General features: G+C 34.9%; 10 protein-coding genes across 16 annotated transcripts in view; 6 read left to right on the forward strand and 4 right to left on the reverse strand.

Moving 5' to 3' along the window:
* LOC145624139 (uncharacterized) overlaps positions 1-2271 on the forward strand; it is a 6370-nt gene extending 4099 nt beyond the window's left edge. Inside the window, exons 2-4 of the mRNA XM_081677099.1 lie at positions 397-696; positions 876-992; positions 1606-2271. Of these exons, the coding sequence (XP_081533225.1) occupies positions 499-696; positions 876-992; positions 1606-1815 (525 nt within the window). The 5' untranslated portion in view covers positions 397-498 and the 3' untranslated portion in view covers positions 1816-2271. The remainder of the gene's footprint in view (positions 1-396; positions 697-875; positions 993-1605) is intronic.
* Positions 2272-5958: 3687 nt separating this feature from the next.
* On the forward strand, positions 5959-12220 carry LOC145616190 (uncharacterized). Of its 2 annotated transcripts, XM_081670894.1 has the most exons (6): positions 5959-6812; positions 7120-7369; positions 9703-9918; positions 10288-10398; positions 11390-11483; positions 11711-12220. In XM_081670894.1, exons 1-3 carry the CDS (start codon positions 6028-6030, stop codon positions 9892-9894), a joined length of 1227 nt encoding a protein of 408 aa, XP_081527020.1. In that variant the 5' UTR covers positions 5959-6027; the 3' UTR covers positions 9895-9918; positions 10288-10398; positions 11390-11483; positions 11711-12220. The 2 variants fall into 2 exon arrangements, with proteins under 2 accessions (XP_081527020.1, XP_081527014.1); XM_081670888.1 differs by lacking the exon at positions 11390-11483.
* Positions 12221-21049: 8829 nt separating this feature from the next.
* On the reverse strand, positions 21050-34118 carry LOC145616203 (putative inactive histone-lysine N-methyltransferase SUVR2). Of its 2 annotated transcripts, none has more exons than XM_081670906.1 (11): positions 33973-34118; positions 33719-33772; positions 32695-32896; positions 32564-32605; positions 32004-32463; positions 28220-29415; positions 27546-27805; positions 25788-25854; positions 25265-25315; positions 23071-23167; positions 21050-21489 (listed from the first exon to the last, which is right to left on the reverse strand). In XM_081670906.1, the coding sequence occupies exons 3-11, from the start codon at positions 32872-32874 to the stop codon at positions 21461-21463; spliced, it is 2382 nt and encodes a 793-aa protein (XP_081527032.1). In that variant the 5' UTR covers positions 32875-32896; positions 33719-33772; positions 33973-34118; the 3' UTR covers positions 21050-21460. The 2 variants fall into 2 exon arrangements, with proteins under 2 accessions (XP_081527032.1, XP_081527025.1); XM_081670899.1 differs by having other exon boundaries at positions 32695-32899.
* An 8936-nt stretch (positions 34119-43054) lies between these two features.
* Positions 43055-47721, forward strand: LOC145624141 (plasmodesmata-located protein 2-like). The gene is made up of 2 exons (XM_081677104.1): positions 43055-43909; positions 47433-47721. The coding sequence occupies exons 1-2, from the start codon at positions 43141-43143 to the stop codon at positions 47570-47572; spliced, it is 909 nt and encodes a 302-aa protein (XP_081533230.1). The 5' UTR covers positions 43055-43140; the 3' UTR covers positions 47573-47721.
* Positions 47722-48126: 405 nt separating this feature from the next.
* LOC145624140 (pre-mRNA-processing factor 39-1-like) lies at positions 48127-64532 on the reverse strand. Of its 3 annotated transcripts, none has more exons than XM_081677103.1 (14): positions 64302-64532; positions 62954-63327; positions 62596-62699; positions 61660-61889; positions 60912-61079; positions 59038-59407; positions 58384-58527; positions 56752-56904; positions 56542-56658; positions 55648-55728; positions 50849-50998; positions 48948-49241; positions 48760-48867; positions 48127-48610 (listed from the first exon to the last, which is right to left on the reverse strand). In XM_081677103.1, the coding sequence occupies exons 2-14, from the start codon at positions 63294-63296 to the stop codon at positions 48503-48505; spliced, it is 2370 nt and encodes a 789-aa protein (XP_081533229.1). In that variant the 5' UTR covers positions 63297-63327; positions 64302-64532; the 3' UTR covers positions 48127-48502. The 3 variants fall into 3 exon arrangements, with proteins under 3 accessions (XP_081533229.1, XP_081533226.1, XP_081533227.1); XM_081677100.1 differs by having other exon boundaries at positions 62954-63371; XM_081677101.1 differs by having other exon boundaries at positions 48127-48607; positions 62954-63371; positions 64302-64531.
* Positions 64533-78197: 13665 nt separating this feature from the next.
* LOC145624142 (nuclear transport factor 2-like) lies at positions 78198-85983 on the forward strand. 3 transcript variants are annotated; one of them, XM_081677105.1, is made up of 9 exons: positions 78198-78490; positions 78625-78759; positions 80198-80504; positions 80877-81157; positions 81459-81645; positions 82966-83090; positions 83174-83239; positions 84265-84346; positions 85475-85983. In XM_081677105.1, the coding sequence occupies exons 1-9, from the start codon at positions 78461-78463 to the stop codon at positions 85606-85608; spliced, it is 1347 nt and encodes a 448-aa protein (XP_081533231.1). In that variant the 5' UTR covers positions 78198-78460; the 3' UTR covers positions 85609-85983. The 3 variants fall into 3 exon arrangements, with proteins under 3 accessions (XP_081533231.1, XP_081533233.1, XP_081533232.1); XM_081677107.1 differs by having other exon boundaries at positions 85481-85983; XM_081677106.1 differs by having other exon boundaries at positions 80880-81157.
* Positions 85984-86109: 126 nt separating this feature from the next.
* On the reverse strand, positions 86110-87648 carry LOC145624143 (uncharacterized). The gene is made up of 3 exons (XM_081677108.1): positions 86767-87648; positions 86520-86689; positions 86110-86440 (listed from the first exon to the last, which is right to left on the reverse strand). Exons 1-3 carry the CDS (start codon positions 87547-87549, stop codon positions 86332-86334), a joined length of 1062 nt encoding a protein of 353 aa, XP_081533234.1. The 5' UTR covers positions 87550-87648; the 3' UTR covers positions 86110-86331.
* A 6885-nt stretch (positions 87649-94533) lies between these two features.
* On the reverse strand, positions 94534-96963 carry LOC145624144 (inactive LRR receptor-like serine/threonine-protein kinase BIR2). Its single transcript, XM_081677109.1, has one exon. The coding sequence runs from the start codon at positions 96756-96758 to the stop codon at positions 94947-94949; it is 1812 nt and encodes a 603-aa protein (XP_081533235.1). The 5' UTR covers positions 96759-96963; the 3' UTR covers positions 94534-94946.
* A 3242-nt stretch (positions 96964-100205) lies between these two features.
* Positions 100206-104703, forward strand: LOC145624145 (hypothetical protein At1g04090-like). Its single transcript, XM_081677110.1, has 2 exons — positions 100206-101605; positions 102811-104703. Exons 1-2 carry the CDS (start codon positions 101485-101487, stop codon positions 104382-104384), a joined length of 1695 nt encoding a protein of 564 aa, XP_081533236.1. The 5' UTR covers positions 100206-101484; the 3' UTR covers positions 104385-104703.
* A 1236-nt stretch (positions 104704-105939) lies between these two features.
* Positions 105940-110910, forward strand: LOC145616217 (uncharacterized). Its single transcript, XM_081670912.1, has 4 exons — positions 105940-106165; positions 106479-106613; positions 109717-109904; positions 110407-110910. The coding sequence occupies exons 1-4, from the start codon at positions 106107-106109 to the stop codon at positions 110592-110594; spliced, it is 570 nt and encodes a 189-aa protein (XP_081527038.1). The 5' UTR covers positions 105940-106106; the 3' UTR covers positions 110595-110910.
* Positions 110911-133499: the final 22589 nt, after the last annotated feature.

Raw genomic sequence — 133499 nt, forward strand, 5'->3', positions numbered from 1 at the left:
ATGCAGGTGAAGAGCTTTACCAGCAAATTTAACCGACACATGACCAGAATCTCCAACTGCCTGAAAATAACAAAGATGATACAAAATCAACAACAATCTAAGAAGAAAATGTGACATTGAAGGAATTCGTAATATTATGTCAAAAGTAAAGGAATTGATCACTTGAAAGGGAAAGAAATTTAACTGGAACAGATCCGGAGACAGATGCTCCTCCGGAGACGTTTTAATTGTCAATGGTAGTGTAATTGCCGGACATCATGTCTAGATAAAACAGTCTGAAGTTAGAGACAACAATCTGAAGTTGGGCTGCTTTATGTTAAATAAATCAGAAATAAAATTATTAATGTATAATATGCTATTTTGAGTTAAAATAATTTACTTGTTAATTATGTGCAGCGTACATATACTTGGAGACCTGAGTTCGATGCTAAGGCTAGGAGAGAATTTGACAAAAAAGCTGGGGACCGACTTAGGGGTACATTGAACCAAGTTTTCAAAATGGCTCTCCATAAGCAAGTTAGTTTCATGACAGACACTGTTCGAGCTGAATTCATAAATAAGCGTAAGCATCCTGATTTTGTGAAACGTTCTAACCAAGCAAGAGATAATCGGTTATCTGGCCAAACATTAGAGGAGAAGTTTGACCCTGGCCATCGCCAAGGTAGCGTATCTACTCCTCAAGTGGTTAAAAAAATGGTAAGTGTATGATTTTAGCAGCAAACTTATGATTTTTAATATAAGATTGAAGCAAGTAGAAACTTTTTAGCCACTAATATAGATGACTATAACTGGTCTTTATTACAATTGCTATGTAGTCTATGTCCCCCTATTTTTTGTTGTTTTATTTAAGTGCTAACAACTTCTTCTAATACAAGGCAAAGAAAAAGGATGAAATTTTACCAATTACTGCTGAAGTCTATGAGAGCACTCGTTCTGTTTGTGTGGGCAATGATGAAGTTGAATTGATGGGTGACAAGTCTCAAAAAGTCATGGTATGAGTATACTTCTATATTTTTCTAAGATTACAAAAAGATATATGGTAGTAAATGTTTGGAGATATAATGGATTGTTTATTTGTTTGTGTGATTGAGTTGGAGGATGAGAATGATTTGCCGGCATTAATCATATGATTAATGTGGTATGGCATAATGTAAATTGAAACAGGTTTATTTTGAAGCCATACCCTATAGGAAGGAATTCTTCAATTTACAAAGGAGACTCTGTCGAAATTTTTACTAATAACTACTTACATAAATTATTTTACTAATAACTGCTTGGACCCGGCCTCACTGCCATCAATACCATTTGCTTAGACCATCACCTAACTTTTCACTTTGTAACCAAACTCAGATGGTATCTAAATAAATCAGATGGTATCTAAAGGCAAGTTTTTACTGCTATGTACTGATCTGATGTCCAAAATGAAAGACTATAAGATAACAATTAAATTAAATTGTGTTTTAGAAGTCCAAACAAGTTTTTATCCCGGACGATGTCCCGAGTCATTGCTTGTATTTTTATTATAGTTGTTTTTTTAAAAATATATTTAGTTTATTTAAGTTTTAACATTTGAGATCATAGTTACTAATACATATCTTAATGCAGGGAGAATATATGGAAAAACTTGAGGAATATAAGAACAAAGGAATTGAGATAAACCCCGACAAAGTCTACTTGGAGGTTGTAGGTGGGAAAAAGAAAGGAAAAGTCTACGGTTTAGGGAGTGCTTCACATATGTATTACAAGAGTGATCCTACTTCTCAATCTACTGCATCATCTTCCACTCCTTCCATGATTTCTCAATTGAGTTCTTAAGTTGAAGAACTAAAGAAGGTGGCGGAAGAAAACCATAACAAGGTAGAAGAAAGCCAAAAAATAGCGGCAGAGAGCTTAAAATGTGCTAAGGAATTCGTCGAAAATCATGAGATCGAAAAAGCTACATGGAAGAAGGAAAAATTAACTATGCAAAAAACATTGCAGGAAATGGCATCACTTGTAAAACAAGTTTACCGTCCTTATAAGCCTCCTACGCCTGCAGTCACCCGCACTCATGATACAACTAAGTGATTTTTATTTTCTTGGTGGTAATTTTATGAACAACTGGTCTTTTACATTCTCATTAATTCTTGTTTGAAGTAGCTTTTTTTTTATATGGGAGGTGACTTTTGGAACAATTAGTCATATGAGTTAAATATTGTTTTTTAATACATTGATACAAAATTGATTGATATTTTGGATATTTGAATAAAATTAACATTTTGGTTATTTGAATTTATGCGTGGGTACCTTTTTTGTTTTGTGATTAACATTGGTCGTCGCTTAATTATGGTCTCAAATATTGATAGTTAGTCGCAAATATTTAGCGACTGCAAATTTGGTTTAGAGACTAATTGGTTAGTTGCAAAATCATTAGTCTCAGTAGTCGCTAATCTGTCACAAATAATTAGTTTTGTAGTCGCAAAAATTTGGTCTCGTATGTAGTTGCTAATCCGTCGCAAAAAACATTAGTCTCAATAGTCGCAAATCCGTCACAATAAAACTAGTCTTCGTAGTCGCAAAAGTTTAGTCACGTAGTCGCAAAAATTTGGTCTTGCAGTCGCTAATTCGTCGCAAAAGTAGTCTTAAAACTTTGATCTCTGTAGTTGCTAATCCGTCACAAATATATTACGACGGACAATAATTTAGTTGCTAAAATTTGAAAGTTAGTCGCTAAATGGTAGTTGCAAAGACGTTGCAAATCTGTCGCTAAATTTGCGACTGTTCAAAAATTAGTCGCAAAAATGGATTTGCGACGAGGTCTTTGGCAACGAACCAAAGTAGTTGCAAATCCGTCGCAAATCCATTTTTGCAACGGATTTGCGACTACTTTGGCCGTCACTAATTACCCTTTTTCTTGTAGTGTCTTCAACCATCATGTACTCAGTTTTAAGGCCTTCATGTAAATGATGCCTTAACAATACTAAGGCTTTTGCCTTATCTTGTTCAGTGATAGGATTTACAACCGTCATTGCAGAAGAGGTAGCATCAGTTGTTTGACCAGAGGGACTTTTATTTTCTTTAACAGTGTGTTCCAAGCCTTGAGCTTTCAAATTCATCATTGCATCCACTTTCCATTCCAGAAATTTCTTTCCAGATAAATCTAAGATGATGAACTGTCTTTTCATAAGGTCTCCCAATTTAGCTACAACAAATTACGTGATAATTAGTTTATAATGACAAATTATATGTACAACTCACATGTTTAGTTCTTCCATATTTATAATTAGGTCAATAAAACACGTGATTATTAAATTTAATAATAATAAACCATAAATAATGTAGTTTTTTCTCCCCCTTGGTTTATTATTGTGATTAATTATATGATTAGGCAAAAATTAATCATGTTAGTTGCAAAAAAACAGCAAAACGACAACAATAACAGTAGTAACAATAATTATAATGATAACGGTAATATTATACAATGGTGATTAATAACAACACACAAACATAATAAAACAAAAACAAGCTTTTAATATACTAAAACGACAAAATAAGTGAGTTTTACTTATACATAATGACAAAAATTAATATTGCAACTAATAAAATTACAAGTGCCGTAATTAGAAGGAAATATTGTTTTATCTTCATTAAATCTTCCTCAAAAGTGAAGTTGTGGGTGTTTTGGTTGCCGTCGTTGGGGAACATATCGGAGAAGAAGGGGGTGGTAAAATTTTTAGGTGATTTTTGGATAAAAAGTGGGAAAGGATAAGGGATTTGTGGTGAAATCGGGGAAAAATCCGCCTTTTATATAAAGGTAGGTTTATCCGTTACTGTTCTATACAACTGTAAAAATATCATATAATAGTCTAATGTACTGGCATAAAATTATGGTATATATATATATATATATATATATATATATATATATATAATTGTAAAAAGTTATCACACTGGGAATGCAAGCCATAGTGGTCCGAGAGCCCTAATATCTATAAAAGATTATGGGTTCGAAAACGGAAAGAAACACAAAAAGTATGTAAAAGTAAGAAAAATAATAAGTATAAAAGGCTGCATCTTTTTGTTAATCTAGTTAATAATATGCATGCAAAGTTTCTACTAGGCAATTACAATAACTAAAAATTTTTACGTAAAATGAGTATGTAATATCAACATGAATCAAATAAAAAAAACATCAACATGAATAAAACAAAAGATGATAGTAATGAATTTACAAGTAAGAGAACTTTCACCGTTGTTTTTGAGGTATATATATAATACAGTAAATGTTTGAGTTTCTGGTATAGAGGATTCCAAATATGGGCAACTATAGAGCACACTCCTCGAAACATATAGAAGTAGATAATATTATTTGTTATAAATTTTTATAAGTAGGTATAAATATACCTGACTAGAAACTGGTGTTGATAACGTGTTAAATGTTTACCGATAGAAAGTCTTTAATCAGTGAAAGGAGAAAGTGAAGGAGAAGGAGTAAAGAGGATGAGTGAAATTGTAGTATGTTATTATTATTGCCTCGTATGACATCCTATATATATATAGCTAATACTTCTATACTAAGAGTACAATTCAATCATGCTCATATATTGCCATATAAGTTCACAAGGGTTGGACTTATATGTGCATTGCAACATCAAATCAATGATTGGCATTCACATTGTCTTCTAACACATTAAACTTTTTTTTTTTTTTTTTTTTTTTTTTTTTTTTTTGAAAGAATGTGCATTGAACTTGAGGAATGAGGAGTAAAGGGATTGTTAGTCCCTCCATCCTCCCCATGTGTGATAGGGGTTCCATTCCTCATCTTCCCCATTCTCTCATTTATTTTTCGTTTGCGATCATCTTTGTCAATAATGTATACTTCCTTCGTCCTTATATGTTCTTTTCATTTTGACTGTGCATGTTTGTCAATGCAAAACTTTGACCATAAATATTGTTAGTTGTTCATTAATGAAAAATATAACAATTGAACATCAATAAACTACTTCCTCCGTTTTCTTTTAGATGCAACACACATTTTTTCACGGTATTTAAGAAATGTGGGGTTCACATGATATAATTCATTTTAAAATGGAATGAGTGGTTGTTAGGAGTGTAATTTAGTAGGTCATGTGCTTTAAATAAGGAAAATAGTATAGTTTTTCCCTAAATTAATTTTCCTTTTATAGTGTGTTGCAAGTATTGTGACATTTCCTTTTTAGGGAAGTGTTGCAAGTAAAAGAAAACGGAGGAAGTATTTATTAAGATGAACAAAATAATACCAAATGGGAATAACGTATAGAGACTAAGGGAGTACTAAATACTAATATACTTAGTACTTGTTTTCAAGATCGGTCATGAGTCTTACTCTCTCTAAGTTTCGCATATCCACTGAATACAATATAGTTTTTTAATCATAAAATAGAAACAATACAAAAATCAAACTAAATTCTACTACAAAGTTATTTAAAAGTAACACCATATCAACAATGTTACTCAATTAAGAAGGAGAAAGAAGGAGAACGTTGGTTGGGAGGCTGCTATGGCTTAAGTGGGGGCTGCGAGATATGGTCTGATACTTGCTCAAAGGTTGGGTTTTTCAGAGGATTATGTTGGAGAGTGATGCTTTGACTTTGGTACTGGCAATCCAACGCAAACAAAAGGGAGCAGCTCCTATTTTCCTTATTTATGAGGACATTCTAAAGTCTGGTACCTTTTTTTAATCATTTTACTTGTAAGCATGTTAAACGTACGGGTAACATTGTAGCTCACTTGGTTGCTAGATGGGACACAAACTCCTTTCGGAGCGTATATATATGAGCTCTTTTCTTCAAAGCTTACAAACTTTGGCGGAACTTGATTTATCTTAATATAATCCCATACTTTTCCTAAAAAAAAAGAGATAAATTATACTTTCGGTTATGAATGCATTTTTATAATCCCATCTAAATATGCTAATCAAGTAATCATCGAATGATTCCAATCTACTACTTACAAGTTAGAACAAAAGATAACAAACCCAATTGAACACCAAAAAAAAATCTCAAAACAATGTCCACTACTTTCCTCCAATCTCCACCATTTCTCACCACCAAAATCACCACCACTAAACCCACCAATCCCCAACATCTCCGCCGCAACTTCCGCCCTATTAACTCCGTCAACCGCCCAACAACACCACCAACTTCAACCACCCCAAACAATGTCCAAACTCTCCTCACCAACCTTACAAAACTCCTATGGTCCAAAACCCTTCCACCCCAACTCCTCATCTCCACCGTCCGATCAATCTGGACCACCACGTGGCTTCTTATGATGTCCCAGCTCGCCCCTTCTGACCCCACTGGTAGTTACTCAAGACCCACCTCCCAATTTCGCGCCAAAATCAACAACCTTTCCCGCCATAACCTAACCACCCTCCATCTCTACGTGGGTCTTCCTTGTCCTTGGGCTCATAGGACACTCATTGTTAGGGCTCTAAAGGGTCTTGAGGAGGTGGTTCCGGTGTCGGTAGCGTCGCCGGGTGTGGATGGGTTGTGGGTTTTTGATGGGGTGATGGGAACCGATGATAATGCTAATGGGTGTAAGACTTTGAAGGAGGTTTATAAGCTTAGGAAAGATGGGTATGATGGGAGGTCTACTGTGCCTATGTTGTGGGATGTGGAGAAGAAGGAGGTTGTGTGTAATGAGAGTTATGATATTGTTCAATTGCTTAATTCTGGGTTTAATGAATTGGCCAAGAATCCGGGTTTGGACCTCGAACCTCCCTCGTTGAGGGGGAGGATTGAGGAGTGGAATCGCGTTATTTATCCTTATGTGAACAATGGGGTTTATAGGTAATCATCTATCTTTGCCTTGAAGTTATATATGCTATAGGAGTTGTTTTGTTAATTGTTTGATATTTGTCTTAATGTTCAGTGATGGGGTCTATAGGTGATTGTCTATACTTGTATTTGTAATAGTTGGTAGTTAATTTGGTTTGCTACTTTGCTTCTTGTGTAGTTGTGTTATTGATAGACTATTGCTAAATTGAGTAATGATCAATGGATTTAGACCATTTAGTTGGCAGTGTTTTGTGATTAGTATGTACTGTGAGGGGATAGAATGCATATTGATATCAGGATGATGTATTATATGGATTAGGTGTGGGTTTGCTCAAACTCAAGAGGCTTATGATGCAGCTGTGAGTGACTTGTTTGGCACACTAGACACGCTAGAAGATCATTTGGAGCATTCCCGATACCTTTGTGGAGATTCATTGACAATTGCTGATGTCTGCTTGTTCACTACCTTAATCAGATTTGATCTTGTTTATAATGTTATGTTCAAGTGCACAAAGAAAAAGATAGTTGAGTATACCAATCTTCATGCATATATGCGAGACATTTATCAGGTAGCATTACTCTTCTCTTTTCCATTATTCGTTGATTCTTGACTTGTTGTGATGCTTATTTTTCTGGTATAGTATAGATCAACCTTTTTTCCAGATACATTTTTATGCATTGATTGAGCCCATGCAGTGAGATATACAAGCAATGTGTGTTCTTTTCACTTCGTTGTATTTGAATTTGAATGGCGGCATAATTCCTTAAGTTCTTACTTCCTAATTTCATAAAAGAAGAATAAGTGTCCAGACTGTCAACTTTTAGCAATTGATGGGTTTGTGAGTTTGTGTAGATCAGAGTGCTTAATGTTTGAACCACTTAAGCGAAAAGGTTATACATGATCAGTGTTCAAATACGCAACTTATCAAATAGAGATTTTTGCTGCTTTAAGTCAAATGAATGGTTAATGATTTTGGTTGCGTACATCATAGTAAACAAAGAAAATACTAGATTTGATTGAGAAATTAATTAGGTAACCAAGCGTAGCAAGTCCAGGGATTTTGGTTTGACCACCTCCAATGCAGCTTGAAATGGACAATCTATCAGGGTGATGATTTAATACTCTTATTCATTTTGTGGAAACATGTATGTGGGAAAACTTGGAGCCTGGACTCCTCTAGATCTCTGACTAATTTTTCTGTTCACATGTACTTCAAAATCTATATTCATCTCCTCAAATGTGTTTTCCTGCCATGTTCACAACAGCCAGAATCTAATATTTTGTTCCTCTTCCTGCTTTATTAGGTTCTTAACTTCTTAGAGTAGAAATTACCCATACATCCAATTAATTCTCTAGCGAGAATGTACTTTTGGAGGGAAAACAGCTAGGATGGCCATTGCACATCTATGATTGAATAGTGATGCAAGAGCTCTTACCCTGAAGGTTTACTTAAGACCACTGTTACGCTTGTTGCTTAATACCCCCTTCTTCCCAAATAGATTGCCCCATCTACCAAAAATTGATGTCCCTAAACCCCATACCCCCTATCTGGTAAGTTTTCCTACTGGCACCCTACTTGCTCTCTCTATCTCCTCGTCTATAATTGTCCCCACCTAGCTAAATTTTTTCTTGGTTCTTAATAATTGGGTTTGGGGCAATTTTTTTAGGGAATGAGAGAACTCTAGTTTCACCTGTGAATCATGGCCATGCTGAGTCATGCCATGCATTTTTCTTACACCCCATGCCAGTACGTCACAATATTCATTATGCTAAACTAACATTTGAATATTCTGTTAAATGTTTAAGGCAGTGCTAATGTTTTAGTGTCGGTTAGCTTAATGGGATCTCTCTAATAATATGCAATAAGGTGATACTTCATTAGCTTGCCAATGAGTGTTGAATGAAGTTATTTTCTTGTCTCTGTTTTTAGTTGGGAATTTCCAAGTTGACCTTCATGAGACTTCTTACATGTCTTGGAATGAGTACCTGTTCGGAAGAAAGAATTCATAGGTTTCAAGCATTTGAGTGGCTTGGCAACTCCCTAGAACTAAGTACTTTTCACTGTATTTCCCATGCTCTCCGCCTCTCTAATCTTCAGTATTTATAGAACAAAGCCAACAAACTAACCCCTTGCTTCCTCTCCAAGCTAATCCTAACAGATTTATTATGCACTACTAATAGTACCCCTTCATTTACGTCGGTTCGTTGCATCAACAAGGATAAAATTAGATTAGTGCACCTAGAAGACACAATAGATAATACTTTCTTAAGAATCACCTGTATGCTATGCTTTACATGTTTCTTTCAAACCACTAACGTAAGGCAATTTTGCTCGTTTTTTTTAATCAGTAAAATTCTTATGGTCGTGCCTTAGCTGTACCCTAAGGCATGCAACAAAAATAAGGGAGTAATTGTGTAAACTCCTACTCCGTGCATGTAACTAGACATTTTTCATTCTTTAATATATAGAACCATATTGGATGTCGGTGATTTTTTGTTAGTACATCACATCAAGACTAATAAAAGTTTTAATGATTATACTGAAGAAGCAAATGATCACGTAGGTCAGTTTTTATTTATTTATTTTTTATTTTTTTTTTTGAAATATATGGATGCTATGTAACAACTGGATTGTGAAAATACTGCTATGTACTTTCTGAGTTCTATAACTACTATATTGGCTGATTCTTGAACACATGGTCTAGTATTCTATGTTCAGAAGTGCACATATTGATATTCATATCAGCTTAATCATTACTTGCATGATCAGTTTGGAATTATGTTTGCTGTTGTTCTTGCTTACCTTTCATTCAATTTTCTTGTTTTTCTATGTCTGGGGAGGGGGAGGCCAGAGGGGTGTTCTGTGCATATACTAATGCTTATATGATACATTGCGTGCAGATTCCAAAAGTCGCAGAAACTTGCAATTTAAAAGCTATGATGGATGGCTACTACAATTTCCTATTTCCACTGAATCCAGGAAATATTCGGCCTATCACGCCATCTGGTTGTGAGCATGAAGCTCTCTTAAGGCCGCACAATAGGGAATTACTATCATCGGCTGATGAAAGCTTGCAGACTATTATATCTTGATTATTCAGACTCAGAGTGTAAAATGTGAGTATATCATATGACTAAACATAGAAAATCGATCTTGTTAATTCTTTTCTATTGATTGTAGTGTTATATGCATTAAATGGGAGTTTTTTTTTTTCCCTTTTCTAGGGGAGTGGAGGTGGGGATGTAATGGTTGAAAGAGCGAAATTGTCAGTTGTGTATAGTTGTGTTTTTTGTACTCTGCCCTCCTTGAGCCATTGTGTAAGGACCTATAATGTAGACTTTGAGAGGAATTATACTAATGAGCAAATTCTTAGTTAATTTTGGGATCAAGCAGATGTGTTAGTTATTTATTATATTTTCTTATTTTTTAGCCAGTTTTTTAATTCAGGTTGGAAATTTCTTATTCATCTGGAGACATTTTTGCAGGAGACATTTTTGCAAACTTGAAGTCTTGAACTACTCCTTTGTACCAAGGCTTTTTTTAATTGTATGATTATTGGGGATAAAGCTGCTGCAATCACCTATCCACATATTCAGGTATTTCCTTGAAGATGCCATGAGTTTTATTTTCATGTTGCATTAATACGATTTGAGTGCTTGCTTATGCTGGTAATTGGTAAGGACTTGAATTATAAGTGTCTAATAATGGTTAGTAGAGGATATAGCCAACACATGAATTTAAGGATGCCTAACAACCCTCTCGCAACAAAGAAAAGGACTTTTTTCACACTACATATGTATAATGATGCAAGGGTTAGAACTTAGAAGGCTGTATGTTGGTGGATTTGCAATTACTAATGCCTTGAGGGTGAAGCATTGTGGGGCTCAGTGGAACATAATTTGATTGAAATTCAGAGAATAATTGATGCTGGACTAATGGAATTGTTTCACAGGAGGAAATAGTATTTCATATAAACAAGAAAAGATAACGGAGTGATAGAAAATCTTACTGGGAGAAATCTGAACAATATTCTCATTATATGTTTTATCTTGCTTGCTTGTTTATGTTGGTACTCTTTGCAGAGCTACGCAGTGTTTTTAGTAATCAATTTAACCCTCTAAAAACATTATAAACCTTCACATTTACCTCCTATCACTGCCAGTATCTTTCATGGTAATTTTAGAGGTGTGACTCATTTTCTTTATCTTTTCATCTGACACCTTTTGTGTAATTTGGTTTTGTACCATCCTAATTCCAATAATTACAAAATCATCTTCTTTTAGCTATTTCCTTTGCCTCAAAAGTATTTTCTTTCTGGTGACCATGTCTGTTTCGTATTTTCGTCATTGTGATAGTTTTTGCCTTGATTATTTTGTGCTGCAATTTCATGACTTACTATTGCAGTTATAAGGCTGTCAAATCTTCTTTAATTTATTTGCTAGCTTCCTCCATCTTTAGATCTTTGACCGTGATCAAATTTGTGTTCAAAAGTTACTTTTAACCTGCAATTTGTTCATTTGGGGTGGATTTGATATTCTTGTAGAACATAATATGTTGTTTTGTTGATATATTGCCATCATACCACAGGCATAAGCGATACAACTTACAGCTTATCCTAATGATTAAAAACCAACCTCTATCAGCTTGGACACCTTCATACAACTATACCTAAGATACTACTGTAAGTCTGTAATATCTATTCTTCACTGTGCTCTGGACACCTTTATACCTAAGATAATAATAGTAGGATTTACAACGCCATATAGCTTCATCTCTGACATTCGAGAATGTGTATACTGTAGCAGCCACAGTTGCTATTGCATTGATTATCTATTCCTACTAACAATATTATTATTTCTAGGGTTGCAGTTTGTGCTTTGTCATTGATTATCTATTGTTCACAAACAGGTTAAGAATGCTGCTGCACCGATCGATCTGAGCATGAAGCTAGCACATTAAAAACTGAAGAAAATCAACTTTTCTTCTTCCAGCAAAGAGGGATCAAGTAAAAAAAGGGAAATGGCTGCCAGCCTGCCATGATATCTGAATTTTATAAGGATGTCTTCAAAGAGCCTCCAGACGAGTTTGGTACTGTACAGAATCAACTTATGAGCATGAAACTTGATAGATCAGTTTGATAGATATTTTTTTTTCAAGTAATCTATATATATGTGGTGGCGACGACAGTCTCTACGAGAGTACAAGAGAGTGAATGATTTTACGTTAAGAAAGAGAGGCTTGAAGGACATACTTTCTCCGTTCTTTTTTACTTGACCCGCTTTGACTTTTACACTATTCACCATCCCTCCTTTGACCATATTTTGTGAATAATATGTAAGGAAAAACATATGTATGTTGGATCATTTTGAATTCGTCTCAATAAGTACTATTATAATATATAATTTTTATATTTTTTAATTATGGAAAATTAAAGTTATTGACCGTTTAAAGTTTTACATTGGCAACCGTGATAAAAGAAATAGGTCAAGTAAAAAAGAACAGAGGAAGTATATAAAAAGAAGTGTCCTCTTTGATTAACCATGTTTATGTACTTATACTGGAATGTATATACTGGGCATTAGATTTGTTGGAAATAGGTAATGCAAACGGATGCTCGCGCCCGATCGGGCGGAGGTGGTCAAGGAAAATAGGAGAAATCTCGGGCCCGATCGGGCGGCATTTGCCCGACCGGGCGGCCTTTGCCCGACCGGGCGGCGGACTCGAGTTTTTGACGATAACTCTCGCGCCCGATCGGGCGGCCTTTGCCCGACCGGGCGGCGGACTCGAGTTTTTGACGAGCCCGATCGGGCGGCTTCGCCCGATGGCTCGCCCGACCGGGCGGTGTTCGCCCGACCGGGCGCGACACTAGGTCTGGAGAAACTCGATCTCGCGCCCGATCGGGCGGCAGCTTGCCCGATCGGGCCCGCCTTTTTTCCTTGGTCGGTGTGTTTTGCGTGTTTCCTTTTCCGGGACTCATATAAATACGAGTCTTGCCTTTTCATGAGATTCATTCACTTTCTAGCCAAAAACACAAACCTACCTTTTGAGATCTGAACAATTCTTGAGCAATTCCACTCTTCGAGTTCGGGTGCACGGATTACGGAGAGAGTTGCGTTAAACTTGGGGGGCGTGCGTCACTAGGAAACTTGTACCGGTGGTGGCGTATTTCGCTTCTAAGGCAGTGGATTTTGTTCCACGGCGTGACTGTGAGTTTGGGATCTTCAATCCAGGAAAGTTCAAATCTTTTGTTTGTTATTGATTTCAACAGTTATTTTACCAACAATTTAGAAGCGAAATAATTTGATTTATTCTGTTGATATTATGACTAGCAATTCTCAAACTCGTCTATACCTATATCTGTCTAAGGTTAAGTCTCTTGATGGAATCAATTATAAGAGATGGTCACAAAGGATGTTGATTGCTTTTGAACAAGTAGAAATTGATTATGTTTTGTTTAGGGATGCTCCAAAACCTATTGAGCAAACCAATACCATGATTGAAATGTTGGGGTTTGGTGAGTCCGACTCACCGCGGAAACAACCCCGACCCAAGGAACCACTCGTAATTAATAAAACCATAAAGCATAAATAAATAAACACAAGAAAAGGAAGAACGAATCATACCCTTGAAGCGAGCTTCGCCCTCTCGAAACGGGCTCTTACTTGAAAGCCTTGAGCACCGCAAATGTCGTGCCTCCAACGGTATCCATCCACAAAGGACGAACACGATTTTTTAGGTCCGCTACCTTGGAGTTAGCAAGGTCTGACCAAAACCCAAGTGTTAATGGAGTTTAAGAGTTTTTCCAAAATATGGAATGCTCTTTCTAACTCCCACTCAAGCACTTTACTCCAAATCCCAAGGTTGGTATTTATAGAGGAAAGTATGAGTGGGAATTTCTATCCCATCAATGTGGGATCATGAAATTCCACAAATTAATTTAAAGCTAAATTAAATTAAAATTGCAAACTAATAATAAATCTACAAGTGGCATTACCATGTGAAATGGGTTGGTGAGGACCACATGGAGAGTAGGGGACCATACTTGCTCCCCACTCAATACTCTCCTTGTGCCACATGTCCTTACCCACTTGCTCCCATATTCCTCAAGCTTCCCCATAGTGACGGCCCTATGGCCCAACCACGAGCCCAGCCCGAGCCCAGCCCCGCACCAAGATGCGGGCTGCTGCTGTGCGCGCAAGCCACGCACTTGGTGCGGGCTTGCTGCTGTGCGTGGCTGCTAGTGCGTGCGCTGCTAGCACGCCTAGCTTGCGGCAGCTAGCTGCTGCACGCACCACGTGCACGCGGCTGCTAGCTGCTGCTGTGCGTGGCTGCTAGCACGGTGCGCTAGCACGCACCTAGCCAGCCATGCTAGGCTCGGCTTGGTGCGCTTGTTAGCCACCTATGCTTGGACATTTTTGCCCCTAGCATTCGGATGCTCGGGGCATACCGTTGCTAGGGGTATTTTGGGAATATGGTCGATTTATTATTATTTTGCGCGTCTCGTCTTTTTATTATTTTTGACTCGACTTCCGACGATCAGTTTCGACGCTCCAAGCTCGAATTACCGACGTCTAAATATTTAACACTCGGGCGACGAATTAATTTCTTCCGAATTAATTCGTCGAGTCGTTTCGTATATTTTGCTTGGGTGTGACCCGAAGGGTTCAGTCAAGATTAAGCTGTAATATTAATTATATTAATATTACTGATCGGAAGCGGCCTCCACCCAGGCATTCCGATCACTTGACCTTAGTGAATATATTAGCTTTATAATAATTCTGAACCCGCTATCAGAATAATACATTTGTTCGAAGGACACCATTCCTTTCATGAAATTCCTAGTACTCCTGTTCTTGGGAATAAAGAATCTAGCTCTAGTCAAAGGACCACTACTGTTACTGCTAATGAATCTGAAATCAAGAAATTTGATCGTGATAATAAATTTGTTAGAGGTCATCTTTTGAACAGCATGAAAAACAACATATTTTATTTGTATGTTAATATGAAATCTGCTAAGGAGATGTGGGAGTCTTTAGAGAAGAAATATGGTGCTGATGATGCTGGGAAAAAGAAGTATGTGACTAGAAATTGGTTGAATTTCAAATTGGTGGATACAAAGCCTATTATGGACCAAGTCCATGTGTATGAAAATTATGTTGCTGAAATTCTTGCTCAAGGTATGAAGATGTGTGAAATCCTTCAGCAGGCTAATGTTTTGATTGAAAAATTACCTGATTCCTAGTCTGATTATAGAAATCACCTTAAGCATAAAAAGAGGGATTTAACCCTAGAAGAACTTGTGAGCCACATGAAGATTGAGGAAGAAAACAGGCTTAAGGATGTTTCCTCTAAGCCAAAGAATGTGTTAGCCATCAAGGCTAACCTTGTTGAATCTGGTGCTGCTGACTCTGACAAGAAAGCAGGTGATAATCATGCCAAGAAGGGGAGCTCTGAGAAGAAGGGAAATCTCCAAGCTAAGGGCAAGATTGGGAACAAGTCACCGTCAAGTGTTGGTCATGTGGTGAAGTGGGGCACTTTGCTTCACAATGCAAAAACAAGAAGAATAAAAATCTGAAATCGAGTGGAGGAATCAAGGGTCAGGCTCATCTGGTTGAGAATGAGGATGAAGATGTCATCGCTGCAGTTGTTTCCGAAGTCAACCTGGTTGAGAACAACAGTGAATGGATCGTGGACACTGGTGCATCTAAATACTTCTGTGCTAACAAGGACACGTTTGTCAGTATGGAAGATGCAAAGGAAGGTGAACAAGTCTACATGGGAAATTCAAGCACCTCTGAGGTACTTGGAAAGGGCAAAGTGGTTCTGAAGCTGACTTCAGGGAAGACCTTAGCTCTTCACAATGTACTGTATGTTCCTTCTCTTCGTAGAAATTTAATTTCTGGTGCTTTGTTGAACAAAGTAGGAGTTAAGTTAGTTTTTTATGCTAATAAACTTGTGTTAACCCGTAATGGGGAATATGTTGGAAAGGGTTACCTTAGTGGGGGCCTATTTGTTCTTGAGATTGTAACTGTTCCTTCAATGAATAAGATTTCTACTTATGCTTATATTGTTGAGTCCTTTGAATTATGGCATAGTAGATTGGGTCATGTTGGTGCAACAAAATTGAAACAAATGAAAAGTTTAAATTTGCTCCCAAATATGTTATTAGATGGATTTGAAAAATGTTAAGTGTGTGCGGAGTCTAAATTCGTGAAGAAACCCTACAAATCTGTCACGAAGAGAGAGACCACACCACTTGAGCTAATTCATTCAGATTTAGCATACTTTAAGAACTTGGAAAGTAGAGGCGGGAAACGCTACTATATCACCTTCGTTGATGATTGTTCGAGATATAGCAAGGTGTATCTTTTAAGGACGAAGGATGAAGATGAGTCCAAGTTTCTTGTGTATAAGGCAGAAGTAGAAAATCAGTTGGAGCGGAAGATAAAGAGAGTTCGCTCAGATAGGGGTGGAGAGTATGGCTCCGATTTCCTCAAGGACTTATGTGAAAGTGAGGGAATCATTCACGAAGTATCGGCCCCGTATACTCCGCGACAAAATAGTGTGGCAGAAAGGAAAAATAGGACCTTGAAGGAAATGATGAATGCAATGCTCCTAAGTTCCGGGTTGCCAGACAATTTGTGGGATGAAGCGGTTCTATCAGCTAATTATGTACAGAACAGAGTAACTCACAAGAAGTTAGACAAGACTCCATATGAAATATGGAAGGGTTATGCCCCAAACTTGAATCACATGAAAGTGTGGGGGTGTCTAGCTAAGGTGGGCTATCCATCGTTCAAGCGCTCAACTATAGGTTCTAGGACCTATGATACAGTATTCATTGGTTATGCTGAGAATAGTGTCGCATACAGGTTTATGAGTTTGGAAGATCACTCTATATCTGAATCTCGTGATGCAGAGTTCTTTGAACAGGTATTTCCTTTGAAGAAAAACTTAGTTACTAACGATGTTTCTTCAGTTTCTTCATCTGCAGAGCCAGAAGATGCTTCCCCTAGGATTGAAAGTGAGATTCAACCTAGGAGAAGTAAAAGGCAAAGAGTGGAGACAAGCTTTGGACCTGATTTCCTAACAGCCTTTATAGCAGAGTGCGGAAATCTAGGTGAATTCGAAGATGATCTAGATAAGATCATGTTGTGTCTACAGGTTGTGGATGAAGATCCGAAATCGTTTGAAGAAGCTATGAGTTCAGTAGATGCAACCTTCTGGAAGGAAGCTGTAAATAGTGAGTTTGACTCAATCATGTCAAATGGAACCTGGGAGCTTGTGGACCTGCCAAAAGGGAGCAGAGCTATTGGGTGCAAGTGGATTTTCAAGAGAAAAATGAGAACCGACGGCACCGTGGAAAGGTTCAAAGCTAGATTGGTGATAAGAGGATTCACTCAAAAAGTTGGCCTTGATTATTTTTATACTTATTCTCCTGTGACTAAAATTGCCACTATTCGTGTTTTGTTTGCCTTAGCTTTATCTTACAACTTGATTGTACATCAGATGGATGTTAAGACAGCTTTTTTGAATGGCGATTTGGAGGAGGAGATCTACATGGAACAACCTCCGGGTTTTGTAGTTCCTGGGATGGAGAATAAGGTGTGCAGACTAAAGAAATCCTTGTATGGCTTGAAACAAGCTCCGAAGCAATGGTATGAAAAATTTCATAAAACTATTCTTAGTTTTGGTTTTGTTGTCAATGGTAGTGATCGATGCATGTGTGTACTCTAATATGTTTGGTGCGCAATGTGTGATATTATGCCTATACGTTGACGACATGCTCCTGTTTGGCACAAACATGTATGTCATAAATGAAACTAAGAAGTATTTAAATTCGAAGTTCGAGATGAAGGATTTGGGAGAGGTAGATGTGATCCTTGGTGTTAAAGTTACTAAAACCAAAAAAGGGTATTTTCTGTCTCAGTCTAATTATGTGGAGAAAATTCTGAAGAACTTTAATTGTTTTGATTTGCCTCCATTGAGAACTCCCTTTGATCCTTCTGGAACTTTGGTGAAAAATGTGGGGGACGGTGTGTCTCAAACTGAATATGCTAAGGTGCTTGGTAGTCTGATGTTTTTGATGAACTGCACTCGCCCTGATATTGCTTTTGCTGTTAGTAGACTTAGTCGCTATACTCATTGTCCTAGTGAGCAACATTGGGTTGCTTTGAGGCGTGTGCTCAAATATCTATGTGGAACCGTGTCTTGGGGATTGAATTTTGTTGGTCATCCTTTGGTTCTTGAAGGGTATGGTGATGCAAATTGGGTAACGGATAGTGATGAAACAAGCTCTACAAGTGGCTATGTGTTTACCCTTAGTGGGGGTGCAGTTTCATGGAAGTCTGGTAAGCAGACGTGTATAGCTAGATCAACAATGGAAGCTGAGTTCATCGCATTGGATCTTGCTACACAAGAGGCATATTGGTTGAGAAATTTGCTTATTGATATTCCTTTGTGGGGGAAGCCGTCACCACCTGTGTCTATGCATTGTGATTCACAAGCTGCTATATGTGTTGCTAAAAACAGCGTTTACAATGGTAAGAAAAGGCACATTAGAGTCAGACACGAGTCTGTGAGGCAGTTTATTGTGAATGGGGTTATTTCGTTGGACTATGTTCGAACAGAGAAAAACCTGGCAGACCCTTTTACTAAGGGATTAAGTCGTAGACTAGTGGTGGAGTCATCAACTGGTATGGGTTTAGGACCTATGTTGTAATGACTTGAAATGGTAGCTATACTAGCTATGTGACATGATACATTGGTTTTAATAAATTTGGAACCTGTTTTGGTTTATTTGTTTCATTGGCGTGAGTCATGTGGATTTATTATATATGTATCATGTGTTTCAATCTATTACTCTAAAAGAGTGGTAAGTTTTACCAGTTAGATTCTGCTAGGATGAGTTTGTCTCTTAATGTCATTAGTCTAGTTGTTTTCTGAGCAGGGATAGATGGAGGTTCTTAAGAGAGTTAAGACCTTTGTCCCAGTAGTTCTTAAAACGGGATAGATAATGACACCGAAAGTTGAAGGGTTGAACTTATGTTCTTAATGTTCTAGTTTCATTGCATGTAATTCTCTGGTTTGCAAGGTGCTTAAACATGTTTAAGCCTGCAGGGAAAGACCTTTGAATTTGCTGGGAACGTGTGTGAATAACACATAGGATGAACACCTACGTGAGTACGAGAGGTGGCCTCTCTCAAGGGAAGACTGGAGTATTGTTTTCCTGAAGTACTCATGAGAGCCCAAGTGTTGGCCAAGATTGGCGGAGTTGCTTAAGCTCTAAAGTCAAGGTATGTGTATTCAAGGTCCCTTCCTCACTCCTAGGAGTTCAAATCTTAGGATACTCACTAGGGAAGTGTTGAAAACCTTGTGCACTAATGTGTTAGTTCAAACCTTTGGATACTAGCATTTAAATACTAAGACTTTCATTTACTGTTCAGATTTCATGTTGAAGATCCGCTAGCATTAGTGGGGGATTGTTGGAAATAGGTAATGCAAACGGATGCTCGCGCCCGATCGGGCGGCCCTCGCCCGATCGGGCGGAGGTGGTCAAGGAAAATAGGAGAACTCTCGCGCCCGATCGGGCGGCCTTCGCCCGATCGGGCGGCGGACTCGAGTTTTTGACGAGAACTCTCGCGCCCGATCGGGCAGCCTTCGCCCGACCGGGCGGCGGACTCGAGTTTTTGACGAGCCCGATCGGGCGGCTTCGCCCGATGGCTCGCCCGGGATGGGGTTTCTAGATCGCCCGACCGGGCGGTGTTCGCCCGACCGGGCGCGACACTAGGTCTAGTGAAACTCGATCTCGCGTCCGATCGGGCGGCAGCTTGCCCGATTGGGCCCGCCTTTTTTCCAAGGTCGGTTTGTTTTGCGTGTTTCCTTTTCCGGGACTCATATAAATACGAGTCTTTCCTTTTCATGAGATTCATTCACTTTCTAGCCAAAAACACAAACCTACCTTTTGAGATCTGAACAGTTCTTGAGCAATTCCACTCTTCGAGTTCGGGTGCACGGATTACGGAGAGAGTTGCGTTAAACTTTGGGGGCGTGCGTCACTAGGAAACTTGTACCGGTGGTATTTCGCTTCTAAGGCAGTGGATTTTGTTCCACGGCGCGACTGTGAGTTTGGGATCTTCAATCCAGGAAAGTTCTAATCTTTTGTTTGTTATTGATTTCAACAGTTATTTTACCAACAAGATTATAAGAAACTCTAATGATTGAAGTGTTTGCCATCGATTAATTTGAGGAAGCTGCCATTATTCAGCCTGATATACAATTTAAGGGGGCAAAAATGGGCATAATATGGGATAATCAGGGTAAAACCCCTAACACCGGTAGCAATTTTACCCCTAATACCGCTAACATAATTGTTTACCTGGCTAATTAACTTTAATACATCGTATACAAGTATGTAATCAAGAAAAGCAACAGTCTTAATTGTGTCCGTGAAAATGTTAGTTTGCTCTTGATTTCTAAGCAAGTTTTGCTTACACATCACATATGCACAATCATATATGTCCCCGTGGTATTAGTTTAGCCAAGGAATCTGATAAGCAAGTGTTTTTTTTTAAGGTTAGTTCTACTATTGCACTAGAATGCTAGAATGAAGAGTTTTTAAATTGGCTAGCCATGCATAAAAATTTGGTTAAGCTAGTTTCTTCCATATTTTGTCCTACTACGGAAGCTCATCCTTGTTATAGCAACTTCCAAATAATTCACCCGCGGTAAATAATGAAACAGTAACTTTAAAGTTTCCCGCTGTAAATAAACAAGGATATTTTTCGGTATCAAAATTCTCAGATTGCAACCAGGAAAATTTCCTCTCCATCTGTTCTGTTTGACAAAAATATCCATATGCTCCAGCACCTATGTCTCTCAAATCAATTGGTTAACAGTCTATTGTATTTAGCTCAATGTGCTAAAAAAAATATTGGTTGGCTGTATTCAGATATGATTTAGTTGTTTGGTGCTTTAGTCATGGTTTTATTTTCTTCCAGAAATCATGTAATTAAATTCTTTCTTTCAACAACAGTATAACTTTTTAAGAAGTTGCAAAAATACTTGCAGCAATGCTTTATTTGCAGGTTTGTTAACATAGCTCCCTCTTTTTATCTATCTCTGGAATCTCCCTCCTCTCCTTAATACCTGTTCATCCCCTCACATTGTAATTAATCGAGAACGAGTACTTCGTACATGACTTTATATTAAATGGAGCATAGAATAAATGCATCAAAAACCAACCACTGAAAGTAGAATCTGAACAGGATTAATTTAACACTGAAAAAACAACAATCCCAACATCCTAATGACCAATTTTCATGGACTAATATACAGTTTCTACCAGAAGCTATTAGCTTAGGCCAAAATAAAAGATAGCTGCACATTTTTTCTAGAGCAAACCTAACAGATTATTCTGCGACTACTTAGCAATGCATTTACTAGTCAATCCAAAATGCTATGGGCATGCATGCCCATTGATCACTGTACATAAAGACAACGCTGCTTTGCATTGCATATTCACTTGTCCTAAATATTACAGTCTAACCACTAGGTCAGTCAGTTGCAAAACAGCAAAATTAGAGTCAATTGATCATATATCAGCAACAGATGATGTCAAAAGCTAACAAGCTCAATCCTCAGCTTTTCAACAAGCTTTTATTGTAAAGTTAAGGTAGACCTAGATCCTGCACAACAAGAAAAACAAGAACCTAAATGAAAAAAGAGCATAACAAGACCATTAATTATGTATTTCAAGATAAACATCATTAGAATCACAACAAATGCAATAACAAAGTAAGTTATTATAGGAAGTTACAATACATGGGAAATTTTATTGCCTAGGAAATACTAAAATTGTGTTTGGTTGACATATAGGAAATCACATTTCCCATGAATTAGTTTCCTATGTGCGTGATCGAATTGATCGGGCCATGTAGGAACAAAGTTCATTTTGTTGGTTAACTTATGTAATACCCATGTATTATTTTAACTTGAACTACTTTCCCAAAATTTTGAGGACAATAATGTAATTTCACCCAGAATACATGTGGGAAATTTGAGTGACCAAGGTAGGGTGTGGGAAATTAATTCCCATGTTTTGTAGGAATTCCAAATTACTAAGGAATTTCCACTTCCTACATTTTTGCTAACCAAACAACTACTCAAACTTATTTCCCATGAATTTGTATTTCCCCCACTATTGAAGTGCAACCAAACAAGGCCTAAGTATCTGACCACATCCACTAAAGCAGTCACTAAACACAAACAGAAAGGCAATATGAAAGACTCAAAATTTGCCTGCTGTTCTCATGAATAAGTCCTGTGATGCAAATGTGCATAGCAACGAATTGTTGTACTGATGACTACAATTAAATCTAGTGTCAATAGTATGCCATATTTATGTTTGTCCTAAATGCATCAATAACACTGCTCATGTTAATTGCAGAAGAAAACACAAAGGATAAGATTAACCCAGGATATTCCATCTTCAACAAGTTCATTATATAAGACTCGTATTTAAAACCAAAGACATGGCTCATGACCACTGTTTGAGAAGCTTTCAGGATTAGTTATTCAAGTCCAACAAATTGTTATTTTTGGTCCTTCAAGAGGTGGAAAACAGGTTATTTGGTTCAACTTCAGGAACAGATAGTATACGGGTAATAAGGACACTTTTGGATCGGGAACGTGCCATTCAGGTGAGAATATTTTAGGTTCGGGAAAGGGAAGTGTCAGGTTAATTTCAGGTCTTTTAAAAATTGGACTGTGGGACACAAAGCAATGTTCACTATATATGATTTCAGTCAGGTCAATTTTGGACCAGGTCAGTTTCAGGTCATCCAATTAGAGGCACGATTTAGTTTCGAGTCATCCAGCTTTGGGTACCAGATCAGTTTTGGCAGATACAATTTTAAGTACCTTCCAAATAATTTAAAAAAAAAAAAAAAAAAAAAAAAAACATAAGTATATCTTTTCTTTAACAAAATTGTTAACATGAAGGTTTAGGATCAAATATTCTCTAGACGATTATATAATAAAGATTTTTCATAAGTTGTAGCAGTCCATCCATTCAACAACAGCTGACTGATTCCTCCAAAAAAAAAATAAGTATAAGTGGTTCAAAAGACTAATATAAAGTCCAGTTGAATAGATTGCTTCTTATAATAAGGCACTAAACAAATTGCATATTCAAGTACTGTACTTATTAAAGAAGATTCTCAAAGACAGAGAAATCAAATTGCATCATGAAAAAGATATGCACTTACTGCTGGATCGTTTCATGTTGCGACAAAAATTGCTGCCACAAAGACACCGGAATGCTTTGATATGATGTTCACCATCATCAAAATCAACACCATAATCCTGTGGACACATCACCAATGGGTGCTTATTAGACAAAGCCAAAAAGGTATCAATAATTATTACAAAACTTATTGATACTTGGAGAACAAAGGGAAACTAAGACCTAAAAATACTAAAATTTTCAACTTGATTGCGGATCCTTGAATCTTGGATAGCTGAAGCATACAGAAAAGAATGCATACATACAAAGCCTCTACAGGTTTCTGAATCACCAGAACTCGTGACAATCAGGCCTAATGAGAACATGACTGTCATGCTCATAACACTAGACAACACACCGATACAGAGCAATGTATTTCACATATTATTCATTAAACTGGGATACGCTTAATATTTTATAAATAGCACAAGTATGCAGCAACAATTAGAGGATGGGACATTTCACCCCTTCAGGTCTACAGACTACTATCTACAATCTGAACAGAGAGATGAATTACATAGGAGATGATGACGCATACTATAGGCATTCAAGCGCCACGTAATTCACTAGAAATAGAGACAGCATATAGCTTGTCGAACAGGTGACACTCTTTGAAATGATGAGTATAACTAAACGTATTGAGAATTTCAGAAATATATAAGAATTAGAAAGCAATCAACAAAAAGCATAACATGGTGACCAGCTAAGATTTATCTAGTCTAAAGTACCAATACCATGAACCACAAGTATACAATCACCTGATGATTTAACTTTGGTTCCCCTTAAAGAGATTCCTATGTTTAGAGGGAAAGTCATCAATGTTTCCACATTCTCACTAACCCACCCATTGGTTAAGGGTATAAGAAGGGAATAAGGCCTGCTTTCTCCTTTACCAACTAACAGTATAAGTATAAATAAGCTTTACTGGCATTCTGTATCTGGCATTACTAAGAATAAATATGACAGATTCACAGTAATTCATCCAATAAAAAGGTCAATCCAAAATTAAACCTTAAAATGGCTAATTGACACGTCAAAAAGAAACGGTTATTTTCATGCACCTGAAGATGTTAGTTATGATTTTTACAATCACTAAGAGCATGATTATACAAGTGAGCTTAACCTAGTCTCCAAGACCATCATTTCTATAAATCAATACAGACTCAAAATATCAAATATTTAGCTGATTTTGAAGACAAAACTTTCATTAATTTTTACATCACATCAATAGTCGTTGAATAACTAAAGGTGGAAAATTTTCTCAGGTCAAAAGGTATATATGAAGACATCTTATAATAAAAAAATACAAAAAAAAAAAGGTACATAAAAATTTCAGTCTTCTACGTAGTAGTTTGCAGATTAATGTGGTTCATTGTTTTATAAAGGTAAGCAACTTATATTAATTCCTTCGGTCCATCAATATTGCAACAAGAGAGGGGGGGGGGGGGGGGGGAGCAAAAGATGTTAGTGCTTTAAGGTAAAAAAAAAAAAAGGAAAAGAGAGACAAAATTACAAACTTGTTCATTTGATTGCAAGCATTAACTAAAGTAACAAGTATTGAGAAACAAGGGTATTGGGTATTTGCGTGGGTATGTTGCAATATTTGTGAAACTTCATAATGAGGTAAACATTGCAATATAAAGTAACGGAGGATGTCTCATTTAAAAAAGTTGAACAAATCATGTAAACACAGAAATAATAATACTTGAAACCACAGTATTCATCATGAAAACTGCCTTAACTTGCAAAAGTAACATAATGCATAAGAACATGGACTGTTGAGTTAGCGAGCACCAAGCAAAAACCACGGCCCCAGTAAGCTATTAAATCTTTGGTATGCATAATTTTTCCTTTTCAGAGTCAAAACACTACCTCTATCAGTATTAGTGTTTAACAGTATACAGTCTATACACCAAATAAGCTTGTAAGTTTAAGCTGAAATATCTATTGAGACAAGCAAAAAAAAAAATCTTTTGGGACAACAAGTATACAACTAATCCAAATGTTTGTGAATCATGTCATGTTCTCTAAGTCTAGGCAGGTTTCTTGAAACCATTTTATAATGACCCCTACTATCTTACTAGTTATTATAGTCCACTGAGAAGTTTTCATAAGATAGATTGATCTTCCTAAAAAAGACTACTGTCCAAATGAAGCCCAAACTATAATGTACATACCCATGTCAATTCTTCGAAAGCATTAACTGCTCTTGTTGTAAACAATGCAACCTGCACAAGAAAAAGAATGTTCCTTAAGTTGTTAGATAAACAAGCAGTTTCAGAAACTTTAGTACTCTTTGCTCCCTGTCGCAAAACAATTTTCTTGTAGCATAGATTGGACTTTACACTTTCCATACCTTCATGTTATTGGATCAAGTCATATTCTCTATGTCTAGACAAGAATATCGAAATCATTTTTTAGTATCTCCCTTTCCCATTTGCACTCCGTACTCTACTTTCTCTTACTACCTATTCTCTTTCTATCTCATTGATCCTTTTCTCACAGTTCCAACACTATATATTAATGCCATTACTCTCCCTCTTTACTCTAAATTACTATTCACATATAACCATTTTTCTTAATCTCCATGCCAAAATCTAAGAGAACAATTATTTTGGGACAGACAGAATATTTATTAATCTTAGTTTCCATAACAGCAATACAAGGACCAGAATCTAAATGAATCTTCAAGTTTCATACATGATAGTAGTGGTGATTGGGAGTCTCCACTTCAACAGGGATTTCAATCAAGTTTGCATCCGAACACCTATAACAACATGGACATAACTCAGTCATTATTCCAGAATCATGAAAACTAAAGGAAAGACATGGAAATCAGAATATGAAAGGCTAAGAAGTGCAGAAAAGAGGACAAGGTTATAATTAAATGAAAAGGGGTAGAAAAAGAGAGAAGAAAGTTACATTGAAGAAAACAGAGGCTCGTGTATGAGCTCCCATGCTATTGCTTCTTTTTTCTTTTTTTTTATAATTACACTGTTCAGAGTGATTATTAAGTCACTAATTAATGCGCTCACAACATACACACGTCGTATTCCCATCTACTCCATATGACTAATATGAGTACTAACAGAATTATCTACAACCAACTACATGATCAATCTTCAAATGCTAGATTACACAAACAAATATAACAAAACTAGAGCAAATCAAATTCCTTTATGCCCCCGCTACCAGCTCAGACTCATAAAGTTTGCTTGATTTACATTATAATTCGTATTGATCAACCACCTTTCTCACAAGATGCCATCCACTTTAAATTAAAGTCATTTTTTCATTGATAAACAAAAGGAAAAATTGACATTTACTACCGGCGAAAGTACCTTGTGTTACATTTGCTACCCGTTTAATTTTTTATTTTATTTTGCTACCACCTAAAATCAAATAGTTAAAATTTCACTACCACTTAACGGAATCCATTGAGGTTCCGTTAAGTTTATTCCAAAAAAAATAAAAAAATTAACCCAGCCACCCCCCTCCCCTCAGCTGCCACCCCTTCCCCCTCCCCCCAGCCGGCGGCCGGCGCCCAGATCTTCGGTCGGCGCCGGCGCGAATCCACCCCCTCCCTTCCCCCACCCTACGCAGCCCCCTTTCCCTCCACCCCTACGCAGCCCCGACCCCACCCCGAACCAAAACCACCCCCCTTTCCCCTTCCCCCCACCGAAATCCGCCCCCCAGCCTCGTTCCCCCACTGAAATCGACCCCCCCTCCCCTTCCCCCTAACCTTTTCGGACTTCCCTAACACTAAACCACCACCCAAAACGAATTTAGGGTTTCGCTTATGGTGGTTTTGGGGTGGTGGTTTAGGGTTAGGGAAAGCCGAAAAGGGTAGGGGGAAGGGGAGGGGGGTCGATTTCAGTGGGGGAACGGGGCTGGGGGACGGATTCCGGTGGGGGAGGAGGTGGTTTTGGTTCGTGGCTGCGTAGGGGGTGGGGGCTGCGTAGGGTGTGGGGGCTGCGTAGGGTGGAAAGGAAGGGGGGTGGGTTCGCGTCGGCAGGGGGAGGGGGTAGAAGTTGAGGGGAAGGGTGGCAGTGAGGTGGAGGGGTGGCTGCAAGGTGGTTGAAACGGTGGCTAAACCCAACTAACGGAAATAGTAACGGTGTAAGCAGTTGGTAATGAAATAAATATTTTAGGGATTTGGGTGGTAGCAAAAAAAAAAAAAAATTAAACGGGTAGCAAATGTAACACAAGGTACTTTCGCCGGTAGCAAATGTCAATTTTTCCTAAACAAAAAGAAACTTTAGATAACTGCCTAGCCAATCATGCAAAAGAATAGATCATAATGCTCAATCAATGAGTTCTATTACCACATCTTCTTGTCCTATGTTAATGTTAACAAAATCAGAAATGGAAAAGAAAAGTGATACAGGAAATAGAGATACGTGAAAGGTGGGGGGCACATTAATTCAACAAATCAAGAGACAGCTTTCAAAAAATTACCTATGGTTAATAAACCTTGCCACATTTCCATACACCGAGGCATCCAAACAGAGAATTTCTGATTCTTTTAAAGCTCTTGTACCCCATTCTGTATCAAGTAGCACTGCATATGAATGCTTGTCATTGCTTCTTCTCATATTCCTCTTATGGAGCTCTGTACTAGTTAAAATTTCTCCAACGTATTCACAAACAAAAGTCCCTTTTGGCAGATCTTCCAGTGTCCTCAAACCCCAACCTTTCCCTTCTGCAGTCCAGAACACCTAGACACAAGCTCTCAAAATTGATGAAGCAATTTAGAAAATATAACACCAAAACATCTTGCGAAATGAGAAACAACACTTTTAAATAATCCTCATCCCATAAAGCTGGCAAGACTTTCCGTTGATAGCTTTCCCAAAAAATATGGATAAAAGTTAAATAGGTGAAATAAATTCTGCATATGTAAGAAGCTAAATGTTATGCAAAGCAATAATTACATTTTTTTCCTGGTGTTTTCAAAGTGTCACTAACTTTACAGGACTAGTGAAAAATAAATGATCACAGAGGCATAAATTAGTTAAGCACACTGCATGCAGGCCAGAGCCAAGACAATATCACTGTAAACTACCTATTATACTGCAAAACTCATATTTAAAGAGATTGTGCACGATATCAAGTAAATAGTTCAACTTCACCTGCAAGTTATGGCTTATGCCATGTTGTATAACTTTATTTCCACAGTGCTTGTTGCAGCCACACTTAGCCCAGCATTCTTTAATGAACGTCCGTCTCAAGTGGCCTTTGCATGGATCAAGCATATCCTCATTCTTCAATCGTTCAAGGGGACACTCTTTACAATAAACAAGGTAGTCTTTTTGAGGGTTCTTAACCATTGAAATACACTTGTCCAAAAACTCTTCCCTCACAAAACCGTCTGAATTGTAAGAGGACTCCCCGCCATTACGTCGAGCACAGTTGCATGATGAGGACAATGCCAAGCAGTCACCAACACACGAATGGCAACAATCTTGATCACCAATTTGAGCAAGAGAGAAAATCAGATCAGCATTGTGTGAGATGACATTTTGGGGAATATAGTGAAACAATGGTAAAGAATCACAATTTGACTTTTCTACTGAAACTTTAATTGCTTCTACGCCTCTTGAGATGTCACTTGTGACATCAAGAATTTCAAGAGAGGAGGGGATGAGCTGCTGCTGCTGAACAACCACCAAGCTATTAGAATCCTTTTCAGCACAATGATCATCAGTAGCTTCACAATTGGTAGCTGATGTTGGATTTGAAGCTTCAGGTTCTGCCATGTCAGTTGTGGCAGCCACATTATCAGACGATTCTGCATTTATGGCAGCCACAGTTCCATTGCTGTCAATGACCCCAGCACCCTGTTGACTAGACCCTTCTTGATTCACAGCATTAGCTTTTGTGCCCAGCTTCCCAGCACATTCACAAAACTCCTCCATAACTTTTATAACAGAAAATTCAGGATCCATGATTTTGTACTTTGTAAGACAATTATCATTAACTTTTTTCAAGACAACTTGTAAATCCGGAAAATAGAAATCATTCCCTTCTGGACCAGGGTTGCAGCTCAGAGATAACCTCACCTCTCCAAGAGATGAGGCTGCAATGTCTATGTTAGCTGAAGTTTTCTGAGAATCTTCAGCTTCCTGAATATGGTTCTCAGCATTTGGTGAAGCCAATGTTCCCAAACTTTTATCAATAATGCCCACAGATTTAGAGGCCCAGGATTCTTGACCATCTTGGCTGCAGACTGATTTACCAGAATTAGAAGGAACTTCTGGACGCGTAGATTCTGCCTGGCTCCCAGATGGATTAGTAGACTTTGAAGGAACCTCCTTGTGCGTGCTGTCTTTACAATAAAAGCATAAATGAATCATAATAAATCAGAATTCAAATAGAAGACCAAAAAAACAAAAACAAAAAAAAATAAATCTTTAATACAGGAAAAACAAAAAAACAAAACACTTGCTATCAGCACTATTGCATGGAAATCAAAATAAAGACCTAACTTAAGGTGCATTTTTATGTGTTACTGAACCAGATATGGCCATTCACGTGCATGCAATTTTCTTTACTTCCTCCGTTTATTTTTAGTTGCTACACTTTTATTTCACGGTCTCCTAGACATCTTTTTAAGAGGAGAGAGATAGAGAGAAAAATAAGAGGGACCCATGTGAGTAGGAGAGAGATAGAGAGAAAGAAATGTGAAAAATGGAAAGTGTTGCAACTAATTCACACTTTCCAAAATAGGAAAGTGTAGCAACTAAAAAGAAACGGAGGAAGTATTTTAATTTTTATTTTATATTTTTGGAAGGGAGAAGAGGTTTCCATTAGCAGGTTCAGTTTGTTTCGGGCTAACCAATAGCCTTGATGATCGTTAAAAAAAAATATGTAATTAACTGCCTGGCCATGAGCATCTAAGTAATCTGTCATACAACCAATAATTTAATTTGATGATCTGATCATAAAGGAAAAATTGAGAAACCAAATAAACAAAAAGTATATGTCTTTTAATGTTAAGAGTGTTAGTAGAAGTCCATTATGATTATATAAGTTCGGCATTAAGCACAAAAGCAAAAAACCACTAAACTCCTTTAAAACATGTCTCCAAATAATTAGTAAGCATTATAATATCAGACATTGATAAATAATCAAGGACTGACCACAACATCTGCCTTCCCTATGATCTTGTAATACTTGAATAGTTGTATTAGCACTTTATATAGATAGATCCTATCCAAGAACATTTATTAAGACATAGAATACTAAAGCTTTGTATAACCCAAATCTATATCATTTTCAAAGTACCTCCTTCATTAGGTCATACCCTCTCTTCCAGATTACCTCCACCCATTATGTTGCCTAGCCCAGGCACTAGTTACATGAATTTTGCAATAGATCTAGGATCTCCAGAGAGAATTACACTATGGTTAAAAAAAATAAAAAAAATAAAATAAAAAAAAACTTTATATTCCACTCTCCGTCGTCAAGGACAAATCTTGACGATTATTCTCTATCATCATATGTGAGGAAAGAGGAGGGGCACATTTAACTATTTTTCAAGAGATGACTTAAATAATACTAAGTAGTATATTCATATTGTAAAATCTTTCAACAAGATTATGGATCGTGTAATAGACAAGCTACAACTCTCCAAGGAAGTATCTTTAGGAGACAAGTCTCAAATTCAAATAGTCTAATCTCATAACCTTCACCACTACTCTCTTCTTAATTTATATACAAGGAGGTACACAGCTAGCTGTTACTACTACTATTGTCCATAATTATACTCTACCAATGCTGCTTTCCATGGTTCTACTACTTGCTGCTGTACTGCTTCCCTTCAGAGTTTTATTGTTTTTGTCTTCATCTGACAAGCCTTGATATCCTGTTTTCATCTTTTCTCTTGCAAAACTTGGTGACTGGCGGCTTTAAGCCTTGGGGCTGGTCCATTAAAGATCGCTATTAACATGTAATAGACTAATATTAGGAAGGACAATTTGGGAAGTCTAGTACTTTTAGGTTAGTAGTCCTTACTCCTTAGCCTTAGTATAAATAGGGGATAGTATATGCAGTAGGCATCATATGAATTGAGAGGGAAAATGTTGAGAGTAGTAACCTCAAGTTACTAGGAGAGTGATAACCTAAAGTTATCAAGAGAGTAGTAGCCTTAAGCTATTAATCTATCACTTTTGTACTCAAATTTCTGCCATTATTAATCAAGTATCAAGCTTTTATCTCTTAATTAGTCTTTAAATCAGAAAATATTAAGTCAGAAATTCAATCTATTACATAACATACTTCATCTAAAGTACCAAGAACTGAAGAGATCTTTTTTAAACAACAAGAGCCATATTGGTGCTGAAGGCAATATACAACTTAAGAAGATAACATTTTGTGTTCAACCTAAAAAGAAGAGACTGTAAATTCCAAATAACAACATAACTTGTGTGAGGTCCACTACTGTTGTACACATTGGGAGTTAAGGACGACTGCACAAGTAATTCCTGTATAGCTTCAAGGCATCAGAATAATAAGAGGCTACAGCTCACCCAATATTCACACTGGCAACTATGACATTCATATTGAAGTTTCTGTGCAAAGACCAGGACACAGGACAGGTGGGTGGGGAGGATGGTACAGCATAGCAACATTATGATATATGACATAGCAACATTATACATCCACCAAAAAAATGTACTTTTTATTAGAACATGCATAAATTCTTAAAGGTAGCAAGAGTAATTTAAACACTATAAATTTCTAAATTCCCACTGCAAAATTAACCTAAGCCTTGAATGGTAGCAAACTTTCAGTGTACTGATAGGCCGAGATACATGAAAAGGAAGTAGCTATAGAGTATATATAATTGCAAAATACATGTAATCATTTACAAAAAAAAAAGTAAGCATAATAAATCAAGAGAATGCTATATACCTGGAGGCAATACAGCAAGCGGTGCAGGTGTTATCATGTCCTCAGTAAATGGCTCATCTTTGGGTTTTAACAAAATTGTACTAGGCTGTTTTTGCCTGGGATTAACGACTGGTTCAGCCCTTGGCTCTTTGATCTGGAGTGCTTGAGATGCCCGTTCAGGTGCAGTTCTTTTATCTCTCTGACTAACTTGAGGCGAAACAGGTTGTTTCCCCTTGTTTCGCGTAAACACAACAGGTTGAGGAGATCCTGTCAAAGGTTGGGTCCGCTGACCGTGAGAAATTTCTGACTCGCCAGGCTCCAGTTTAGGCGTCTTCAATGCACAAGCAGACGGGGGGCTATGTTGGCCATTAGAAGGTGCAGCTTGGCCTTGGTGTTTTAAGCGCAGCCTTTTCAATGGCCTCTCGGGCTCATCCTGCACCTCATCCTGCACTGGAGCTGCTTCCTCAAAAGCCTCCCCTTGCTAATCAAATATAGCAAAAGAATACACTTTCAAGAAATTTTCATACAAATAAGCCCCAAAAATAATACGTAAATGACAGCATAAGTAGCCTATTACATACATCAACATTTCCTGGTATCTTCTTTTTTTCTTTCTCTGCAGCCTGATACACCAACAAGATAAAAACACATTAAGCCATGCAAATTACTTAAATAAAGCTAGAGCAGTTAAAGGAAATAACAAGATAGACACCTCTGAATCCTCATATTCGAAGATAGTATCTGCAAGGACTCTATAATTTTCTTCTTCAATCAGATCCCAATTCTTATCAAACAATTTTAGCAGCTTCTTCAGGGCAGGTTTTGTTTTTTCTTCTGGGATTCCAATATCTTTCATCGCTTTAAAAGCCGCCTTAACTTTTCCCGGCGCCATCTTCGATCACAGGCTCCTCAAACTACTGAATAGTAATTACATAAAGTCAAAAACCAAAGTAATCCTAACCAAATACGAACAAAATCGCAAAATTACATACTTTGCAACTTCTTAGCTTACAAGAAAAATAAAATATGGAAGTATTCATGCTTCATCAACAAAAATCGCCATAACAGCTGGATTGTTAAACGATGCAACATTTGAACAAGATTACATTCAATTTTATCTAAATTCTAAACCCAGATGAAACATGTCATTAATCAACCAATTTCATCTTCCCTAACATTTATAATAGCTTTCAAATTCCCAGGAAAAAACAATCAAGAAGCAAGCAACAATCATGCAACCAACGTACTTCAATATTTCAAGCTTACAAGACAGTCATTCACTCCTTCGATCATATACTCCCTCCATCTGCCCAATAAACTTCCTGTATTCCTTTCTTAAATGTCCATTGTCGAATAAACAATAGTAAAGGTCAGATTTTGACCTTTACTATTTCTTGGAACATATTAACAAAATCGATAATTCAAAAGTTTACAATTAAAAATTTACAATTATGAATAAATTCTCAAATATATGCATAACAAATTTCAATTCCGTTTAATGGTATACAAGATCATACCCTTCATAAATTATAAGTCAAAGTGACAAATAATTTGGGTAAAAAAGAACAATTAGGGTATAATTTAACCCCAAATGATGAACAAAAAAAATCCCCACACCAAAATGTACTACATCTGTAAACATAAACCCACATCCCAGAAATTGCTGAAATTTAAAGGGTATTTTTCTAAACTCAAGAAACTGGAAAATATGAGATTAAAAAAACGAAAAAAGCTACCTTTTTTTTCCCTCGTAAATTTTCAATTTGGGAATTTCAGAACTCAGAGAAAGCCTGCAAAAATTTGTCAATATAATTAAACAGAAAATTCAAACAATTACCGTAAATTAGAACAGAAAATGACGAAACTTTCTCAAAAATTAAATTTTTTTTTTTAGAGCATGCAAGCAATTGAAACCATAAAACCCCAGAAATTAAACTCAAATGTCGGAGATTCGGCGCAACAAAAATGGAAGAAAATGGGTAAAACTTACGAGCATTTGGGGAGCAGTTGAAAAGATTTTGGAGGAAGACTAGAAGTAGTACAGTGAGAGTGTCAGTGAATAGAGAGAGGAAGGGTTTTTGGGTTTTGGGAAGAGAGAGAGTGAAGAAAGAGAGGGAAATTGAAAGAGTTAATGGGAAGTTGGGTCAATTGCCAAAAAAAAATTGGCAATTTGATTATTTTTGCAGTGTCAAAGCCAATTTGGAGTAGATGGAAATCATGAGATTACAAGTGTTTTACCTAACTCGGGTTGTTCATAAAAAATTGTAGTAAGAGATCGGTGGGTAAATATTAATTACTAACTATGAGTGTAATGTATAACCGAAAACATATTTAAAGAAATAAATTTTGGGGACTTTAATTCAAAATGAGATTTGGGAAAAAAAATGGTGGGGTGACTAAAATTAAAGAGAGAGAAAGGAAAAAAGGTTGAAATGGAGAGGGGAGATACAGATAAAAGTGTTTAATGAAAGAGCTAAGAAAAATAGTGTAATAAAAAATTAAAAATATTAAGAAGAAAAATGGCACATTGGGTCTTTCGGTGCGGTCAGGATCCGATCCTGGCTTAATCGTCCGTTTTTTGTTCTTGAAATTATAATTTCCGGTCCGGGTTGGTTTGGTTTGGTCCAGTTGAACAGCCCTAGATATAGATAGATATGAGAGATTTAGTAATCATAGTAATTAAAAATTTTCAAAGCTTTTTTTTTTTTTTAAAGAATACAGAGGAAGTACTTCACTAACAGATTTCAAACCGATTTAATGCTAACTCATAAATTTTAAAACTTCTAATGAAAGTTCTATTAAGGTGATTGTTGATCGAATCTGCAGTGAAATTAGTTCTAAGGTGTTATGTAATTCTATTGGGATTTTAAAGGACTACCTTTCTGTTTTTTTTGTAAAAAAAAAAAAATAAATAAATAAAAATAAAAAAAAAAAAAATATATCAAAGCTTTTTTTCCTTTTCTTTTTTTAGTTCTTCTTATATGAATTTTACATCATAGTTTTATCCAATAATTAAGATATCTTCTATAGTTAGATCAGTTACATCCTTGATTTCTTGCCTTGCTATTCACTTTTATTTTTATCTCAGGACTTGGCTAATTGGCTTGATAGGAGGCTGGGTTGCCCTTGTATTGATTTTCCCTTAAATACACTAATCTTATCTAACTCACTAGTCACTACTTATGTATGTGATCTTAATTTCACTTGTTTTCCTTTTATCTTAATTTTTGTAAAGATTATACAATCCATCTATATATATACTAAAAATAACAATTGTTGATGTCATCATTGCCTACATGTCACTTATTTATTTAATTTTTTCCCTCCAAAATGCAAGGATGATTTCATATTTTTTTTCCTTTTTAAGCTACCTTGTTTAACATAGCTTTGAAAATATATTTCATTTGAATTTTTAAATGTTAAATTTTGTTTTTTCTACACACATTATGCTATTTAGTTATTTACAAGTTGTTAACAATAGTTAATAATATAATCTAATTGAAATTTCTTAATTAAATATGAAAATTATGCACTTTCTTAATTGAGAGGATTTTTCCACCTTTTTTTGTCTAGTTCAAGGGCAATCCTCTCAAGTAGGCATAGAGTTTCGACTATCTCATATTGCAATTTTCCAAGACTATCAAAGTGGGGCTTAAAAGCATAATGATCGACATTTGTCTAGTTCAAGGGCAATCATTATTACGATTGATTAACTTAGAAAATATCATACCGGCCAAGGTATAAAAATTTTTCAAGTTAATCAAACCTTTTTTAATTGAACTAGACAAGATGTCGAATTCAAAGAAGTTATAAATTCATTTTCGAGAGGTATAATCCCTCTTGAGAAGAGAAATCACCCCTCTCGAGGGGCTTATGTTTCGGGGTATTTTTACCCCCTTTTTATAGACAAATGAGAGGCCAACAAGTGGACCGATTATAAGCCGACACGTGGCATTCTGCTCAGCTAAATAAAGGCCAATAAGAGCATGACACGTGGCCTAAAGAGAGATATCAGAAAATGAAGGGCTCAAAGCCCATTAAGGAAACATGCCTAGCATGAAGGAAACCCTAATACACGTGTCAACCACGTATAGGGCAGCCAATCTTCCTAGGTTATGAAACCCTAGGAGCATGATCTCCCACTTCCCTATAAATACCCCATCATTTCATGATGGAAGGGAAAAACACACAATTCCCAAAGGCACAATGCCCAAAATATGCTCTCACTTCTCTCTACTTTCTCTCTCTAAAATTCCGTTTTCCGGTCACTAACTTGATCGTCGGAGGCGGATCTCCGACACACCGGAGATCCGTTGTTTTGCAAGTGTTCAGGCCGTACGAGTGTTGCATCCCGGATCTGTCTCCCGCGGGAATCCATACCCCCCTTTCGGGTTATCCAAAAAATGCCCGAAACACATCGCACAAGGTTAATCTAGTAATTTACTTTAAATACATCCATTAGTATAGTCTTATCAATCAATCAATAACTTAATACTAAAACGGAAATGACACATGTCACATTAGGGATTTATTTAATCGAGTATGGTAACTATAAAATAAAAGTTGTGTTTGACAATTATATCAATTGTCTAATTCTAGGGAAAGGTATAATATCAATCAATGTTTTTGTAAATTACGTAATTAAACATATCAATATCTCAGCAAAAAAAAAAAAAAAAAAAAAAAAAAAAAAAAAAAAAAAAACACTATATGTTGCCGAGACATTTGATTGAGATGATAAATTTATACATCCTGACATTCATAAATAATATGCGTACTAACTACTAAAAGACACGCCGTACATATTAACAGTTGACATCTCCTTATGTATATATATTATTTTATATTAGTATCTATTATACAAATAAAATTTAAAGACAATAATAAAATAAATAAATAAAATAAAAAGAATCAACTACAATTATTGAATAGCTTCAAACACATTTTTTTATAATAACAAAGAACGACAATATCATGTATGTAGAGCATCAATCCATAAACAGAAAATGTAATAATAGCCCAATTATCGATTGTTCTTGCCTTTAATGATCAGAGTAGTATTTATATAATTTCCATTGAAATGATTTTAATTTCTTAAATATACAAGGTGATATGGTATTTGTAATTAATATATCTATATGTATGTTGTGCACCTTTGCTATATTAGTTTTAGCGGAGATTTTAGTCTATTGTTTGATTAATTTTTTTGGTGTTTAGAGAGCCATAAAGGCGAGTGATGAGAATCGATCTCAAAATCACATGAAATCGGGAGGGGGGCTCTAACCACTTGAGATATCCCTCACTCTCTGTTTGATTAAATTTTGATGTTTATTAAAAGACATTTACAAATAAGTATTTACTAACATGGCCACTAAACCTAATCAAACCAAGCCTCGCCTAAAAAAATTCTCGAGTATGGACAGTCCTAAAAATCTATTTTTATTTATTAAAACTCCTAGACAAGGAGTGGCATATCGCCTTCTGTAACTTTTTTTGTTTCATTTCGCCACATCACTTTTCTACTTATAAACTTGTCACATAAGCTATTATATGTTAGTAATATCTCCCAATTCAAATTTTGTAACCGGTATTTATGACGGACTTAATTATTGGTCTTGATTAAGAATTGAACAATTATATTATTACATTATTATTATTGAATTCCTTGAATTGAATTGGAGCAGTTTGTAAAGTAACCGATAATCAATTGTCTTTTTTTTTTTTTTTTTTTTTTTTTGACAAGGATAATCAATTGTCAATCAATTGGAATTCTACAAATGAATAATGAATGGGTGAGTAATTAATGAGTAATTGGTCAACAAATTCATCCCTATAAATAATAAAACCCAAAGTATAGTTGTTGGAAACAAGTCACTGACCCTCTTGGAACAGGATTTTAGGGTTTTTTTTTTTTTTTTTTTTTTTTCCTTATTTGTCTACAACCTTTTAAATAAATCTCGGATTTCCTGTAATACCCGTATATTTATTAAATAATTATTTTGATAATTTTTTTTTTAGTATAATTTTGTAAATGATAAAACATTGATAACCCTATTTTATTTTAAGTAGAACTCTAATATTTAGAGGTAAACATAAACCCTAAAATATGCTATTTTTTTATCAAATTCTTTACGGAGTATCGAGTGCAACCGTGAGCCAGATATATACCTTTTATTCTTCTTATTGATTGTTTGGGTTTATGCGTGAATCAAGCAAGCTGCACTTGATCTTTCCTCTCATGACTATGGTAGTATGTATATCTGTTCGTATTTTATATTGTTTCGTCCATCAATACACCATGTTTTGGCTTTTCGAAAGGTAATTACACGAAACTTTGGACATGTTTGATATTTCTTATTATTATGTGTGATATGATTTATTTTTTGCACTCTATATTATTATTATGTGTAAATTTTATAATTGTAATTCGTGTGATCAAGTTCGTATATATATGATTGATTATTGGTATTATATGATTTGATTGGATATGAGTATCATATTACTTTTATTAAATATGATTGATTATGTTTTATTATAGGGTTCTAATGTTGTTTCTATAGGGAGTATTTTATCGAGGTTTTAGGGTTATTAAGGTAGAGTATTATTTTTGGGTTGAGATTTGATTATATTTGGGTTATTAGTATTTTTTTTAAGAGTTGAGATATTGTGATCGAATTGTCATGTTATTTGGGAACTTGTGCCATTGTGGAGTTATTATTAAATTATGAATGGTTATTTGATCGAGTTTGAGATCAAAAGGTTGAGAATTATTATTTTATTCTTGGTTTGAGGCTAGGCGTTATATAACTTAGTCCTTGGCTTGTTGGTAAGAGGGTAATAATCATGAGTTAAGAATGAGGTACAATCTTTATTATTTATTTTTCTATGGTCCCCTACAGTGGGAATTGGCCCGTATGTGGTCTGGTTCAAGGTGTTTTTTTTTGTTATTGAGAGTATTCAAGTTTTTATACTTGTTGGTTCTATTCAAATTACCCATGTCCAAGGCTAGGTATAGAACAACGAGCATGGCACACTTATGGGATATATTGAGTAAAGGTTCGTATTATTATTTGAGGTTGAGTTGTTAAAGGTTATTTTCAGAGTACAATGTGTAATGTAGTTTTGAACTACGTTGTTTAATTGAGCTAGTATGGTCTATTATTCAATTATACTCTGTATTCTGATGTGTGGTGATTACTCAGCTTTTTGCTGACGTGTGTGTGTTGTTTTATTGTGCTATTTGTATTTGCGGCCATGTCTTTTTCTTATGGTGGCCCTGCGACAATCTATTTTGGAATTTGTCCTTAATGGTGAGCAGTCAAGATTTTCTAAGCAGGTTGATCAAGTGGTCGTAGCTAAAGGAGCTCAAGTGTTTCGATTAGTGTGATGTCATAAGTTTATAAAGTTGTATAAACAGCTCACCTAGTTTATTGGGTTGTAATTATTGGGATTTTGTAAGCCTTAACACTTGACAGGTTGTTGAGTGTGGCGGTAATACCTACGATTTAGAAGTATGCTTCCGCAATTTTATTTAAAGGTTGTTTATTTTTCCTTTAATTATTGTTTATTTTCAGTTAGTAAATCGGGGGTGTTACATTTCCATTGATTAGCTCAATAGCTAATTGGGTGTAAAATATTCAATTCATATAAAGCTCTCAAGGTTAGGGTATAAACTTCACTATATATTATACCATGTAGCTAAATGCTTATTATTATTGGTCTTATTTTGTGGAACTATTACTACATCAAATAAATTGATTGGAGGATAGAGAAATATTAAAGAGTCAAATAACAAATGTAGGTTTGAAAAATATAATATTAGAGTACATCACTATGACTCAAACTTGTAAGCCATTCAATAAATAATTGTCCAATCATGTATTTCTCTTTAGGTGCTCATTTGTGAACAAAGTTAATTTTTATTATCACTTATAAGAAATGGAAAATCTAGGTCACCACCACCATTTTGTGTATAGCATTACATTATATATCTTGATGAAATCAACAACTTTAAAATTATTATATACTACATATAATGAAATGGGGCATCGCCCAAGCCATACACTAGTTTCAAATCAAAAGCCAAGCTCCCACACTTTCATGCTTGCATGTATTGCTATTAGAGTGCATATAGGCGCATAGCACTTATTTATTTAGCATGTATATAGGAGGGCGTTTTGGGATTTTCAAATTATTTTTTCGTTTGATTTTTTTCTATAGTGGTACATTCATGTGTACTATTATATATGCATGTATAATGTACCATTAAGTATTACTTGTCTTAATAGTACTTTTTGTGTACTATTATGCACGTAGTAATGATACTTTTTACCATTATATTTTCCACCAAAATTCGTTCCACTTGGCCTACTTTCATGTGAAAATTCAACTTAATTTCAAGAATGTCATCCTATATGTTTGCTAACATATAGGTTTATGCGCCTATAGTTATCCTTGCTATTGCTATCGAATGCACAGTTTCTCACATTGCTATTGCTATTGTTATTGCTCTATTGAAAACCCTTGAAATAATTTCCAAACACTCTGTAATATTGAGTTTTTATTTGTATGTGAAATTGTGAAGTATTGATGGTTGATTTTCCCCCTTTTCCTTAGATTCAATTCAAACACTTCCCTAATTGATCCTATTTTTTCTTTTTTCTTTTTAGGGCATGTTCACTTCAGCTTATTTTCAGTTCAGTTCAGTTCCAACCAGTTCAGTTATTATAATTAATCCTATTTTTAGGGCATGTTCACATTTACTGAATTGAACTGAACTGATTGGAGCTGAACTGAACTGAACTGATTGGAGCTTAAATGAATATTTTATGAGAGAAGGAAATTAGGAGCTGAACTAAACTGAACTATACTAATTGGAGCTGAACTGAACTGAGTTAAAATGAATATTTTATGAGAGAAGAAAATTAGGAGCAACTGAACTGAACTGATTGGAGCCGAATTGAACTGAAAATAAGGTAAAATGAACAGACCCTAAGACTAATGTAACTCATTACATGCCAATTTTACATGGCATCCTCTATCACTAGTTCTACCATTGATTATTATCATACTATTATGAATTCTTATAATTCTTAATATTCCATATGTATCTACTTGAGAAGACAATCTATTAACTATTACTAAAACAAAAATCTGCTGACATCATCCTCTCTCTCAAATGTATATGTGTCACTTTCTCAAGAAATTTTTTCCCGCCAAATGCACTTATGATGTCATATATATTTTGTTTTTCTTTTGTTTTTGAGGAATTGTTTTTTTTTTTTTTTTTTTTTTTAATCATTTCATTTCAATCTTTCGATTGTGTCAATAAATAAATAAATTTTATTTTTGGTTGGAATAAATATTTGATATCTAGAAATTGGCTTTCATTTTTATATTTTGTTACTCATGTAATTTATGATGATAGCTGCATATCTTCTATGATTTAACTTATAAGTATATATGAGAAAATAAATAATAGAAATAAGATATTTCTTTCAATGATTTTTAAAATTCGTGCATTGCACGAATCTATATAGTGTAAACACTATTACATAAAAACATGTTGTGTAACTTCTATAGTTTTATCATAATCAAAATTATATGGAGATTTGGAAAGTAGGGAATTATCATAACTTAGCGAAGAAGTATAAGAGTCAGAGCCCACATTTGTGACTTATGACATGCACAAATTGGAAACTTGATTATTTGCTTTTATGATATCAAACCAAATCATTCATTCATTCATTCAACAGTACAATACTCAACATCAAGCTCCTTTCAAGAACAAAAGGTAAAGAGAGTTTTCAAAAAGATAAAGCTCTCTTGTAACAAAAAAGTTAGATAACACAATTATAAGTGTCTGAAAACTTACATAACCTGAAAATTCACTACTTATTATTTAATGAAACAAAGTTTCTAATAATTACTTGGTATTAAGAAAGGAACACAAAGCTAAGTAAGCAATTACAAATTGATAACCTTAGTAAGAGGTTTTTTATTTATTTATTATTTTTTGTAGTTTACAATTATTGTTTTTATATTTATTAATTTATGTTTTTATGGACCTTTACCGAGTGAATCAAAAGTTTCATTTAATGTCACCACCACTTATCTAAATCAAACCATCAATTTACCAACGAAGTACGTGGTCTCTATGAACAAAACTAAAGTATAATCGGTTTTTATTTTGCAAAAAAAAAAATTATTGCACCAATTAACAAGTAAATTTGTAATAAATTTCCGACTTAATATTAAATCATTTTGAGAAATATATTGAATACTTAGTCATAAGACTCATGACACCCAAAACTCACAAATATAACATGTGTTGGTTGGTGATACAACAATAATAGTGATAAAATTGTGCATATATCTGTTAAAAAATTCTCATTTTTAATCACTAGTAAATTAGTATTACAAGAATGAAATTTTATATAAAAAAAATACATATTTTGAGAACACTGAGGGTCGGTTCTCTTCAGCTTAATTTCAGTTTAGTTCAGTTCAGCTTAGCTCCAATCAGTTCAGTTCAATTCAATTTCTAATTTTCTTCTCTCATAAATAATTCATTTCATTTCAGTTCTGTTCAACTTTAATCTAATCAGTTCAGTTCAGTTCAGTTCAGTTCCTAATTTCATTCTCTTATAAATAATTCATTTCATTTCAATTCTGCTCAACTCTAATCTAATCAGTCCAGTTCAATAAATCAAAACATACCCTAATTTAATTTTAATATCTCATGCTAAATTACATACAAATTCATCTCCATACTAGGTACTGTGATACCGTCTACCGAAGGTGGCCGAAAGAATAGCAAAACCCTTAAACTAATACCTTCATTTACTATGCTTGATGATTGCAAACTGTACTTAAATGCGTAAAGCAGTGATTAATAGACAAATCAAAATCAAAACCAAAAACCTCATTGAGTATTCATACCATAAATCCTGTAATAAAGCAAGAACACAAAACCCCAAAAAGAACATACCACTCACCCAAAAAATCAAATATACCATCCCAAATTATAAAGAACACCCCAGAAAAATAAATAAATAAAAACTTTTACTCTTTATTAGTCCCACTTTAAACCCCACCAAAAAAAACCCAACCATAAATTGAAACATACCCAACAAATTTTTTCAAAAATCCCAAGAAAATGACTAAAATGGGTACCAAAATTTCAATCTTACAACCCCAAATTCTCTCATCTCTTCTCTTTTTCTCTCTCTTCCCCTGTTTTTCCTCTGCTTCAAATGACTACACAAAATTGGTATACAAAGGATGTGCAGACCAAAAATTTCCAGACCCATCTCAATCATACACTCAATCTCTAAAAACCCTTTTCAATTCACTCATTCCTCAATCAGAAAAATCAAATTTCAGCAAAACAACAGCAGGAGATGACACAGAATCCGCCATTTTTGGGCTATACCAATGCAGGGGAGACCTAAATTCAGTTGATTGTTACAATTGTGTAAGCCAATTCCCAAAATTAGCAAGTAAATACTGCGGTAGCAGGTCAATTGCAGCAAGAATTCAGCTAATTGGGTGTTACATGAGGTATGAAATTGTTGGGTTTAAGCAAGTATCAAGCACTGAATTGCTGTATAAATACTGCAAGAAAGGCGATATCGGAAGCGGTGTCGGGTTCGAAGGGAGTAGAGATAGCGCGTTTGAGGAGGTGGAGAGTGGGGTGGTCAATGGTGGTGGGTTTAAGGCGGCGAGTTTTGAGTCAGTGTATGTGTTAGGTCAATGTGAAGGTGATTTGGTTGGGAGTGAATGTGGAGAATGTGTAAAAACAGGGTTAGAAAGAGTGAAAGCAGAGTGTGGTGATGCTGTTTCTGGTCAAGTGTATTTGAATCAGTGTTATATCAGTTATACCTACTATCCTAATGGGGTGGATGGTGAGAAGGCTTCTTCACCAGGTAACTTATTGCTCTCTTTATATAGAATGACCGACACACTCAAACTTTGCACACACATGAATGCACTAGATTGACCTTATTTTTTAAAAATGTTATATTATGAACATTAATATTTATCTAACTCAATGATAAAATATATTAGGGTTGGGTTTTCTACATTGTACCCTTCTAAATTCTAAGTTCTACAAGGTGCCCTTGAGTTTTTGGGTTTTTCTACATGGTACCCTTGAGTTGTAAATTAAATGACTCTAACTTAATTTGACTCAAACCGATACCATCTAAATGATCTATTTACCACTTCTATATTTATATTAGATGGAGGAATCACCAATCTTCATTATTCGCTATTTAGTGGAACTTTTATATGATCATTTGAGATGGAAGGTAAGAACTTTATTTTGCTCATACTTTAACTAAAAGAGCTTGTTTTAGAGGGACTCAAGTTGTTAATTTTTTTTTTTTTTTGCAATAAACATGTTAGTTGTGTATTTGATGGTGCTAAATAAGTCGTTTAGGTGGTGTGGGTTTGAGTCAAATTAATTTAGAGCCATTTATATTACTACTCAAGGGTACCATATAGAACAATCTAAAAACTCAAGAGTATAATGTAAAATAAACTAATAACTCAAGGTCACCTTGTAGAAATCTGAATTTAGAAGGGTACAAGGTAGAAAACTCAAAAATTCAAGGGTACCATGTAGAAAAACCCAATATATTATTATCATGTTAATAAAAAAACTATAGTAAAAGTCAATATATGAATTTTCTATTAAAAAAAAAAAAAAAAAAAAAAAAAGTGAATAATATGAAAAGTGAAAAAAAAGAGTTCAATGTATCACTTGGACGGAGGGAGTAATTTTACTACTCGAAATGTGCAGTTTCTAACAAGCTCCAGTTCCAATTTTAAGTACCCTGGTTTTTTTTGTTACCCCTGCTAATAGGGATGTCAGTGGGGCGGGTCAAGTAGGAGACCCGCCCCATCCCCGCCCCAGTGGGGCGGGGATGGGTCTCGGTTTGGCGGGTGGTGGGGCAGGGATGGGGATAAAAACCATACCCGCCATGGGTGATGGGGCGGGGGTGGATTTTAAGTTGTACCCGCCCCATCCCCGCCCCGCCCCACTTCATACCCGCCCCATCCCCACCTCATACCCACATCTATATATCTTTTAAAGCAAAATTGCATACTTTTATACTATTTATAAAATAATTACGTGAAATACAATATTAATTATAATACTTTGTATGACACTTATATTATAACACAAAAATGTGTGTAGAATATTTTATTTTATAATTCGTATTAATTATGTAAGATTATTTATTTGAGATACGGAGATTAGGTGGATTTTGGGTGGGGATTAGGCGGGTCTTTGGTGGGGATAAGGTGGGGATGGATATCCAAGTGGGGGTAGGGCGGGGATGGTTTTGGAGTTGTACCCGGTGGGGCGGGGATGGGGATGAAAATTGGACCCGCCGCGGGGATGGGGATGGGGATGGGGATGAATATATTAGGTGGGGATGGGGATGGGAAGGCCAACATCCGCCCCGCCCCGCCCCATTGACATCCCTACCTGCTAACAGCCTAACAATAGACTGTTACAGAGTATTCCATTAGAATATACCTTTCCTGTAACTCTCACTTTCAGTACGAGTTATTTTGCCCCACTTGATTTTTCACGATTATTATTATTATTATTATTATTATTATTTGACAAACACGATTTGGAAAATACGTAGTTGATTATATTATCTCTTAATTTCTTATAAATCGATGGGAATTTATGATCAAAGTTTTTAGAACTTGATTTAATTATATATGTGCAAATAAATAAGGATGTGAGGGTCATGTTACTCGTGTAGTTGTATCACCTATATAGTTGTATTGTATGTCAATTGTTTTAGGGTACGGTGCTTGGAAAGTTGGCACGTACTAGTATTAATTTAGAACATCTTTAAAAAAAAAAAGAAAAAAAATATATAAAAGTAGAAATGCATATTTGAATAAGGATATTGCTAACGAACGCCCCCGGGCGTTGGATAAGCATTTGAAATATTGTCTAAAATAGTATTAATTTGAGAAATCGCGACAAAATCACGCGTTGATAGGTGTAATTAATGTTCATTTAATTTAATCTTTCTACTTTTAGCTAGCTTATCCAACGCCCCCGGAACGTTCGTTAGCTTTTGCCTTCGAATTAATACACCACTAATGGACTAAAAGAGAAAGTGATTGGTAGGTTTGTATACAAAAATTAAGATAAAGATTTTAGATATGTGTCATGGGATTGGACTTAAATGTGCACGAGTGATGATGTACTCCATAATAATTTTTTATGTATAAAGTTGTGAACTTGTGATAATACGAAGAATATTGATTGGAGTTTAAGGATTTAGAGGTGTATCATAAGATAACAAGTTAATCTCAAATATATTTGTTTCTCAATTAATAACTTGACTTATTAATATGGACTTCTGATATTAAGTCATTAATTCATTATAGAAGTGTTTTCGGAGATTTATAACATCACTTTTTTTTCATTTTCAACTATCAATATTTGGTCTTTGGACAATCTAAAATTTGAAAACATTATTTTGGAACTAAATTTATGCTTAATATTCATTCAATTTCATTTCTATAATGAGATGGTTCGATAATTAGAGAGAATAATCACACATGTATTCATCATCTTCATTATCATTTTTCATTTCCAATTACTACTGTATTTATGTAGTTAAATTTTAAAAACTTTGACCAACGTTTTACAATATGTACATTAGTACATAAGAAAAAACATTATCATACGTGAGCCTTCATAAGCAAGAAGATCTTAAAGAATGGATAGAATTGATGATTCAATTTTTTTTAAAAATAATGCATGTTTGAGTTGGGTGGGGGAGCGGGAGGAACATACTTTAAGATGCAAAAAAGTGAAGAGCATAATCGTAGGTTCCAATTGTATATTTGTATACAAGTACTTGTCTTTGATATGGAGAAAGGAGGATCCATTATACATCTAACTTAATTAGGATAATCTATCCATTGCAATAAAATAATTATAGCCGTTGAGTATATCTTGGTGTCATAGTCCTAATTTTGAGTGCCTTTTCCAACTTTTAATTTCAGATATTTTTGTTGGGAAATTGGTTTTGTGTGGTTGATTAGGATTTAAGCAATCCCAAGATCTTGAAAACTTTTTAATGAAAATATAAACTTTTAAGTAAAAAAAAAATGTCTATCTATGCCTGCAAAATAATAGAGTAATCGTTATAACAACGACGAATGGAGTAATTCTTATAACACAGCGGAAAAACTCTATAATAAGTAGTCAGACGGAGTGACTAGCCATATATAAAAATTATGTTAGCCTATAAGGTTATAATTGTTGAGCAATTAATATTTGATATTCAATTAAACTAAGACTTAAGCCAATTTGAGTATGTTGACCTAAAAAAATCCGACCTCTCACTTTTTTGTAGATGTATTTTTCTTTGATCACCAATTAATGTGCGTAAATATTTTCAGGGACAAGGCACGGCACAGCAAAAACAGTGGCCATAGTGCTGGGAGGTACAGCAGCAGCAGGTTTTGTGGTTGTTATTCTGCTGTTTACCAAATCTGTGTTGAAGAAAAAATCTACCAAATATCATCATTATGGTGGATGATCGTATTAATATAATTTTTTATGTATATAGACCATTAATTTTGCCTAGTGTGCCGTAGTTCTGCAAATTTCAGATGAAGATATAAAGATAAACATTAACTTTTTGGAAAAATTTCCCAAAATTATCTGATATTATCAATCAATTATCCCGAAGTTTTCTAGTCTAACATGTGCAAACTGGATTAAAAGTAACAGCTAATTAAAGAGATTTGATTGTACATGATGCATACAATTAAAGGTATATAATAGTTCTGCAAAGTTGTCTTAGTACAAGTGATGCATTAGAAAAAAAGTTAAAAAAAAAAACAGAGAGAGTATCTTTATAGTTTAAACCATTATATGCAATCCAAAGGACCAGGAAGGCAGGCAATCAATCATCACGCTTCTCACATTCAAGCATACAGGCACCCACGGAAGGTGCCTTCAAAAAAGCCGACGCAGTAAGGCAGTGGCGGTGATCAAGTTAAATGCATAATTAGAGGCACTTGCACATTATTTCGATCATTCTTCCAAAAATCACTAACAGTTATTGCATCAAAATTTGACAATTATCAATTTCGCAATTAGTATAGAGCTCTGCATTAAAAACAAAAATAGAAACAATACAAGCGATAGTCACACACTGTTCTGCTAACCTACTCATCCTAGCCTAGAAAATACTGAGAATACCCAAAAAAAAAAAAAAAAAAAAAAAAAAAAGGAACTGGCATGTCCTTTCTACACTCTTGTACTCCTTAAATTGTAAAATTTGACATCATTCACAAGATATCCTAATCCTACCCTCCCAAAAAGAACATCTTCTCCCATGTGTCAGTGTCACCAGCGGTGAGAGCAACAGAAAAATGGTGCCTCACAGCAAAATATGCTGAAACCAGTGGGACGATAAAGCAGCCGGACACATACAAATCACAAGAGAATTAACCAGACCATCTCAATAATAAGTACCATAATATGCTTGGGGAACAGCACCAGGTTGAGCTGGGGCTGGGGCTGGGGCTGCAGCTACTGGTGCCACATATGGTTGTTGAGGGTAAGCCTGCTAAGAAAAACATCAATTCACATAGTTGAGATATGCTTGCTACAAGTAGATATACAGCAGGGTTGAATATAACAGCAAATATCAAATTCAGATTTCAGTCATTCATCATCAACAAAATTCTCTACTAGACATTACAATCTCTCATATACCTGTGCTGGATAAGTTGATGGGTAGGCACCATATGCAGCAGTTTGAGGTGCTGTTGCAGGCACTGGTTGAGGGGCATAGCTGTTACCATAGTATCCACTATATGCAGCCTAACAAAAAAATTCAAAGAACCATATTATTATGTATAAAAAACACTCATGTCTAGCTTAGCTTGTGAGCAGAGACATACCTGTTGGGGGTAGGTAGAGTTATATGGTTGTCCTGCAGTCTGAGCAGCTTGTGGCCATGGTTGAGCTTGCGTTCCATAACCTGCTGCCCATTGAGTTTGAGCAGCTGGATATGTTGCTGGGGCTGTTGAGGGAACACCAGAGTATGATTTTGCAAGCTTTGCTTTGTCTGAAGTTAAAAAATCATCAGCATTACGCTTTCTTGACTCTGATGGTCTTCTATGGCGCAAGAACAGCTTAGAATGCCGATCTTTAGCCTTCTTTAAGGATTGTACATCACCAAATAGATCCAGAAACTGCAAATTTACACAATACAACATCAAATATTGACTGCGACTTAATTGAAATTTTGACATAGCCAAAAAATCCAGTTCCAGAATAAACTCCATCAGGTCACCCTAACAAAGGAATTCTTTTCATTGTGTATCTCCATAATTCGATAGTCACAGTGGACATTGAAACTAAAAAAATTGAGTGCAGTATAGAGCATGAAGTTCCTAGTCTTCCTACTACAATGATTTGAGGATATGGAATGTACATAATCTTTATCCTCATCACCTCTTGGTAACTAAGGGGGCATACTATTTAGTGATTAACACACCTAAAAATATATTCAATTCCTTTTCAACTTAATAAGACCATCAATTAGCACATCTCATAGGCAGGAACCATCCCTTGTTATGTACATTATTTTAAAAAGTGGTACAAGCTGTCTGCAATCCAGTTTTTCTCCTTATCTAAGAGAGGACAACCTAGCAGAAGAGTGTACTTATTAAAGTACTGATTGATTCACACCTAAAAAATAAATTCAACTCCCCCCCTTCATATGAGAATTGATTTAAAATTTAGAACATGTTAGTAAAAATTTAAAACATGCGAGTAAAAATTTAGAATATGTGACTCAAATTAAAATTTTGAACATATGAGTAATGATTTAGAACATTTGTGTGAGTAATATATTTAAAACATCTGATTTAAGAATTAGAACAAGTGATTAAAAGTTTATAAATTTTGATTTATGAAATTTTAAACATATGAGTAAATTATGAACATATGAATAAAAATTTAGAACAAACTGATATAGAATATAGAAAGTGTGAGTAAAGAATTTAGAACATATGAGTAAAAAAACAGAACATACGCTTCAAAATCTAGAGAATATAATTAAAAATCTTAGAACACACGTTTCAAAATTTAGAACATATAATTTAAAATTTTAGAACAAGTTATTTAAAATTTATGACACCAAACTAAACTAATTTATGGGTTAGAACATGTGATTACTAAATTAGAACATTTGATTTAATTTAGAACACCTAAGGAAAAGTTTAGAACATCAGATTTAAAATTTAGAACATAAAGAGTGTTCTTACATACGAAAAATTCTCACATAAGAAAAAATCTCACGAGAGCCTTTCCCTATATATATATATATATATATATATATATATATATATATATATATATATATATATAAGCCTATCTGCACTCCAGTTATTCTCTTAATCTCCTTTTTAAAGAGAGGACAACCTTATTTTCTAGCAATAACAGGTAATTTTCCAATAATAACCCCCCAACAGACCACTGAGATGTACAATGACTGCTCAGTCATTTCGCTCTTCAGATTCTTCAAGGCAAGAACGACCATAAATAGTTTGAGGGAGTGGGAAAAGAGGGTGGTATTAGTCAATTCTAATAATAGATAACTCCCAAAAAAAAAAAAAAAAAAAATCTTAATCCAATCAGAAAAGGGAGGTGGGGGAGGGGATTGGTAAGTGGGACACCAGGCAAACAGAAGTCTATATCTATACAAATACAGCTTTGGTCACTTCAGCTAAAAATAGAAATAATGAAGAAAAAAAAAACTCATTATTTTTCAAAAAATAATATAACTAGTAGTTACCTCCATATATATGCTTGATAATTCTTCTTTTTCAAGTATAATAGCAGCATCAGAACTATCAGGCGCTGGAGCCAGGTACTTATCAACCAAAGAATCCATATAATCAATTTGTTTTGGGAGTGACTGGATAGATTCCAAATGTATTAATGCCTGCATGATGGAAACAACTTTCATAAGAATCCTTCTTTTCCTGTCTCAACTTCAGTCTGGACAGCAAGAATATCTCTTCTTTAAAAATAATTTATGGCATTTAAGACTGGTGAGTTTATGAAATCTTTTTATATGTATCCTTAGAGCATTCCCATTAGTGAGGAGAATTTTGCTCATGAGCAAAATTCATGAGGAAAATTGCATAATTTGCTTTCCCACCAATGAGCATTACAAAATATGCTCATGAGCATATTGAAATTTGCTCATCCTATGAGCAAAACTGATAGTGAACAGTGATATAGTGGGGCCCACAGCAAGCACTAACGTCAATTTTTTTTTTACTTTTCGCACCCTCAAAACGACGAGTTTTGGGGTTTGGTCTGAACAACCATCCTCCAAAACGCGTCGTTTTGAAGGCAGCAAAGCAAAAAAAAAATTGCAATTAACGGCTGACAGGGCGCGTCAGTCCAGCCAATAGGAAGCTGACACGCGTCCCTGTCAGCCTTGTCCTCCAATCAAAAAATTCAACTGTTTAGCAACGGTAATAAAATGAAAACGGTAATTTGACCGTTTTATAATTATTAAAAAAAAAAAAAAAATTCACCAACGGTTATATTTTTTTTTTCTCTACAAATAGAGATCCATTTTGACATATTTTGGTATAATTTCAAAAATCACAAAAACACCCAATATTACACTTAATCACATTTCTAGTGATATTTATGTTATAATTTCTAATATAAAGTTGAGAAAGGTTATTTTTTTTTTTGGTTTATTATTTTTAATTACAGTTTTTAGTACTTTAATTTTTTTCAAAACGTTATTATAATGATATTTTAAGTAGCAATATTTTTTTTTGTTTAAAAAAGCCAAAAAACTCTTTATTATTTTCACTCCCAAGTTTAGTTTGATTCAATTTTCATTTTCTACTATTACTGTTTATTTTTTAGTATAACTACTTTTTTTCTCAACAAAAAAAAAAAAAAATTATTTTATTACTTTTTGTAGCACTAGAAATTATTTAAAACGTTATTAACGTTATTCCATTTTAATTTAGGTGTGCCTCTTAAGTAATTAATGTTGTTTATTATACAATATAATGGATCCAAACAACCCTAATTACAATCAACTTGCTCAACATTTTTCTGATTTAGGTGATGATTTCATTAGTAGTCCAAATTTTCAATTATTCCTAGGAAGATTAGGCAACCCTTCTTCTCAAAATTCCGTTCATCAACCAACACCTCTCCTCAGATTCCCAACAATGAAAACACTTTTTTTGAGCAACAAACTCCTCCCGTTACCGAAGGGAGCAACTCTGAGTACGATCTCAGCCAAGAAGAAGCTGTTCCGGAGACACCACAGTACCCTCCACCACCTCCAAGGATTCCGACCAATCAACCACTTGCCAAAGCGAGTCGCATTTGGTCGGTTGCTGAGGATGAAGCTCTAATTGGGTTCTATCTAGAACTAAGTGATGATGCGCTTCGTGGTACGAGCCAAAAGGCATCCGAACTATGGCGAAAAGTTCATGCAGCTTACTGTAAACTACAAGCTGAGAAACCGCATATTCTCCCGCCAAGACCTTTGAAGAGTTTGGAGACACATTGGAGAAGAATGGCAGCTGATTTGCTACAGTGGACTAATTGCTATGAGGAGGCGGGCAAACTCCCTGAAAGCGGAAGTGGTTACAACGAAGCCGATCGAATTAAACACGCTTCCAAGTTGTTTTATATCTCCTCTAATCCACAACATAATTTTGCATTTTCACATGGAGTGGAAATGGTTAATAAAGATCCGAAGTGGAGGACTAAACTAAGATGGGGTCTGTCAAAGGAGGAAAGAAAGGGTTGCGGTGCCGATGATGAGGAAGATAGCAGTGGAAGTGGGAAAAGGTCTAGGGCGGAGAGTGAGAATGAAATCCGTACTGATGGATTTATGTCCGGAGGATTACCACGACCAGACGGTGTCAAAAAAACGAAGGCTAAGCGTAAGGGCAAAGCAGTTGCTTCCGAAAGTGCAATATTGAGCATTAGTGAGCAGATAAAAGCGTGTACTGAGGTTAGAGAAAGGGAGGCGAATTTACGACAACAACGGTTGGAACTTGATAGAGAAAAGGAAAAGAGGAAGCAAAAACAAGTTGAGTTAGCAGAGAAGAAGATGAATTTTGATATGCTTCAATCACTTTTAGCAAGGACAACACCGCTGACTCCAGCTGAAGAGGCCCACAAGGACGAGTTACTTCAACTAGTCTACGGTAGAAATTGACTGTATTTCCTTAAGTAGTTTATTTTTAATTAGTTGTATTATTTGGTTAGATTTGTTTAATTAGTTTATCTTTTATTAGCTTATCTTTATGTTGTTCACTTTCAATTAGTTTATTAGTAGTTGTATTCCGAATTTAGATTTGTTTAATTATTTTATCTTTAATTAGTATATCTTTATTTTGTTCAATTTTTATGAGTTGTATTCATGTCCCTTGTCTTATTAGACATTGAGTAGTCATATGTATTTGATGTCAGTTGTATAAATGTATTTTGAATAGTCAAGATTCTTTTCTGTCTTACTATCTTAAGTGTCATTGAATTGTCAATCATGTTTCCTCAGTCATTGAGTTGTCAATCATGTTTCATCAGTCATGGAATTGTCATTCATTAATTGGACTTGTCACTGAGTTTTCATGCTTATAAATGATAGTTATACCATCTTAAGCAAATATAATCCAACTCCTCAAAAAATATTGCAAACACTCAAGTAACCAGCAAACACAATGTTTTCCATTAGCTCAACCTCCAGCTCGTCTGATTCTGATCAATACGTTGAATTTGATCATTTAGTTGACGAATTTGTCACAACCCATCTACCAACTTTGTTATATAACAACCAAACACAACACCAACCCGTATCCGATGTTGAATGTGTTCCAGAGCGTAGAGGGGATACGGATAGAAGAGATAGGGAAAAGGGGCATGTTCAATTATTTAATGATTACTTTGCAAGTAATCCAGTTTATAGCGACAAACAATTCCGGCGTAGATTTCGAATGCAACGACCTTTGTTTTGTAGGATTATGAACAAGGTTGTCGAAGGGGATCAATTCTTCCAGCAGCGTAGGAATGCAGCTGGAAGGCTTGGTTTATCACCGTTGCAGAAATGCACCGCTGCGATTAGAATGTTGGCGTACGGTACATGTCCAGATGCGGTGGATGAGTATCTGCGCATTGGCGAAACTACCTCCAGATTGGCTTTGCAACATTTTTGTGAAGGGGTTATTACACATTTTGAAGCTGAATATCTCAGAAGTCCCACCGACGAAGATTTAAGGAGAATCTTGCATCAAAATGAAATGCGAGGTTTTCCCGGTATGATAGGTAGCATTGACTGCATGCATTGGGAGTGGAAGAATTGTCCTATGGCTTGGAAAGCGCAATACGCAGGCCGTAATAAAAATGCAACCCTCATTCTAGAGGCCGTTGCAGATCAAGATTTATGGATTTGGCATGCATTCTTTGGGATCCCGGGATCTTGTAATGATCTTAATGTCCTTTACCGATCTCCGGTCTTTGATGATGTTCTTCATGGTCGGGCACCTCCAATTCATTTCACCGTGAACGACCATGAGTACAACTTGGGCTATTACTTAGCAGATGGCATTTACCCAAAATGGGCTACTTTTATTCAAGGTATAACACTTCCACAACTTCAAAAGGAAAAATTATTTGCTGATAAACAAGCTGCAGCTCGGAAGGACGTTGAACGGGCTTTTGGGGTTTTACAGGCTCGGTTTGCCGTTCTACGACAACCCTCCCTTGCGTTTAACGAAGACATATTGTGTGACATAATGAAAGCTTGTATCATTATGCACAACATGATTGTCGAAGATGAACGACACAACTATGCTCGGGCCGAAGTTTTAAGAAGGTACTATGAACAAGATCGCCCGCAAATTACAAGACCCACTACAAGTGCTACAGTTAACAATAACGAGCCTTTTGAATTCAATGTTGGCCGACCGCCAAACGTTGATTTCGACACGTACGTCCACAGAAGAATGTCACTACGTGACAGAGACACTCATGTTCAATTAAAAGCGGATTTAGTGGAACACATTTGGCAAAAATATGGCTCTATTAATGAGTAAAAAAAATAAATTTGTCGTAAGATTACAATTTAATAGAGTATTAATCGTACGTTTAAAATCTAGGTTCGTTATTGGTTTGTAGTATTAAATGTATTCGTACGCTAATTAAATTTTATGTTGTATTACATTTATAATTAATTAGCGATTAAATTTCAATATTTTGAATGAATATTTAATAATTGTATTAAATTAAATAAAAGTATAATTGTAATTAGTACCCATAAATATTAATTTAACCAAAACATATTAAATATTAATAGGGTGATGTGTAAGAGAGAGAGATATTGGTGGGGTATATGAAAAAGTAGGAGAGAGATTGATGAGCATTTTTTTTTTGCTCACTAGTGGGATAGATTTTGCTCACTAAAAATGCTCATGAGCAAATTTAGTTGGGAAGAGAGAGAAAGTGGGTAGAGAGAGAATGAGGAGAATTTTTTTTGCTCACTAGTGAGAATGCTCTTATAGGTGTCTGAACAGCAGGATATTTCCAAATATCAATAAAATGTACCTCCAAAATTGGCTTTGACAATTGGACATGATCAAGAGCTCCAACAAGAATATCTCGAGCTTTTTCTGCATTTCCATAAACCTACCAAATAAGGCAAGATAAAGACACTGTTAGCTCATTAAGAACTTTAAGATAGCACAGATATTAGAACACGACACAGCATTACCTCATTATATACCTAACAGCAACTTCAGAAAATAAATGAGATTATCAGGAAAGTTGCCCTACTGAGGTTCTAACAGTACTAACAGAGTAGACATTGTCTCCAAATAAGAGTTGAAATTTAAGGCTGCATGCAATTCTATATTTGATACTCCTCAACCATACTGTTGGGACTAGTGTGATGTTTTATTTTTATTCGATTCAGGTATTACAATTTCTAGTAAATAAATATAGGAGATGCTGTTCAGAACTTCACACAGATATACTCGTATAAACAATCACAATTGAGAATCTGATGTCAGGTTAATGTTGATCTTAAGTAACATTACATATTTCTAGGAGCTTGTAGAATTATATGATTGTAATCTAATATGCTGATTATGATGGCCAACAATCTTATGAGAGATCACAATCCAAACTACCCTGCAAAAGAAATAATACATGTGCAACCATTTCAGGAAAACAAGAAATAGTTTACAAGCACCCAGAGCCAAAGTCAGATTGTTGGCAAACAGATGTGTATTTCACAAGAAGCACAAAACCTAAACAGTACATGTCATTCTACAATACAAACAGATGCAAATCAAATTGTTGTTTATGACGACTACAACCAATTTGTTGAACCACAAGTCCCAAAAACTCCAATATGGCCGTAAATAATAGAACCACATAACTATGTAACATTGATACAAAATTAAGCCAGCACGAATTTTAAGACAATGTGAAACCTACCAGATAAACAAACCGAGAATACTGAGCAAATAGCATTGGTAAGGATTGAGAATGTTCTTTTCCTTTCTCAATGGCAATAGCTTGTTCGTATAATGAGAAAGCGTCTTCCATATTTCCCTGATGATTCGAAGAAATCAATGGTAAGAGAGCATCTATATAATGAGCAATGATTATAAGAATATAAGCTAAACACCTTCAAAAAATATATACCAGCCTCCGCTCCATGTTGGCATGTTCAATGGTGGCCTCCAAAAGCCCAGGAGAGATCTCAGTGTGCACAAGATGATAGGCACCACGAGCTCCAGGAACATCACCACGTTGCTCTTTAATGCGAGCAGCAAAAAGGTGAATCTCAGGTTGCCTCTGAACAAATTAACACATTCCAAAAAAAAAAAAAAAAACCACTTAGCATCTACAAGTAAAAAGGCATCAATGATACTTTGTATAACTTATTCCTTAAAAAACAAGTCTATGTGGTCATACATTATTTGAATATATGACAAAAATTGGAGTACAGAGATGAACTATAGATTAATTAATGACCAAATCAAGCAAATTAAAGAAACAATAGAATCAGCCATTTATTCTCACTTTTCGAACAATCCTTTACTTCACTCAAATTACAAAAAGTATGACAGCTGTGATGCAGATCTAGCTTTTCATTTTAACTACTGATTTCAGTAAACATAAACATTATATCTGACTAGATCTGTCAATTTTCGACCCGATCTGCAAACCCGACCTGAACCCCACCTGTTTTTGGGGTCTTGAACTCTTAAACAAAGTTTTTTGATCCGTAACCCGATTTAATCCATAAATTTGCGGGTCAACCCAACCCAAACCCAACTCATTAACCCGATTTTATGGTTTTTTTTTTCCATAAATACATTTATTTGAAAATTAATACATTAGTTTATAAATTAAGTTTGATTATCTGTCCACCTACCTGACATTCATTTCATCTCTTCCTCATTTATCTATCTCATATAAGTCTTGCTTAAATCCACACCAATCACGTCCTACACCAATTATTGACCAACACTAATTGCATTCATATAACCCACATCACCGTCATACCGTTGATTGACCAATGCACTGATAATTGTCAAGAGATACTATAGTCCACATATATATATTTATATTGGTCTCTTCTTAAATTTTGGGATGTATAAATAGTTTATTTTTTATTATCATTTTTTATTAGTTAGGAATTGATGTGCTTTGGTGAAATGGTGACGATTTAAATTATGTAGTATGTAATGGCTAAAAATAATATGGTGAAAATGTGCGATTAAAAAATTGGAAGAAAAAAAAAAAGCAAAATGAGTTTTAAAAATCAGAATTTTTTTAAAATAAGCTAAATTTTTTTTTAATAAAAGTTGTTCAAGACCCATTGGGTTGACCCGAACCCCAAACTTTGGGTTAGGGTTGGGCATTTCTTGACCCGTGACCCAAAGGGACCGACCTGAACCCAACTTGACTGACCCGATTGACAGGTCTGTATCTGACAAACTAACACAAGAACTACCAGCTCACAACCCTCACACAACCTCTCTTTTTGTCTCCTGACACTATAAGCTCTGTATGCCTACCTATCTTTTGACACTTAATATTATGGACAGAGCACTAACAGTCATATCTATAAACCAAACTTATCTACAATGACCATGCTAGCATAAACGTCTGCGAATTGAGATAATCATCTATAAAGAGAGAACTTGTCCGAAAATCAAAATGACTGTGAACTTCAAGGCTAAGTATGTATGATTAACATCAATACAATGAATAAGCACTAGGCTATGCATAGGATTTAAATGAACAACCACAAACAAAATCTATTACCTTCACAAAAACTTGGGTAGCACGAGCAAGTGCATTATCAGCAAGATCAATGCTTCCACTTCCTTCCATAAACATTATGTATCGTATCCAAAACTCGGGATAATTAGCACATGCTACAAGGCATCTTTCATATAGCTTGAAGATCTGACTTGCAAAATAGCAACACATCAGACATTGCAACATACAACAAACATATCCAAAGTACAGACAATAAAAGGGAAAATATAGAATCAAGAAAGAGATGCGCATAAGGAATACTCCATTGGTGGGAATAAGGAGGCCCCTCAATATCAAAGGAGGGACCCTCCATGCCTGACAGATACATGGTTAGGACAAGAAGATACCTGCATTCATATAACATTGGAATTTTTTAAAAACACGAAATCTTATTAGACAACACATCATGAACCCAGAACATCGACTCACAATGAAGGTTTGAAGTACTTAGCCTTATAGAAACCATATCGAATGCCCAGGCTTTAGTCTCAGTACAATTTCCCGTTTTAATAGTTGCTTCATCAACCGGTTTAGCCAAAAATGCATACGGTGCAGCAGATATTACTTAACTGTAAGTCAATATATAACAAGGAGGACAACTAAAGATCTAGTAAATTTAGGAAACAAGATATGATCACACAAAACAAATCCAGTTACCTTGTTGACATCCCCTTCTACTTCAATGAAATCCAGATAGTTATGCCAATTTTCTAGTTCTGCATCATTCAAGGGCCGTACATGAAAGTATGGCCTTCTAATAGCTGTTTCAAAACCAATGATCTTAGAATCGGCCTCCTTAGCTTTCTTATATATCTCTTCTCTAATTGCAATATACATCTCCAACTCTTCAGCTTCAGTTAATCCAGAACTTACAGGTTTAGAAGATTCTTCCATTGTATCAGGATTAACATCCTTGTCAGATTCTTGAACATCAATATCTGAACTGGCAGTAGCGGCAGCAGCAGCTGCTGCTTCTTCAGGAGTTCTAAGCTCTGCCAGAGGTCGGCTGCCAGCTAACTCCTTGAAACTGTGATTCAGAAAAGTAAACAAAAAGGCTTAATCATACAAGCAATTACTGCTCGAATACATGAAATAACATTACCATTTAACACAATCGAACAAGCCAGATTATAAAGCACCACACATAACAGAGTCAAAAACTGAATTTCTTCGATGCACCAGTCACCAGGATTGTAATTCTGCTTATACAGCACTCTAGAGGATGACATAGCCTAGAAAAGCTTAATTTTAGAGGGGAGTACCCATGAAAAGCAAGATAGAAAATTACAAACCACTCTGCTCAAATAAGTAAAGAAATAAGGTTTGCAGAAGCCTATGAAAAGCAAGATAGGAAGTTGCAAGCCACTCTGCTCAAATACGGATAGAAATAAGGTTTGCACAAGGCAAGGGGATTTGGTGAATGTAAAGATAGCTATGGGAGGAGATGTGCCTATTTTCATGACTAGCCTGCATGCCTTAAGGTTTTAACCAAGCCCAGTAGCTATGTGGTAGTGCCACATATTCCGAAAGTGCGTCCCAAGTATGACCTACACCCAAATACCTACAACCACCATGCCTTATGTGCCTAAACTAGATTACCTAATTTTCATACTTTGACATGCTGGGCCATGTGGAGCTTTTGCAACAAAAAATTGGCTGCATAGTCAGGCTTGAGTTGCCAGCACACATTCCTTTCATGTGCCCATGTCGTGCCTCGGCCACATGCCTTCTTTAAATCAAAAACATAAAACCCCCAGCTTTGATTGCACAAAGAGACTAGCAGCAACAAACAAAAGTTCACATGTATACACAGATTGAAAAAATCTACTTTAAGAAAAGGTAGTGATTGTTTACAAAGTTTTTAGTAAATCTAGTTTGCCCCAATAATGCCCTTGTCAAAGTTTTTTTCTCTTACATTTTTGTTCATTTAGTTATACAATTGGAGCAAATAACTATGTAATTCAACAACTTTATAATACCAAATAGGGCCTATTTGTTTCATGTTATTTTATCTTATATCAAATAAAAATAAGTATTTTTATAAAATTTCAGACAAAATTTTGAGTACTTAATACAAAGTATAATTAAAGATAAGTAAAGATAAAATAATATAAGTTCGGACAAAAATCAAATAAACCAAACAAAGCCTGAGTAGATATTTGGCAAGAGGAGAACTTGCTTTCAATTTATGAACGGATTGCTAGTTCATAGTCTCTGTAATAAATGGCGGTAAGTGATTTCTGTGGTGTACTTGCGGCCATTTGTTCACTTTCAAGCACTAATACATCAAATCTGGCAGGAAACATAAAGCCAACTATCCATGTACTGAAAGCTTTCATTTCTCAATTTTCTAACTTGGGTTCAAGAAATCTCACAGATCATTACAAGTTTACAACAAAAACAGCCTAAAGAATAGAACTTGGAGAGGATGCTAAAGCCTCAAAGTTCACTGAGCAAACCAATCATATCTTTCCAAATAAAAAAATCACTACCTTAAAATTTATAATTGTCAAGAGGACATGGGAACTAACCTTGAAAAATAGCGATCTAACTGTTGATTGGGATTCTCCAATATCCTCGTATATATTGATGCAAGATGTGCCCATTGCTGCTGTGTATATTCATATTCTATATACTTATCCCAGAGAGGGTAAGATAGGTAATCTGTCCCAACATATGCCAATGCTCGCTCGAACAGCCTACAACAAAAAGGAGAGCATGATGGGCATATAAACTTAAAATAAAGAAAACCATTGTCTACAAAAGTCTATTTTTTGGGAAAACAGCCCAAATGTTTAGGACGATGGTGAAAGCACTTAAGACCACAGGACACTTCCAAAGAGCTCAAATATGCTGAATTTACCTTCCTGTAAAAAAACTACTTCTCTGATATGGAGGTCATCTTATCTTAGCCATTTAATGCACGAGATCTCCCCAGCAGCATCTTGAAAATCGATGCTCCTCAAATAGTCAAAGTTAACCAGAACGATATTTTTTTAACTAATTGGATTACAAGATGACAGGAAATGTATTTGGGAGGGAGATCCAGGGCATAAGAGTACATATTAAAATGCAAAACACATTGCTATGAGTTTGCAAGTCAGAACTATAAAGATCTGAGGTGAAACTCCCAAAACCTTTCCACGGTACACGTAAGAGTTCGCTGTCGCAGCCACACCAAAATGGGGTTAGAGAGCAGAAAGGACCATGTCCACAATCAGAAATCCAAGCACTCAAGAGGGCCTATGCAATGACACAAACCACTAAATGGGAAATTACCTTCTAACAGTGTCAGGGTCTCCATATGTCGTAATTGTGAACGCACAATAATGCAGCCAGATATCAACAGAATATGTCACCCCTTGAACAGCTCGTTCATACACCTCCACGACTTTGTTAATATCTCCAAATCGCGCTTCATGATCAGCATACTTCTTCCAATAACCATAACACAAGGGAAACTCTGCAAGAAAAGCATCATACACTTTTCTTATTTTTAAGATATTATCCTGCAGATTAAAACCAGAAGGCAATGTTAATATATAAGTCAAAACTATCTAATTATGGAGCAACCACATTCTGTATGAATATATATCATACATCAAACACTACCAAGAATAAAAAAAAATGGGGTATTGATAGGCTGATGGCAATACAACATGGACTTGCTGCTAAAAAAATGCCCCTTTATCCCCTTGCACTTAAACTAACCCAATGTGCAAAAGATGTCTAAACAACTTAGCTCTCAGTCTTTGAATATCACATTGCTATCATGGAAATACGCTTTTAAGATGTAACCACTGCATATACTAAAACATTTACTAACACTCTATCTGTCATCAGCAAATTAAAGATTTCCTACCAATATCCATAATAGAGAACCCTACAACAAAAGAATGTGATAATATGCTAGAGACCTTGCCATCAATAACAGTCTACAAGCTTCACTTATGCCAATCCCCTTCTAGAAAGATTTTTTCTCAAATATATCTATCTGGATACAGAAAAAAATTGATCCAGTCCCCTTGATTATAAAAATATGCTTTCTTATTACTCTGTGTACCACTCAATTGTAACTTGTATACAGGTTTTCAAGTTACGCCATGAACAACAGAGAGCAACATGATACATTCAACTGATTTTTTTTTTTTGGATGAAAGAAAAACATAACAAAAAAATCCGTACAAATCCACTGAGAAAAGCAACATATAATACCTGTGCCACCCTTTCTGTTTCTTCAATTAATGACGTCCATACATTGAAATCTAAAGAATTGGTTTTGACTATGCTCCATAAACGTTCTTCTTCGGCAGATAAAGCTAGAACAAAAATAAAGAGTAACATATTAGCCAATCGCAAAAAGGAAAAAGGAAAACAAAATAAGCTACTCTGTGCTACAGAAAATCCAAGATATTTATAGTGCAACAGCAGCATGATCCAATCTTCCAAATCATTGATTTAATTAGTGTTTGCAAATAACTTCATGGAAATGAATAGGCAACTTCCTGAATCGACACATACATAAGCTGTGAAACATTTCCTCAACAGAGAATGCTGAAATTAAAAAACATACCTGAACCATCCTCAAACTGTTGTTCAACTGTTGTTGCTTCCACATCATGGGAGCCAGCAGCATTTCCATTTGAAAGACCATCAACCACCCCATTAGCACTTGCATCATAAACAGCTGCCTGGTTTGGTTCCATGGAAGTGCTTTCACCAGCTACAGAAGTCGGGTTCCCATCTTCTCCAATAGAAGGCTTCGAAGTTGGATCAACTTCTGAATTCATAGCATCTAAATTAGCACTTGCCTCCGCTAAACCTTCAGCGCTCATAGGGATTGCAGCATCATCAGGATCACTTAACTTAACATCCATAGGATCACTGGAAGGATAAATATTCGTCGTATCACTCATAACAGTTGGTGGTTGAGCAACAACTGCTTCACTGTCACCCATGCTTGATATTAGAATAAGTCAACTTAAGTTATACTGCAAGGACAACAAAAACATCCTTCTTTTACACCAATAATACAAAATTCAGCATCTAACCATGAAAATGTCAAAGTCGAACAATGGGTCAAAATCATCAACTAAATCTAATGTATATAGAATATGCAGTCAGACTCATCCCTGAGCCAGGGCAGGAGGGAGAAATCTATAGTTTTCATATATCTGTCCTAACTTACAATCAAAGGGTTCTTAACACATTAACAACCATTAAATTGAACTCAGTAATCATATTAAATTCTTTGCGCTTAAGAATACGAATAATAACACAAATTCTGGCCATAAACTTTCAATTACCGTACCCAATAGTTCAATAATCCACCTTACACAAACTCTAAATTGAATTTATTCAACAATTAACACTAGATAGTGAAATAGGTACATTTATGATTAGATAATTAAAAAAAAGTTAACAATAGTTCAATAATCCACGAACCCTAAATCAACTACACTGACAATTAACAACGATTAACATTAGGTTGTGAAGTTAATATTGGATGATTAAAAATATTAATCCATATTAAAAACAACAAAATTTCTGGCTATTATCTTCCAATAATCGTAACCAATAGTTTAATAATCCACTTTAGAAAAACGCTAAATTGAATTAAATCAACAAGTAACACTAGATAGTGAAATACTTCGTAGATATTCATGATTAACAATAATTTTTTAAAAAAATTACCAATAGTTCAACAATTCAATAACCCTAAATCAACTACACTGACAATTAACACTAAATTGTGAGGTTAATATTCGACGATTAAAAAGGGCAAAAAAAATCACAATAGTTCAATAATCAATACACTTTTTAAAAACCCTAAATAGACTATACTGAGAATTAAAGCAACGAAAGTATGAAACTAAACCCTAGATTGCGAAATCGATTTTCGATTATTAATAGAAACTGACCTCAGAAGCTGTTTGAATGGAGGAGAAAAAGCTCGGAAGCGCCGCTTCAATGGAGAATTGAGAGTATGGTAGATTCGAGAACACAATGAAGAGGAAACGTTAGCTGTTCTGTATTTTCTGCGCGTATTGCGAACGGCTGCTCAATGTACTACTTTAGGTTTTATCTGACTTGAGTTCGTAAACTAAGTTAGGAATGACATGTGCGGTGTAATACGTAGTGTAGTACATATCTTAAAGATACTCCAAGTCCAAAATATAATGAACCCGTAAAAAAGAAAATATTTACAAAAATAATCTTACGTTAGAGATGTCAATTAGGTAGGTTAAGGGCCAATTGACGAAATTGGTAAATAAAAAAGACCCCTAGCGACAATTTGGTAAAAAAACTTAATCCGACGATAATTTGGTAAAAAACCTAACCATATGCGACAATTTGGTAAAAATAATAAACTCCGGCGACATTTAGACCAAAAATTCTATTTTTTCCGACAAACTCTTTAAAAACTATAATTTAATTTGTTTTTGTGATTTTAAATTTATTTTTCCTTTTATAAATTTTGAATACCTATGACATTTCTTTTTCATTTTGCAAAATCTTGATACCAAATTTATTTCCTACCCCTTTTTAAAAACATTTCGTTAATAGGAAGTATGAAACTTAAGTGAAAATTGATACTAAACATGTAATTTCTTGAAATTGTTATTTCTATAAAAAAAAAAAAAAAAAGGATTGATAAATAACCACGAAAAACGAACTAAATTAAGTGTTCACGAGTAATTTGTTGGAAATTTTTGTATTTTTTGGGTAAAATGTCGCCTGAGATAATTTTATTTACCAAATTGTCACTTAGGGTTAATTTTTTTACCAAATTGTCGCCGGAATTATTTTTTTTACCAAATTGTCGCTAAGGGTCTTTTTTATTTACCAATTTGGTCAATGGGCCGGTAGGTTAAGTAGGAGACCCGCTCCATCCCCACCCTAGTAGAGCAGGGATGGGTCTTGGACTCTTGGTTTGATGATGGTGGGGCGGGGATGGGGATAAAAATCATACCCGTCATGGGTGATGAGGCAAGGGTGGATTTTAGGTTGTATTCGCCCTATCCCCACTTCATACTCACCTCACCCCATAGTTCGTACCCACCTGCCTGTAGGAGTTTATAGGTACTACGCAGCGGAAAAGCATGAATCATATTCAAACAAGTACCATTCCCAAGATCACATGCATAACACACAAGACACATAATCATACCTTTGACGCGTGAATTCCACGAAGCTATTCGACAGACAAATCAGGGAGAGAATAGAGCCCCAAGCGTTGCTCCTCTACTTAGTCCACGAGATTCGAACGAGCCGTCCACCAATACTAGATTGGTGGAGTGATTGAGGAAAACCGCGATCACCACCTTTATGGACAACCGACCACCGCACGAACCACCACCACCACGACACACCACCGGCGCCTAGGAGGAGGAGAGAGCCGTGAGAGAGAGAGAGGACTTTGAGAGGGGTTGGGTTTCGTGTTTGCTAATTAGGGTTTGATCACACTGATCAATTAATTGCTTCCTTACTAGAAACCTAGGCACCTAGTCTATTTATAATCTCATTATAATTAGACTAGGGCACGAAGCCCAAAACTCCTTCTAATCCACTACATGGCCGGCCACCTAGAGTGATAAGGCCCATGATGGGCCTCGTCCTCTAATGCTCGATCTAGCCCCTTTGTGTGACCTTATAGGATCCGTCCAATTGGGCTTTGGGCTATTTTACTAGTCCAAAGATCGTTAGTACCTCTAGCTATGGCAAAACGACGACCCAAATGTACGAACTTAATTATCTCCATAATTTGATCCAATTATATATCTAGTAATTGCACACGACGAAAACATAACTCATTTAATCTCCCACTTGTCTGAGACAAGGGTGCAATATTCAAATTCCTTAAGTCAATATATGTGTCGATTTGATAATATGATTGCATCACATGTCGAGATCATATTAATCTACAAATTGTTTCTTGAAATCTGAGTTAGAATTACAAAACCAAATGATTACTGTGTAATGCATTTGAACGCGGCCACGTATTTTCTGGATTCTCCCTCTTCAAGCGGCCATGACACATTTCCTAATTTAATAGGTAGACTCTATCCAATCTTGTGGTAACATGACTCCCACTCAACTTCTGAAATAACCAGGAAACACCCTTTATAATCTCCAGTTACGGCTAGACGTTTGAGTGTACCACAGTCACAACATCCATTGAATGAAATCAATGTTCCACTCATGTCAAAGGAATCCACTAATATATACGAAAGCTCTATACTTGAACTTCAAAGTAGGTCAATAGTTCGATCATGCATCATTCATGCATATCCAAGTGATTGACCGAGCATCACTATGCCCCTATAGCCCATGAAACTGCGCTATCCAATCAATCTTACATGCTAGTTCATTTATTGAAATAATTTATGTCCACTTTAATGATCTCGAACTAGGAACTTTAAATAATATATGAATTTTGTTCACCTGTGGGGTTTCAATTCACCAGGTCATCAACCTGATGAGCCCATCAATTCATAATTATTTTGGACATTTTATTTAATTTCCAAAACCATAATTAAATAAGAGAAATAATAATTTCTATTTTAAACATAATTATGCAAATTGATGCATTTCTCATGTAATATGTTTTCTCAAAACATATACAACTTAAATTACATAACTTGCTTCAATCCTAGGACTTTAATATGACTCTCATATCTTAGTCCATGGAAGGGGTTTAGTGATTTCTCACTCATAATAAAACTTTGCAGAACATGACCTTCCGGTGGTTAATGATCTCATAATTGAGGTGATATCTCATATCCTTTTGTTCGGATTTGTGATGTGACTCTGGCTCCTTTGTTCTTGGGCAAAGGTGACCTGTTAGTCATATGACCTTTTAATCCGAACTTCCTCTATAACTATCTGACTATAGTTTAATACACATATTCTGACATTGAGTATGCAACAGTGCTCTGCTTTGAACTCTTCAAGCTCACTGTCCTTTTCATCCAGACACAAATATGCATTTAGATCACTATCTAGAATCATCTTGCCTGTTTGAAAAACTTGCATTCGTATAACCTTTTGACAACTTGCTTAAATTACTAGAATTCCTTTTAGTGCTTCTCAAGCACTCAAGGACTTTTCTTGGTAATTCTCCGTATGCTTATTCTGAATTTGCTTGAATTCTGCTACACATGCACAAGTCATATGCAACATCTTGCTTTGTACATTTCATGGCATATATAATGAACCTTTTGCAAAAGCATAAGGTACACTAACCATACAACTCAACTCTATTAGCTTTTGAAGGCACTGAGTCTTATTGAGTGTATTACCATGAAACATGGGAAGATATCCTATGTTAGAGTATTGCTTCATGAACTTGTCAAGATCCTCATCAACTTAAGTCTCTCGATTCATTCCAGTCATTCTTCAAGATTCACTTCATGGATTTTAATTCCCAATGTGTACTCAACATCTTCTAAGTCTATCATATTGAAACAATATTTCTAATCACTACTTGACTTATTCAAGCATTGATATATCATTTCATATGAACTGTATGTCAACTACATACTAGAATAAAAGACCAATTGCTCCCACTAAACTTCTTGTCTCTACAAGAATTCTTTGTTCTACTGAGGAAATCAAACTGTTTAATTGCCTAATCAAAACGAATGGTCCAACTCCTTAATGCTTACTTCAATCTATGAATTTCTGAAGTTTGCAAAACTTTCTAGGAATTTATGGATTTCAAAACTCTTAGGATGTATCATATACATTCTCACCATCAAGAACATTTCATGAAAGTGATTTTGATATCCATTACTAGAATAATCCGAATAGGCTTACCCAACTAATAGGTTTGACCCTGTTTGTAAGACTATTATAGACTAACACATTTTTACAAACATGGAGTCCATACTGGATTTCATGGCTTTAATCCATTTCCTGAGTTGGCATTTGTCCAAAGCTTGCTTGTAGGCCATGGATTCTAACCATTCTAATAAGAAAATTTTAGAATCCACCTTTTCTCAAAATTTCAACAAACTGTTTGTTTTGATCCCAAGTAACCTACGATAGGTATGAGCGACAATAGAATTATTCTCTTCAACTCTTTAAAGCCTTTCATTCTTGTGGAACGATAGAAGCCTCGCTAGTGGAATTAGCTTGCTTCGACACATGGTTTATCAAATTAGCTGATTTCATATGCCTTCGTCTCTGATGTAGTGTTATCCACATCTATTTGTTGCTCGTCTCAAATCTTATCGAGATCTAACTTTACTCCCACTTGGCTTTGTAGGAAGACATTCTTTCTATAAAGACACTATCGCGAGCAACAAACACTTTGTTTCTACGCGATTGTAGGAATAATACCTCTTAGTTTCCATGAGAAGACCCATGAAGAACTACATTTCTGATTTTGGGTGTATTATGTCATCTTAGTAAACATTTTACATTGATTTCACAACCCTTAATCCTGTTTAGAAAAGATAACTTTTGGAACATTTCCAAATCATAACTCTTATGACATCTTTTCTACTGCTTTGGTTAAGTTTCTTGTTTAGTATATTCGCAATTGTTGTTGTTCTAATGCATATCCTCAAAATGATATTTGTAAATCATTAAATCTTGGATCGAACAATGGCAAGCAAATTTTGATTCATTTCTTCATAAACATACAATTTAATTGTAATGTTTCTGGATTGTGAATTAATTCAACAATTCCCTTTAGATGATCATTCCTTTTTGAGCTAAATATTTATCACAACAATCATATTGTGGTGTTAAATTGTTTATCTCAAACTGATTTTACATTTCATTTTTGGAATTTTGAACTTTTCAATGTTTCCAACCTTTACTTCATTAAGTAATTATCGATATATTTACTTAAATCGTTAGTAAAAGCAATGAAATTGTTAAATCTCTTTGCTAATTTTGAACTTATTGGTTCACATGCATCATATGTATGAGTACCAAAAGGTCATTTTAGCTTTCTTTACTCTTTCTACCAAAAGGCAACTTGGTCATCTTAACTTTTATCAAGCATGACTTCTAATTCTCAAGTGATTCATAATCATATAAGAATAAGAGTCCATCCATTAATTTGGATGTGCAAATGGTTAATGTGACCTATCCTTACTTTGTTGTAAGTAAGTGTACTTTAAATCATCTAAATTTACTTTTGTGATCTACTTATATCAATGTCATAAAACAAAATTAACTCATATCTAGCAAAATAAAACAATTTATTACCTTGGTCATGGATCAACACTTGTCCAAGCCAAGTAAACCAAATTCAGTATTCAAAACAAGAAAACCGAAATATTGTCTCATCAAAACTGGAAATTTGTTCTAAAATCATGATAAACTAATCAAAATTTAAAACTATGAAGCTATCTCTGGCCACTCAAATACTTCTAGTGAACCTTCAAGCTCCATTTCCATGCTAGCTTCACTTGTTTGCAGTTCCTACGCAACATCACTATGTTAAGCACTGCAACTTGGTATCATATACCTAAGTGAAAGTTAAAATGTTTATAACATTATACCTGAGGTTGATGCTCCATTCTTCTTGAGGAAGTCATGGTATTTCTGGCAATTTCGCTTTCAATGCCCCTTCTTCTTGCAGTAAAAGCATTCACTTTCACTTGCAACCTTGGGCTTTGGAGTCGTCTTAGGCTTTTCAGGAGCCTTGGAAACTTGCTTGCCCTTGCTCTTGGCACTAGCCTTTTGCCCCTTCTTCTTGAACCCCTTTCCCTTTTGAATCATAAGAACTTCCTTCTTAGGTTCCTTAGGGATTTGTTTCTCAGCACTAACCAGCATTACATGCAATTGATTCATAGTCTTTGCAGTGGCAGTCATGTTAAAGTTCATGATAAACTGGTTGAAACTTTCTGGTAGTGAATGGAGAATGATGTCTGTTGCCAAATCATCACTGTATGGGTGCCCCAGTTTTTCCATACTTTGAATTAGGCCGATCATTTTGAAAACATGATCATGAACTGCGGCTCCCTTCTCCATCCTACAATCCAGAATCTCACGATGGAGCTCATACCTTTCAACTCTAGCTTGTTTCTTAAACAAAGCTTTGAGTTCTTGCATGATTGAGTAGGCATCCTGGTCCTCAAAACACTTTTGGAGACTAGGCTCCATGGTAGCAATCATTAAGCAAGTGATAGGTATAGCTCTATCATGAGCTTCCTTGTGCTTCTTGATCTCTGCCGCAGTTGGATTTTCTGGCAGAGGTCCTGGTAATGGGGTATCAATGATATCCTCTTTACCCTCAGATTTCAGAACAAGTCTTAGCATTCTTTCCCAAGTGGAAAAGTTCTCCCCTGTCAACCTATCCTTCTCAAGGAATGGTCGAAGGTTGTAAACGTTGTTGTCATTGTGATTACGGCTACCCATCTATGTCAAAATAAGGCAAAGTTTAATAATTATGTTTAATTTAAAATTAAAGTACCATAAACGCATTCATTTGGTAACTTTAAAACACTTTATTCAATAATTAATTGATCCCAATTGAATTTAAGTGATTCCAAGATCCTTTATTTGTGCAATAATTGACCGGACTTTGGCCCTACCATCAACCATTACATTTTCAAGGTGAGTAAACTCTTTACTGATTACAACTCTTGTAACTCTTGGTTGAATAATTAATCATCACATGTTTAATTATTACCCTTAGCTTCAAGGTTCTAAACTCTTTAGGTAACCTTGTTGAGCACAACCAATTAAAAGTGTAAAATTTGTTTTACCCCCACTCCCCTAAGATATAATATGACACCCAGCTTTGGCATGACCCATCATAAATATCAAAGGTTTCATCGGGTTTTTAATTGGAAAAACTATCTCAATATTACTGGGACCTAGATTTATTATGTTGTGATTATTTAGTGAACTCTAGCGCATCATCAATCAACATAAATAAAATCTAACATGCATAATCTACTAATGCAATAAATCATGACATAGTATGGCCCCTTAGTTCTAAGAAAACTAGAAATGAAAAAGCTCTCACTTGAATCATCATGGATCTCCATCCACCTTGCTCCTTTGGGCCTTCACTTCATGGGCTTCTTTGGACTAACACTATTTAAATAACTATTCTATTTACTTTAAATAAAAGTTACAAAAATACTTAACGGTACGCAGACCGTATTTTAGATTACAAAAATACATCACGATGCGCAGATCGTATTTAAGAATCTATGGGTCATACTAGTCTATATATAGCAACATAATATCATATATTATAAAGTGCCATATAATAAATCACTCAACATGCTTGTCTAAAATACAACATCGAATGTTCATAATAAAGTCAACGCATTTCCTAAAATATCTCATATTTTAATCATAATTAGATAATATCATATATTATTCATGACCGTTTATTAAATATAATATATTTAATTTAGTCATGAGATAGAATCAAATCATATTTTAATCTAGAAAGATAAATCATATTTAATCTTTCATAATTATCCTAACAAATTTAGGAGATTCTATCCTAATTATTAGCCAAACAAATAATTTTAAAATCAATTATATCCTAATCTAATTATGGGATAATCACATTATTTAAATCCATTATTATCCTTTTGGAATATGCTCAGAATATCCTAGTCAAACTTATCCAAAATTAACCACTTTAATTAGGATAATTACCAATTTAACAACTTTAAATATGGATAATATCAATATAACAACTCTTGAATATTTGATTTCGTTAATAGGAAGTATGAAACTTAAGTGAAAATTGATACTAAACATGTAATTTCTTGAAATTGTTATTTCTATAAAAAAAAAAAAAAAGATTGATAAATAACCACGAAAAACGAACTAAATTAAGTGTTCACGAGTAATTTGTTGGAAATTTTTGTATTTTTTGGGTAAAATGTCGCCTGAGATAATTTTATTTACCAAATTGTCACTTAGGGTTAATTTTTTTACCAAATTGTCGCCGGAATTATTTTTTTTACCAAATTGTCGCTAAGGGTCTTTTTTATTTACCAATTTGGTCAATTGGCCGGTAGGTTAAGTAGGAGACCCGCTCCATCCCCACCCTAGTAGAGCAGGGATGGGTCTTGGACTCTTGGTTTGATGATGGTGGGGCGGGGATGGGGATAAAAATCATACCCGTCATGGGTGATGAGGCAAGGGTGGATTTTAGGTTGTATTCGCCCTATCCCCACTTCATACTCACCTCACCCCATAGTTCATACCCACCTGCCTGTAGGAGTTTATAGGTACTACGCAGCGGAAAAGCATGAATCATATTCAAACAAGTACCATTCCCAAGATCACATGCATAACACACAAGACACATAATCATACCTTTGACGCGTGAATTCCACGAAGCTATTCGACAGACAAATCAGGGAGAGAATAGAGCCCCAAGCGTTGCTCCTCTACTTAGTCCACGAGATTCGAACGAGCCGTCCACCAATACTAGATTGGTCGAGTGATTGAGGAAAACCGTGATCACCACCTTTATGGACAACCGACCACCGCACGAACCACCACCACCACGACACACCACCGGCGCCTAGGAGGAGGAGAGAGCCGTGAGAGAGAGAGAGGACTTTGAGAGGGGTTGGGTTTCGTGTTTGCTAATTAGGGTTTGATCACACTGATCAATTAATTGCTTCCTTATTGGAAACCTAGGCACCTAGTCTATTTATAATCTCATTATAACTAGACTAGGGCACGAAGCCCAAAACTCCTTCTAATCCACTACATGGCCGACCACCTAGAGTGATGAGGCCCATGATGGGCCTCGTCCTCTAATGCTCGATCTAGCCCCTTTGTGTGACCTTATAGGATCCGTCCAATTGGGCTTTGGGCTATTTTACTAGTCCAAAGATCGTTAGTTCCTCTAGCTATGGCAAAACGACGACCCAAATGTACGAACTTAATTATCCCCATAATTTGATCCAATTATATATCTAGTAATTGCACACGACGAAGACATAACTCCTTCACTGCCCCACTCACCCAACTTCATACCCGCACCATACCCATATCCATATATATTATTACATATAAATTTTGGATCCATCATGGGAATAAGGGGCGGAGATGGGGATGGGAAATCCAACATCCGCCCCACCCCACTCCATTGTCATCCCTATTCTTACCTTAACAAGTAATCGTATTCATTAAATGGTCTGATCTTTTAAAAAACTATAAATAATCTAAGCAATCCCTATCTTTCATTTGAAAAACATGAGACGTTTCTTTATTGGCATAAATGTAAATATGACTGCGTATTTCATTTATCAATACTAAATTGCATCTGTGCTAACGCACGGAATATACATAGTAGGTATAGTTAAAATGAAGAAAATATTAGAAGTGAAAATTATAGAATTTTTTTAGAGAGAGAAATTTGGAGGCTATTGCCAAAAAAAAAAAAAAAAAAAAAAAAAGTGCACAAATTAAATGATTGGAGTTTTGGAGGACTTTGGTGATAAGTTAGAAAAGGAAAAACTCTTAAATTACATTAAAAAAAAATTATATTTTTGCAAAACGTCGTAAGCACGAAACACAATTAACTTCCCATCAACCTTCACTCTTCGTCTTTTTCCACCTCATACCATAGTAAACTCCATTGAATGAGCTTGAGTTTTTGTCCACCAACATCCTCATTTCCACCATTTTCGACACGTTTCGTTTCATTCCACCGACATGTCCACTACCATTTTCGGCGGCAATAGGAAAACCCCTTGAACAAAGGGAGAAATAAAGGGCATGGTCATCTTTATATGGTAGGAGTATTATGTTCCTTTATTGAATTGAAGCAACCCTTGAGCATCCGAAGTCTCCATTGGAGAGCTCATCAAATTTAAGTTGAATTTACGAACTTAGCAAAGTGTTTGCTTTTGTTATGACTGAAAATAATACAAATTTGTCCCCACCTACCTACACAAAATGGCAACAATGATCCCCTTGAGAAACAAATTTCTCATGTTGAAAAACTTGTATTTTCTCGGATAATCCCATCATATTAGGCTATTTTAAAAAAAATGGTTGTTAATTTGTTTGTAACCAATGTATAACAAATAAACCTGACACATGCATTTTATACTTCTAGCCTTTTTTTTTTTTTAAAGTTCCGATTTTAATTAAAGTAATATCCCCTACCTCCCTTATTCTCCTCCTTCCTCATTCCAAAGCCTTGTTAGTTGCAGAGTTGCCACCACCTACATTGACCAAAAACACCACTTGACCTCATCATTGCCTCTAAAACCTCCACCTTTCCTTCTCAATCTAACCAAACCCATCATCCACCCCTCTCTACCCTCATTGAAACCACCACTTAGCCCCTTCAATCTCCTTGAAACCATCAGCTACCTTCCCCACTTTCACTGAAACTACCATAGAATTCTAAACCACCACATATTTCTTGACAAAAAAAGCCTATGGTGGTCGGATTTTGCTAGTGATTCCAACTTTGGTACCACCACGATTAAATTCGGCCATTGTGATTTCTGATTTTGGATAGTTGTGTTGGAATTGTTGGGTGAAGGTTGATGTACACATTCTATACCATACTTTACCCTCGATTTATAGCTATTTTTGTATGATTTCTAAGCTCTACGGAGCTATTTCTCGCTAATATCCTTCTTCTAGTGTGGCTTGGTCTATTTGATTGATTTTTGTAGGCATATGAAGATTTTTGGATGATTTGGACGCGTTTTGGATTGCCACGAGAGCTTAGTAGGATGGAATGAAGAGATTTTTCCCGTGTCCGCCCTGGAGGGCAACATTGCCCTGGCAGCCTGGGCGAAGAAGAAAAGAAGTGAAAAGGTTCAGCCCCCGTCCGCCCGGACCGGGCGGCATTGCCCTGACAGACCGGGCGAACAAGATCTCATGCGAAGAGCCAAAGCGTTTGTTGCGCCCGACCGGGCGGCTTTGCCCGGTCTGACTGAGCGGAGTTTCGCGGAGCTCCTTTCCCTCTTTTTCGGGATTTTTCTTAATTGGGGATATAAATACCCCTTTGTAAAGCCCGACTAAGGACTTAATCATTATCTTAGCAGTTTTAAAACACTATTAGAACCCTAATATTCTCTCTAGATCTAGATTACATTCCACTTTGAAGTTTTAATCTTTATTCATCAACAATTGGTACTTTTCTTCATTGAAGCAATTGGTATTCATCTTTATTTCTTCTTTTACTTTTAATTACTTATTAATCATGTTTTCTTCATTGATTGTTGTTTTTGCTTTCATTAATATGTGTGAGTAGTTTCTTTATTCCAAGATCTAGCGGATCCCGAATATGATTAATGCATGATTTAATTCTTTAAATTCTCTAATAATAATTGTAATTGATATGCTTAATTGATTATGCTTATGCCAATACTAGATTAGGGATAATTGGTATTGTTATTAATCCTTTGTTCTAATCGCAACGGGAGTTGGGGTTTGACGGATTTGAATAAATCAATAAGGGTTTGAAGTTCATCACGGGAGTAGTTGAATGGATGATTAGGAAGTTAGAGTAATGTGCTTAAGGTCTCTAATTTACATGATTCCACGGAAGTAGGCTTGATTGTGATTAGAGAAGCCATTGATAACTCGAGAGAGACCATTGGTATTATTCATGAATTGCTTTTCCTCTTAAATCAATTAAATTATGTGTTAGGGGTAGAACGACTATTGCATTAATTGTATTCGTGGTGAAGCTTGATCTTGGATGTTTTTAGCATTAAATTGTCATTTTATTTAGATTTAATCATTTTAACTAGTCCTTTAGATATTGATTCTCATTTATTTGAATTGGTTACTTGCTTGGTAATTGCTTGAGTCTATTTAATTAGTTGAACCATAGTCTCTTGGGATCCGACCCTTGCTTGCCCGTCTACATGGTAGTGGTCTAGTTAGGTTTATTTTTGTTAGGTACGCGACACGCCTATCAAAGGTTAAAGTGAGGTTATGTGGTTAGGTTTGGATCGAAGTTTAGGTTGCCTATAGTAGAGAAGGGATGATATTTTTTATAAGGGTATTAAGGTGAGGTTTCGTGGTTGGCGGTTGACTAGTTGTATTACCAAATCAAAAGTAATCTCAGAGTGCACTAACAAAGTAGTCAGGGTAGTATGGTCATCAAATCTATAGGGAGACAATCAAGAAACATAAACCCTAACCTCTCTGTATCTTTCCTCTTCGTGCGTACGTGTGGTGGTTGATTTTTCCCTCCTCTTTGTAGAAGGTTGTTCGTGCCTAACTATAAAGAGGTTTAGACATTTAGTCCTACTTTAGTCCTACCATGTGGACTAAGTAGAGGAATCAAGTCAATCTCACATGGAAATCACACTTTAAAAGTTTAAAGGTACAATTATGTGAATCTTTTTGTGTTATGTATACTGATCCTAATTAGGTGCGAACAAATATAGTGCGTAGATCCCAACATTGGTATCAATTAGCTTTTTTTTTTTTTTTTTTTTTTTTAAGGAAAAATCAGTTAGCATCTTGCATGTACGCATATTGATTATAATAATTTGATTGTTTTGATGTCCATGTTAATACATATATTCAATTAAAAGGGAGAATAATTTTTTTCAAGGTAAATTATTATTTTAAATGGTGATCTAACGTTTGGAATTACTAAATACGATTTAATTTGCTCAAATTAGCCGTAATTTAGACCGAATTTTTTCCCTATATTACTCGAAAAATTCGAACCCTGACCCTAATTTCAATTTTTTGATGCCCCAACCCCACAATTTTGATGTTTTTGTTTTGATTAGTTTCGAACATTGTATGCCTCATGATTTTAATTGGATTGATTAAATACATAAAAATGTGATTTTTTCTGTATCACAAATGATTAAATCCGAGGGTTAAATTAGATTAGAATTAATTTCATGAAGAACCCTAAAATTTTTTAAATTGAATTGAGATTAATTTGATAAATTTAGCATAATTGCTATGTTTAATTCATAAAGGACCAAATTAATTTGATTTAGCAATTGTTGTTTATTAAATTAATAATCTACCTAAAAAATTAGAAATATTGAGGGCAGCAGCCATGGCTGAGTGGCAGGTTTAGGTTTGAGATGGAGGGGTGGGGGGTTGGGACGCTAGCTGTCTCGATCCAAGGAGGGAGCAGCAGCCACATGTAAGTGCTGTAACTTTTAAGCCTGTTGCTACAAGGTGCCCATGCACCACGGCCAGCTTCGGCCGGCAACGCATTAGTGGCTCTGCAACCTCGAATTTTAAAATAAATAAAATAAAATAATACTTCTTTTTTTTTTATCTTGATAAAATTAATATTTTATTTAAAATAATTTCAAATTATTATTTTGAGTAAGACTCCAAATGGATTATAATTGATAAATTAACGGTAATTATCCCACAATTAATTTAGGATATAACTGATTTAAAATTTGATTAAAAATATTTCAATTCAGTAGTAATAATTTAAATTCAATAAAGATAACCAGTTTTTTGAATTATTGAAGAACAATTTATTGTTGATCACCTAAGCACCTCGTATTTAAACCCGTATATTTTGGCCCAAAATTTCTAATCAAGCTAACTTTTATTTTTATTTGAGAGTGAGAGATATCTCAAGTACTTAGAATTCCTCTCTCAACTTCAAAAGATCTTAAGATCGATTCTTATCACCGCTCTCGTGGCTCTATAAACATCAAGAAAAAACTTTTATTTTTATTTTCAAGATTCTAGAAATTACCATAAATTGGAGTGTAAATATACAAGTACCAAACTCCCAAAAATAAATGTTACCATAATTGTAATTTCCCCTTATAGAGTGACTGACTAGGAGGCGACTTTTACCATATAAATTGCTTACGAAACACACTCCTCACTTCAGCAGACTTTTAACACTCTCTCTCTTTCTCTCTCTTTCTCTCTCTAGATCTGAACTCAATTTCTACTCTCTCTCTCTTCCCAATCTTCAAGATTCTCAGCAAACTTGGACTCTTTAATAACAGAAATTTTTTATTTATTTTTAAATATCCCCAAATTTTAATATTTTTATTGGGAATAAATTTTATATATTACAATCTATCTTATTCTGCAGATTGATTGAATTTGATTGAATTAGGGTTTTTTTGTTTTAAAGCTTGAACCTTTAACTATGGCGGCTGGTTCTGCCTCTGCCTTTGAGGTTAATTTTTTTTTTTTTTAATTTTGTTGATTGTTTTTGGGTTTTATTCTAATTTAAATTTGAAATTTTGGGTATTATTTAGCTTTTTGCTCTGTTTTTTCCCTGATTTTTTTGATGGGGTTTTGAATTATCAGGTTGGTTCGTTCTTTATTACGAAATATTATCATGTGCTTAAAGAATCGCCGGAGTTTTCTCATCAGTTTTACAATGATGCTAGTACTTTGACTCGAGTTGATGGTGATGATACTCAAACTGTTTCTACTATCTTGGTAATCATTTTTCTTTCTCATCCTCTGTTTAGTTTTTATAAGAAGTAATGATGTAGACGGGATTCGATCTTATATTCCGAGGTCACGGGTTTTGCCCCGTGATTTTACTGATTGATTGTATAGTTTTAGAACATGCTTGGTTTTATATTTATATGATATGGTAGTATGAGTACAAGTTTAAGTGGTGTGCATTCTTGGTTAAAAGTATAGTATTCTCAATTCGATTATTGTCACTTTGTATTATGAGTATATGTTTGTTGAGAAAGATTGAATTCTTAATGATTAAAATGTTTAGAGTGGCTTAAAGGGTCATAATTCCTGAAAATATACTGTAATTTAGGTGAATTAGTCCTGTTTGAGACACTAAGGGATGAAGGAATTATGTGAAGAAATCCCAAATACACCCCATCACTTGATTATTTAGCTCGAAAGCTAATACGAGCAAGTTTAATACGGAGCTCTCAATGATATCCTGTCCAGTGTTTTAACACGAGGATTGGGCATCATGTGGATATATGTCAATCATTGAGAAGTAATGGGATTTTGCTTTATAATACGAAGTATTCATCTTGGTAATAGTAAGGGTCGCTTTAGGTCAAGAAGTACTGCAGGAAAAACGCCATCCTATATTTAATGTTTGAGCCAAATTGCTATTATGGATACCCACCTAAGCGAACCGCTTAGTTTGGGCTTCTTAATGACCTAGCTTCGTCATCTACTCCTTATCAGTTGTTGGATTTGTCATTCAGTACTGAATAAGGTCATCTTTGGGTGTCTTAGATGACATATCCCAGCTGCCCTTGGAGTCCTTAACTCAGGGGATTCTTTTGATTAGGAAAATTGTGGATCGTAGAAAAAGAAAAAAAAAAAAAAAACAGGGTTGCAATATGGTAATCAGGGCCACATTGTTCCAGAGGTGGCATCTTGTGGACTGACAAATTGGACAAAAATCCCAAGTTATCTTGTTGGTTTGTATACGCTGTAATATGATCATATTTTAACTACATGTGAATTCAATTGCATCAATGTGGTTTTAATTATAAATTGTTCAAATGGTTGACATATTGAAAATGTATGTGCAACATTTCTGAAGTTGCAGAAATCTTAAATTCTCGTTTGCTGTATAATCGGTTTGTTTAAAGAATTTATGATTGTCCTTTCATGACTATCTGTTTACTCTTTTATCAAAATTTCCAAAATTTACATCATTCCTTCTTTCCCACCCCTTGAATTATCGTGCTTCGTGTTTTATATAGATGTGTTGTTGTATTCATATTCATATTCATCAACAGATACATTCATATGTTCCCAAGTTCCTGAAGTACATTTCCTTACAAAAGTTAAACTATGAAAGCATATATGGTAGTAAAGTTAAGTTATGCTTCAATTTTTTTATCAGCCATTTGTCTTTAACAAAACTGTTGCAATTATTTGGCAGGATATCCATTCAGTTCTAACTTCTCTAAATGTTAGTGGAGTTGAAGTGACAAAACTAAATTGCCAAGACTCTTTGAATGGGGGCATTCTGGTAATTGTGTCAGGCAATGTGAGGTCCAGAAACTTCGGTGGCAAGAGGATGTTTACACAGGCCTTCTTCTTAGCTCCTCAGGAGAATGGTTTTTACGTCCTAAATGATATTCTTCAATTTAATGATGAGGTTCTAGTCAACCAGCATCCAGTGCCAGAACCTGAAATCAAGGTTGATTCTGAAATTCCTGCATCCAGCCCTCGCTTAGACCAGCCAGGTACTGATGGAAGCTGTTATGTTTGTGTTCAGTCTGAAGGAAGCTTGACTTATTGTTGCTATCTGGATGTGATGAGATAATAAAAATTAAGTGACCATTTTTGTATTGTTATTAAGTGCATGTGATTTTTTTCTATGTATTTGTTTAAAATGTAAATTACTGCTGCAAAACTGCGTAATATGCATATCAAAATTCTTGTTATATTACTCAGTTATTCCATGTCACAAGCAGTAAAACTAGAAGGAATGTCATTCATGTTGAATTTTTCGATGTTTTTTGGTTTATATAATTTATGGCCCTTCATTTCTGGATTTTATGTCAAGTATGGATTCTTGCTGCTTTTAAAACTTTGGGAAAACATGTTTTCTGCAGCAGCATCTAATTTCGAGCTGGAGGAAGAGACCAGGGAGTATGTGAATTCAATTCCCATTGAAGAAGATTATCTTGTGGACAAATATAGCCTTCCTGATGAAGAGCAACATGAAGAGTCTCATGTAGAAACCATTGTCCAGGAAACCCCTGTTGAAGAGTCTGCTCCACCTGAAAGTGCTGTGAACCATATGAACTATGTGGAGGATCCGATATCTGTTCCAGCTGACGAGCCCGCTGGGGAGCCCGCCGAGGAGCCTGCCAAACTATCATATGCTTCAATCGTAAGCCTTCTAGTTTCTAGCCATTTGTTTTAAGCTGTTTAGATCACCTTGACAAGTTGGTTCTTTGAAATGTCTGTTTGAAGTATGCTTGTTTAAAAATATTTTATTTCTAACTTGAATTTGATGTGTTATAAAAGTTTGATACAACAGAAATTGATCTGATTTTGTGAAACTCCAATGTTATTAATTTTTGTTTGATCTTTTAATAGAAAATTACTTGGGCCAATCTTATGATTTAGAGATATCATTCTGCATATAATAAAGTATCTTATTTTTGATATTCTATTGTCAAATTTTGCAGTTGCGAGCATCAAAAGGGCACTCCTCACATCCAGTTGTTTCTAAACCTGCTGCAAGGCCTCGCATCCCACCTCCATCGGAGCAGCAACAGAAAGTGCAACCGATTTCTCCACAATTAAATGCATCAGCATCATCATTTGTTCCCGAGACAGCTAGTCCTGGGGCTGATGAAGGTTCTATTCAAGAAGGTATGTGTAAACCCGTTATCTACTTTGTATATGCCTCTTGTAGTCTTGTCTTATGTGGACTCGTGTTTTTTTGTGGCATGCATTGATAGTTGGGATCTTTAATTTTAATGCTGGCTGTCACACAACAGTTTGTGCTATGCATACTTGGGTAGACTGACAACATGATAATTATTGCTGAAAAACAATTAGTGGGCTGTTCTTTGGTGGAATGTTGGATGCTACACTTCCCAGAGTGCAATAGTTTAGTCTTTAGTTGACTGCAGGATTTAGAGATTCCCTATATCAACCTAGGGTGGACTATGTACGAACTTGCACTTCCCAGTAAATAGTTTCTGAACTCTTTACTTGCAGCCAGGAATTTTGTCAACCAAAAAGTTACAAACAAGGTGCTTTATTGGTCTTATTAGTGAATTTTTTTTGTTTGTTTGGAGTTTGGACTATGCTTCTCATAATCCATAATTTATTTGTTTGGAGAATATATCTTGGTTTTGGTCTGGCAGCTATGATGTATTATTGGTTGTCAATTTAAGACTTCATGCAATGTATTGTGCGATGTACTGTAATATTTTTTGAGAAAAGTTATGCCATTATACTGTTATGTTACCGGAGGAAGGTTTACCTGGAGTCTTTATAAGTATATTTTTCAAATACATGTGGTCTATTTACAAGTTTCTGAGCAGCAGAACTGATTTTCCAGTACTCAAATGGAGAGTGTGAGGGTATGAGACTCTTGAAACATCAAAGCAGGTTCTCTAAGGAGTAATTGACAGTGCCAAACTCTTTGTAACAATATGGGTTTTGGTTCGACCCTTGTCAAAAGTGATTGAATTTTGGTCTTCTAGTGAAAATTTAGTCAGTAATTGAGTGTAGGAGCTCATTGTTGAAGTTGAATATCAATTGCAAAATCACGTACTCCTGCTGAGAGGAGACACACCTATCTTGGATCATGTTTTGAATTTGTTGTAACAGATTTCTAACACCTTTGTAGCTTTATCTCTGGTATCTCATTGTTTCTGTGGCTGTCATAGGTTGACAAATATCACCTAAATCCTCTTTTACTTTCTATTTTAAGTTTTGCATACAGAGGCTCTTGCTCTGTTACATTTCCACTATTTCCAAGCACCAATAAAAAGTTGCATACATCATATCTTGATATCCTCTATAATGAAAATATTTCCTTATCGATGTTTACAAAGCATTGCTTGCATTGTCCATTAATTCTATCTAAAATCACGTGGAACATTTTTGTTAGTGCTATTGTTGTTGTTCTACATATCTCTTGTTCTCATCATTTTTTTAAATGGGAATTGTACAACTCAGGGGAGATGACATCTGTCTATGTGCGAAACTTGCCCTCAAATAATGTTACTACTGCTGATCTTGAGAAGGAGTTCAAAAAGTTTGGTAGAATCAAACCGAATGGAGTAGTCATTAAAAATCGCCAGGTGAGTCATATACATTGTTTTGTGAAGTTGCTTATTGGATTTATTTGAAAATGCTTACTTTACTTTTACTTCTGGACACGCAGGATCTTGGAATTTGCTATGCATTTGTCGAATTTGAGGACATTTCTAGTGCTCAAAATGCAATAAAGGTATTATGGTAGCTTCATTTTCATTACATTTACCGTTTTCGCCTAGTTTAGCAAGTATTGGATCATACAAATTTTTTATTTGTGCTGCAGAAACTTACTTATCCCAGTAATGTTAGTAATAAGTGATTTTTAGTACTCATCAGATATTGAATTAAGGTTGGTTGTGAGTGTATCTTATGCTTTACTGCTATGCTGGCCCTTTAACAACCACCGAAACAATTGTTGACTTGTAACAGTGTCATAATATGCTGAAATGAGTTCTTGACAATTGACATAATGTGTTGCCATCATGTGTTTTAAAATTCATATTAATAAAATGTTTAATATTTTAATGCTTAGACCTAAATTCTGTTGGTGACTTGGTATTAGAAGTTTCTAATAGTATTTTCCTTCGAGGTGTGATTTTTTTTTTTTTAATTTTTTTTTTGTCAATTCATCATTTTGTGTAATAGTATCTTATCTGAGAAGTGCGACTAGGAATGCGTTGATGTGAAATAAACTGCAGTGTGCTGTGTTGTTGACTTGTTGGGGAACCAGCTGTGTGCTTTTAGTAAAAAGATAATAAAAAATGTGGGTTCGGTCCAAGTGTCATTCTCGAATTCCCTATTGTTTTTTTGTAAACCCAATTTGTGTTTTATGAATTTATTGATTTCCTTTGCTATAGTTTTCTCAAACCTTAATGTTTTTTTACTTGCACATATTTACTACTCCCTTAAAACTTAATTGAGATCTATTCTTTGTCTTTTTTAAAACTCTCTTAATTTTTACTTGAATGCTCCTTTCCTTTTCTCACTTCACAAACCTTTTTTCAAACTCTTTCAACTGATTATCTTATTACTATGTCTTATAACCCCCTTTTTTTATTTTTTATTTTTTTTTCTATATCAGACGGTTTCTTATGACGATTCATGTTAGCCGACCCATATCATTTTGAGACTAAGGCTTTGTTGTTGTTGTTGTTAATTGTTAGAATTGTAACAATTGTATTTCTGAATCTAATTTTATCGATTTTTTTTTCTTTACAGAATTCTCCCATAGAGTTGCTGGGTAGGCCAATCTACATTGATCCAAGGAAACCAGGTGGAAGCAGCAGTTCCCGTGGTGGAGGTATGTGCTATACTCTGTTCTAGTTCTGTTTATCGTGAAATCCTTGTTAGGTTTATGTGGACCCTCATATGATTACTCTGTGTAATGGAATAGTACAAAAGCATTTAAATAAATTAGTTGCTGACTGTCCGCTAATTAAAAGCGAAGTAACCTATATCTAGGCAAAGCAGCCCAAGAATGACCAGGACAAAGGGTGCTCCAAATAGAAGCTAGCTTTTAAGTCAACTGAAATGCCATTTACTATTTATAGTGAGACTGTGAGAGTAGAATTTATAGCCAGTGGAGCTGTTAGTTAAGTTATTGTGCTCACTTTAATTATAGAAAAGGAACTTCATTGTCTCATAATTATCATTATCAATCAATAACTTGACTAAATGCAATACCTAGAATGACACATGTCATCTCTAGGTTGAAAATATTCCCTCCATTTAATTTTTTTTTTTTTTTTTTTTTTTTTTTTGCTACATCTTCATTAATTTGTTTGTAACTTAAAATATTGTCCTTTCATTTCGAAATCTATATTTCCAAATACACTTAAAAATAATAATTTGATATATTTGAGTAGTATATTTTAAAGATTAGTATTTTGTGGTAAATTATTATTGTTGAATTAACATTAGCAAAAATCATGCTTTGTACGGGATTTAAAATAGTTAAATTACAAATATAATTCCTTTGTGCCATGAACTTTGCTACATTTGGACTTACACGCACTACACTTTAACCATTTATTATGGATTATGTGTGAAGAAAAGAATAGTCATGTGGGATTTATGTAGTGATAAAACTAGAAAAGTTCCCTAGATAATGCTTACGTGAAGATTTATATAGTGATTGAACTCTGCGAAATAGCAAGGGTTGCAAAGGACTTTAAAAGCAGGGGGTGGCATGTTCCAATGAATTACAGCACCAATCTTGTGCTCAGATCAAAATATTTAATATAATTGAAGTAGACGAATTCGATATACATATATGGATTTCTTTGTTATCACAATATTGCTGTGATGATAGTTATGTGATGATTCAACATTTTGCTTATGTGCAAGTGCTTTCCCATTTTACAACAGTGCCCCTGCTGAAAATTATCACGGTTCTAATTTCTCTCTTTATCTCATAAACAATTGGCAGCTGCAGCTAGAGGCAGAGGCCGAGGTGGTTACCAAAATAACACTTCAAGAGGACGTGGTGGGATCAGAAACCCTGGTCGAGGAGACAGCAGCGACTACAACAGGAGTAGAGGCTCAGGGAACGGCTTCTACTAGTGCGTACGCCCTAGCAAAGCGTATGCGACGCAATTATCTGGTTCAGGGAGGAAGGGAGAGTGATGCTAAATTATTGCTCTTTCTCTGTAGGTGCTTCTGTCTTCTTATTTGTTAGTGATAAACAATTAGGTCTCCACCCTTGATCTAGGGTATTGAATTATTTACCTGAAGGTGGAGGAATGAGGAGCATATTTAGTTTATATTTCTACAGAAGGTGCATATATGCCGCCTTCGTCCCCATGTGTTTTTCTTCTACATGGGGATTTTTTTGAATTTTCTGCCAAAGGTTTGGTTATTTGGCTGCCCTGAATTGAATTTGTGTTATCTGAATTTTGGTTAATTGACTAATGAGATGATTTCAAGTTTGTTCGGAAATATCAAAATGGCTTTATTTGATAATTGATCATATTATTCATTAGTAGTATTGGAAGATCATTCCATATTGTGCATTAAAAAGGAATTTACATATATCGTATTTTACTAGCTATTTTTCAAGGAACATATAATAAGTCTGTTACATAATTACATTATGCATATATGATTCTGTGGTTTTACTATGAATCTTAAATTTCTTCTGAACATACAAATTCTTCTTGTTGAAGGGCATGAAATATATATTAAACACGGCTCTAGCACAAAAAAATAAACGGGAAAACTATTCCCTAGGCTGGTGTTGCTAATACTTTCGTGTATTTTTTTTTAACCCTGAATGGATCGGAAAATCTAGGTTGTTGCAGCAACCATGGCGCTCTGATGACGAGTTGCAGGCATCGTGCATAGATTTCCTTCTTCTATTTCCCAGAGAAAATTAGCATATGCTGCAATCACATGACTGCAGGAAAGCAATACAGAAAAAAAATCAGTTGAAAATAAAGGGACACGAGAAACCAAATGCAGAATTTAATACCAACCTATTTTCAGGGGAAGCCTGAACAGATCTTTGGAAGTAGCCTAATGCTCGTTCTTCATCGCCATGGAGCTCCCAAATCAGCTGGGCGTATTGTGAAAGGATTTCACCATCTCCGGGATCCATTAGTATTGCTCGAGAGTAATATTCCTCAGCCCCTCCAAGATCCTTAGACTGAAAGAGATAGATTAAGATTTGTGAGTATTGACATTGTATGCTACATGAAGAGAATATGAATGTTCGAGGCTAACCTTGTGAAGGAACTCGGCATAGTTTCTCAAGATCATTGGATTTCCAGGATTTTGTTCAACCATATTCTTGTAGTGTTCTGCCATGGTAGCCTTGTTGCTGCCATCTTCACCGAAACCTACTGGTTTATATTCATTGTGTCCTCCACTGCCTCCTCCTCCTCCTCCTCCGTTGTTATATCCACCGCCACCAGTAACCACTCCGAGTCCCCTTGCAAGATGCATTTTAGAGGGTACATTTTCAATCTCCTCTTGAGCATAGATATATCTTTCTTGTAACCCCATGTTCATAAATGCTATGGTCTTATCTAAGCTTGAATCATCTCTTATTTCCTGTTGAACTTCTTCATCACTTTCTTCTTCCTCATCATCTTCATACCGCCTTTTGGAATTGTGCATCGAGAATGAAGGGATGGATTGCAGAATCGAGCAGCTGGGTTTGCGTGGAAGCTTCTTGGCAGCAGGGATAGAACGGTTGAATTCATCAAAACTGTTGCAGACTAATTCTTCCAAGTTTCCTTCGGATTGTACCCTTCGAAAACCATTGGTTTGAGATCCATCAGATGTGATTTCGGTGTTAATAGAAGGGGACGAGTTGGAGATTGATGAGGGGGGAATGAGATTCAGGGGACATGTAGGTGTTTGGTGGAAGGAAAATTTCTTAGGTGGTAGGTGGTGTTTGGGAGAGTTATACTCCGAGTGGTTGCCATGGTTCGGAGATTCCGAGTACGACGACGAAAGAAGTGAGCCAAGAATAGGGGTGGATGAGCTTCTAATGAGCATCATCTTTGTGATATTTTTCTTGTATGAAAAAATATGGAGAAGAATCTGAATTCAAAGGGAAAAAAAGTGCTAAAACTATCCTGCCAGTTGCATAAATGAGATAATGGTAGTATATACTATTATTAAAAGTGATGATAATAGAAAATAATGTAATGAATGGCCTAAAAATGTTAAGAGATATTATAATTTGGGCCTACTATCTAAACAAAATTCAAGAAAAAAACAAGCCAAAAAATGTCATTTTCTTCTTTTACTAAATGTTGATATTATGGCCCTTTCGTTGTGAATTTTGCACTTTTTTGGTTTAATTTGTGCATTCAATGAATTCACATGCAAACTCTTGTAATTGTTTGAGTGGGTGGGGTGTAGTTTAGAAAAGGGTAAGGACGGTTGAAATTTGAAAAGTTGATATATGGCAATTTTATATGATATAGACAAAAAATTATTTACATATTAATTAATTAAAGAATTAAGATAAGAGGGGAAAAAAGAGGGAAACAAATTAATTTGAGGTGAACATAAGTCGTGTTATCCGCTACTTGGTAGAGTATAGGTGTAATGTGTTTAATAGACTTTCAAATAAATCAAGCAAGGTTAATGACTACAAATTACGAGTATTTTCTAGAATTATGTATAAATATATATCATGAAAGCACCCCGTAGATAGTATTAGAAATTGGAAACGATTGCAAGCAATGACTCATGAAAATTCTAGAACATAATAGCAATCAATGAAAATGGTGAAGGGGCTTGACTCTGCAACCTCTATATTGCCTATATATACTAATGTTGGGCATTCAAGCGTATACATTGTACACTAGTACATGCATATAGAAACCACACAAGTCTCTTTAAGTAATTTTTTTTTTGTTGATATTTCCCCTCCTCTTTTGATTTGAAAAACTTAATCACAAATCCTTATTTTATATTTTTTGTGTTATCTTGTTATTTAATTTGGCTACTAAATCAGCTAAATATTTTCTTCAGGTTAGAGCACTCACATCAGTAAGCATTTTTTTGCTCATGAGCAAAAATGATGAGCAAATTTGTTAAAAATGGTTCCCTATCAATGAGCATATTGAAAAATGCTCATGAGCATTTCTGATTTTGCTCATCCTATGAGCAAATTTGAGGATGAATAGTAACTATGTGGGGCCCAGCATTTCTCCAATGTCTCTGTCAGCTTCTTCCTCCAATCAGCAAATATTACCGTTTTTAAACGGTAATTAATTTAAAACGGCTATTTTGGCCGATTTATAATAATAAAAAAAAAAAATCATCAACAGTTATAATTTTTTTCTCTACAAATAGAGATCCATTTTGACATATTTTGGTATAATTTCAAAAATCACAAAAACACTCTATATTATTCTTCTCCCATTTCTAGTGAGATTTATAATTTATAATTGTTTAGCGATTAAAATTCAATATTATTAATTAATATTTAATAATTGTATTAAGTTAAATAATAGTATAATTGTAATTAGTAGCACTAAAACTTCATTTAACCAAAACATAATTAATAATAATATGGTGATGTGTAAGAGAGAGAAATGTTGATGGGGTATGTGAAAAAGTAGGAGAGAGATTGATGAGCAATTTTTTTTTTGTTTACTAGTGGGATAAAATTTGCTCACAAAAAATGCTCATGGTTGGTAAGAGAGAGAAAGTGGCTAGAGAGAGAATGAGCAAAAAAAATTTTGCTCACTAGTGTGAGTGCTCTTAGTAGACGCTTTGTAAGGGCCTAGTCCTATTTCACCTCTAATCCATGTTGCTACCATGATTGCCATGAGAATTATTATTATTATTTTTTTATATATATATTTTTTTTTATCATGTGATGGATTGTTGTCTCTTTTTCTAATTCTACGACTTTTGAAAATAATTAAAATACATTATTACTCTTTTCACCAAAAGAATTTAGTAATAAACACAAATATATTCATCAAATTACACAAATAATTTATTTAAAATTGTTAATTTTAAAAAAAATAAAAATTCTTGAAGAAAATGCAATTTTCATCCTAATAATTATAATAAAAACCAAATGTTAATAATAAAAACTAAAATATTGTCCACCTAAATAGTTATTCAATCAATCATAAAAATCATAATTATTATACTTCTTCACACAACTATGTTGTTGCTCTGAAAATGGTCATAACAACAACCCAAAATCCTTCTTAATACCAAATCAACCTCCATTCACGGAATACTCATCATCCAAAGGTGGAATGGGTGTTTCAAAGATTCCAAACCATATCTTTCAACCCACAACTCATTACCCTGCAAATGCCGCTGGGTTTATTTCTAGGAAATCTACTACTTTAAGGAAGAAGAATAACAAAGCTATAATTGCTTTTCAATATGGAGTTTGTAATAAGGAAGGTTTCAAGGTAAAAAAAAAACCTATTGCTCAACAAACCTTTGATGAAGAAGGAAAAGTTCGTATTATTAGGAAACGTTTAGTCACTCGTGTAGGATGCAATGCTCACATATGTATGAGATATGATAACGGAAAGTATGTTGTTAGTCATTTCAAAGAAGAACATAATCATTGTTTACATAATCCAAGTTGTGTAAAATTTTAAAAAGATAATAGAAAAATGCATATTATGCATAAAAAGTTGATTGTTGATAATTCAAATGTGATTTATTTTTATGTGCCAAATATTGTTTTCTTTGTTATGATTTACTATGTTCTAAAGTTGATCTTTAATCATAGTAGTTTATATATATATATATATATATATATATATATATATATATATATATATATATATATATATATATATATATATATATATATATAGAAATAAAATTGATTCATAAATAAGTCATACGACATCTACAAAGAGATTTAGATCTAATAAATACATAACAATTGAATCAAATAAAAACATTTTGTAAGCAAAGCTACGATCGTTGTTGCAACTCGTACATTCTTCATACCCTCTTTTATATCGTTGTGATTTACAACCTTCTTCGATGAGGGGGTCTATCGATCTGTTGTAGCCGTGCAGAAAATTTCCGTCTGATTCGTTCGATTGTTGTCGAAATATTAATCTCTTTTTCAATACCGCACAAAATTTTACCCATGAAACAACTCTATAGCAATCCAGGAAATAAAAAAGCAAATCCTCCCTCAAAAGAGAGAAGAAAAACCCGGTCTTTCGAAGGAGTCAAATCCTCCTAAAGAGGAAGAAAAACCCTGTCTTTCGAGGGAGGAATATTCCTCCTAGAAGAGGAAGAATTATTATAAACCTAAAGCAAGAGAAAAGGCACAAAAGAAACAACGATTGGGGCTTTCTACCGGTAAATCCGATGGAAGCCCCTTCAAAAAAAATAGGGTAATATATATATATTAATAAATAGTAATAAATGTATTTTAAAAAAATTCACAACTGGACAACTATAAACCAAAAATCATATTCTTAAAATAATTTATAACCTGTTTTACAACAATGAAAATATATTGCTACGATTTTTTTGCCTACTTTTGTTTTAGTTGTGTATTAGAAGCTAAATAAAAAATACAAATATCAAATAAACATATCACGAGGCTTTTATTATTCCTTGACTAATTTATTATTATAAATACTTAATTTTCAATCAATAATCTATAATTATAGATCACCGTGCATGGCACGGGATCTAACCTAGTAAATACATAATAGTGAGTTGTAATTAAATTATGAAATTAATTAAAACTTGTTTAGTTGTGTATACTATATATACTCCAATAGATTTTAATAAGTTTTGTATTTAGGCGATACTGGATTGTTGATTGAATTTAATAAATTTTTTATTTTAATTAAATGTCAAATCCTAAAATACATCATATGTAAAGGACTTAAAACTCATATGATCCCTTCTCATTTATAATGTTTTGATGGAGTAGGATATCAATTATAAAAAAAAAAAACGACCCCGTATTGATGGAGTAGTATACCAATCATAAGAAACACGATCATAATTAGTAAGTTTAACACTTTTTTAAAAAAAACAAACAAACAAACAAAGGGTGTAATAAATTTGAAATATTTGTAAACTTTTTTTTAAATTTTAATTTTAATTTTAATTTTTTTTATTATTATTTATTATTATTATTATTATTATTATTATTATTATTATTATTATTATTATTATTATTATTATTATTATATTATTATCTGAAAGTGGAAATGTGATTGATATGATGACTTGGTTGGATCAGTCTATGCACTATTGCACAGAAAGACTTGTGCGGATCTAAGGTCTAGACATACGCAACTGACATTATATTGAACATAATGACCCTTATTTTTAACATAGTAACCTTTATTAAAGCTACTACAACATTTAATAATATTGTAAACTTGAAATATGACGTTATTACCCTAATTTTAACATAGTGGCCTTTATTATTCATATTGATCAGTATATTAATCAATTAGGCCTATATATTACCAAAATTTCAGAAATTTCACCAAATGCCACTGACAAATTTAAAAATTCACCAAATGCCATCGCACTTTTCAGAATTCACCAAATGCCACTCAGTTTTTAAATAATTCACCGAGTGCCATTAATGACTAACGGAGGCTTAATCATGACACATGGAAATCGATTATTGGTTTTAAAAATATAAATAAAATTAAAAAAACTCTAAATCCTAACCCAACCCAACCCCACCACCATAACCACCTGCCCAAGCCAACCGACGGCCCAAAGCCAACCGCCGGAACTCCTTGACCTCCTGCCGGAACCCTCTAACCTTCCGTCGGAACCCGCCAGAACCCCTGACGTCCCGCTGGAACCCCTTGACCCCATCAAAACCGTCGACTCCTCTTAATTCCCCGAAAAACCACCGCAACCATCTCACGCAATGCCCAAAACTCTGCCTACTCGACTCCAGCACCCACACAATGACCCCCGACGACCTTGCGCTGATGCCCACCCCAACGCCCGCAACCACCTCACGCACCAACACGACGCATCACATAGCCACCACAACCGACCATAGAAACCCGAAATCCAGAATAGAACCGACTGTGGAAACCCATCACCCTCAAACGATCGAAATCAACCATGGAAATCTACAATGGTCGATTTCTATGGCCGATTTCATCGTTTCAAGGGTGGAGGATAGGAGGAGTGGTTTTGCGCGGTGGTTGGAAAACGCTGGGTGTTTAAATCAAAGCTCATGTTGGTGGTATTTTGGGTCGAGGCAGGTTGCGTGGGTGGTTTTGGGGGTCGGCGGTGGGTCAGGTGGAGTGCTTAAGGGCCGATTGACCGTTTTTTGTTGGTTAAGGGGGTGGCCGACTGTTTTCCGGCGAGAAAAGGGGAGGGGCTAGGGTTTGGCGGTGGTGGGAAGGTGGCTGGGAAATTTTTGGGTTTTTTTTTTTTTGTTTTAATTTATTTATTTTCTTTTTATTTTTATGAATTAAAATAAATAGACTAATCATATCATGACATGTGTCATGATTAGACCCTAATGACTAACGGAGTTAACGGCCGTTAGTCATTAATGACACTCAGTGAATTATTTAAAAACTGAGTGGCATTTGGTGAATTATGAAAAGTCCGATGGCATTTGGTGAATTTTTAAATTTGTCAGTGGCATTTGGTGAAATAGCCGTTATTATTTTTATGGTAATAAACAAAAGGGAATAAGAGATGGTGGATTGGTGGTAAAAAGGTTGGAATGTTGGATCTTTATATGGGAAAAAGGTGAGCTAGATTGAATGATGGTAAATGGGCCTATACAAATTGCCAAAAATTTGGCTACCAATGAAAAAAGTCAAAAGTAAAGGACTATAAAGGAGAATTTACCCCAGCTTTTATAAGTTATGTACTACCCCCGGTCTAAATTACTTACAACTTTGGGATATTATTTATAAGATATAAAATATTCCAAAGTTACGAGTAATTTGGACCGAATGTAATATTAACTTATTTAAATACAAAGGAAGTATTAACTTGTTTAAGTACCAATATAAAAATGTCCAAGCCTGGTACATTTCGGTCATTAGAGATCTTACAATGACTAAAATGGTGCATTTCTTAATCCAATCCAAAGTTTAGGGAATTTTAGTCTACAAAAGAATGAACTCTAGCTTATAAAAGCATTGGAACTATCAAATTTAGGGAACTCCTAGTTTACATAAGCATCCAAATTCCAAACCATCAAGTTTAGGGAATCCATCTTATAATGTGTGGCGGCAGATGGTGTTGCTCCATTTCCCGGCACTACATATGTTACGCGAGCTCTTAGATATGTTACGCGAGCTCTTAGAAATGGAAGAAACAGTGAGAGAAAGTCGGATGGGTGCTCTGCCGTTCGATCTTGAAAAGAAATTCTCCTACTCCGTACAATCTCGTGATTGTGGCATTATTATATGTTCACTATCAATCATGCTATGATCTAGACAGTATGAACTTGGATGTGAATTACCGAGTTTGAGCTTGGTTTTACAGCTATATCCACTCTCTATCCCGTGGTAACTGTTACATATGCTATTGTACGTTTAATTGTTTAGAAATAGAGCCATTACATGTTTTCAATAACCAAAGAGGGTTTGAACTTTGGAGTATAGGGAGCAACATGGATCATACCTGAGTGGGAAAATCCGTACACAGTTACTGCTCTTGTAGTGTTGTTACTAAAAACTTTGCGGTAATACATTTGGATGTTCCACTGGTACATTAGTACAGCAATACTGGTATAACCGTACAACAGCGTGCTTCAAAACTACACATCTGAAACAAGGAGAATTCAGGTCAGAGAATTGGAGATGGTGGGCTAGGTGTTAACTGCGTTCACCTGATTATTCTGATCCATTATATGCAGGACATCGAAAATATCAGATTATAATCTTTAAACAGAGGCAAAGACTTGAAAAGAGGCAACACAGCACAGCTAGTTCTCAACTCACAATAGGTATAGAAACGATAGAAAGCATACATAAAGACAATCAAAGTGAAACCTCATTCCTGAGAAAGATGTTCTTAAACAAGCCAATTTTTGCAATTGAATTGAGAGACTAATTTATTAAAGTACATTATATACGGAGTAATAAGCTTGACTAGCACATTTGGACAATTTTCTGCTTCTTTCCTCAAAGATTGAAGGAAAGTTTGATCCATCTTTTGATTTACACATAGTACAATGAAGTATGAAATTACATGCTACAATAAACTTCAGATAATGCATCTCAAAACAAGAGAGCATATCGCAGACATCAAGAGGCTCAAAGGTAGCTTTCCACCAAAAGTTGGGTATCTATTTTTGTTTGCAACATATAACGTTTCAAAAGGGTTCATTATACAGGTGCATTATACAAATTCACCAGCACAAAAGAACCACGCTCTCAAATAATATCATTGTGAACCTGGGTAATATGCTGGTATAGAGGTGGCTAATCCATATCCTGTCTTCCGAAAATCAATGGAAAGTCATCAAATTGCTCGGAAGGATGGTCCTCAGTCAAGCTGTTTAGTGAATCATAAACCTGCAACATGGAACATCTATCCTTGGGACGAGAAACTATACAATTTGAGGCGATTGTGAAGACCTGAAGGATATCATTGTCATAACCTCTTCCACGTATATCTTTATCAATGGCTTCCACCATTCGCCCAGAGCTTGACAGCTGATTCACCCAATCTACCAAGTTGCCCTTGAACCCTTCCTCTACAGCACTCACTTCCAATGGTTTCACGCCTGTCAATAATTCCAAAAGAACTACACCAAATGCATAAACATCCCCTTTAAGTGACGCCACCATGGTGCTTGAGTACTCCGGTGCTATATACCCAAACTCTCCTAAATCCCCATTAACAAAACTACTCTGATTCTGCGATTCTGAGGCAGAAATAAGTCTTGCTAACCCAAAATCAATGATCCTAGCATCCAAATCTTCATCAAGAAGAATCACATGCGAGCTTATGTTTTGGTGCAAATGCGGAGGCTCCACTCCATGATGAAGCCAAGCAAGCCCTCTGGCAGCACCTAAACAAATTCTGAACCTCATTGGCCAATCCAATTCAATCGTTTTTCCATGTAGCACCGAATGCAAAGTCCCATTAGACAAGTACTTATATACCAAAAGCTTCTCATCTTCCACAAGGCAATAACCCAACAATGGCACTAAATTCGGATGCCTAAGCTTTCCCAACCTATTCATCTCCGTCTTAAATAGCTTCTCACTCAGCTTACACGTATTAAGACGTTTGATTGCCAAAGTAGAACCATCCGCCAACATAGCCTTGTATGTAGTTCCCATCCTAGTCGAGATCATAACAGTCTCTACACTAAAATTATCAGTAGCAGCCAACAAATCCGACAATTTAACTTTCACAAGCGGTTTTTGAAACAAGGAAACCTGAGTTAGCTTATGAGCCCTCAACCTATCAATCCAAGTACCATCATCACCTCTCCCTAGCCCATACCCTTCCTTCCTCCTTCGACTCGCCCTCGAAAAATACCACCACCACACCCCAAACCCTACTAACAACGATGCAGCCGCCCCGAAAACACCGGCAGCTATAATAATGGCCAAATTCTTCTTGCTCAATCCATTACAACTAGACCCAATTGGATCCCCACATAACCCATCATTCCCTTCAAACCCTGACTTGGCAAAATTAGCAAAAGACTCTGGAATTGGCCCCGATAATCCATTCCCAGCAACAGAAAAGTCATTTAATCGATTCAAACTAGACAATTGCACAGGAATATTTCCAGATAACTGATTATCAGACAAAATCAATTTATTCAAATACTGACATTTACCAAGATCAGGTGGAATTTGACCAGATAATTTATTACTAGACAAATCCAAAGTTACCAGAAAAGGAAGCCATGAACAGATCTTAGAAGGGATATTACCAGTAAGAGAATTACCAGAAAGATCAAGGTTTTGAATGCTAGAGCAAAGCTCAAGAGATTCTGGGATTTCCCCAGAAAGTTGAAAATCTCTAAGTTGAAGACTAATTAATCGATTTTCTTTGTCATTCCAACAAGAAGCACCCACAAATTTGCAGACAAAAGCAACTTCAGCTGAAGAATTTTTGAAATTCCATGAATTAAGCTTACTTTGTGGGTCCTTCAAATTGTTTTTTACACCTTGCAGACACTTTACATCATCTTCAGCTGCAAAAGAGAGAGTTAGGAGAGAGAAAATGATGAATTGGAAAGTGGGTAGATCTGAATTTTGCTTCTTCTTCATCACTGAAAATTACCCAGAAAAATTAAACACATATACAGTAGATTGAAATGAGGAAGAAGAAGAAATGGGGGGTTTAGGTTTTAGGGTTGAGGTCAACTTTTGGGCATGGTTGAGTACTATTAGCTGGAAATTTTGAATGGTAGTAAAGAAAGAAAGAAAGGAGTTTTAGAGAGTTGAATGGTCTTTGCTTTGAAAGGAATGAAAGAGCATTTGACTGTCATTTGTTTTCTGTTTTTGTTTTGTATTTTCTGGAATTGGGGTCCCACTGGATGTTGATGGAGTGGGAGGGGTGATATATGTCATATATCTATCACCTTTCAAGGGCAAAATTGTCATTTTTAGGAGGGAAATGGAAGAGTAATCCTCATTTATAGAACGTGAAAAAGACAGTAATGTAAATGAGATTCGAACTTCGAAATAAATGGTCTTGCCTATTACGAAGTATATAACTTGATTTGCAATAAGATATACTATATTAATATTACTCCCTCAGTCCCTCCGTTTACAATTTTTATTATCATTATTTTTTTTTTACTTCGTATCATGCTTAACTGCTTAACTTGGTATTTAAGGAAGGAAGTTAGGAAGATATGATCATATCACCATAATAATCTCCATAGGATTTCATCCTACATCCTAAAGTTAATTAGTGACTTTTCCAATCTTCATCCTAAAGGACCTATGGAAGTTGAGGCTCATCCTAGCGTGACTCACCAATTTTATAAGTACTTTTCCGAATATGAAGTTGTCATAGCTTTATTTACGATATTATGAATTTTTAAGGATATGTAACTTGATAATTACTTAAGTAAGCAAGTACTTCGTATTTGCTTGACAAAGTTTATCTGAAAATCGCCTTACTCATTCTCCCCCAATTATTTATAAGTATGATAATTAGTTCCAAATCACATGCGAATTAATTTCCTAATTTTTCTTCATACAAATGAAGAGATAATGGGGTTGTTTGGTAAGTAGCTTTTTGATGCCTTTTTATATAGCTTTTGGCTTTTGGCTTTTGGAAGTGGTCAAACAGCCAAAATTTGTGTTTGGTTAATTGGCTTTTTGGTTGGCTAAAAAGCCAGCTTTTCCGCCAAAAGCCAAAAGTTAGTGAGAGTAGCTTTTTTGGGTTGGCTTTTGGCTTAAATGATAACAATTACAATTTTATCCCTCATGACACCTATTATCATTCTCATCTCAATTACCTTTCTCTCTCCAAAAATCAAAAAACCCACTATTATACTACAGAGAGAATTTGGGAGAAGTTGTGGTGAAGGTATCACATTGCTGCTAGCTTGATGGAAACTAGACGAGCCAAGCGAGTCAGAAGACAATAATATTAGATTATTAATATGCATTCTTATGATTTATTTTTTCTAAGTTACTACTCCGTACCTATGTTCTATTATTCATTTTGGATTGTATTATTGAAATTTTGTAAGCATTATTTTACATGTGATAATAATAATAATAATAACCAACAAAATTAAAAAAAAAAAATATTATGAAAAAAAAATACGAAGTAACAGTGATAGGTGTTATTAGTAGTAGTAAATAATAATCCTATTTACAAAAAGAAATAAAAAAATTATTATTTATAAAAAAAATAGAGAGTAGCAGTGATACTACTTGGGTAAAAGTTAAAAAAAAACATTATTATTATTAAAAAATAATAAAACATATCAATGCCCTTAAAGGTAATTTTAGCCCTAAACAGCCAACAGCCAATAACCAAGTTTACCAAACATATTTTTTAACAGCTAACAGTCAAACAGCCAACATAAAAAGCCAATACATACAGCAGACAAGCCAAGAGTAACAGCCAGCAGCCAACAGCCAATTGCCAAACAAAGTCAATATATCAAAAGTTCAAACCTCATTGTTTGTATACACTAAAGATTGTAGTGGGTTATTTTGGGTCATGTCTCATATCGAGCTCATGGATTTTGGGGTTATCTAGGCGCGGGTGGCACGGCCTACAATCCATGTGTTGTGCCAAAAATTTTAAAAGGTTGGCCCATGCATGACCCAAGTCCACATGTCATCATGTCATGCTTGTGTAACTAAGCTTAACATGCATGCCTTCATTAATTATAGCGTGTTTTTTTGTGTCAGATAAGGTTATGCTTCTCTATAATAAAGGTGGTTAACATGTTGTGTAAAAAAAAAAGTTAAATAGAGCAACAAATGTTGTACGTGGAAAAATACAAATAAATGATTTTACTTGATATTATCGAAATAAAGTACTTCTATAATAATTAAGAAATAATTTTGTTTTTCTAAAATATTGGTTTTTGACTAATCTCATTTATTACATAAACCCCAAGTGTATATACTTTGTATAGCCTTTGAGGTTTAGTGGGTTTTAAAAAAAGTTGTTCATTTTAGGCAAAATTTAAATTCATAAATCCCTTTTTATGATCACACATGATTTAATGTCCACAACAATTATGCTTAGTGCTTAGGCAATCACCATCGATGCTTTGAAGGAAGCACTAGGAATAATGCTAAGTCAATCACTATCAAATGTGAGAATCATTTGACGATGATCCCATCAATGATGAACAAAAAATGTTGAGTTGTAATCTTTATAATCATATAGTTTTGGTTGGTTATAAATGATTAAATGTATTATGTATAATATATTAATATATATTTTTGGTTGGAGTGTGTTACTCGTGTAAACTTCCCACTCGCACATTTGCATTGTTAAGAGTAGATTGATTGTAATTGGGTTTAGGTCCTTTATTAGAATAAATAACGTGGCTTAAGGATATCAATTGTGAAGTATTTAATTTCAAGAAGTTTCAAAATGGTTGCAATAATAATGCAACACTAAATTTCATGTGCACTCTATGCTTACACAAATTTCATGTGTTTGAAGAGAGTAGTATGCGTCTAGATATGACGAAGCCGATTCAAATCTAAATAACTCGATTAGTTAATACGGAGTATGAAATATCCAATTTAAATTTGAAATCTATTCAAAATCACTCAATTTAATTCAAATCAATCGAATCCTATCTTGAATTGTCAAAATACTTGAACTAAGGGGCACGCTTTTCCCACTTATTTACATTTCATGCCATTAGATAAACGAATTTCGTAAATCTAGGGCATGAACTTGTATTTGCTGCTAGTAAATGAGACAAATTGTTTTTAATTTTTCATTGCAATTTTCTCATAAAAGAGATGGTTTATTTATCGAACAAGTTTAGATTATTCAACTTCATTTGTAGCTTGTTTTTTTTTTTTTTTTTTTTTTTTTTGGTAAGGAGAAGGGCCTTTATCGAATCGGAACCTCTCATAGGTCCTCCCAACCCGGGTTAGCGGACTAGACACTTTAAGGGGTCGTTTGGTTGGGTGTAATCAACAAAGGGAATGAGAATCAACTGGCTCGATTCCCTTTATTGTTGTTTGTTAAGCACATTATTTCATTCCCTTTACCCTCCCCATTACCCCAAATCCTTCTAACTTCATTACCTACCCCTCTAAACTTTTCCATTCTTTTTCCTTAGCCACCCCTCCACCACCACACCCACACCTACACCTAGCCACCACCCTTTTACCACCCAGTCGCACCTCCACGGCTCCACCGACCTTCGCCGCCCCTTCCTCGACCGTCGCCGCCCCTTCCCCGACCGTCGTCGCCCCTTCCCCGAGCCTCCACTACCATCGAAAAACCTAAAAAACCAACCCTCTTCACTGTTAATCCGTCGAACGACCCTCCCCCACCCTCGAAACCCTAGGGAGGGTCGTTCGAAGGATTTCACGGGGAGTGGTGAGGCTTTTCAGCGGTTTTAGCGACGTTAGGGTTTTCTGGGCTAAGGAGATTTTCGAAGGAGGGACGATCTCCGTTGGGTCGACGAGGGACGGGGGAAGGCTTGCGAAGGGCGAACGGTGGGGGAGATGCAGCGACAAGTTTGGTGGTGGTTCGGTGGTGGGAACGTTGGAGAGTGAATGATATTGTTGGTTGTGTGGTGGTGGTGTGGTGGTGGGAATAGAGGGAGTGTTTCCCTTTGTTTTAAAACAAACAACATCACAAATTTTAGGTATTTTCATTTCATTCTTCTTCTTTCCCTTTGTTCATTTCATTCCGATTTCCTCGTGCGAACCAAACGACCCCTAAAAGTGAAAGAAAAGGGTAAAGGAATCCCCACCTCCAAAGTATCTCTAGTAGGGTTTAATCCCCCAACCTCTTAGATCATAAAATGCAAACTTGACCAAGCTATGCTTGGTTAGTCCATAAGACCATGACAAATTGACAAGTTAGATTGGATATCATTATTACGGAATACTTGTATTATTATTTTTTTTCCTTTTCACACAGCGATAACATTATTAATTTAAAGATTCTAATCATGGATTGGTGGGCATAGTTTAGCTTTCTTCTTTACTTTTTGGCAGAGCAGCCCAACAAACAAAGAATCATCACTCAAGAAGAAGAGACCACAACATGAACAAGGAATTCAATTGATTCCCTTTCCTTTCCTTTACATCCTGCAATTTGAAACCCGGAATTCCATTCGGATCTTCCTTAAATCCATCTTCCCTCTCAATTCAAAAACAACCCAATAATCCTGAGATTTCAACAACAACATGATCAATAATAATCTGGAGAATTCTTGATTGTATAACTTCTTAAACTTATCAGGGAAAACCCAAACCCGATTCCCCGGAAACCCGTTTTGTAAAAATGGGTTTGATCAATTAGAGTTGAGTTGAATTGATGGGGTTGTGGTTGAGCAAGATTGTTGGGTATCCCAGAAATTATGGAATTAAATCTGTAAATATGTCGCCTTCTTTAAACACTTTCTTGTTACCAGCTCCATTGCCTAAATGGCCTGAAGGTGTGTTTCTTCTACTTGTCATTTTTGTTCTTATTATTTTGTTGAAGAATGTTTTTGTTGGCATTGTTTGAATTAGTGATGTAGACGGGATTTGATCTCGGGACATGGCTTTGAGTACTTGGGTTAGGTGGTGGGTGGGTGGGTGTATCACTCATATGAGCATGTGGGTGGGTGGGTGGGTGTAGTTGAAAATGTGGAACTTGATCATAATATTATCTCTAGGTTGCTTACTATGTTGTTAGGTAAAATCTTTGTTTAATTGGGTTAATTGATTATGATTAATATAGTGACAAAATCTTTCTTTATGATTTAAGCAGGCAGAAAATTTTATGATCATACTAATTTTATCACTATGTACATTGTCAATGTATATAAGCGTAGTTTACATAGTCATATGAGACCGTCACACTATAATTCATACGTAGTATAATGTAATACACTAATACGTAAAATGTTATATGTGTATAAAGGGGTTAATGGTCGACCATGTTTCACAAGAATTTGTTGTTGTTAAGGTAAATAGTTGAAATGAAATGTACAGTTATTGAAGAAGCTGCCAAATGACATTACATGTTGTTTTCATTTTTTTTTTTTTTTTCCTAATAAATTCAATTAAACAAATTGTTCTTTTGCAAATGTCTTCAATTGTTTTGTCAATAGTACAAACTGTTGCTTTCTTTCTGTTTTTGCTCTTACAATTATATGCTTTTTGTTGCAATCATCTAGAGTAAAAGATTTCATATTCAGAAATACATCAGTCAAATTATACTAAGATATGTTAGTTTATAATTTTCTCGCCGTGCATTTATGACTACTCGAGTACTTGACTGCTTTGCATGATTTACAAAGATTGCTGCTGTTTGTGGAATAGATAATCAATCAGCATGGACTTTTAGACCCATTTTGCATATCGATAGTGATTTATCATGAAGAAAATAGAACATCTTTTTCTGCCTAAACTCAGTAAAGCAAGGATAACAGGACTTGGCATGCATCATATAGTTTCGTGGTAGTCGTAGCCCTACCTAGGATGAAAATAACTCAGTTAATTCTGGACATCCTAGAGCATCGTTCGTATGGTTTAACAATCTAGATGTAAAGTAATTGAACTGTAGTCACAGATTTAAGTTGACAGTGAAGTGTGACCTTAACATGTACCATAGAATCGCATATTCACAATTATCACTTGTGTTGATATTCATCAGGGCGAGGATTTGCCACTGGGGTAATAAACCTTGGAGAGATAGAAGTTGCGCAAATAAAGAGGTTCGAGTTTATTTGGGGCTCTCATCTGTCACATGACAGAAGAAAAGGAATTTCTTTCTATAAGCCTGTGGACATACCTGAAGGATTCTTCAGCCTTGGTCATTACTGCCAACCAAATGACAAACCTTTAAATGGTTATGTTTTGGTTGCTAAGGGATTGGCGTCTCAAGATCCTAGCTTACCAGCCATTGTGATGCCTGTTGATTATACTTTGGTCTGGAATTCAGATGACGGCATGGAAATCTATGATCAACATAGTTACTTCTGGCAGCCGAAACCCCCTTCAGGCTATAAAGCCTTAGGCTTTGTTGTGACAACCCATCCTGTTAAACCTGATCTGGCTGAAGTTGGATGTGTCAGACAGGACCTTGTTGATGATTGTGAGACTTGTGATTCAATGCTTGAAATAAACTCAAAATTCCGGAATATCCCTTGCAAACTCTTTAAGACTAGGCCTCGTAACAGAGGTATGCAGGGGAGAGGTGTACCTGTTGGAACCTTCTGTTGTACTAGTCTGTGGACTGCAGAAGAAGAAATGCCTGTTACGTGTTTGAAAAACAAAGACCTCGATTGGCATGCAATGCCAAACCTCGATCAGATCCATGCACTGATTCATCACTATGGTCCCACCGTTTTCCTCCATCCAGATGAGGTCTACTTTCCCTCTTCTGTTTCATGGTTCTTCATAAATGGAGCTCTTCTATATAAAGCTGGACAGTCTAATGGTGAACCTATTGATGCTGAAGGCTCTAATCTGCCTCGTGGTGGAGAAAATGACGGTGAGTTTTGGTTAGACCTTCCTGCTGATGAACGAAGGGAAGTTCTCAAGCGTGGGAACCTTGAAACAGCCAAACTTTATGTTCATGTTAAACCAGCTTTAGGTGGCACGTTCACTGATTTAGCAATGTGGCTCTTTTCACCTTTCAATGGACCAGCCACCATAAAGATTGGACCACGTAATATTGCTCTGAGCAGGACAGGTGAACATATTGGTGATTGGGAACATTTTACTCTTCGTGTAAGCAACTTCACCGGTGAACTTCACAGTGTATACTTCTCACAGCACAGTGGTGGTGTGTGGAAGAATGCTTGTGACTTGGAGTTCATAGAGGGAAACCGACCTGTCGTCTATGCATCTAAACATGGCCATGCTTGCTACCCATATCCGAGAACCTATCTTCAAGGGTCTTCAGGTCTTGGTATTGGGATAAGAAATGATTGTGCTCGAAGCAACTTCTTTGTGGATTCTAGCACCCATTATGAGATTATTGCTGCTGAATATCTTGGAGAAGATGTTACTGAGCCTTTCTGGCTGCAGTATATGAGAGAATGGGGGCCACATATTGTTTATGATTCGAGGAAAGAGCTGGATAAGGTGATCAAACGGTTTCCATTGCTGTTACGTCGTTCAATTGCAAACTTGGTTGGCAAGCTTCCCGGAGAACTTTGTGAGCAGTCTGGACCAAGTGGTCCAAAAGAGAAGAACAACTGGTTAGGGGATGAAAGGTGGTAGAATAACTTGCCAATAGTCATTCTGTTTAACCTGTTCTAGGATCATATTAACAGGATTTATCTTTCTAGACTTCAATTCAAGCTTGTTGGAAAAAATGGCCAAAGAAAGTGTAAAGAACATGTAAATGGAAGTGTTTTATACAATTATATGCATACATTTATGTATATGTCAAAGGATGTCATAGTCAGCTAGTAAACTTTGATCACCCTCCATACTGTAACTTCTTTTCAAACTAACAATGTGACACATGAACAATATCTTAGGGAACATTAGTTTTTTTGTGAAGAGGTCAAGAGGATCACATATTGATTACTAGCTCTATTCACATTTCACATCTCGAGTGTGGATTTTTAATATGCATGTAAAGTACGAAGTAATATTTTGGAATCAATATTATAGAATGAATACCTCACATATTTTTCAAAAGTATCCTAATGATTAAAAATTTAAAACTGCATCAGATTTTTTAATCTGCAAATTTTATAGTATTCTATAATGTTTTTATGAGCATTGTGAGATTCGACTCATAACATTGGACTGAAAAGCTAGCCAGTTGTTCTAATCTTCTACAAGTATTTCATAGTTATCAGTTAATACTCCATTGATATTATATGCTTTCGCAATTACCAGAAGTTTATCATTATACCCCTTGAATTCGCTAAAATGATTATGATTGCTTGGTATCATGTATGAATTCAAATTGGTTCATCAGTATGAACACAAATTAAAGACCCACCGAGCTTGAACTATGTGTGTACAATAGTACAAATAGTTAGATCCAAATAATAATATGAGGTGCAACCGTGCAAGAGTATTAAATTTTAACCTTGGTTGTCCTCAATGAAGATGCCTCTTTTACTTCCACAATTCGACATTGAGCAATTAAAGAAAATCGATCTAGCCTTCTGGTTAAGAATTTATATTTATATTTTAATATATCAAGAAGAATTCTAAACCGATCTAAATCGATCCAGTTCGAATTTTAGATCAGTTTTATTAGTTTGGTCTAAGACCAGTTCCAGCTTAATCAATGTAGGCTTCGAGTGTTGAATTAATTTTGATTTGGTGAACATCCCTGCTTGCGTACAAAATCAATGTTTTGATGAACATAAAATTGTTTAACGAACAATTATAGGCCCGAATACGACCTTAAGTTGATTAATTCTTGACTTCAAGCAGAGCTTGCAATATCTAACACGACACGACAACATGACCGAAACTGACACGATACGAACACAAGTTACTGATAGAAAACACAAAATCGACACAACATGACACGAAACTAACCCGCACAAAATATGTTATAAATTGGTCAAATTATGCAATTATCTAATATTCTACATAGTTTTTTGGTAGATTTTGTGAATAACACGAAAGTGACACAAGATCAAACAAGAACCTGACACGATACAATCATTTTGCCTTATTAAACTTCAAGTGAAAAGAAAATTATGGCTTAAATTTAACCCGAACATTCCATTTGCCACCTCCGGACTTCGAGAGCTCGAGACACAAAACCAATCTGGGCTCAGGTGCACTGCACCCAATTAATTCACAATTTGACAGAAGCAAAATAAGGAGTGTTCAAACAATCAAACCCCATTTGAGTAGGCGTGGTATGGATGGAACCACGTTGTTGCTTCGCTAGTCGATACCGAAAACCCTTCATTTGTTTTTTTAGGGTTTTACTAAAATAATTATAATTTGAAAGAAAAATCAACCATGTTCAGAAGAAATTTACCCTCTCTTATTCGGATCTCATCATCAAATCAATTTTCCAGGTACCAATATCTCTCAATTTTCTTCCATATATTATAAAGCTTCATATTCTATTGTTTCTTTGTTTCATTGAATTCTGGGTTCTAGTTTTTCAAGTTGTATGATTGATTATTTGATGAAATTTATTGTATTTCTATCTTTATTAATGAATACCCATTTGCTAATTATCGCATTTTAGCTTAAATTTTTGTGCTTTCTTCTTGCCCATTTTGATTTGTGCTGTAAATTGACTTTTTTTTTTTTTTTTTTCTTTGAAAATGTTCAATTTTTGTTGTCAGATGTATGTGTTAATTCTTTGGATTGGCTTTGTTATAGTTCTTCGAAGTCTGTTAATGAAGAAAAGAGCAGATCATTGGGCCGAAAAGTGGTGTCGACTGCACTGCTTTGTCTTACTGGTGGTGTTGCTTTGAGTGCCATTGATGACCTTGCTATCTACCAGGGATGTAGCAGGTATGATACAGCTCATTATTCAGTTATTCATGCCGGGTTTTTGAATTTAGAAATGAAGTGATAATGACCTGTACATAATATTGCACTATAGAACAATGTGATTCATTTATATGTTTCATTGATTCGGACATTGGTGTATCAAGACTGTTAGTTGTTAGCATTCACGATGCACAAACTCCATAGAAATTATTCTTATTGATTTACCTGATACACGAGTCAAGTTATCTTTTGTCGATTCTACATACAACAATTTTTATTTTGGTTTTGTCTCCATCTGTGTGATAATTTTATTAGACCGAACCTTCTATTTGATGGGCAGCAATATCTGACAAAGCCGTTTATTGAAAGGCTGTCTTATGGGCAAGAAATTTGTAGAACTGTTAGATTTCTGTTGCTATCTGCAACCCTTTGTGCTGCATTATGTGCTTTCTCTGTCTGAATGTGTATATTTTTTTGTAGTGTTATACTGTTGTGTGTCATATGCTTACTTCTCAATGCCTATTTGGTACTTCAAAGATAATCTTAACAATTTCCAATACGCTACTACATTTTTGGTGTTGAAAAAAAATAAAAATAGGGTGGTGCCAATTGCCAAATAGGCCCAAAATTTGTTGACTAATCACTAGATAAAGTTGCCACTATAAGGAAGTGAGGAAAAGTTGCAATTATGTTTGCTATACTGCAAGGCTTGTTGATGGACCTAAATTCAAAGGTTTGTATAAGGAGCCAGAAGGGTTGTTGAAGCAATGGAATTGACATTATTTAGTAATGAGTTTCTTATTGCTACAGAATTTGCTAGTGGCAATAACTGCTACTTGTATAATTTAAAGAAAGTGATGTGGTACATTCAGGCATGCACATGCGCATGTCTTTAAGTCCATCGGCAAAACATGTGAGAGGTGAGGGGATAGTAATAGCTATTTGAGAGTTAATCTCATATAATTGAGAATAAAATTAATCAAAGGTATCAGTATGAAGTTATTTCTAACAAATATGTAATGCGTATTGTTATTGTTGTGGTGGTCACCACTATATTGCAAAGATATTGATGGTGGAGTGACCTCTTAGATTCTTAGTGTGGTTTTAGTTCCTTTGTGTTCTTTGCTCCCCTTAGATTCTCACCACCATAGTAAGGTGACATAAGTATTTGAAATGTATATGATTGTCTGAAGTTTCCCAGCAATTTACCTTCTTACCTCTTCCCATTAACTCCTTGCCCCCAGAATATATTCTCTCACTTTCCATGTTAATTGGAAAACTGTGTGTTTAATATCAGTGTAGAGAGTTTGGCTTAACTATTTTTAATATTGATAGTGATCTACTGTTTGATAAGAGGATGAAGAAAAAAGTAATTTTAATGGGATGTATCGTGTCTTGCAAGAAGGAAGAAGAAGTCCCACTGGAAGATGGATACAGGTGGAACCTGCATAATATTTGTTGATCTCAACTGAAATTTAGAATCAATTCATAACGCTGCTTCTACTTTATTTGTTCAATTTATGATGGTATGGAATCGAAAGAGCTCGTCTTGACAAATTTGTACCATAGAGAAGAATATATTTGAGGAGACTCTTTGAAAAAGTCATAAACATAAGTGCAACTATATTAGGAACAGTTTCTTGTACATGGGATTCCCAAAATTATTAAATGAGTGGCCATCTTTAATTCTTTATAGTGCCAAGCATAGCCCTAGTGCCCTTTGTCTATGAGGATATCTATTCTGGCCCATATATAGTTTGACAACTTGTAACCGTAGTCATATATAAGCATGGGTATTTGGAGTGACAGACTTCGTATTTTGGATAACCGAGTCAACATATGAGACAATCAGGGAAGAAATCATACAATAGTATATTTTACCAAAGAAAAGAAAAGCTTGTGAATTTTCTCGGAAAACAAAGGTGCATCAAAACAAAGAAGAGGTGGGTAGCTGTCTAAGTGAATTTCATGTAACAGATTGATTCAGTAAGGTGCATGCAACATGGATCAATGGTCTAAGTAATACTTCGTGTTTTGTTTGGGATTTCTAGATTTCTAGCCATTGCCAAGAGTTAGTGATTACATGTTCCTGAAATTTTTGTTGAAGTGAAGTGAACAAAGCCTGAATCTTGCTGGGAAGCTGGTGAGTCGTCAATTGTAGATATGAGAAAAAGATTCTAAAAATCTCTTTAATTTTTTCCTTGAGATATTTTACTTCTTTTCCCTTATTTTGGGTGAGGTGGGGAGGGGAGTGGTGACTGCCTGACTGGTGACAGCTGACAATATGAGCTGCATATGGATTTTTATGATCATATGATGTATTAGCAAATGTAGTCATATTTTATCTTCGTCTAAAATAACAGTCTCAATGTTCAGTCTCCATATTAAAGTACTGATTTATTGTGAATTAATCATAATATTCTTTATCACTCAAAATAATTTTGTCATTCCTATAGCATCTCAATCACCAAACCGAATCCATTGATGGGGGGAGGGGGTGGGGTGTTTCCTAGAAGATATGCTTGAAGTATAACTATCATTTTGCACTACTTACATGGCTACCTTGTCCTTTTTCCTATGCTTGATGCATTACATTAGTTTGCTTTGTTATTGACCCAAGTCCTAAAAATTGAAGTGAATTTTTTTTGCTTTAAGTCGATTTGTGGAATTCTCCTATTTGAAGAAAGTATTTAAATCTTTTCAGAACATCTTAGTGTAGTATACTAGTACGTGTAATTATGGCTATATCTTGGTGGAAGGAGAATATTTACCATTAATATAGAAGTTTAAGAGATATTCTGAAGAAAGACCATCCTTAGCCTCTTTAATAAAAATCTAAGTGGGTTTCTGCTCAAGCATTTGACATATATTGTATTGCCTAGATTGACTTTTGTGAAAGTCAGGCTTGATAATATTATTTGGCTGATGCCTGTTGGCTTTACTTATCCTGCTTTTTTTTCATACAATCAAGTGATAATAACTCAGTGCATAGTGTGGTTCGTCTTTGAAATGTCATACACATCTAGTGGTTATGCAGTAAATCCAATTTCTTGATATTATTAAATCCATCTTGAACTCAACTTTCAAACTGCTTGATATTAACTTTTGTCCTCTTTGGTTTCAGCAAGGCAATGGACAAAGCGAGCAAGAACCAGGAAGTCATAAATGCAATAGGCGAACCAGTAGTAAAAGGCCCTTGGTATAGTGCTTCACTTGCTGTAACTCACAAGAGGAAATCTGTTTCCTGCACATTTCCTATTTCTGGACCTCAAGGCGAAGGAGTTCTTCGCTTGAAGGCTGTTCGCGATGGAGGTGAACATATAATTTCTCTCATCTTTTACCTGATCTTCTTGTACCCCCCTCCCCCCTTTTTGAACTTTTGTTTGAGGAGATCTGTTTAATAATCTAAGAGGCTGAAAGGGGTAAGAAAGGGGAAAGAGTAGCTTTTTACATGATAATCGTAGAAAATTGATGCAATGGTTATGTAATCTTCAACCAATATGTTGCGATAAGATTTGACCAAATCAAAATATTCCTAATTTCTATTGTCTGAAAATATTACGTCACATAGCCATTCTAGAATGTCTGGGAAAAAAAAAAAGTTATCACATTCCCAAAAGTAATGAGGGATCAAACACTAAATTCTTGTGACATCGGCATGCACTCTTGGAGTGAATAATATGATAAATAGCTCCCAACAGTGGGAGTAATTGTCTAAATCAACTTGGGTGGGTAGTCAGTTATCAATTGCTGCGCTGCCTATATTGTCTCTCCCTTCCTCTTTGCTGACGATTTCTCCTGCTGGTTTTGCCAGATGACTCCTGGTCATCATTCTTCCGGCCACGCAACTTCGACATCTTAATTTTGGATGCAGTGCTCTACGTTCCAGGAAATGAAGAAGCGCAGAGAACCCTTAAGATTAACATCTCAGATGACGTCCCCTCCCCTGCATGTCAAGCTTGCACTAGGTGTCCAGAGACAAAAAGTCCAGGTAAAGAATGACGACTTAGTGCAGTTCATGAATACGCTTAGAAAGAACTTCCTCCATAGTTTGCAGCGGAAGTGAATAATAAATTCAAATATTCTTTATACATACATGAGACATTATCGCAATTTTCCTGGAGAGCGTGCAATTTTGAGTATACATAGGTGGAGTACATGTATAATTTCCTTGGTATGTTCATGTATGAATTGAGGCTTATAAATGTTTTTTTTCTCTAAAATCGATTTTGAAATTTTCTTTGTAGAAACAATGTACGAAATGAGGCTTACAAATGCCTGCATTCAAAATGGACACTATTAGATCTTTTAAATTTAACTTCAAGATTTTTCTCTTCCTTAAGTTCTATTATTTTCATTTGTATTTCTGTTATTCGACATTGAATCGAGAACGGTTACAGTTGTGCAATTGAGGATTTGTGCGTTTGTAATGGATAGTCACAAACTCACAATTCCATGGATAGTATTATGACTATTATCATATGCCTAAATAAATATTATTATTTAGTACTAGTTTGCATCATATTTAAAACAGGAGTATATCAGTATATGTTAGGAGTACTTTATTATTATAGTGATGAAAAATATTGGTCAAAGTTGATAGAATTTGACCATAAATGTAAATTGTGACTAATTGGCGAAATTTGAGTTTAATATGAGCATATGATACTATCTTAATAAACAGTTAAGAGGGGATTTGGGAATACTATCTTAATAAACAGTTTAATATGAGTATATGATACTATCTTGCGTGCATTCTTTGTAGACAGTCCAATTTATAAACAGTTGAGAGGGGATTTGGGGATACACTCATACACTTGCTTAATTAAATGGTTTAAATACTTTGTAGAGTAGTTGTATTACTTGTATATACATAGGGGTGTCAATTCGGTTAAACAGTTCGGGTTTGGGTTGGGTTTATCAGTTTCGGGTTATAACGGGTCGGTTTATAACGGATTGAAATAATAAGCGGGTCGGTTTGGGTCGGTTTTGAAAAATTATCAGGTCAGTTCGGTTTGGTTTTTTTAATTGCAGTTTCTATTCGGATCGGGTCCTTATCGGGTCGGGTTCTAGTCGGTTCGGGTCATAATCAATTTGGGTTGAACTGGGTCGGTTTGAAAACGGGTTTAGCCCATTTAATGTGGGTTTCGGTTAAAAACAGTTCGGGTCTTAATCAGGACGGGTCGTAATTGGTTCGGGTCATAATCAGTTTGGGTTTAACTGGGTCGGTTCGAAAATGGGTTTCGGTTCAAAATAGATCGGGTGAAATCGGGTCCAACCATTATTGTTTCGGTTATAATCGGTTTAGATTGAACTTGGTTGGTTTGAAAACAAGTTTACCCAATTTGAAACGGATTTCTAATCAAAATCATATCGGGTTAAAATTGAGTCGGATGATTATCGAGTCGAATTAGTCAGATAATGGGTAGGAACGAGTCATGTTATAATCAAGTCAAGTCATAAATAAGTTGGGTTTATCGAGTAGTGGGTTGAAACAGATTAGATCATAAACATATTGGGTAACAGGTTGTAAATGACTCAGTCATAACGGGTTACGGGTTTTAAACGGTTTGGTCATAACAGGCTACGGGTCGTAAACGGTTCGGTCACAACGGGTTACGGATTATAACCGGTTCGGTCACAACGGGTTACAGGTTGGAACGATTTAGGTTTATCGGATTTTTATCGGGTTTTAACGGTTTTCGGTTTAAAACGGGTCGGGTTGCTATCGGGTTTAAACGTAATCGGTTTGGGTTGCTTTCAGTTTCGGGTTGTAACGGTTTGGCTTGATAACGGGTCGGGTTAGTAACGGTTTGCACACATTCGGTTTAGTTCAGTTTCGGTTTGGAAAAAATTGGGTCGGGTCAGTTTTCGATTTCCAAAAAACGGGTTTTAAACAGTTCAGTTCCTTTTCGGATCGGTTCGAAACAGTCGGATTTAACGGTTCGGGTCAGAAACTGACAGCTCTATATATACAGTATACATTAAAAATTGTTACATGCCATAACATTTTTTTGTACTCCGTACTTATTAAAAGTCAAATGCTTTGCATTTGGGCAATTGCATGTTTCACTAGGATGGCTTACCAATTGATGATGTCAACAATAATTCTTTAAATTCTCCTGTGTTTTTTTCAAGTGCTTAAACTCTTGTAGAGTAATGATTTCTTATCAACCAAATCATCTAGCATTCTAGCTAAATAATCAATCAATCAATAACTATATATTAAAAAACACACCAGTAATGCACGTGTCATATCTTGGTCGACTTGGTGTGTCTTTTTTTTTTTTTTTTTTTGGCTAAATAAAATTTAATCAAAGAAACAACTCTTTTATACAAAAATAATTTCCTAATCTTATATAATATAATTGCTTAAAATAAAAATGATTTGACATGTCTTTAAAACAAAAATTTATATAGGTATAAATGATAATTTTATATATCATTTATAGCTAACATATCTTTCGTAATCCTTTATTTTTATCAAAATTTGTCAATTGTATATTTATATAATTTTATTTTTATCATAAAAATTAGAGGGAAAAAAATTGAAGAAGGAGAAAAAACAGAGAAGAAAAAATTGTAATGAAAATTTTGATCAAAAAGTTTGATGAGAATTAGGAAAGAAAGGAGAAGAGAGAGAATTGGGAAAAAGAAAACCAAAAATGTAGGCGGGAAGAAATATTAGAGCAGAAAGTCATGATTTTTGATGGGATGCGTTTCAAGAAGAAAGTCATGCGTTTTACCCGTGTTGCAGCTATTCTACCTGCATGAATATGCATGTAAGAATATGCGCCTTTTCCTGTCCAAATCAAAAGTGATTTTTCAAAAAAGGGGGGGGGGGGCTTAGAAAAACATTTTAATGCGTTGATTGTTCGGCCTGGTCCGAAAGCCCCGCACCACCTATCCATTTTGGGCGGGTTTGGGCACAAACCTTTCAGCCTGAAGTTTGGCCTTGTCCAAGAATTGGTAGGAATTTTAGCCTTTAGTTCAACCCGCCCAATGATCATCTCTATTTAAATGTACTTTCAAGGGATTGTTTGAAAATTCTTATTTTTCACCTCTACTAGAGAAATGTCATATTTCTTCCATTCTTTTTTTACTTGATCCGCTTTGACTTTTACACTATTAATCACCCCTCTTTTGACCATCTTTTGTAAATAGTATGTAAAGAAAAACATATTCATATTCGATCTTTTTGAATTTGTCTCAATAAATACTATCTTAATATATAACTTTAATAATTTTTACTTACGAAGAATTAAATTTATTGATCGTTAAAATTTTGCATTAACAAGCGACCAAGCGTGATGAACGGAGGAAGTATTTGCTATTACGGTTAATTTTATACACTCCATATCATGAGCGGATGAGCACTCATTGCTAATTCCTTGAAGGATCTCGGCTTTTTTTTTTTTTTTTTTTTTTTTGGAATAGATCTCTGCTTTATTTCATTAAAAAGGTTTTGCTAAGGAAAATAATATTCGGATTTAAGTTGGTTAATTAGAAAAGGAATTATGCTTTACTTTAAACTGTAGATTGTGTTCCTCTTTCTTTGGTCGTCCCCTTTCAAAGCCTATACCTTGTCTCACTAGTGGCTTCATTTTTCTACTTTTATTCTTTCTAGCCCTAATTATTGCTCTATGGAATTTTTCATTGTTCAAGGGTCCAAAAGATTGCAAATTTATTCCCTTCCCCCCCTTTTTTTTTCCATTTAGTACCTTTAGCATATTGTTGATTTTTAATTTTTTGCTATTTTGGATACAAGCATACAACAAAATACTTCGTAATACTCCTAAAAAAAAAAAAAAAATGTACAACATATTTTTTTCACTTGGTTAAAAAAAAAAAAAAAAAGTATTTTGAAGTGCTCGTAAGAGTCGTAGCATTTTTACGATATGAAAATACTCCTAATAACAACAACAATAATAGATAAGAGAATTAAAGTGTAAATATTAGAGTAAAATTAACATTAATTACACCGAACGATGCGTGATTTTGTCATGAATTCCTAACTTAATACCATTTCAACCAATATAATATATCCTTATCTAACGCCCCGAGGCGCTCGTTAGCAAAATCGTAATAATAATAATAATAATAAACACTCAATCGATACTTTGTGCTAATGTTATTATTTTATTATTATTATTATTGGTCGTCGCCTTAAGTATAACTTAGACTACACTCATATTGTGTAATGTGTACTTCGTACTAGAATGGAAAGTATTCCTAAAAAAAATTTATTGACAATAATAAGACTATAAAAGTATCAAAATTAATTTGGCATGTATAAACCAAAACCATTAAGGAAGTGAATCTAAACCACCCCCTTAATATTATTTTTATACTTAGTTGGACCAACCGACATTAGCAGAATTACTCATACTACATTGTCTAATCCTCATCATTTTAGAGGATTTAGCATGATTTTTAAACATCTTTAAGACATGCATTGTATGTACACCTATTTCATGCTCATTGTAAATGGTACTAACTAGTAACTACTAATTGTACTAACTGTATCATTGCCATTAACAGTTACTAGGGGTATTTAGTTTAATTGGTTGATGTGTGATATTCCGAATCCACATTATTACCAAGAAGTCTTGTTTGTTGCCCGTTACATGATTTACAAACTGCGTCCTAAAGAATAATACTCCGTTTTGTTTAGGGATGACCTATATTCGATTATTCAAAATAAAGTGACTTGACATTAAGGTGGTGTTAAGAATATTATAGACAACTTGTTTTATCGTTGAAGGAATTACTTGTTACATTGTCGATATTTAGGCGAATTGCTCACACCCAGCCAGTAAAAAAAAATTATAACCAAAAACTCGATTACATATTTACTTGAATGAAATTATACTGTTTTTTATACATCAAAATTGTTCCCCCAATATAAAGCATTGGAAAAAAGACACACACAAAAACGTTTCTTTTCATTGCAAACTTTTTGAACCACGGCAAAAACCAAGTTATGATATTGTGTTGTTAGCTCGAAAATGTTGCCCACTAAATTTTGTCTCTTGAATTAATCATAAAACCTTGATAAACGGTTGAGATTATGTCCAAAGTCAAATAAGATTAGATTACTGGTCGAATCATAATTAAATTGAGGAAAACACAAAGAATTAGTCAATAAAAATAAAGAAGGGAAGATACTAACAGGAAATGGCAGACAAACGAGGAGATAAAACTTTAAGTGAGTATGAAAAAAAGAGAAAGTGATGTGATAAAAGAGGATAGCCATGTCATAATAAAAAAAGTAAATAAATAAAAGGAAATGTTAGAATGAATACATAAGTAAATAAAAAAATAAAAATAAAAATAAAAATAAAAAATAATGACTAAACGATAATAATAACGAACACAAATATAATTTAAGGTCTGTTCATATTTACTGAACTGAACTGAAATGATTGAAACTGAAATGATTGAAACTGAACTGAACTGAACTGAAATGAGCTGAAATGAATATTTTATGAGAAGGAAATTAGGAGTTGAACTGAATTGAACTAATTGGAGCTGAAGTAAACAAATCCGTATTTTTTTTAATATTTCAATTTTATAATGCTTATATGCAAGCATAGGACCACGTATAACATTACTCGTAAATGAATATTATATAAGGAAAATTTTAAAAATAACACCACAAATTTTACAAAAAATGGATTATAACACCACAAAATCTCAAACTTAAAAAAAAAAAAAAAAAAAAAAAAAAAAAAAAAAAAGGATTTCACCACCATTTAACGGAATTTTTGGATGGAATCCGTTAGTGGGACCCACTAAGCACACGTGTCATTCATTGATTGGTTAAAAAAAAAACCTAAACCCTAACCCAGCCCCACCACCGGCAACCATGAATTGTCGCCGGCAGCCCCGAAACCCTGACCCAGTCCCACCGTCGGCACCCCCGGCCACCGAAAAACCCACCGGAGCCAACCACAAAACACCCCAGCCATCGAAAAACGCACCTAACCCATACTTGAAACACCCTAGCCATCGAAAAACACCCCAGCCACCGTAGCAAGGAATGGGGTTGTCACAGACTAGGGTGGGGATCAGGGCGGGGGTCGTCATGCAAGTGGAGTTATATGGTTCGTCGAGCAGGCGGAATTTGGTAGGTCATCCTCTAGGTGCTGGAGTCGATACACGTGAGATAATTGCGGTGGCTAGGGTGGTTTTTGGGGAGGGGGAAGGATGGATTAGGTGGAGTCGGCGATTTTGGTGGGGTTAGGAGGTTTTGACGGGTTTTGGCGGGAGGTCAGGGTGTTCCTGCAGGAGGTCAGGGGCTGTCAACGGCTTTGGCTGGTGGTTTCGGTGGTGGGTTGCGTTGGGTTAGAATTTAGGATTTTTTTAAAAAAATATTTTTTTTTTATTTTTTTTTAAACAAATCGCTGAGTGACACGTATCCATGGTGAGCCTCAGTAATGGATTCCATCCAAGAATCCGTTAGATGGTGGTGAAATCATTTTTTTTTTTTTTTTTTTGTGGTGCTATAATAAAAGTTTGAAAAATTGTGGTGTTATAATCCATTTTTTGTAAAATTTGTGGTGTTATTTTCAAAATTTTCCTTTATATAAAGTACTTAATAAAATTGTGGTGTTATAATTCATTTTTTGTAAAATTTGTGGTGTTATTTTCAAAATTCAGCGTGACACAAAGGTCACGGGTTCGAATCTCATCCACCTCTCCTTTTAAAGTGGAATATTAAACGCTGGTATGGTAGGGTTTATGATACATTCACACTTCATCAAGCCCAACAGGCTCTCATGTGAGGGGAGTGATAGAGTATAAAACATATTTTTGGTCCTCAACCATCAGCTTAAGATTTTGGTTGAGTTGATCTTTTAACAGTATTATTATACTATGTTATCAGTTTATCACTTATTATTAGTATAATATTCCGAGTACAAATTAATCAAGAAATGATCAATTTCATTTGTAGATGTCGTATGGTTTTTTATTAATGAATTGATTTTGTGAAAATAAGGTGGGTGGAACAGAGTTGGTAAATTACTAAATTATCTTACTTTCTTCTTTTTGATGAAGTTGAGTTTAGTATTGGTAAAGGTAAAGTTAGAGTAGGCTAGCTCTAACGCCGCCGACTTCGTGTGATCGAAAAGATCGAGTTGGTAAAGGTAAAGTTAGAGTTAGGGTTTGTTCGTTTTCTTGCGTTGGGCTTTATTCTCGTTCCTTTAATTTCCTCTGCCCATTTTCTGTTTATGTCACCATTTCGAGTTTGTCTCTTGGTTGTCTTGCCGCCGGTGATGTTAGTCCAGTTTGACCTTCACGGTAAAGGCGGTAATCGGAGGCTGGTGACTGTTGGTTGGTTTCTTGCTTATTTTATGGCTTTTTTTGGTTTAATTTTAGTTTTCCTTGCTTCTATGGGTCTTTGCTATGAGTTTGATGCTATGAGATGCGGTTCTCTTTGTTCTAATTGGGGTTTGTCAAGTTTAATTGTGGGTTTAAAGGGGTGTGTCCTGCTCCTATTTAGAATTTTGGTTATGCGAGGTTTGGTTTTGTGGAGAATTTGCCATTGTTATGGTATGGTTTGGTTCATATGGTTGGTTAGGGTTTGTTGTTTGTTTGTTGTTTCCTCTTTCGATTTTCTCAATCGAAAGAGTTTCAAAAGGTTGTCCCTTGATGTCCTTTGTTTCAGCTTAGTAGTGGATTTTCAATCTATTACTTTGAAAAATGCCTATCTTAACATTGCTCCCCAAAATGAAATGTTTGGGGGCCTCCGAAAGGTTATTTTGGAGGTTTATAGTATGTCAATGGTCTCTTTCCTTGAGAAAGGATCAATGGTACCCACAGTTAAGGGTATCGAATCACTTGTAAGGGTGATTCAATGTGTGTTGTTACGCCCTAATCGCTATGTTTTCCTACCCCATTTACTTATTGATATAGGCTCTCGGTGTCCTTTTCAACTCGTTAATATGTATGCCAGAATTTGTTTGTTCGTCGTCCTCCAATGCTTTCTCCAAGTTCAAGAGAATGTGGAATACATAATCAGAAAGGTGTGTTCCTCATTGCATGCTCAAAGGATAATGGCAGAATTTTCAAACCAACAAGATCAATTGTGGAAGTACTTTAATTTAATGTATTCTCGTTGTAATAGAGGAGCTAATAGTGCTCTTAGTTTGTAATACCTTTATTTTATTTAATCCGTTGTCAAAAAAAAAAAAAAAAAAAAAGATTTACGCTTGAATTGTTAAATTAATATCGAGTACTAAAATGTAAAGGATCTCGTTTAATTAAATTTTGATAAGGGGAAAAAAAGTAGGCATTTGTTCTTTAAGAAAAGTGAGCTTTGATTGTCTTTAGGAAAAAAAAAATGTTTGGCATCTGTTGCCCCTTTGCCTTGCATTTTGAAAACACTTTTTATTACTTTTTGGTATTAGGGGATTTAGAAGAACAAACACAGTGCAATATCTTTTTGGAAAATTTATAAATAATAATCTCGACTGTGCTCCATTTTCTTTTAATAATCCCAACTTTAGGGGTTGTTTACTTTCTTCAATCCCTTTAACCTATTACCGGTTGAAAAGGTTATGTTCTTTTTTTTTCATAAATGTCACGTGTCTAGACCTAATTAGCCTATAATAATAATAATAATAATAATAATAATAATAATAATAATAATAATAATAATAATAATAATAATAATAATAAACCAGCCCCTCACCCCTTCCCTGACCACCCAGGTGGAGGGGGTTGTCGGAATTAGACAGGGAAGAGAAAGGAGGCCGGAAACCAGCGGAGAAGGAGGCGAAAACGGTTGGGGATGAGGGAGCGGTGGTCGGAAATCCCACCCGGCCTCCACTACCCCTTTACGGTTGTCACAACAACCAAATCACACCCCTCAAAATCTGGCCCCCATATCCCTCTCGTAGCTAGTCGGTTTCCCCCTCCCTCGCGCCGATGATGTAACCCACCACCCTCCTTTCGTAACACCAGCGAATCGCCAATTTCTCCTCCAATTGATTCACCTTAGCTTCAAAAAATCCTCAACAAAGCCTAAAGCTGCTCAACCGAATTCTCAACCTCCTCCTTCTCGATCAAAAGTGCAGCATCTTTCTCTTTCAACTTTAAATTCTCGGTCGAGATGTTTCGATGGTGGGGGAGGGGTTTCGTGGGCTTTTGGAGCGACAGGGGAGGATTTTAGTGGTTGTTTGGAGGAAAGAAAAGGGGTTTACGGGAAGGGAGGAGGTGGCGGCTGGGCGGCGGGAGGGTTAGGGTGGGTTCGCCGGTGGGGTAAGAAGGATTGAAGGAGGTTGCGGCTGATGTTAGGGATTCCGGTGGGCGGTGGTGGAGGAGCTGAGTGGGGGTTTCAATTTTTTTAAAAAAGTTTTTTTCTTTTTATTTTTTTCTTTATTTGGATCAATCACAATGTGACACGTGTCACATGACTTATGATAACAGGTTATTGACTTTAGTTAACCGGTTTGGGATTGAAGAAAATAAACAGCCCCCAAAGTTGGTATTTTTAAAAGAAAATGGAGCAACGTTGGGATTATTATTTACAAATTTTCGAATCTTTTGATACCATTACCCATTCTACAAACACTAACTTTTTATTAGAATAGGCTGTATAATACATCCATTTAAATAAAATTATCCTAAAGTGAATAAACGTTACTCCAATATATATATATTTATAAAAGTTACTCCAATACAATTACAAGTTCGTTATTTATATTTTATTGATAAAGTTACGCTTTTTAACTGACTGAAAATCAAATTTGGTGATTGAAAATAGTTATATACTTATATAACCCTTATAAAACTTATCTGGTTGACTATTTACATACATTAAAATTGTTTCAAGGTTAAAGTTACCCTTACAAAAAAAATAAAAGGTACGTAACTTAAATTGTCTAAAAGTTATCCTTATACGGTTCAATCTACACTAATCTTATTGTAAATCGGGTGTTCACAAAAACTAATATCCCCCTCCCCTCAATTTAATTTTTTTTGATATTTTTCACTATCTCTCTTCCCTGAAATAACCCACTAATGCTTTTTTATTCTATTTTTTAAATATTCAACCTAGCCCACTTGAATAATAATTTAATGCACTTAATTTTTTTTTTCTTCTAAACTCTATAAAAGTCAAAATGGAACACTTAGTAATATAATTAAAGGGAGTAACCCTTAACTTTCCCTCATTTAAAATGTGTCATGTAACTCATGTTAATTTAATGTTACGCAATTCACACCTCTATTTAATTAGGCTATGTTTAATTCATCTTATTTTTACTTATTTTAGATCACATCAGAAAATAAAAATAAAATAAAAAAAAAGTTTTGATATACTTTATTGTTTTATATATGTGTGGTTTTTAATCTCTAAGTATCTTTAATTTTATGATTAAAAAATTTATAAAAATTAAATATTAATAATACACATTATTACGAATCTAACAAAAACCAATTTGATATATTTTTAACTTTATAGATTATCGTACACATAAGGTTAAAGTTTGGTAGACAATTAGATCAGATAATACTTGATCTAGTCAGAAAAGCTCTTATTGACTATTCCCTATGTCGTAGAATAATTGTCTCAAACATTCTTTGCACACATGCCAATGCACTAGCTTAGTTTGACCTTAATTATGTTTGTATGATTAGATATTAATGAAAAATTTAATTATAAAAATATATTACGAAACTCTATATTAATACCTATCTAACAATAAACTTTTTATTTTATGGTAAAATATGTTTTTATTATACTAGTAAAAAAAAGTATAGTCAAAGTTAATATATAAATAGTGAAAAAGTCCAATTTGTCAATTATCAGGGACGGAGGGAGTATCATACTCCGTATATGATAACTCATCTTAAGAAAAAAAAAATCATATCGAAAGGTTATTAGTTTTCTTTGATTATATGCTTTTAGAATTCCAATATTTCATGATCGTTATTTATTGATATTAGAGATATTGATGATTATAAAATTTATGAATTAACACACAATGTGTATAAAAATAAGGAAAAATGAAAAAGAAAAATCCAACCTTTGGACGGTCTGACAATAAAAATCCAACATTTCATTAATCTCATAAAAATCCAACCTTTATACCCCACCTTCTTTGAGAGATCTATTTGACCTTGAACCGGTTAAACAGGTTAGTATTTTTTTTTCCTTTTTTTTCTTTCTCCTTTCTCCTTCCTCCTTCATCCTACCTTTCTCTTTCCTTCTCCTCCATATTTTCCGATCACCAACCACAACCACCCAACCATGACCACCCACATCACGACCACCCAGAACCCACACCTTAACCCCCCCCCCCCAAAAAAAAAAAAAAATCGAGCCACCCTAACCCCTCCCCCATGAAAACTGACCACCCCAACCCCCTCTCCCATGAAAACCGACCACCCCAACCCCCTCTCCCATGAAAAACCGACCACCCTAACCCCCTCCCCTACAAAATCCGACCATCCCCTCTCCGTCCCTTGCAAAATTCGACTACCCCCTCTCCTATGAATTAATTTGTGTAAAATTTTTTTTTGTTGTTGAAATTGGATTAAAACCCATGTAAATAGCTAATTTTGGGTGTTACGGGTTTCAGCAAAAGGGAATGGGATGGGTTACGGTTTTCAGGCGGAATGGGGGATGCGATTTCAGGTGGTGGTCGAGGTGGAGAAAGAGTCGGGACAGGGTAGGGGTTGGGGGTCGGTTTAGGGTCGAGATGGAGAAAGGGTCGGGACAGGGTAGGAATTAGGGTCGGTTTAGGGTCGCCGGCGATTGGGATTTGACGGTGGGTGAGATGGGTGGCTAGCGTTGCGCGCAGAGGAAGGGGAGTTGCACGCCGGGGAGGGAGGGGAGGTTGCGCGTAGGGGAGGGAGGGGGGCAGGGAGTGGTGGCAGGGGAAGGTGGCGGTGGTGGTGGAAAAGGGGATCTGAATTTTTTTTTTGTTTTTTTTATTTTTGTTTTAATTTTTTTAATAATTAAAAAAAACAATTGACCTATTAGTAGCTGACACGTGGCATATAGCTTACAAAAATCGGTCATCAACAGGTAATGGATCTTTAGATGAAGGTGAGGTATAAAGGTTGGATTTTTCTGAGATCAAACGAAGGTTGGATTTTTATTGTCATACCACGCAAAGGTTGGATTTTTAATTACCATTTTTCCTAAAAATAAATAGCTTTGATTGTATCGTACACCCGTTTTTTTAACAATGACTATATTATGCATTTTATAAGACCAAATGTATACAGACATTGTCATCCTCTGATAGGCGTGTCGCGTACCTAACAAAAATAAACCTAACTAGACCACTACTATGTAGACGGGCAAGCAAGGGTCGGATCCCAAGAGACTATGTTTCAACCAATTAAATAGACTCAAGCAATTACCAAGCAAGTAACCAATTCAAATCAATGAGAATCAATATCTAAAGGACTAATCAAAACGATTAATCTAAATAAAATGACAAATTAATGCTAAAACATCCAAGATCAAGCTTCACCATGAATACAATTAATGCAATAGTCATTCTACCCCTAACACATAATTCAATTGAATTAAGAGGAAAAGTAATCCATGAATAATACCAATGGTCTCTCTCGAGTTATCAATGGCTTCTCTAATCACAATCAAGCCTACTTCCGTGGAATCATGTAAATTAGAGACCTTAAGCACATTACTCTAACTTCCTAATCATCCATTCAACTACTCCCGTGATGAACTTCAAACCCTTAATTGATTTATTCAAATCCGTTAAAACCCAACTCCCGTTGCGATTAAAACAAAGGATTAATAACAATACCAATTATCCCTAATCTAGTATTGGCATAAGCATAATCAATTAAGCATATCAATTAAGCATATCAATTACAATTATTATTAGAGAATTTAAAGAATTAAATCATGCATTAATCATATTCGGGATCCGCTAGATCTTGGAATAAAGAAACTACTCACACATATTAACGAAAGCAAAAGCAATATTCAATGAAGAAAACATGATTAATAAGCAATTAAAAGTAAAAGAAGAATTAAAGATGAATACCAATTGCTTGAATGAAGAAAAGTACCAATTGTTGATGAGTAAAGATTAAAACTTGAAAGTAGAATGTAATCTAGATCTAGAGAGAATATTAGGGTTCTAATAGTGTTTAAAAGCTGCTAAGATAATGATTCAATAAGTTTTATCGGCTTTACAAAGGGGTATTTATATCCCTTAAAATAAGAAAACCCGGAAAAACTGAAAATAGGATCCGCGAAACTCCGCCCGGTCAGACCGGGCAAAGCCGCCCGGTCGGGCGCGACCAACACTTTGGCTTTAAATACGATATCCTGTTCGCCCGGTCTGCCAGGGCAATGCCGCCCGGTCCGGGCGGACGGGGGCTGAACTTCTTCGCTTCTTTTCTTCTTTGCCCTGGCTGCCAGGGCAATGTTGCCCTCCAGGGCGGACACGGGAAAAATCTCTTCCATCCTACTAAGCTCTCGTGGCAATCCAAAATGTGTCCAAATCATCCGAAAATCTTCATATGCCTGTAAAATCAATCAAATAGACCAAGCCACACTAGAGAAGAGGATATTAGCGAGAAATAGCTCCGTAGAGCTTAGAAATCACACAGAAATAGCTATAAACCGAGGGTAAAATGTGGTATAGAATGTGTACATCATCCTCAGACCCTATTTTTTTTGTTTTTTTAGCTAAGTTGAATTAACTTAAATAGAAGTTATAACATAATCAATTGAATTGAACTGAAAATAAGTCTATAAGTAAACAGTACAAGGGTTTACCCTTTTGCCTCTCTTGATACAAAAATGAAGAATAAGGATCTAATTTTGGAGGATTCTGTGAGTTTTGAAAGAAAGATAAATAAAGATATGATCCAGGATCAAGGTCTAAGAATTAGGCTAATATAATCAAACACCAAATAGAATTATCTAGCAAAATAATTGATTCACTAGTCACTACACAATGTCTAGAGAACATGTCTAGAGAAACAAGGATTTCAATCCATTAATCACAAATTTTTATAAAGATGTTTTACCACAAATAAAAGATCATAAAAAACTCAACAAGGAGAAAAACTCTCATATTTTCAATTATCAACAAAGTCTTAGTTTTACAACATAAAATAATTCTTTTAATAAGGAGGCATTAATACATGAATTAAAACCCTAAACTTCATTAAATTTAAGGGTCTGTTCTCATAGACTGAACTCAGCTGAAGTGAATTGAACTGAAATGAATATTTTATAATAGAATGAAATTAGGAACTGAACTGAACTGAACTGAAAATAAACGTATTAGAACAAGCCCTAAACCATACAAAATAAAAGATTAGGATTAATTACAAGGTAATAATCTAAATCTTCTTTTGTAGATAGTAATTTTTATTATTATTATTAATTTAGATATGTTGGGTTGTAGTTTTTTTTGTTTTTTGTTTTTTTTTTTTTTTTTTTTTTTTTTTTAGGAAATTGGGTTGCAGTCTTAAAGAGAAGACTGAATTAACTTTTTGTATCTTTTCTTTTTTTAATAAAAGTTAACAGAGTTTTTAACCTAAAAAAAAAAAATTAAAAAAAACTAGTAGAGAGCCTAGACTCTAGAGATCTAAAGCTGAAAAAGTTGGTAACAAAATACAAAAAAAGGGACAAACAGGAGAACAAATGCCAAAGATTAAGGGGCAAGAAATGGTTAAAAAAAGGAAAGCACAATCAACATAAGTGAAGTGAAGGGGTCGCAAAAAAGGCAGATTAATATTGCAGGAATAAAAGGTGCTGTTTGGCTGTCACCAACTACAACTACTGTATTTCATTTTAGTATCCATTTATTTATTTTTAGTAGAAAAAAAAAGGGGGGGTTAAGACTTAAGAGAGCGTGGGAAACATCAAGGATAATGTGAGATGATTTACTAAAATATTAGGAATTTTAATTAATTGAATAATGAAGGGTGGAGTGTGGTGTGGTGGGGTGCGAATCTAGGGAGGTAATAATGAGCAACTTAGAAGTGAGTAAGAAGATCTAACTTGGCTTCGGCTTTCTTGATTCACTTTGTCCCCCTTTCTTCACTACACTTTTCGCCCACCCTCCCCCCCTCCCTCTTGCCCCTCTCCTTTTTTTCTTTTTCTTTTGTTGTCTACTTTTAATTTAATCAAAGGTTTCGCCCAAAAAAAAAAAAAAATTAATCAAAGGTTTGTAGAATTTTATTGGGTTTCTTCTCTATTGCATAATCATTTATACGAGTATACATTATTTACTATTGGTTTAGCCGGCGCACGGGACTAACCCAGACCGATATAGGGGTGGTACACTATATACACTACATATAAGAGTTAGGGTCTGTTTATATTTACTTAAATGAGCTAAACTAAACTGATTGGAACTGAATTGAACTGAGCTGATTGGAGCTGAACTGAATTGAATAGAGCTGAAATGAATAGTTTAGAGAGAAGGAAATTAGGAGCTGAACTAAACGGAATTGATTGGAGCTGAACTGAGCTGATTGGAGTTGGACTGAATTGAAATGAAATTAAGATGAAGTGAAAAATCCCTTAGTTAGATAGTTTGGTGGGTGGCGGGTCGTTTTTTACAAAAAAAAACTTTAAAAGGAGTCTGATAGATGAACTGTGTGATGATTTGACAATTTTTTTACTATATTTGGAGGGGTCTGCTTGCATAGTAAGACCACTTGTTTAGATATGAAGGGCATTTCATGTCATTAAACATGATTTTGGAATTTGAATTGATAAATATGATTGAGTCAGTGACCTAAACTGACAAATCAGTGAGTCAAGCACAATCCAATTTGTTAGGCGTCTTTTAGCTCACCCACTATTGATCATTACTACTTACAAGTAGTAATAAATGGAGATTAAGGCCCTGTTTGGGAGAAAGCTTAAAGTTGAAAGCTGAAGCTGATTGAGTTAGCTGATTTTGACTAGCTGATTTTATTAACTGATTTGACTAACTTATTGTATTAACTGATTATATAAAAGTGTTTGGTAAATAGCTGATAGCTTAAAGGTGATTGAGTATGTGAAATGACCAATAAGCTAATTGTGGGGTAGGTAGTTTAGACAGATTTTAAATTAAATGAGGTTATAAGTGTCATTTCACAATAATTAATGAATAAGCTAATTGAAAAAGCTCCTAAAATGAGCTTTTTCAAAAAGAGCTTATTTAGTGGAATAAGCTCTTTCAATAAGCTTACTACAAAACACTTGTATTAGCTTGTTTGACTAGTCAATCAGCTAAAATTAGTCAAATAAGCTAATATACCCCCAATAAGCTAACTACCAAACAGGGCCTAAGTTAATTTCTCTTTGTGAATTTGTTTGTTTACAAAGTATTTCTTCAACATTCACCCCAATTTGGTTTGTCTGCTGAGACCATATTGAATGTATGTCTAAACTTTTATTAGGTTTTTCATTGATCACTAAAAGTTATCAAAAGGTAGTTTTTCTTCCTTTTTTTTCATGAGCTTGAATAAATAACACTAAATCACACGTTATTAAAGAAGGTAAACTACTATTAGTCGTGGTCGCAAGGATATGTTCCTTGTCTACTCGTTCCCTCTTAATTTTAATTTGGCCTTACTAATTTAGTGAATACTATCCATTGTCCATCTGAGATTAACTGTGACAATTTCATTCCTTAACATCCTAACCAAAGAAACAAAATCCGTGTAAATTGTATTACCTTGTAATCGAAGACCTTTAAGTAAGATAGACATTCATCTTTGTATGTAAGGCCGACTGAGCAAAGACGTGGGTCGCCTCCCCCCAACCTTCCTTAAATACCAATCTCCATGGTTTCTAGCACCACCCCATCCCGAACAGTGTTGTAGGGAATATTTCAAGCAGTACCCCACACTTGAACCCCACTGTGATCATACACTTAAGCATGGTGGCGTCCAAAGGGAAAGAAGATAGAGCAAAAGAGTCGCCAACAAGTTTTAGGAACTTGTAAACCGTTCACGAGGTGATGGTTACACCCCTTAACGATCCAGGAGATCATCAACTCCAATAGGCCTGGAACCATGACTGGAAGTTCGGGGATGAAGGTACAAATCCAACCTAAAAGAGATTGAACCTGCCCTAATAATAGGCCTCTACTTTATTCTGATCGTATTCATGTACGCTTTCTGACTAACATGCAATCATTAATTAATTAATTAGGTTTACCCTAAACCTGTTTAATCTATGTTGGTTGAATATTAATGCACAAATAAATCTATTATTGACGATCACTTGAATTATAATCATATTAACCCTAAACAAGATTATTAATTATCTTATTAAGCGTGATTACAAGTACAAATTCCCTTTAAACATGCATAATAAGGCGTGATCAAGCAATAACAATAAATAATAATATCAAACAACATAATAATAAATTATAACAATTATAACCAAAATCATAATTATTATAATAATCATGTTAAAGCATAATAATAGCAAGATCCTAGGCATAATACTAACAAGATTAATAACAAACTCTAGCATGTCACTAAACAATAAAAATCAAAGCTTTAACCCTAACATGATACTAACATGAATATTAGGAAAATAATAGGATGCATCACAAGAATCACAATTGTCATATTTGATATTAGAAATTATAGTTGTTACCCTAAACATGGTTCTAGGAAAATCAAAACGACCTAACATAACACTAGGAATCATAATAATAACCTATACATGATACTAGGAATCATAATATCAATAAATCAATTAAAGCACTTACTTGGATGCCTCGTATCTCTTTCTAATAACAAAATACACGCGTTAGTAACTTCAAGGAAAATAATAATCAAACAATTAAATTAAATAATTGAAATAGAGATTTGGGACCAAACCCTCAGAAATATCAAACCTTTCATGTCTAGGGCGAAAGTAACTTCGAACTATGTTAGGTGTGTCTAGTGATAATGTATGAGGAATTGTGTTTGTAAAAGGGTTGGTTTAGAAAGAGAGAAAGAATCAAGAAATTCTTGATGAGAGTTGATGAGAAGAATTGATGATTGAAAACGGAGATTTAGGAGGCTATTTATAGAGAAAATCAGCCGGATGGATAGAAAAACGAATCAGAGTTTCGAAAAGAATAAAACACAATCACAACGTCAAACACGCGCGTGGCGCCAAACGCTGGACTCTAGCGCCAGACGCCAGGAGTGGCGCTAGACGCTAGACTTTGGCGCAAGACGCTAGGCGTGGCACCAGGCGCTGGAAAACGATTTTTGCGGATTTTGTTTTTATCATATCTTTTGATCCTGAAGTCCAAATAAGACAAATAATATGTAGTTGGAAAGCTCTTGAAGTCTAATTTCCAACCCAATTAAAATCCAATTAAAATCTTTTGTAGATAAAAAGATATGGCCAAAATAGTGGAAAGGTGTCAGTTTTGGATAGAGTTTCATGTCTCATTCATATCTTTTTTGTTATAGCTCGGATTTAATATTATAATATATCATTGGAAAGATAATTTCAAGATCTATCCAACCATATAAGATTTGGATAAAGATTGTGAGGAACGAAAATAAAATCTGAATATATTTCACTTGGTACAAAACAAGGATTCTAAAAAAGAGTAGTTTTATTCAATTTCAGACTCTTTGAAACATAATTATCAATCCTAACTCCATTAGGATTTAAGAGAACATTCTAAAATATTCTAGAAGACTATAATCAATCCTAATAGATTTAGGAATGATAATTAATAATAGGCCATCCTCTAGATCATTGGGCCGCACATAAAAACCAAACCGGACCCAGTTTAGTATTTTGGCCATAACTTTCTCATCATTCATCGGAATTGGGCTTATAATATATCGTTGGACAGGTATTTTCAAGCCCCATCCAACTACACCATTATTGGACCCATATCATGGACCAAACTAAACTTGATTGACTGTTTTCTTAAAATAGGTTTTCAAAAACAGAGAGAAAGAAAAGAAATAAAAATTATCCGCAACACTAGACTTTCCACACTTTCACTTCATTCGATTATGATTCGGCGTGAAAGGTACTCATCACTGGGTTTGGTTTTTGAGAGACACAAATGGGTGTCTACAAATGTGTATGTTTATCACGAGACATCTATTAATATTGGCATTGTAAAAGTACCAATCCCGCCACCATTATGGTAATATATCTTTTAGGAATGATATTATTTTTTATCTTATGATTGTAGATTTGTATAATTACTATAACTATTAATGAATATTAATCAAATTAAATCATACTATTAGCTCTTTAGCCTAAATATGTCAAAATATCTATCAGTAAAATAAAGAAGCCATTGAGACAATTATAACAAGATCCATGTGACTATATTATGTCATATAACTATAAATATAAAAAATATAGTCAAAGTAAAATTTATGAAGAGTGTTGAGTTATAAAAGTCAAAACGTGTCAACTAAAAACAAGTGGAAATTTTATAGTACTACCAGTGTCAATTTAGTGATCATTTGGTTCATATAAGAAGTAGAAGTTCCCATGAATTTCAATTTTATGAGAATTAATAAATTCAATTCCATAATAAAAATCATTGGAATTTTCTAGATTTATTTAATTAACAATGACGGAAGTAATTTCCATTGGAATTTTAACTCACCTTAGGGGGATTAGTAAGTAAAAACCTAAATTTTGTGGAAAGTGTATATTCCTAAGAAATTCCACCTTCCCTATGTTTGTTTTTTTTTTACACATACTCCATCCATTTTATAATAATTGCAACACTTCCTTATTTGGTAAGAACCCATAACCATAACTATTTTATCACTCGTATTTTTCACTCCTACAACCCTACTTACACTACTTTATTTATTTATATTATTTTTCTTAAATACTAACAATCAAATATATCCATACTAACTATATTTTATTTTTAAAAAATTCTTTCGTTAGTCCCCAAAAAATTCTTCTTTTAGTCCCCAACCTATTCCTAAAACTTTGTGCTAACCCTATTATTGCAATTTTTACAAAACAGAAGAAGTAATTGATATACTCTATCCGTTTTGAAATAACCATAACACTTTTCCTTTTAGATTAGTTTAATAATAATTGCAACTCTTCTTTATTTAGGGCTTGCTCTCTTCAGCTTAGTTCAGTTCAGTTCAGCTCCAATCAGTCTAGCTCCTAATTTCCTTCTCTCATAAACAATTCAGTTCAGTTTGTTTCAGTTCAATTCAGTTTCAATCAGTTTAGTTCAGTAAATCAAAACAGGCCCTTAGTAAGGCCCCACTACTATTATACTCCCTCCATTTTGAAATAATCACTATAGTAGGCTTTGCACAAAGTTTTAAAAAAAATTATATGGTAATTAAAGATCATAAGGTGAGTTTTATAATACAGAGTGTAAATTATAGGTAGTGGGGATATATTTCAATTGTTAGAGAAATAATTAAAAAATAAAGTGGTATAGTTGGGGTTAGCAATTAATATGAGAGAGAGTGTGGAGTATTATATTTTCCTCTCATATCAACCTTAGGCCCTGTTCAATTGAGCTTCTGGGCAGAGCATAGCAGAGGTCAGCAAAGCAGAGCAGAGAAGATTTCAGGATAGCTGAGCAGAGAAGATTTTGACATCATTATTATTATTATTATTATTATTATTATTATTATTATTATTATTATTATTATTATTATTATTATTATTATTATTATTATTATTATTATTATTATTATTATTATTATTATTATTATTATTATTATTATTATTATTATTATTATTATTATTATTAGTGCATACCATTGATTTAGGTGAGTGAAAACATTAATAAATGTGTACCATATTCAACATATGTTAATAGTAGAAAGATAAAAAGACAATATTTTAACATCTTTAAATTGTTACAATCGCGTATCAAAATTGGAACATAATTATATAAGAGTTTAACATCGTGGTGAGTAAATAGGGTTGTTGGGAAGAACATATCTTTTGTTTAAAACCTTGCAGAATAGAATTTTCATGCATCTTGGCTGTAGATTTTGGATGTATTTGGTGTAAGTATTAATCTTATTCCCTAAAAAAATATTAGGTATTACTATTATGCTTGATAAATACTAGAAATTGTTATTAATTTTCTTTCAAAAAAAATTGTTATTATTTTTTTTATGAAATAATTGTTATTGTTATTATTAATTATTAATTAATATTATTATTAAATAATTAATTCTTAATATTTTGAATTATTAATTATTATTATTATGAATAATACATATTAATTATTATTAATATTAGTAATTATTATTATTATTATTTTAAACACATAGATTATTATCATCAATACAATATTAATTATTATTATTATTACTAAATATTAATTATTATTATTATTGTTATTATTAATTATTATTAAAACAAGAACAGAATAGATTTGAGCAGAGCAGAGCAGATTTGATCTGAGTAGAGCAGAGCAGCTTTACTCTAAATAACAAGGCCTTAAAAAAATTATTACACTTTCCTATTAACCATTTAGTATATCTCACTAATTCTACTAACTTTATATTATGAAAATCCTATTTAACGTTCACCCAATAATTTTCCTAATTTTTTTTTCCCTTTTTTGAGCTTTTAAACTGAGCATATTTTAACATAGCAGAGTAGGTGTCAACATAGCAGAGTAATGATAGTGAGGGATAGCTCAAGTGGTTAGAGTTAAAACATAGCAAAACAATGCAGTGTGAGCAGAGCGAAGTAGCAATTATTATTATTATAGCATAGCAGCTCAAAAGAACAAGAACTAAACTGTTACGATTATTATGTACGGAGTACTCCCTTTTGCATTAAAATACCCATCAATTTACGACAACATTTGTGCAAAATTAGCTTCTCTATAGAATTCTGTTTTTTTTTTTTTAAATGTATTTTTAATATTTTATCTCTCTACTTTTTTACAAACCCCATATAAATTTATGTTTGCGATATATTTTTATTTCTTTTTATTTAAGTTTCTTAATAACCTCGAAATCAACCCAAAAAAGTCGAAGTTTTGGGGAATGGGGGGAGTATTATATACGCACTAAATGGTTTCCAAAAAGAATGAAGCAACAAATTAGAGACACCTAAATCAAGATATATAATTAGACAAGTAATCAAAGAGTATAGTGTTATTTAAAGATAATTTACTTTTACCACGTGGCACTGTATTCAACGTTATTGAGCTCTGTGACGTGCGGGTCCCACAAGCTGTCGGGTTGTCGTTTGGAGTGGAGTGTGGGGGGTCCAGTTGACATTGTGCCTTTTCACTCGTGAGACTTTACTAAACACACTCCCTTCATTTTCTCGTGATATTTTCAGCCATCACAATTTCACTAAACATGCTCCTTTTTATTTATTTATCTTTAACTTATTTTTTCAGCCATCACATATGACATGTTCTTTGTTTGAAATTATAATGTGTAAAGGAATTGTTTTTTCTCCGATTTTGAGGGAAACTAGAATTCTAAAAGTGAGAAAATACTTGGGTATTAATGTACTTATTAGTCAATGCCAAAAAACATGAAAATTGAGCAAAGACATGGTCATAAGTCATATGTTAGAAGACTTGAATCTAATTACAATTGGTTTGAAATTAACATGATGTGCGCATTATAGGTTTAGAGAATTCAAACAGCTGAATTCAAATTGTTATGTCGTGCATTTGCATGCTAAAGGAATTTAGTTGTATACAAATATGAGTAATTTATAACTCAGACTGAAATAGTCTACCTAATTAATCTATACATTTATTTAGCTAGCTAACGCAAGATATACCGAAATTGAATACATTCTCCGTAAATTAAGGCTTGTCCTCTCCAGCTTAATTTCGGTTCAATTCAATTCAGCTCCAATTAGTTCAGTTCAGTACAACTCCAATCAATTCAGTTCAACTTCAATCAGTTCAGTTTAATTCTGCTCTTAATTTTCTTCTCTCA

Source organism: Chenopodium album, chromosome 3, assembly GCF_948465745.1.
Source record: "Chenopodium album chromosome 3, dcCheAlbu1.1, whole genome shotgun sequence".
Taxonomy (NCBI): Eukaryota; Viridiplantae; Streptophyta; class Magnoliopsida; order Caryophyllales; family Amaranthaceae; genus Chenopodium; species Chenopodium album.

Excerpts from the sequence above, each read along its gene's own strand:
- LOC145616190 (XM_081670894.1), top strand. The coding sequence starts at position 6,028 with ATGTCCACTACTTTCCTCCAATCTCCACCATTTCTCACCACCAAAATC. Across the intron at positions 6,813-7,119 it reads GTGAACAATGGGGTTTATAG|GTGTGGGTTTGCTCAAACTC; the intron begins GTAATCATCTAT and ends TATATGGATTAG. Across the intron at positions 7,370-9,702 it reads ATATGCGAGACATTTATCAG|ATTCCAAAAGTCGCAGAAAC; the intron begins GTAGCATTACTC and ends CATTGCGTGCAG.
- LOC145616203 (XM_081670906.1), bottom strand. The coding sequence starts at position 32,874 with ATGGCGCCGGGAAAAGTTAAGGCGGCTTTTAAAGCGATGAAAGATATT. Across the intron at positions 25,855-27,545 it reads GCAAGGTTTATTAACCATAG|GTGTTCGGATGCAAACTTGA; the intron begins GTAATTTTTTGA and ends ATGTTGTTATAG. Across the intron at positions 21,490-23,070 it reads CAACATGAAACGATCCAGCA|GATCTAGGTCTACCTTAACT; the intron begins GTAAGTGCATAT and ends CTTGTTGTGCAG.
- LOC145624141 (XM_081677104.1), top strand. The coding sequence starts at position 43,141 with ATGACTAAAATGGGTACCAAAATTTCAATCTTACAACCCCAAATTCTC. Across the intron at positions 43,910-47,432 it reads TGAGAAGGCTTCTTCACCAG|GGACAAGGCACGGCACAGCA; the intron begins GTAACTTATTGC and ends AAATATTTTCAG.
- LOC145624140 (XM_081677100.1), bottom strand. The coding sequence starts at position 63,338 with ATGGGTGACAGTGAAGCAGTTGTTGCTCAACCACCAACTGTTATGAGT. Across the intron at positions 59,408-60,911 it reads TTAGATCGCTATTTTTCAAG|TTTCAAGGAGTTAGCTGGCA; the intron begins GTTAGTTCCCAT and ends TCTGAATCACAG. Across the intron at positions 56,659-56,751 it reads CCAACATGGAGCGGAGGCTG|GGAAATATGGAAGACGCTTT; the intron begins GTATATATTTTT and ends TCGAATCATCAG.
- LOC145624142 (XM_081677105.1), top strand. The coding sequence starts at position 78,461 with ATGGCGGCTGGTTCTGCCTCTGCCTTTGAG. Across the intron at positions 78,491-78,624 it reads GTTCTGCCTCTGCCTTTGAG|GTTGGTTCGTTCTTTATTAC; the intron begins GTTAATTTTTTT and ends TTGAATTATCAG. Across the intron at positions 84,347-85,474 it reads CAGCAGTTCCCGTGGTGGAG|CTGCAGCTAGAGGCAGAGGC; the intron begins GTATGTGCTATA and ends AACAATTGGCAG.
- LOC145624143 (XM_081677108.1), bottom strand. The coding sequence starts at position 87,549 with ATGATGCTCATTAGAAGCTCATCCACCCCTATTCTTGGCTCACTTCTT. Across the intron at positions 86,690-86,766 it reads ATGCCGAGTTCCTTCACAAG|TCTAAGGATCTTGGAGGGGC; the intron begins GTTAGCCTCGAA and ends TATCTCTTTCAG. Across the intron at positions 86,441-86,519 it reads CAGGCTTCCCCTGAAAATAG|TCATGTGATTGCAGCATATG; the intron begins GTTGGTATTAAA and ends GCTTTCCTGCAG.
- LOC145624144 (XM_081677109.1), bottom strand. The coding sequence starts at position 96,758 with ATGAAGAAGAAGCAAAATTCAGATCTACCCACTTTCCAATTCATCATT.
- LOC145624145 (XM_081677110.1), top strand. The coding sequence starts at position 101,485 with ATGGGGTTGTGGTTGAGCAAGATTGTTGGGTATCCCAGAAATTATGGA. Across the intron at positions 101,606-102,810 it reads ATTGCCTAAATGGCCTGAAG|GGCGAGGATTTGCCACTGGG; the intron begins GTGTGTTTCTTC and ends GATATTCATCAG.
- LOC145616217 (XM_081670912.1), top strand. The coding sequence starts at position 106,107 with ATGTTCAGAAGAAATTTACCCTCTCTTATTCGGATCTCATCATCAAAT. Across the intron at positions 106,166-106,478 it reads TCATCAAATCAATTTTCCAG|TTCTTCGAAGTCTGTTAATG; the intron begins GTACCAATATCT and ends GCTTTGTTATAG. Across the intron at positions 109,905-110,406 it reads GAAGGCTGTTCGCGATGGAG|ATGACTCCTGGTCATCATTC; the intron begins GTGAACATATAA and ends TGGTTTTGCCAG.